The sequence below is a fragment of the Salarias fasciatus genome, chromosome 19, assembly GCF_902148845.1.
Source record: "Salarias fasciatus chromosome 19, fSalaFa1.1, whole genome shotgun sequence".
In the NCBI taxonomy this organism is placed as follows: domain Eukaryota; kingdom Metazoa; phylum Chordata; class Actinopteri; order Blenniiformes; family Blenniidae; genus Salarias; species Salarias fasciatus.
In genome coordinates, this window is record NC_043763.1 from 9,723,576 (window position 1) to 9,867,754 (window position 144,179).

The 144,179-nt window shown below is 44.6% G+C and overlaps 1 protein-coding gene across 10 annotated transcripts; it reads right to left on the reverse strand.

Moving 5' to 3' along the window:
• Positions 1-3,107: 3,107 nt before the first annotated feature.
• Positions 3,108-83,606, reverse strand: meis2a (Meis homeobox 2a). Of its 10 annotated transcripts, none has more exons than XM_030116933.1 (12): positions 82,811-83,606; positions 82,041-82,267; positions 80,382-80,523; positions 80,052-80,102; positions 79,571-79,621; positions 78,941-79,090; positions 70,391-70,505; positions 49,624-49,769; positions 27,829-27,905; positions 10,057-10,115; positions 8,144-8,254; positions 3,108-4,201 (listed from the first exon to the last, which is right to left on the reverse strand). In XM_030116933.1, the coding sequence occupies exons 1-12, from the start codon at positions 82,820-82,822 to the stop codon at positions 3,885-3,887; spliced, it is 1,458 nt and encodes a 485-aa protein (XP_029972793.1). In that variant the 5' UTR covers positions 82,823-83,606; the 3' UTR covers positions 3,108-3,884. The 10 variants fall into 10 exon arrangements, with proteins under 10 accessions (XP_029972793.1, XP_029972794.1, XP_029972784.1 ...); XM_030116934.1 differs by having other exon boundaries at positions 8,144-8,233; positions 82,811-83,605; XM_030116924.1 differs by lacking the exon at positions 3,108-4,201 and adding an exon at positions 7,569-7,652 and having other exon boundaries at positions 49,624-49,787; positions 82,811-83,605.
• Positions 83,607-144,179: the final 60,573 nt, after the last annotated feature.

Here is a 144,179-nt window from a genome sequence, read left to right on the forward strand (position 1 = left end):
ATGTTGGCTGTGTAACGCACGCACACACACACGAGCACGCACGCGTTGTCTCCGGCGGTTGAACTGTGTGTGGACTTTTAATATTGTTGCGCGGGAGCGGCGCGTCTTCCAGAGGAGCGGGGCTGCATTGTGCAGCAGTGCAGGGGGAATATATTCCTTATTTTATTCCTGCAGCAGCAGCCCGGACTGGCTTTGACAGGGAGGAGATGAAGGGGAGGAGTTGTTTAGCTCGGCTGGATCATCCATCATCCCTGTCACACCGAATCGGCAAAAGGAAAGCAGCAGAGGCAATCTACCTTCTGTCTCATCGGGGAAGAGGGGGGAGGAGGAGGAGGACGGGAGGGGAGGAAGGGGGAGAAGCCGAGGGAGGGAGGGGGGGAAAAGAAAAGGAGAAAAAAAAACTATTAATATTAAAATCCTCTCCATCCACAGTAATCCTCACGTTTTCTCTCTTTTTCATCTGATAATCTCCGCACAAAACGGAGGGCTTCTTCCTTCCGTTTTATCCACGGAATAATAGACCACTAGAAAAACAAAAAGGTCTTTTAGGTTTTAAATAGTCGAGAGAAAAGGATAGATACACTATTAACAAGATTCTGGTGTAGCACTAATAATATATATATAAAAAAGAAACACTCTCCCTTTTCACATCGTGCCTGGTTAAGGCCCAGCGTGTTAAACAAACAGGGTGTTTGCAGGTATCAAATCAAACACACACTCATACACACACTGAAGAATTTCAAGAAATAACCTACAGAAAGAGAAAATGCTGCTATTTTGCATCAGAATTGTAAAAAAAAATATATACATCGAAATAAACTTGCAAATAATTGTTTATATTATTTGTGAAACCTAAAAGGCCTTAAACTGGAAATAATCCACGTTTTAAACAAATGACAGTGGATTAGGTCTTTGAAATACTTTATGAACAAAAGTCGCGCTTATTAGGAAAGAAATATTCAAGGGGGATCAGGATATTTGGGAAATAATGAGATGTAAAATCACGCAACTGGTAACGTTCAAACTCAGACTATAAAAGACAAACACAAAAAAAGAAAAGTTGAGAATAGGGGAAAAAAATCTCACAGCCAAACCACTCTGATTATTATTATTATTATTATTATTATTATTATTATTATTATTATTATTATTATTATTTCACAGGCAGATAAAAGTCCGTGATAATTAAAATATCCGGAATCCAACATGTTTGAAGTTCTTTGTGAAGGACAGAAAACGTTTCATCCGCAGTGATGTTGTCATTTCTGGTTTGAGGCTATGACTTGGATGGCCGCGGGCGAACACGGGCAAAGAGATGAGGAAAGAGGGGGGAAAAAGAGAGAGAAAGGAGAGAGGAAGATAGCCTATCAAAGCCAATCCGTGGAGCCCTGGGCGGCAGTACCGCGCGTGGCCAACAGGCGGCGCCGCCAAACGGCGGAAACCAGCACAACACGCCGAGACAGGGCCAGACAGGGTTCTCACCAGAAAAGCAATTATCCAGGAAACAAATCATTTCTCTATTCTTCAAACAGCCATGGACACACTTAACACCCAGCCTGCATAAGCTCTTTATAATTTTCTAGTTATTTAAGTTAAGCTTATATCACATTCAAATAGGTAGAAACATTAGAAAAATACAGCTTTAATCTCCACCCATCTAATATTTATTTTTAACGTTAGGATTATTTAATAACAACACAAGAGCGTCATTGAAAATGTATATACATGTTTTAATAATTCTGCCATTTCTCTCCTTTGTGTATTTTGAATTGGCCTCTCTCATTTGGATTTCCTCTATTGCTCTGAGACCAGGATGTGTAGGTGGTTTATTTGCTGTGTAATTTGCACCCTTAATTTGCATTTGACACTTATTTATCATTTGGAGGATATATTTTGTGTGCACAAATAAATTGCCGTGGCAGGATGCATTTCAGCCATAATTTGTTATTGTCATTTAAAGGGTGGGGGTTGGGAGGGGGGGGGGGGGGGGGACTCAAAACTTGAATGGGCAGTCTGAGCTCAAACAGGGGAAAATATAAAAGATGTACTTTTCATTTTGAAAAATAAAAAAAAAGACATAGTAAGAGGAAAACAGTATAATAATAATAATAATAATAATAATAATAATAATAATAATAATAATAATAATAATAATGATAATAATAATAATAATGTATTGTGTAAAATGGGTGAATTGGGACTTTGTATGCAACACAGGTAATCACACAAAAATCTAACAAAAATCAAAAATGAAATATTTATTACAGCATTTGTGACTGAACACCTTTTAAACATTACGTCACAGTCCTCATACAAGTATTTAATGTATTTTTGACAAAGCTTAAGGGAGACGGCATCTTATCATCTAGTGAGGAACACGTGCTGAAAAAGGAAGGAATTCATGGACATACAATATCAATGCCACAGCAGATCTGAAACTAGCAAAAACATTCTTTTTCAATTGAGGTAAACACATAGAATATCTAACATGAAACAATTAATAGACTGAACTCTGTACGAAGTTTGTTACAATATTCTCTCAGCTTTTTTCTCCCAAAAGCATTGAGTTCATAATTTAAGTTTTTTTTTTGTTTGTTTGTTTTTGTTGTTTTTTTTGTTGATTTTTTTTTCTTTTTTTTCCGTTTTAGGTTTTTTGGTGCATCAACCATCAAATGCTTCTCCAGTGCCACAGAATCAACGTTTGTGTCAGTATTTGTCCGTATGGCAAAGAAAGTTGATCCGCAGGGTCAAGAAGCGCTGTAGGATGTTGCTTTTCCACTGTTGAGCTTCCTTCAATAGGCTCTTACCAACGAGAGTCCAGGGTACAAAAAAATAAAATAATATTAAAATAAAAATGTATAAAACCAACACAATCCAGTGCTTGGGCAATTCAAACAAAGAACTTTTTTTTTCTCCTTTAAAACCTACAGGGCAACATTCATTCATGAACCAAAAAAAAAAAAAAAAAAAAGAGGGGCATGACAAATGTTCAAACTGAATCTTCTGGAGAGATCCGGTGTCATTTAGCAGCCTTTTCCCATCATGCCCTGTTCTTATGGGGGACAGGACCTGATTGCCCTCTGTGGTGGTTTGAAGCCTTTTTGAGATGTTCCATCTTCTTGTGTTTTTTTTTTTTTTTTCTTTCTTTCTTTTCTGTTATAGTGCTGTGCTGCGAGACAGTTTCTCCTCCAGGAAGGAGCACACACAGTGTGAGAGAGAAAAGGTTAACCTTTAGTTCTAAAACTAGCTCAGGAAACATAAACCATGTGATCAACAAAAAATGCACAAGTTTTAACTTATTTATCTATACTTTTTATACTACAGTAGTTATAACTCTTGGAGTCTTTCTGGTGTTTCTTTTTTAAATCTTCCAGAGTGATATTATTTTCGATGTGTGTTTGAGTGTGTCACATGAAAATGGACTGAAAAGGGTTACGATGGCGTGTGAGAAAAGAGTGTATTTGAAGGTCTGTGTGTGTGTGCGCGCGCGTGTGTGTGTGTGTGTATGTGTGAGAGTGTGCATCTGTCCATTCTTTGCACACGTGTGTGTCAAAACATCCTCTGTTGATCTTTACCAAAAGCCCAAGACTTTACAAAGTGTTCTTGTCAGCTTGGTCCTCCGTTTGGATGAAAGTAACAAAATTGACAAGTTTAAAAAAAAAAAAAAAAGAAGAAGAAGAAGAAGAAAAAAAGAAAAAAGAATCATCACAGCTCATCTGGAATTCTGTTTCTTTAGTGTCAAATTCTGGTCAAAAGGGTTTTGCTTTTTATTCTTAAAAATAGTCTCAAAATAGGATTTGTTGTGGGCTGCGGCTGTCTTCTTTTTCTTTTGACTGTTTTCTTGTCGTAGCTGCTGTTTGTCGTGGTAGCAAAGTTCCCTTATACTATTGGGCATGGATGTCCAGGCCTTGTCCTCCAGTACTGGGGTCGATGGGCGTGAGCAGAGGGGGTCTCTGTGCAGGCATGGCCATTCCCGGGTGCGACGGGGGTCCTCCGTGCATCAGCATGGCGTGGTGGGGATGGCGGTGGGCGTGGTGGACGTGGGGACGGTCGGGGAGGTACGCGTGGTGGAGAGGTGGTCCGTGCCGGAGCTGGGAGGGGTGGGGGGTCATCTGGTGGGGGTTGGTGTAGGTGGGTGGGGCCATGCTCATGCCCACAGGACCGCTCTGAGGTACGTACTCCCCTGGCATGCCCGGCAGACCTGCGGGAGCGACAGGAGGGGAGAGACGTGTTTACGCAGGTCAATAAATTCATTTTGCAACTGCAGCTCTGACACGCTCTCTCTCCATTAACGGACTCTAATTCAATTTAAACTCAACTCCACCGACAAAGAGCTCGGGAGGTTTTATGACACTGCGTCTGTGACTGCAGAGCTCCCAGCTTCTACAAGTAAAGAGAGACATTATTGCACGGGGCTATTTTGGGCCATGGTGAGTGGTTTACAATGCCCAATAGCGTTGTGGTCGGGTCTCAGGTTGGAAAATGATCCTCAGTCATCCACAGACACTGAAGTCCTGGAGGATGTGAGGAAAACCAAGCGGGCCTATTGATGTGGAGAAGTGCTAATACTTTTACAAGTGGAACAGTCGATTCCCCGGCTGAGCGCGGTGACAAACCGAACAGGCATTCTCTCACGGGGACGCGTCTCCGTGAACATATTTGATTTAGCATCCCTTAAAGAAGTTGTTAAATAATTTAGGACTCGGTTAGTCTTATCACCAAGAAGAAGAACCTTGAAAAAGCTTGCTTCCACATAGGAACGCGAGCATTTTAAGCAGAAACAAGGTGCGTCTTTTGAATGCATAAGTTTGTTTTTTTCTGGAAGAAAAAGAGGAGAAAAAAAAACATGAGGAAACAGCTACAAAACAGGCACCAAGATAAAAGGAAGTAGAGGGAGAAAGAGAAGGAAAAGGAGGTGGGGTATGTTGATTTCCCTCAAGCTGGACTCCGCTTCATATGTGTGGAGTCCTCAGCATGCTGGCATCTCTCATACTGTGACGAGACCCAGGACACAGAGCTGGCTCAGCAGTGCCACTGTTTGGCTTTTCACATGGCTGTTTGTTGTAATCAAAAGGAAAAGAGTCAAATGTGTGTGTGTGTGTGATGGGAGGGGGTTGTTCCTGGAGCCTGGGACTGGAGTATGGGAACACGGCTGGTCGGGAGGCCTGGACCTTGGGGAGAAAGAAGTGAGCAGGAGGTCCTGCTGGAGCCAGGGGGCCTGGGTCTGGGATTGGGTCTGTACTGGCCTGCTTTGTAATGTGAACCCCTGGGGGATTAGAAGCTGTAATAGGAGGGGAGAGGTCGCTGCAAGGTCACTAGGCATGCTCACTCTCTGCATTCCTCCACCTTAGTACACTGCAATTAAGAAATTACACTGGAGGGCCCCGGTGAGGGGAAGGAGGAGGAGGACAGAAAGGAGAGAGGGACAGCAAAGGCCAAGATTAATGGCCAGTCTCCCCTGGTTGAAAGCAGTTGCCATTTTCTAATACTCCCTTTGCATGTCAGTTCATTTGAAATGCAAGTGTTTGTCCGAGCAGGTCTCTTAAAATCTCACTACTGGGGTCATAAAACGAATAAATCACTCAGTGTGTTGGGGCATGATGGGTGCCCTCACCTCCACATAACCTAGAGCAGCTCCCGTTAAAAGACCCGGCGCATGTTTTTGACACTGTAAGCTGGTAATCTCTAGTCTTGTAAGCTGCAGTCATTCCATTAAGTAGATCTGAGACCCCCCCTCCTTTATTAACAAGAGTGGTAAAACCATCTCAAGACAATAACTGAGGACAGACTGGGCCTCTCCCTCTCCCTCTCCCTCTCTCTCTCTCTCCCTCTCTCTCCATCCCTGCATGCCTGCCTCCCTTAGCTTGCTGTGCATTTCTGTTATGGCACAGCAGTCCTGCTCAATGGCTGGTCATAATTAAGTACCAAATATACCATATTGTGTGGCTGTGTAATCAAATCAAGAGAGGATAATATTCCTCTGTATTAAGCTATTAATGTAATTGGTCATGAAGCATAAAGTATGTTACGTAATTAAATAGTCTCAAAATTATATAGCCCTATATTAAGAATTAGCCAACCTGAGCAAATGTTGTCTCTATGTGGCTGTTTTAGGGAACATTGCTTCCTGATTTTCCCTTTTTTTTTTTCCTGCTGCCATTAGCAAAGACAGGAGGGGATGAGAGAAAACGTGAAAGACAGAGGGAAACAGACGAGGAGAGAGAGAAAAAGAGAGAGAGAGAGAGAGAGAGAGAGAGAGAGAGAGAGAGAGAGAGAGAGAGAGGAAGGACTGGAGGGTGAAATGATCTCTGTCGGCAGAATTGCTGCTGTGACCCTTTGGAAAATCCAGTCTCCATTTACATATAAAGGGTTCTTTTAATCAAGGTAAGTGTTATTATATTGTGCCTCATTGGGCAAGGGAGTTTAGGTGTTAAATAAAATCTTGTCTGCCCTGCTGCCTTTAGGATGTGATATGTCTTGATTTTTCAAATGTCAGCACTGTGGCAGAATGGCCAGCTTAATCAGACTCCAGCTATTTAACTGTTCAGTGTGTGTGTGTGTGTGTGTGTGTGTGTGTGTGTGTGTGTGTGTGTGTGTGTGTGTGTGTGTGTGTGTGTGTGTGTAACGGCGGGACTGCATCTGTATGTGTGAAACAGGTTCCCTCCTTTCAGACGCACAGTGCACGCCTGTGTCTACAACCTTATAAATTTATTTCAGTGTCTCCCTGCTCTTGTCTGCGAGTCTCAGGTCAGGCTAGCGAGTGGCGCCCCCCCCCCCCCCTTTAAATCGTCTCCCTCCAGTAAAAAATAATCAAAACACACGGCCCCCCCACACACTCATTCCTCCCTTTACACAGCTCAAACCAAACCCCCAGTGAAGGATCGGCCGTGTCACCCACGGCCCGTATATCTCGCTCGGGGACCGTAATGTACTGCGGTGTTCCCGTCTTTGCATATAAGATAATTTGGGCATCAATCCTTCCCCAGACAGATTTATGTCACTCGGAGGACAGTTTCACTTCTCCTTCTTTATCGCTTCACTGGAGCCTGCTTAATTTCTCCCTGTCAGCCCCTTCCCCAGGAGATGTTATTTTTTCCCTAAATGTCCAACATTTGCATTGGCTGTCCAGGATGGGGAGAGCGATGGCGCTGTTGTGATAAATAAATTTGTGCACGCCATGCCAGGTTGTTTCTTCCCCTTCTTCTTCTGTTGTTGCTGCCGCCGTTGTCTGGCGCCACAAGTCGGGTCCTCTCTGTCCCGGGACGGTTCCCCCTCTTTTTTTTTTTTTTTTTTTTTTTTTGTCAAGTCTTCAATTTAACCCCCCAACAAAACATCCTTAAAGCATGTTACTGAAGCAGCCCCGCGGGCGAGCCGATAGCTGTTGCTGGGGGGAGCTGGGTGGTCAGCGCACACTGTAGAATTATGGCCAGGGTAAGAATGAGCTACGTTGGTGAGGTGAAAGGGAATTGTGGGTGGGAAAAAAAATAAAATCCCACAGCCCGAAGTGTAAGAAAGGAAAAAAAAAAAGAAAAAAAAAAGGGCCCAGTACTTACTTCCCCCTTTTTCTCTGCGTTTTGCGTTACAAGATGGAGGTTACATGTAGTGCCATTGCCCATCCATGCCCATATTCATCCCCATTCCACTCATAGGCCCTAGAAAGAGGAGAAAAATGCCAGAAAAAAAAGGGTCAGCAGGAGTTTGAATCACAAAGAGGTCAGAGAAAACCCAGAAAAGATGCATTAGTTTTATTAGGAGGAGGAGGAGGAAGATGTGGGAAAAGAGCTCAAGAGTTTCGATTTTAGCACTGCGTCCCACAGAAGCCTTTGTTATAATCATCAGAGAATTTCCCAGATGTGTTAAATTAGAAACAAAACCAAAAAAAACAAAAAAAAAACCAAGCAAGACAGGTAGGAGTTGGATTAGAGAACGCTAAAGACTATCAAACGGATAAGTGTTATTGTGGTTATGGTGCGCAGTAAGTATTTCGTTTATGTGGCTGACTTGACCTGCTCCATGCTGAGGTGGCTAACTCTCATGCGGCATGACAAGAGGATCAGTGTCGATCGGCTCTGTGATAACCGGGGGGCGACCCCGGTGTCCGGTGAAGCAGGCACGGCGACGGATGCAAGGTGGACGCACTCACCAGCTGGTCGGATCCCCATGTGTTGCTGACCGTCCAGTACAAAGCTGCCCATTGGCTGGCCCTCTGGACTGTACGCTGCTCCTTGGCTCACTGAAGGATCAAGAAGAAAACCTGATTGTAGTCAAAACGTGGACATGAAAAAGGGAGGGGGGGGGGGAGGAAAGAAGAAGAGAAAACACACCAGACAATCAGCAATTGTCCCAGCTCCAGCCCAAACATACTGTAAGACATTGTGCTCATGTTTGTGGACCGCACTGACTGACGCGTGGCATGCAAACACGCATACAGTAGGTCCGTACGCATGCAAGCACGCACGCACACACACACACATTTTTGTGTGTGCACACAGCCAGTGTCATTCAAAACCACACTCTCACAGGAGATACATTGTTCTCTAAGCGAGAAAAAAGCATGCAGTTTGACAGGATGGGAAGAATTTCTGCCACGGCAGGCAATTCCCCCAGTCGTATAAATAGCATTACGTTTCTGCTCTGCACCAGAACATAGCACACAACTCAAAAATGTAGACAAAACTGCCATCATTTCACATTAAGAGTGATTTCCATGATTATCCGTGACGTCACAGCAACATTCAATTTAGCCCGTTTTGTTTGTTATTAGTAGCCTTAATGAACTAATGCTCTTTGGAGTCTGCAGAAAGCAGTGCATTCTAGGACTATAACAGTCTTATCTTGGATAATCTGTAATTCTTAAAGATTAGTGGAAGATGTTAGTCATGCTGGGTTTGTGCAGATTGTTGACTGGCACGCACTTGGATGCGCGCCGTCAGATATTACACACAACAGCGCAATAACTGCAGAGAGAGTCGCCCACATTTGTAAAGTGCATCTCATTTTAATCACGGCTCATGTTTGTTTGAACAATCTCCACCCCGGCGTGTGGGGATCTTTATAAGTCGGTGAAGCCTGCTAATCAACAAAAACAGCTTTTTTTCCCTCCCTGAGACAAATTACTCGGCTTCTTTTTTGGTAATGCCATAGTCAATGAAGCTTAGGGTGACTGAATCATTCCACAGGATCACAGAATGGCGCGCTCAACCACTCAGTTTGGGCTTTTTGTAATCTGGGCCACAATAGATATGGAAAATGTGTGTTATCAGTTCACAATGCAAAGCTTTCCATAATCTAATCAAATGTAAATCTCTCACTACATCGACGGTAAATCAAAACATGAGATCTGATTTAATCATGAAATCACATCAAGCCAATTCCCGCTCAGCGGGGTGGGTTTTAAAAAGCAAGGTTTTTAATTCATCAAATTTAAATAGAAAAAAAAAAAATGTTGATGTAACTGTATATAGGTCTTCGTATTTGAGTTGTGCTGAATGACCAGTGAAGATCAAAATTCATATGAATGATTCTTAGGGGAATAAAATCAAAATGCATTAAAAAATGCAAGGAGAACCACCCCCAACCCTTCAACCACCACCCCCCAAAAAAACGGAAACCAAAACAGACTAAAAAAAGAAGATAGCACATAAATTGCTGCTAGCGTTTCTGGCGCTCCTCTTGTGTCCAATTAGTAATTCACAGAGAGAGTGCTAATATACCTCTCTCCCCACTTAGACTGGGAAATCTCCAATTAGAGTCAATCAGCAAACGGCCGCACCACTGCAGAACACATCTCATTGAGAAAATGGAAAAAAAAAAGGAATGAACAGAAGGAAAGGAAGCGGTGGGAGTAGAAGGGATTTCTGGGGGAAGTAGGTGTAGGATGCCCCTTGAAAAAAAAAAAAAAAAAAAAAAAAAAAGAATCTGGGCTCCAGGCAGGATGTGCTTGCCAGTAAAGGATTTGGAAAGGGAGTCTTCATGCAAACGGGGAGAAGGAGCGTTGTACTGTATATCAGATGGATTGTTTATTGTTTGTCTTCTTTCTTTCTTTTTTTTTTTTACCTGCTCGATTTGACTGGTCAATCATGGGTTGTACTATTCTTCTCCTGGCATTAATAAACCTAGAAGAGAGAGAAAGAGAGACAGGGAGAGGGAGAGAAAGAGAGATAAAGAGGAACAGAGAGGAGAAAAACAAACGTTAAATCACCCTGCATTCACACATAGAGAGATTCATCACAAGGCACCACAAAGACAAAACAGTTTTGCATGACTTAATGGCAACATTAGCCACCAAGTCCTTGAGAGAGGCGCACACAACAAAACAGCAACAAACAAAAGGGCAATTGTGCACTGACTTGGGAACCCAGTGAGGGATACTTTTAATGTTCCTTATGATCTATTCCCCCCTCTTTTAATAAAGCTTTTGATTACGTTTGGTTGCTATGGGCACCGGGGAGACATTCCTCAAGTATTAAGTGCAACTTGGGCACAGTAGAGCCCTCGACATGGCACGTCTCTTTCTCCTTTGCTCCGTTATTCTTTCTCAGTGACTTCTGGAGTCACACAAGTGACGACGTTGCACACAACCAACCGTCTCTCGACGGAATCGCCGAAATATTATATTTGTACGTATCAAAAAACGGGGGAGAAGGAAAATCAAAGTAAGCCGCAGGTTAGTAGAATGAACGATACAAATGGTTCCTTTCATTGCACCCCACTACTCCGCCCCCCCCACCACCTCCAGCCTCCCCCTCTGTGGGACCCCCACTCTGGTTGCATTGTAGGGGGTTCTGCTCCCCTTCCAGCTGTCTAGAAATGAGGACCAGGCTCGGGCCACTCCGTGCTTTCACAAGGTATTGTTATGTCAGTGAGCCCATCAATTAGGCTGTCTGAAGTTTTATCACCGCCACAGCGGCGAATAAGTACAGCTCCACAAAGCCTCCCCAGCCTGCCTTGCTCCTGTGGCTTTTCCAGTGTAGAGCCAGAGGTCATCTGGAGGTGACTGCCAGCCAGGGGCAACTTTTTTAACTCTGAATGGGATGCCTTGGGCCGTGTCAAACACAAGCTGGCCACTTAGGCCGAGTTGGGGCTTCACCTCTCTCTGTCCTTTAGTTTTTTTTTTTTTTTTGCGTTCGCTCATTCACTGTCATAAACTTGAAGAACACAGCGTGGACATAGCGCTACGGGTACCACCATGTGGTTGATATTAAAGAGGGGTTTCAAATCACGCTGGAGCTGTCCAGAATGGAGTCCTTCGCTCGTTCCAAAAGAAGAAGAAGAAGAAAAAAAAAAAAACGACTTCACCTCGTTCTCCTAACACACGGGGCAACGGCACCATCAATACGGCTAAAGAACTGGTCATTAGAAAGAAGGGAGAGCTGGAACCAATTTGGGCTCCTAATCCCCCATGAAGCCCTGATACCTGCCCTTACCTTCTCCAATGAACTTAAACGCCTGTAATCTGCCTGGCTCAAAGTGACATGGTTAAACGTACAAAATGCACGGTTGGGAAAAGAGAGACGCGGCGCTCATTTGCCAGGGGGCATCCAGAGTGCAGGTACGCAGGGGCGCAGCGGGCCCCTGAGAGAAAAAAGATGAAACACGTCTATATGAGGGAGCGAGAGAGAGCGGAGGAAGAGGGGAAGGAGGCGCGGCGCGTGAATCAGAGTCGGATTGCAAATTATTTGATTGAAATGCACGATCTGTGATTTAAGGGGAGGAATGAGGATTAAGTTTTATTAACTGTGAAAGTATTTACTGGTAGAACAAAGGGGACAAAGCATTGTTAAATATCTGGGCTGTCAGAAATGTCTGCGGTGCTTAAGACGGAGAGTCAGCTCGAGCATCAAAACCAGCTGAGCAAGTAAACAGCGAGCCATTCCTGGTATCGCACTCCCTCTTTAAGCTGTGCAAAACCCTGCCAAAAATATATGTCTTGCTCTCTCCCAGTCGAGATGCACAAAGGAACTCAAAATCACAACCATGTGCATTTCTTACCTATTCTGGGTCAGAACCATAAACACAGGACATTAGGAATGTTCTTCCAAGGTGCTAAACTTGACCATACGGTCCTCAGTTGCTACAGTGGGAAAAATCTACATACTGGAGAGTATATATAAAAAAAAATGTTTCTCTTAAATATTCATTCAAAAACCGTGTTCTTCTTGTGCTTTTCCAACTTCTTACAGGAAATGGTTCAGCTACCAGAGTATTTGCTCTCATTGACATGCTAATTTCTGTAAGAAAACAGCCCATCGCTGTGTAGACAAATATAAGGATATTTAAATATTTTCCCAACAGACCTGCTCCCTTTGAGCTCTGTGTACAGGCTAACTGCTGCCGTATCACGCCACATGGTTACAAAGACTCCGCTTCTGCATGCTGGACAAGTTGCCACAGTAACTGGGAAGCATGGAGGTGCGTTGGAGGGAGTGGGAGGGGTGACCACAGGCCCCTGTCGTGGCCTTAGAGCACCTTTTATCAGCCTGAGTAAAGCCAATTGAGATTATCAGAGCCGGGCCTGATAACACTGTTTTCCCTCGACCCGTGAGCTGCTAATGGAGTGTGCTTAGAACAACACAACCAGGAATCCTCCAGGGATGAGGGCGAGTCAACTCGGATGGATGGTCAGATGGATGGATCTGAGGATCCAAAGCCCTGCGAGAGACACATAAGTTGACCACAGGGACTCAGAATTCCTAAACCACTCGCTAAAACATACGTGCACGCTGTAAATCTGCACATCGACACCACGGACATGACCACAGCCGCCGCCAGTGTGTGTCCGTAGGCTAACCAGAGCAAGTGGGGGGGGGGGGGGGTAGCTCACAGGGGACACTCGCTAAAAAAACCTCCAACCCAAAGCCCGTGTTTTATTATCTACATCTGGTGGTCGAGCTTATTATGGCCTGCCTCTGCTCAATGTTAGAGTGCAGAAACACCAACACACACACACACACATGCACGCTCGGTACACAGAGTACCTCTCAGCATGGGAACTCCATGCTGTCTTCAAACAAATAATTAAAGGCAAGGTTAGGGGGTCATGTGGAGGTCATTCATTGGGATACAGCTCGGAGTGTGTACAATACCCCAGGAGAATACAGGCTGCTGGGGGGCAGCGCTCCACTGCCGCTTAACGTGAGTGACTGCTCTTGTCCAGCCAATAAACCTTAAACACATTTTCAAGTCGCATATCAAAAAGTACACTCGCAGTGCTAAGTACGCTTTGGAGCAAGCATGTGAATATGTATGCACGTGTCAGTCAATATGTGTGTATTGTGCATGTCAGCACATTCTTGGCACACTACTGCCAACTGGCCCACGGTAGCACTTCCCGCTGACATGTCCTGAAATGGTGTGAGGGATGCGTGTGTACAAAACACATGTGTTTCTGCAGATATGATACGGATCTGTTTGGAGCTGAGAACGCGGGCCTTTGATCAAGTTTACTGGTGCTCCGAGTGTCGCCGAGAAAAAGAGCGGGGAGATGCGAACGATGGAGCCAGGGCCGCAGGAGTCCATCTCGACACAGCATCCTTGGTCACTGATGTCTGCTTTCACACAAAGTGAGCCGACAATGCCACGTGCATGTACAGAGATTCCCGGTAAAATGAGGTCTAACAAAGACAAGAATTAGATTAAGTGGAGAATTTAAATAATCCTGAAATCACGTGCTTCTTTCTAATCCAGTAGATTTCTAAGCTGTAAGAGACTACGTTTTTTTTGCAAGAAACCACCTCGTCATATAAGAGCTTTACAGGATGAAGATTACCGGAAGTTTGAAGATAGAATCAAAACAAACCAGTCAGACTAAGTTTCTGTGATTAACCTTTTTTTTCTGTTCACTCCCTCATCTCAATCTGTCAGAAAGGCCTAGTTTCTGGTTAACTGACTCGCGGCCACACCTGGTAACTCACTCCTGTTGTCAGCATTCCTTCCCTGAGAAATTGTCATGCCAAACCACCCTACCCTGGAGCACAGCCAAAGAGAGAGGGAAGAGAGAAAGAGTGAGGGAGCGAGAGTGAGAGACAGACAGACAGAGAGAGAGAGAGCCTCGCTGCTTGGCGGGCCAATTGCCGTGGAGATCGGAGGAAACGCAGCCAATCACGAGTGGGGTCACTTGTTTGACGAGTTTGTGATGAAAGAAAGAAACCGAGCCAGAGCCGGAGCGAGCCAGGGGAGAGAAACGGAGAAACACTAAACATGTCTCCTCCAAGAGCCGAGCGCCAGACGGCTCCGAACGGAGCCGGGCAGAGCATGCGAACGCAGGAGGCGGCTTTGAAAACTGTGACGCAGGAATTGTTGACAGATTATTGCCTTCTCGCTGACCTGCGTGTGCCCAGTTCGAAGGCTCGTAGGCATGGGAGCGAGGGGCAAGTGTGTGTTCGTCCGTCAAATTCCCCGGCCCCTGTCTGTCTGTGCGGAAAGATTAGATGCAACACAATCTGAAGGAGAACGTGCCGAACTCAATCCGCGATCGCCGCTCGCAAACACGACTGTCCTCTGGTTCCTATTAGAGATCATTGCTTCCATACTTCCGCTTCAGACAGAAATAAAGATTCCGAACCCCCAGCAATTGAGTCGCATCTCTCTGGAATCAAAGGAGGAAGAGTTTAGTTTGATCCTCTCCCTCCGAAAAAAAGACAGACAGCTCGAAAAGCGTAAAAAAAAAAAAACAAAAAAAAAAACACCCAGTCGTCTCTGACCAGGAAGTGCATGCAAATTAACCCCGTGAGAAGGGTGTGTTTAGTATAAGCAAACACTAATTACGGCCCGGTCAGGCTGTGGGGCAGTCTGGGGCTACTGAACCTCCAACACTGATCTACTGTAGTGTCAACAACAGTGATTTAATCGGCTCACGTGGTCCAGCCGGCCCCCCTGTAACAGTTTCTACATAGTTTGCCACCAGACTGAACTTACAGTATCTGTGGATTTATCATAAACTATCACAAAGGAGCTTTTCACAGGCTCCACTCCTCCAGGATGGAGATAAACGACAAAGAGATAGGCGAGGAACGAGCGAGCTTCCTCAAGCTCATCCTATCAGAGAGAGTTTTCCTTTTTCTTTCCCTTCTTTAACTTAAAGCAGGAGTCAAGAGACATACGCCGGGCGAACATTACCTCACCCCCGTGTTTGATTTAGTGCAGATGTGAAGCGGAGCAAGACAGGATCGTTTTTTAAGGAACGTCAGCGAGGGCCCACGTTTAGGGCAGCCACTGTGTTTACATAGTTTTACCTCTGTCTATCTCTCCCTCTCTCCCTCTTTCTCTCATCCACAGTGCCTCCATACACTGCCCCCCCCCCCCCTACACATGCTCTTTTGTCTGCCTCTGAAAGGGGGACTGTTTCACCTCTCCTCCATGGACTTTCACTGACCTGTTTTTCTTTCCCTTTTTATTACTGCACTCATTGCCCATTTGCGGCATCCCCCCCTCAGCACTATATGACTAACATTTGCATTTCTCTGTCAGTCTAGCTGCAGAAGTCATTTCTCTCTGAAACCCGTGGAGTACGAGTCATTAAGACTCCAGTGGAAAATCAGACAAAGAATTATATATTTGTGTTGCGAACTGACAAGATTTAACGAGGAGCTAATTAAAATAAATCAATAGCACTGCGGCATGCTTGCTCTGTCTCTCTCTCTCTCTCTCTCTCTCTCCTTTTTCTTTTTTCTTTTTTTCACGCTGATTCTCTGTCAGCACCAAAGAGGTGGAATGCTGCAGTTTGGAAGCAATAGCAGGCTGGGGATTGTTTAGCTATAAATTTGTACTTGATAATGATAAATATGTGGGGAAATCGCTCACTTGTCACAGAGGAGGCAACACAAGGCAAAAAAAAAAAAAAATATGGGAGAATTCTCCCGGAAGTGACTTACTGAACCACAGCGGCAACACAAACAACGAAAGAAACAAACATAGACATCTCTCCTGCTATTTACCCTCCCCTAAAACACCTTCTCCCCTCTTCCCCCTGTCCAGTCAGGGCATGTCACCTCTGGGCCCTGCGGTCCAGCAGCCTGACCCCTACAGGGCGGGCTGTGCAGCCCCAGCTGCTGACTGTCCGTCAAACACCTCCAGAGCAGCGTTGGGCCAGGAAGACCACGCTTGTTGCCCCTTTGATCCGGCAAGCAGCAGCTGCTGCTCCACACAGCAGCACTTTGTTCCTCTGTCTCCTCGCCGCACTCTGTCCTACGGCACAAAAACACCGAACCTCGTACAGAAGTGGAGGGAGAGAAAGAAGAAGGAGGGGAAAAAAATGTGGGGGTTATGAGGGTGGTGGTGGGTTAAAAAAAAAAAAAAAAAAAAAAAGCTTCTTCTTTTTTTTTCCCCTCCCCACAACATCAACAAGCTCTGACAACAGCAGCGGGGGTTTTTCTTGGCCCCAACACAGCTCTCAGGCATCTCCGTCTTGACGCTTCACCCTCCCTTCTCTTTTAAGAGATACGATAGTTATTGTTCAAATCAGCCAGGGTGAAAGGAATGGACTCAGGCCAAGCCCGCCCCAGGCGTCAACACACCTGTATGAAAGACACCTTATTGTAGCAACCCTGTATGGCTAACCAGCCCTTGCTCCCCCCTCTTTTCATGATGTTCGGAGGGAAAATCGCTTCTCTTCAGTCCCCTAATATTTCCCTTTATTAACCTCTCTTACCTCAGAGGTTGGCACCTCTGCCCCGGAAAGTTTTATTATTATAATATCATCTCAGAGTATCACCACCAGACAGGGGGGGATTACAGGAAGAGCTGATCCGCATCTCCCTTGTTAGCAACGCCTTCTTCTCCTGCTCCTGCACCCCTCCCTTAAGACAGCACCTTATTAATGTGCATAAGTGCACAAGCGGTATTTTTTTTTTTTTTTTTTTTTGCCTTCCCGGGAGTCGAGGGACCAACAGCTGCACTCCTTGTTTGAAGAGCACCCGAAAACAACAAACACACGCGGGTCAATATTAGCGCCCGTCAAAGGCTGCAGCACATAGCGCATGACAGAGGCCGACGGCGCTGGAAGCTCGCGCACATTCCTCATGAGCCGGCGTCTCACCTCATGAGTAGGTGAGGGCTTCCTGCTTTCACGCAGGGCCAGCGAGAGACAGAACAGAGAACTACTGGCAGGTTGAATCACACACAGAGACACTCATGCACAACACACAGAGGAGACGGAGGTGGTTGGGGGGGGGGGGGGGGGGGGGGGGGGGTAGAAGAGGAAAGAAAGCACTTTTATTACCCCAGCCTACCCATCAGCCCTCCTGAGATGAGAGGGTGTGCGCACAAGATCACCTCAATTTCCCAGTGGTGAGGAGTGCCACCCCCATTGCCCGGATTTGCTTTTTTTCCCACAGTGCCAGGCCTGTTGGCGTGCTCTGTGTGTCTTTGTAGGGAGGGCAGGTATAATCTCAGTTACCATCCACTTCTCAGCGCTCTCATACAAATGTGTGGCTTTTTTAGCCCCTCTGTCTCCCTCCTGCATTATCTTTCCATCTCAATTTCTTTTACCCCTCTCTTTGTCTCTTGCTCCATCGTCTTGTGCTCCCTTTCATTCCCAGCCCTTTTCTCTCTCTCTCTCTCTCTCTCTCTCTCTCTCCCTCTCCGGCTGGTAATCGAGTGAGAGATTCCGTGACTCCGTGACTCCCCCTTATTGTCAGATATCAAACAGGGCGGCTTTGTGGATTACCAGGGGAAGCTGATAATGACATGATAGAGGCGTGATATTTCAAACAAAATTGAGTGTCAATTGCCTGCATCGTCTAGGCAACACAAGTGTCTGCGTTGCAGCAGCCAGGCAGGAAATAAGGCCAATCTATTTCCTTTGCTTCATATCAAACGCCTCTCTCCTCGCTCCTTTATAAGACTATAATGGGTTCGGCTCAAAGAGAAGAAGAGGGGGCCTTGCCAAGAGCAACAGTTGAATCCTTGCGCAGCACGCGCGCATGTATGCATGCATGGGACGTACACGTACGCACACATTGGCGGGCGGCTCGCACTTTTGAATTTTAAAACGCATTAGCAGAAGTCAGAAAAGGAGAGCCAATGAGTGGCGGTGTGGAAAGTGCCCCATTTTACCACCCCACCCCCCTCAAACATATATACTCATGCTCTCGCTGCTTTTTTTTTTCTTCCCCTCCTTCTCATACTGGTTGTGCTATTAACCACGAATTTGGGGCAGCGAAAATGCACAGCAGTCTGAGCAATTAAAAACTGACACCTAAACCTTGCGGATCCACTACTGACGTTGTCTAAAGCCGAGATTTGGGTGCCGCTGAGCTTGGAGTCTTTAAGGACCAGACGACTGTGGAGTGCAGGACTCAGTGTGCGTCTGCATGTTTGGAGAGGGATTCTCCCTCCCGCTGGGATGTCATCATCTTCTCATCATTGTGTTTCTGGCATGTGCGTAAGTGTTTCCATCAAGCACGTTTCCATGATGTGTCTGAGCGAGCCAGTGCGTTTCGCGTCGAGCACATATTAGTGACCACGAGAGCCGTCGGTTAAATGTTGCCAGCTTGCCTCTGACTTCCCTTTTGAATAATTAATATGAGTGTCAATTGCACATAATCGCTTTGAAATACATATGCGCGAACACACAGGCGCACAAACACACACACACACACACACACACACACACACACACACACACACACACACACACACACACACACAGAGTCAGAGGAAGAGTTTAGGGCTAAAAAGCCCAGCAGCAGGCCAGTGATATAAATAGCTGTTGTTTGTGGAGGGGACTGCTGGCAGAAACAGCATCGACACTGTGGAGCAGACCACAGGGACTCTGATGTGCCTGGTGGCCTGAAGCGAGCCCTCTGCCTCTCAGATCAGCTCTACCACTGACTGTGTACGGCTTTGACTGGCCTCCTTCATATGTGACAGCCTTAAACAAATACAACAAAGCCACAGTCAATTCAGCCTGCAGTGCAGAACATGGTCCTTGATTTTAAGTCTTAAGAACTGTCATGAGTGATTCTTTATGTGAGACAGTAATAATAATAGCAACTGCTTTATTTATTTATTTATTTTTTTTTTTGGAGTGAAATGCAGATGAACTTTTCATCCAGTGGCAGACATATGGCTCGCTATTCTTTTCAAATTAAGAAAGCTTACGTCAGGCTTTCATATAATTTAATGAAAAAATGGTAAAAAAACACCCTATCGCCCCTCAAGGGAGGTGGGTGTTCACACCACCCTCGCTGCCACTTCCCTCCTCACACACTCACAGAGCCTCCCAATTGAAATATCATCACCAGTAATGGGAGGGATAAATATTCATAAGGCTGGGAATTGAGAAACCCTAGATTAGGATAATACACTCCTCATTGTTCTGCCTCCCTCTCCTTTCTCCGGCTCTTCCGCTGTATCTCTGCATCTTGTTATGCATGTTATCGCGTTGGCTAATAGTTGCTAATTCCTCCAGCTACATCTGATAACTTCATCAAAGTGGAAGCGCATGTTTGCGTTCGCAGGCGGGGAACGCCGCAGCACGCTGCACCGTTTATTTCTCACCTCTCCCAAATTGCAAATTACCGGGTTTGATCTGTGCAGGAGTTTTAGGCCCAGTTCCAATTAAGATTGGATTGTTTTTGTGAAGAGGCCCTGTGATTCCCTCCCCACTGCCTGGCACCAGCTCCACTGATAACTCATCCTTAACAGGCCCGAACTGGGGCAGAGCACGGCTTAAACCAACAAAGGACTATATTGATTTATAGGGTCTTCTATGATGGGATTATTGGCCTACACCTCAAAGCCACAGAGGGCACGGGGCCATGAATCACAGCTTCAGAAAATACTCACACATGTGCAACAGGTAAGAAAACTGTATCGTGGTGTTGTTAAGGGTGCGATTACAACTCTCTTTCTTATTTTACATCCCAAAACACTCACTTTCATTGTGCCTAACAGGAGGGGGAATGAGGCTGTGAGAGGTTATTTTGAGAGCTTATACGTGGGGCTGTATATCAAAATACCCAGCAACAGAGGGAATGTGTAAGACAGAGAAAAGAGAAAGAGTTAGAGAATGAGCATGCCTGGACAGAGAGAAAATACCTTGTGGAAGTTCACAGAGTTTAAAGAGCTCAGCCAGAGAAGGAGCTCCTGTCCTCTTTGGCTCTAACAGACACACACGCACGCACACGCACACACCCTCAAGGCCATTCTGTTACACCTGGTCACCTTTATCCCTTTTAGTCCTCCACACCCAACCCCACCGTCCAACCACATGCACCACGCAGGAGAACACGTACACGACGCGCAGTCACCCGATTAACATCCCAACCGACACACGCGCACGCACACACACGCGCACACACAGCAGCAGCAGCTCCCTGTGGCTAACGCAGAGCTCCTCTGGCTATCTCCCTCAGAAGATAAAACTAATTATTCCAAATCTACTCTGTCAGGTTGTCTGATCCTCTGGGGGGGCTCGGTTTAATTCTCTCCTGCTCTCTCTTCCCCTCTGCGTCACCGCGTCTCTCCCAGTCATAAACCACAAAAAGACCAAGAATCTGGGCTAAATGACCTCCGGATTAAAAACATAAACAGACTGACAGGCTGTATAGACACATATAGCATCGCAGCAGCTGAAGCACATGGCCTCCTCTGCAAAACAAACAACTGCCAGACTCGTAGTACAGCTCCCCTTTAAATTAATAATCAAATACTTTTGAAAAGCAGCGACGGAGCGTCTAAACAACTCTGAAAAGTCACAGAAAATGCATGACATCACCCAGCATACAATCCAAAAGGACTTATGCACCTATTGAATTGCTTAGTCCCCCTGTTGGCACTTCCCACCGTTGGCATCCATGTTAGGTTTTAGAACTAAATAACAGGCCAATATGCCAGGGTTTCCAACTGCAGGCCCTGAAAGCTTGTGGAGAAACCATCCGTCCCAATGAGCTCTAAAGGCAAATGGAAGCTCATAAACAGAGACTTGACTGTATAGACTTTGAATTTTATCTTTCAGCAGTTTCCCCCTTTTATGAGGCAGGGACCTCTATAACAGAGGGGAGGAAGGGAGGGATGAGCAAGATGGGAGGATGGCAGCGAGAGAGAGAGAGAGAGAGAGAGAGAGAGAGAGAGAGAGAGAGAGCAAGGATGACAGTAAGGATGTTAAGAAAGAAGATGATGGCAGAAAGAGCAGGAGAATAAGAATGAGGTACAGGTTGGGAGAATGAGATAGAGGAGTGCTGGGGTCACAAATCTTGCTGCTATTCTAGTACGTGACATCTTCGCTCGTTTGCGGCTGCTCATTAACAAACAATACTGCTGTGAAATTGGTTTAATGACAAAGTAATAAAATTGCTATTCTGCTCACAGATGGCCTCAGGCGCAGGGAGATTCTAGCAGGCTTACTGTGGCTGCCCGTGTGCATTAAGCTGCTTGTTCATGAAAACAGCATCCTACACTTTCTTTCTCACTATCACCAATCTTTTTTTTTTCTCTTTTCAAGTTCTCTCTCTTCTTACAAATGAAATAAATTAACCTACTTTCCTTCCTTGTATTCTCCTTGAATTCTCGCTCTCCCACACCCTCACCTCTCGGTCTTCCTCTCCCCTCTCTCTCTCTTGTGGATTCGCTTCTCTCTCTCTCCATCTCTCTCTCTCCAGTTCTCACCCCAGTACAGAAATTACCATCTTAAAATAAAAAAAAAAGGGAGGCTCGCCCACGCAAACGCAGCTCGACTTCATTTCAAACGCGGAGCCCTTGTTATTAAACGACCCACCAATAAAACCAAGCCGTTGAGGAATAAAAGAGCCAAAAGGAGCAGAGAAGTACAAAGACCTCCCTCCTCCCATCTCTCTCCATCTCTCTCTAATGCTCCCTCTGTAATGCCTCTTTCAGCTCTTTGCTGCTCTATCTTGCCTCGTCTGGCTTCGTTCTCCTCGCACGCCGTCTTAGCTGGGAGAATTCCACAGCCTTGGAGAGACTTGGGCTTGTAATGGGAAAACAAGTAAAAGGCATTCATTTTCGTGCATGATCGGCCAACACTGCCCATTTTTATTAAAGCGCCACCTGCTTTTCATAATTCTAGAATCACAGTGAGGTGGGCATCGGGTTGCTCCGCAGCCTTGGTGGGCGTCCGTGCCACGCCGCGACCCAATGTGCCCCCGGTGCCCGATAAAGTGGGAGCGGGCCCCGGTTAATCACACTGAGGCTTTTCAACAGGGCTCATGTGCTAACACGCTGCACATATACTGTGAGAGCGTGCACGCTCGCTCAGTGGCATGCATTATCATCAGCTGTTTAAGGCTCCCATGGCGTTATCCTGTGAGCAAAGCATGTGTCGAGATTGTGCCGCGAACAAACATTTGGATCGCGAACAACCGCTAAAAGCGAATTGAAAAACCGAATAAAAACCTGCTGCGACGGGGAGTCTGTCCCATCCCACTCTGCCAATAACGAGAATATGTTTTTTTTCGCAAATGTGTTTCACCCTCCAAAACAGATAAAATGGGATTATTATTACAGCATCAAGAAAGCAGCCAGATCAAATGAACTTAGTGCGTGGCGGGTGTTGGTAGGGGGGCTGGCACTTGGGATCTGACAACAGAGTCAATTCTGCTAATTAACTGCCAATTAGCGGTCCCTAAATGAGAGGGATCATGATGCCTGTGTTGGCAGCGCCCCGATAGTCTCGCTTTTTAGTTCGACGCTCATATACACCAACGCTGGTGTGCGCAGACACACCGGAGGGATACACACACATGCATAGCCGCAACCTCTCCACACTCCAGATGTATATTTAGAAAGCCAGGGGGGCATGAGATGGCCACTGCTGGGAGTCCCTGGTTGCAGCCAAAAAAAGGCATGACATTTCCATCTGGGTCAGTGTTAGACAGATAACCAGCAACTTCAGTCAACCAACCCATCGATGTGGCAGGAAAGTAAGAACCGGACAAAGATATAGAGCAGAGGACTGAGAGGGAAAAAGGACCCGAGAAAGCCTCCGTGCAGGATTCGTGAGATTTAAATACTTATAAAACGTGGAAAAAAAAAAAAAAAAAATGGTTGGGCGAGTTTCATAACTTTATATTACATTTGGAAAATATTAGTTATTATTTTGCCGTTCATAACGGGATCGTCTGCCAAACCAAGGAATCATAAAAAAATCATAAAAAAATCATAAAAGGCAGTGCTCCTAAGTGTCTCCTTGAACTCAGAAAGGGGTTCAGAAAATGCTTATTTGAAGTAGAGGAACAAATTTGATTCTATGCGTCTCTCTTTTTCCCAGACACCACAAACAAATGTGCTTCACAGTCTGCATGTGAACCTGCAGTGCTGCCTCCGCGCACATCTGCTGTGTGATTCAAAACCCAGCGAAGACTGAAGGGATCCGTGGAAGGAGAAGAGAGAGAAAGAGAAGATCTGAATGGAAATGGGGAACCTGCTGTGAAGAGGGCTACAGAGCAGACTGTTTAGAGCTATCTAAACTCAGTTTATCCGCACGCTGGGCTGTAACAGGGCACAAACTGAGAGCAGAATCAGTATTCCACAGCTTTGCGGAAGTTGGGAAGGAAAAACATTTCTATTTTACCATTTTCCTTTACTGACCATTTAATAAATAGAAACATGTCGACACCATCGGATTAGAGAAATGACCTCATTCTACTGCAGCTGAATCTTAAAATAGCTGAATCAAACTCCTAATGTGAACGAGTAACTGTAAATTGGATGATGAGGTGATGTTGCTCAATGTGGAGTTTGTTCTCCTCTTCAGGACAGATTCAAAGGGGAAAAAAAAAAAAAGAAAAAAGGAAAACAAAAACAATCAGTGCACCATGGCCCGCCGCACAGAGATTGAGCCTATTTCATCTCCTCATCTCCTCAGTGGGCACAGGCTGCTTGGCGCCGTCGTCTGGCGGATATCCTTCCCTTATCATGTGACCTGTGCTCCGACAGGGGGCAAAGGTTGGCTGCGATCCGCCCCTGTGTCTTAATAACTCACTCATTGTATTCCTTTCTGCCGCTAATTAGAGCCTCTCCCCTGTGTGTGCGTGCCTCTGTGTGTGTGTGTGTGTGTGTGTGTGTGTGTGTGTGTGTGTGTGTGTGTGTGTGTGTGTGTGTGTGTGTGTGTAGTCCCCCTTGGGCTGCAGAGAAGAGGCAGAGAAGTAAAAATAGAGTGTGGCTTAGTGCCCTCTTTATTGTTATTAGTGCTCCAGTGGCACAGCAGTCCGTCATCATAGATGCCAAGAACTGACATATTCGCTCTCTGACTTGCTCTGCCCCTCTCCTCTCTCTCTCTCTCTCTCTCTGCCATGGAAATGACCAACAGGCTGTCTGCGAGATGAGGGAATAATGACGGGACGATTTCCTTCCTTTTTTAGATGCCGTGTCTCTCAGTCATCTGTCATCGGCTCCATCTCCCAGGCCCATGTAATAACCTGGTGTGTGTGTCTCTCCGTTTGTGTGTGTGTGTGTGTGGTTATATGCATGCATGAGCGTGTGTGTAAGCACTGCTGCAGTGGTAAATAATGGCAGTAGCTGGTGTGTGTGTGTGTTTATGGCAGTGAGTGAGGGCACATCGTGCTGGGTCTGACACTGAGACATGAAAGGATTCAGTCAGGCTCCATTTAGCCCAGACTGATAGCAGGACACCGAGAGCTGCTGAGCCAGGCGAACCAGTAGATACTGTAAACTCTAAAGGCCTCTTTGGCGTATGGATACCTGACATTGCTGTTTCACCTACTCCAAAAATCCCAGAATGCAGCGTGTGTCACGACCCTCACCTTTTAGTGCAATCTTAAGCAAATGCAATTACTGATCAGGCCGCTCGCCTCTTCTGCTTGTGTGACGCCTGCTTTCTCATGTGCAAATGCTTCCTAATGGTCAGTTAATGGTGCCCTGACACACTGTGCGTGTACAGCATGTGCACACTGTGGGAGTGCACAGTAATTATTTGCAAAGCGTGTGCATATGCACACTTCTGAACACACGGGATACGATTAACAGGATAATCAGGTCCTCCTTCTCATCTGCTCAACGCCAGCGCCGAGAGATTGTGGACTTTGACCTTTTCCTTTGCTCCTTATTAACGTCGGACAGCTAATGGGGTGTGGGTTACAAACAGGTGAGGCCGTTGGCTAATGATATAGATGAGATAAAGAACAAGGCGGAGTGCCTGCGCCTGCATTGTGGACACGGAGTGTCTCAGACCCGACCGGGTTGTGCTTTCTGAGCGTACAGGTGAGCTGCAGGTAAGCGCGGAGGGAGACGCCGGTTGCAGGGTACGGCTCTGGGGGGGGGGGGGGGGGCTTCGCGGGGCAAAAGCGGCGCTAGCAAGATGCACTGTCTATTGACTATCGCACAGAGCACCGTTGTGCCCTCGCTGGCCTGCGATTGTGCCGGCGGACAAAGCCCTGATTCAGCACATCCTTTCCCCGAGGGAGAGCTCTGGAAACCGAAGACGGCGGCCATTCCCTCCCTCCCTCCCTCCCCCCCCCCCACTCATCCTCTGTCTCTCTCTCCGTCTGTCTCTATCTCTCCCTTTCTCTCTCTGGCTGGTAACATGGCAGCAACCATGCATCAAAGGGAACTACAGAACAATGCAAGGGGCCAGCCAGGAATTTGAAGAGGTTGTTGTTAAACAAGAATTTCATACGCGGAGTTCTGTCATACTCACAGTGGAGCGACTCAGCGGCCACTGGAAGCAGAAATCAAAGCGGAATGAAGACCCGTTAAACTGCAGCTTACTAGCCAGTCCGGATAGTGAAAGGTGGAAAATGTCAACGTCCTCTCTCCTTCTCATCTGTCCCTCGCTGTAACACAACCAATAACGTGTCAGCATCTTCCAGGCGTGTTGACAAATCCTGGAAAGTATCACAGACTGACGAGCGCGGTCTGAGTCTCTTCGGTGACTTTATTTGTGAAAACTGGCCCCTGGGCTGTTTTTGTTTACATGTCTGGTGTGACATTAATACAACCCCATGATCATATACATACTAGGCATCAGCTCTACTTTACTCGTGTTTTTGTGCGTTTCCAGTGAGGAAAAGTACCTGATACCTGGAGCTACTTTTTTAGTGTCCGCCCCGTTGTCATTTCAAAAAACGCAAGGTGATTTTGAAACACTGGAGACACTAATTGGTTCAGAGAACTGTCATTGCATCATCAACAGAAGCCATACGTGGAGCAAATACCAGCAGCGCAATTGCAAATGCAAATGGCAGTGAAAAAGTGCACACCTATTTTTTGCAGTGGAGACGGTCGACCAAAAAAGTGCCTGCTCCCAATTTGCGAATCGAGCCAATACCGTCAGTGGAAGTGCGGCATAAGGATGTTTGTTCCACCTTTAGAGATTCTTTCGGACCGAATGCATGTGGAGTATTTCTGGGCTTACATTTCACGGCCAATGAGAACACAGGAACCGGTCCCGCATCTATCTCTGTCTCTGTCTATGTCTCTGTCTATTTCTCTCACTCTGACTGCTCCCAGGTTAGCAGAGTATTTCTGCATTAATCACCATGACACAGGCAAGGCAACTCAATTTTCTGCTCCTGTAGGTAAGGTGCACGGCGTCCCGAAACGGTGGCACGAGGCATGAAACAGGCAAGCAGGGGCTAATCTTTGGTTACTGGTGTAATTGAAATGCTATCCACACTGTAGGGTGCATTAAAGTCTGATAACAGCGGTTCCTGTGGCCAATTTAAGTAGCTTGACTTCCCCTGGCTAGGAGGGAATAAAGAAAAAGGGTGAGAGAAAGAGAGAGAAATAGAGAGCGAGAGAGACAGAATGAGACGGAGTATGTCAGGTTGGGGGGGTGGGGGGGACGAGGGAGGGGGGGCTGATAGATAAGGCCGACAAACCAGGCTAATTCTCCAGGCATGTTTCTCATTGTGATCCAGGAAAAATGAGAAAAAAATGAATCACAGAACCAAAAAATCAATTGACCCTCGGGTGGCTTGTCAGGCTGCGAGTCTGATAAACCTAAAAGCTTCGTTAATGTCGGCCTGCCTGTACCCAACAGATAGAGCACTTTGTAAATGAACCCGCTTTGATAAATATATTAAGGAAAGCTGTGAATAAAAGGCACAGACTTGTCATTTGTAAATAGAACCCCCGCTACATGGAATTAGAATGATAAAATGGGGTTCCATATAATTAAGTTTGTGTAAGACCTGAAATCCGTGCAAATACCTTCCCGGAATTTTGAAAGGAAGCTGTCAGTTCAATTAATCTGAACATCACCCTGAGAATGTACTGAACAAAATTAAGCCGCAGATAAAACCTGGGCTAGTATTTTGATAAGTAATTCCTGTATCATTTCTTTGCTTCTGTGATCATTTTATTTAATCCACCACCCCCAGTTATGTGCTAAGCCATCTACAAAGGCCCTGCTGGCCAGGCCACCAAAACCTTAATCCACCATATAGCTTGTGTAGAACGGGGAGGGGGTGGAAGGCAGTTTTGCCTTTTGTGGGGGCACCGGTGGCGGTGCTAGGTATGGTTTTGGATGGAGGGGTGGGGTGGGTGTTGGGGCTGTAAGGGTAGCTTATGATCTCTGCCTGTCTCCCTTAAATATATCCCACTGAATACATGGGCATCAAACCACAAAGACCACTGACTTAGCTGCAGAACACTTTACCGATAACACCAGAACATCCTGCTAGCTTACATATAATAATGTTACAAAGGTTGTCTCTGTGTATGCCCGTGTGTGTGTGTGTATGTGTGTGTGTGTGTGTACGCGACGGGGAGGGATGTACATAAACGGTTTTCACACTTTAGGAGTATTAGCCGTTTTGGCTGGTGGGGAGAGGGAGGCGAAGGCTTTTGAAAATAAAAGGCAGAGCGATGCTGGTGGTGGAGATAGGGCAGGCGGAAATCTTGACTCACCAGTTGTTTACTTGTAAGATGGTGAGACCTGTGTCTTGGGCTAGCTGCTTCTTCTGCTCTTCAGAGGGGTATGGGTGCTGTGGGAGCAAACGGAGACAGAGACAAACACATAGGTGAACCTCTCCGACGTACAGATTAGCATAAATATTCACGCATGTAAGCACTTGTAAGACGAAGAGAACGAATGTTCCTCGATGTTGCTTTTTACTGGATGTACTCGGTGTGTTCCTGTGTTTGTTGCATTGTGTAACCCAAGACGGCAGCTTCTCGTGACCTCCACCCAACCCCTTCCCCTCCCTCCCTCCTTCGCACTGTATAGACGGCAACAGCACACACGTGTCCACCCACCCACCCACACACACTCACACACACACACACACACACACACACACACCCACATACACAATTCAGTTCAACCTGTCAGAGCTGGCTAAACAAGTTTGTCAAAACTGTCAGCTATGATAACCCCCTCCACCATCCCCGCCACGCCCACACACAAACAACGTATAGCGCACGTAGATCACATGCACCCCGTATAGAACTACAGCAGCGACAAAAAACACACTTAGGAACACTTTGACGAACCGCACTTTAGTTTCCAGCAGGGCCTGAACGCTGATATTGTGGCGTCTGAGGATCCTTTTATAATACTATGCAACAGAATGAGTGGGTGCAGATTTACTGTGAATACATTTATCTTTCCTTGAATGTCTGACATGCATCCTGGTGGTGGCTCTTTCATAGAGAGCAGCTGAATACAGGCTAATGCTAAAAGAACAGAACACTGTGAAATCTCCTCCGCAGCTTCGCCAAGATTTTTACCTGAAAATGTAATTCTCCGACAAGGGCTGCAATGATACTATTTGTGTCAGGTCCAATCTAGAGAACATTGGCTGATATAAATGGCAGACCTTGGGCTGCCTTGCTCCCTCTGGGCCTGCTATGAAGCATGACAAAACAACAGTGATCGCTGGTGACAGATGTCTTTAAGGGCCAGATTAGGAGTCGGGGCGCACGCAAACGAAACAAATGAGACACTATGTGTTTCATTCAGCCGCTTCAAACAGAGAGCATGCCTGCACACACAGCGTCGCACATGCACGCTCGCAAGCGCAAGCGTGGGGCCAACGGAAACGCACACGGACACACAGAAATATTCATAGACATGACACCTGCGGCTCAAAACACACAAGAATTCTTTTTTTAAGTGTGATGTTTAAATCCTCTATTTTCAGGTGCTTTCAGGCTTCATTAATTCACACTCTACCTATCAAGGAAAATACTTTCAGTCCTCAAAACTTGGCTGCTGCAAGCTCCTTTTGCTCTGCTATTCTCACAGAGAGGGTACATTTCGGCTGGTAACGTACGGCCGGCCTTGCGTTAATTGAAATTCAATTTTAACTTGGAATGATAACAGTTGCTCAAGAAGCATTTTCTCATTTACTGCTGAAATAATTGATGTAAGTAAGAATTCATATCAGGGGAGGAGAGGGTTTCTCTGTTCAGGTCCTGCCCGTTTAAACGCAGTCTGTTTTAATTAAAGGAGGAAAAAAAAAAAAAGGTTTGAGGAATGTGCTCAATTAATAACAAACAAGGCTACGATTTGACGAATAATGAGTCTGGGATTAATCTGATTTGTACGTGTGTAGTCCTTTTTAATATGCTAAAATCATTAACAAAGGAAAGACGATAATGCTTGCATAGAAATACATTTTTTGATTGCCAGGTGCTGACATTTCCTTGGCTAGTGGAAACAGAGTTACTGGCTGTGTGTGTGCGAGTGTGTGTGTGTGTGTGTGTCTGCATGTGTGTGTCTGTGTGTGTGCAAACAAGCTCGAAAGAAGGCACTGTGTGCAAGGAAGATATATATATACACACAACAACATGTAATCAGAGTGCAACCTTTCCTGCTCCCCTTTACACCACTGGGCTTCTTTTGTGTTTTCACATGACCTCAAAACAAGCCTGCGAACACAACAAAGCACTCTTAAGTCCATTTTTTTATGTACACATTCTACAGGAGCATATATAAACAGAGCACTGGCTAAATATGCCTTGGTATAGGAGTGTGGGGATAGGAAAAGCCTAGATTGGATATGGGAGAGGGTCATTTACATTGTATTAAGGCTTCCTCAGCCTCTCAGGCCCAGACCTGGTCATCAATCGCCGACTGTCAGCCAGAGCGCGCTCTACCTTGGTGATAAATACGCCGGCCAGCGGCACGGCTCGTCCAACAGCCACCGCGTAATGAATGGTTTGAACAAACAAGAAAGATGTCTCATCAAGGAGAGTGGGGATGTAAAAGCCCCCCATTGCACACAAAACCCCTGAGTAAGGAGATTTACTCTGACCGCATAGACACGACACTGGAAAAAAAAAAAAAAACTATTTTGCTCGGCTCGTACCTCTTCCAGCCCCTGCTCATTCCCACCATTCCTTACCTCCTCCTGTCTAATCACCCCCTGCAACCCCAGTGCAGGCTTACATGTGTTTGTGCATATGCACAGCCAAGCATGCACACAGGAGAGAACATTTATAAACACACATAAAATATACACCCACAATGTCTATAAATAAGATTTCCTAATTTGCTTTATATATATTTTTTGTCCTTAAGTCTCTCTTTTACCTTCCTTTCTGATTCTTACTGCCCATAACACAATTTTTTTTTTTTTTTTTTTTTTTTATGGCTCGGACTTCAGGCCACACAGGCTTCACGCTATGGCAGCTCTCCCTAAAGCATGGCACTCTGAAAATCTCAGCAAGAGAAAATGGTGTGTGTGGCAACGGTGTCACACACACACAGACATGAGAGGCAAGCCGGCATGGTGGCTGTAGCGGTTACATGGCCGCAGCAGCCGTGAAATTGGAGAATGGCTATTTAGACCTCCGAGTAACCCCTTAATGGTAATTGCGACAGTCAAAAAAAAAAAAAAAAAAAAAAAGCAGAAAAAAAGAGACAAAAAAACATATTCGTAATTAATAATCACTCAGCAAGAACAAATAAAACTTATTTAAAAAAAAAAGAAGAAGTGCTCTACTGAAAAGAAATCAGACATGAACACAAACTTGAGTTTGTTATGATGTGTTTTTTTTCTTGAAGATGTCCTTCTCTACCCTTGGGAGGCGCGATGACATGGTTATTTAATGGATGAAACACAAACACAGCAAAAGATCAAAGACAGTATTGATAATTTCCCCACTAGCTTTAGGGCCGCTCAATATGTTCAGTTACAAACACCAAGGCCAATATCCTTAAAAGAGGATTGACCACAAAACGTAAAACAGTCTATAAATAATTAGAGTCAGAAACGAGCGGGTTCAATCTGTTGTCCGGGCAGCGCCGGTCCCCAATCGAAACAGCTCCGTTAATTACGCTGAAATCTGTTAATGGCACAAGGGCGCGCTATCCTGACACACACATGCTGTCCAGATCCCACAATCTGACCTAAAAAAAAGCTGAGCCAAACATCAACGCAAACACAGGCGCGTAGCAGGTGGATCCTCTCTGTCATTTATCGAGAACTGAGCAGTGTGCGTGCGTGTGTGTGTGTGTGTGTGTGTCTGACTGCTGGCTAAATTACAGGGTTTGATGTGCTCTGTGCTCTCTGATAGTGCTGGATGTAATGGCCCCTGTGGTCGCCTGAATATTACAAACTGAGGAAGCTCTATCATCTGCTGTGTACGGTCCTTAAACCCCCCCTGAGCCCAGCTTGGCATTTCACTATATACAATAACCACATCCACGGCTGGACCACTCCTCCTTCGCACCACACCTTTCACCCACACTGACTCCTATCTACTCATTCAACATCCAGTTTGCCATATATCACTTTTGTGCTCTCCTGACGCCTATTTGCAGCCGTCATCAAATCCCACAGCCTGATCATTATCCTGGCTGTTCCGCGCAACCCCCCCACCCCACCCCACCCCCTCGGCTTTTCCCGCCCTGCCGCTTCCTCTCCACCCACTGAACCTGCAGCCGCTTTGCCTAAGCCGCCGGTGGACCCCATTGATGAATTACATCATCAGTGTTTGACATGAGTTATAGAGCCGGGTCACAGGGTTGCGGTGGCTTGCAAACCTATTCCATGCTAATGACTCCCAGGAAATCACAGGCCATTGGCTGTTTACCCCCAGTGTCTTAGCAACACAACAGATTTACTCAGAATGACGGCGTTGATTCAGCCCGGGCTATTTTGGATCTTGGACAAGGATTTTAGATTCTTTCAACTCTTGCGCTGAACCATTTCTAAATGCTAGAATTAACCATGATGGGTTTTACCACGCCTTTGTTTCACCATCTAATTTAAAAAAAAAATATATTGCATCTGAATATTTTCTTTCATATACGCCATCCACACATTGATTGGAATCATATTTGTTTTTAATCAAAGTGACTGGAGTATGATAATAACATTCACTGTCAAAAACAAGGCAATCAAATATAGGTGTGACATTTTAATATGGATTCTGCATGGAGGGAGGATAAGATTGGCACATTTTAAATATGAAGTTGCCGTTGTTAATAATGCCACAATTGGCTTCTTTGACAAATGACAATGAGATTGAATGCATATCGGCATTACCAAGAGATCAAACAGATATATGACAAATAAACCCCAGTTAGAGTTTCTGCGTCGGTGGCGAGTGTTTACTATGCACAGAGCCTCCCTGAACTGCCTTTTCAGTTGCTGCTTTGTGACAGATTTTGCGCCTTAATTTGAAGAATGCAGCTAATTACTTGAAACTGCAAACATCAAAATATGCTGACGTTTGATGATTAAAAAAAAATACATCTTTAGAGGTTGTCACCATACACCAACATATATAATTAGAATCAAGGTATAGTAAACATACATTTGGGAAATAGTAGGTTATCCCGCATTATAATTTAAAAAACAGCAATTTATGTAACTGATTGTTAAAGAAGAAGTTCGATATAAGCTGTTGCTAAACTGAGGAGGAAGGGAATTAAGTTCTTTAGAAGAGTTCAACTGTATATGAACTGCGCTTACATTAAAAAAAAAAAAAGCATTTATTCATATGTATCACACATTTTATCTCTTGGTTCAGCACTATATCTATCTGGATCCCTTTCTCTCCCTCTTTGTGTGATCTTGGAGGTGGGAGGTGACGGAGGGTTATTTGGGTGTTTATTTTATTTTACTGGGAGCCACAGTGCTTCCTGACAACAGTCTGAAAACAGGCAAGAATGCCTCATGACTCAATGACTCAACCCTGTTGCTCTCCCTTTTCTCTCGCTCTTGATTACGCATGTGCGCGCACGCACGCACGCACGCACGCACACGCACACACACACACAGATTCAGCCAACTTATAAACAGAACTCACATGATGCCAAACAACAAACCGCACGCACTGCATGCCAACCGCTGATAACAGCAAATGAAAGTACATCCATATCTACACCTCATACGATCTGCATTCAGAACATACCACTACACTTCTGTCTCTCTCGCTGCAAACTCCAAAGCTTCCACACTAAGTATAAGGGCTCTCGGTGGACTGCCCTCTGACAGTAAAACAGTGATGATTGCAAATACAAGGCGGATGGCGAAGCCTGCGGCATCTATTATAGAGCAAAAGGGCCCCCAGTCTGTCTGTCTGCCTCTCTGACTGGCTGTTTGGCAGTGCATCAGTACTACTACTGCTGTTGCTGCCACGGCCCCCCACAACAATTGCTGGCTGGGCTCCTGAAGCCAGCTCCTGGACCACAGCCAGCAGCCTGTTTGCTCTACACCATTAATTTATGTTCACTGGAGACAGTGCAAGGTTGTAGGGAAGCTCTACGGCATAACTGCCCCGCTTGCCTGCCAAGCTACAGCAAGAGTGAAGTGGGTGAGGGGAGTCAGAGGGAGGCAGGAATGAATGGAAGGAGCGGGTGAGGAAGGAGCCCTGGAGGATGTACGAGATATAGGCATCTGATTGTACCAAGCTCCATGAGGCTAAATAGCAATCACTCCCACACAATCCCAATGCACCTCCAGACTTAGTGATCGACCAACAAAGAGCCAGAGACGTTTTAGGGGAACATTTTCAAATGCTATCATGCATAATGAATTGATAAGATATCACTTTTATCCCATAAAGCAAATAAAACAGTAAAAACCATATTCATTATGTACATAAAAATCTGTGAAAGACTCCCCAACGAGTATCTATTGAGCTCAACCTATAGATCTATTGGAGCTTGCCAACAGTTGTATTTATAACCTGCCTGTGTGCGGCGCGGCGGACCTGGTCCCGTTCATGGCCTACAGTCATATAGATGTGCCTATGCAATCATCAGATCGAGTTCATGGCTTATTTTTCCAACACATGGCTGCCCCTCTCTTTTCAAGAAAAGAAACGTGATCCCCCCCCCCTCCATCCTTACAGTGGGGCCTGGTCTCCACTCCATCTCTATTCTGCGCGTCTCTTCTTCTCCCACCGTACTCCAAAGGCCCCAGCAGCCATCCCTCTCTCACTACACGCTAACCCCTTTGCCCCCGTCTTGTATCCTCTTCGCTGCACCTCTTCCCTTCTCCTCTCCTCTCATCTCATCTCGTCCCCCTTTTTCAAAGTTTCCGCTCAAGCTTTAAGCCAGGTCCTAGAGGGCAGGAATTTGGCCTGGTTTTTCAGACCAGTCTGTTGGCTTTGTTGTGGTAACTGCCTGCTCAGGGGCACCCAGCTCTGTTCTGCTCTCCTTTCCAGCCTTTCTGATGTCAACACACAGCCACGCTCACTACTCGCTCTCAAGAAATCTTTAAAACATCTTGTTGCAATGATTACAGTCGAGCCACAGGACCGCCCTATTAGAGATGGGGTTTCGCACCCACTAAATTTCAGTATGACTTGTTTTGAAACCAGAAAATTAATCTTTCTCTCCCCATACGTGAATACAGACAGAAGATTATGACCCCTAACAGGTCAAATTTCTTTATTTAGGCACCTGTTATTGGGTGGGATTTATTAGGTCACCAAAGCTGATGTACTAAATGCACCAGAAATGTCCAGTGTTAGAACTTCAGTTGATCAAGAAGGGAAAAGTGATGGACCAGCAATGGGGTCATGCTCGGGCAAGGCTCACTGTCGTACGTGGCGAGCAAAAGAGTAGCCTGTGTGGTCTGATTCAACAGATGAGCTGCTGAAGCTCCAATTCCTGCACAAGTTAATGCTGTGTGAAGTGACAGGTGGCTATAATGATTATTGCTTGATATACATATGGCTATTGAGAGAAAGCTGCAGCTCTGTCAACAGTGCAAAAGGTAGGTACTTTGAGGAATCTATATTATAAACCATGCTTTGAGCTACTTCACACTTTTTTGCTTTTTCCCATTTCTGCTTAATAATAGTTCTTGTCCTTTCAGTTTGAATCTACAATTTCAACAGTAAAGAAAATATAGAAAAAACACTGAATGAATAGGTGTGTTGAAAGTTTTGCCTGGTAGTGTATATATATATATATATATTTGTATGTTTGATGTGCTGGATGTGTGAAGTAATTGGCGTCCTGCCTTTAAGAGGTACTTTTAAGACCTATAAGCAGATCATTAGAGGCCTGGTGGGCCCGTCAAAGCCGGGGACCCACCCACTTTGACTGCGCGGGACAGCCCCATGTCCGCGGCACTTGTTACTGTTGCCAGTCATAAAGCCATTGAGAGCACATGCCGAAGCTCGAGCGCAGTGAACAAGCTGAGCCTCTGAATAAACAGTGACACTGGTTTAATGACATATGTACACATTGTAAAAAAATCATTTTCTGAGCTGACTGAGGGACTTGACCCAAGGAAACCTTTTCAAAACTGAATTGTGAGAGTAAAAATACCATGTTACACATTTTTTTTTTCCAATTCCTTTTAGAGACTATTGGTAAAGCTCAGCAGTCAAATGGTCTCTTGGAAAATGTACTTTGTGTTAACATACAGGGTCTATTTAAGTTTATCCTCTTTCCCAATTGTATTCTTTAACTTTGGAAGTCAGTGTAAAGTGAGGCTGATCTTCAATAGAAACAGAAACAGATTTATTTGTGAGGAGATGGACAGACAGAGCTGGAAAAGAGGGGTGGATGTTCACTCTTCAAATAGAAGCTTCTGAGTTTCCACTTGACGGTTCTCCCTTTCATTGTGCACAAACTTAATGAGAATAAGTATTCAAATCCACAACCAGCACCTCTTTTAGCTCAATCTTGCTCTCTTTCTGTCTCTTTAAGACTCCACATTCCCAAAAAAAAAGAAAAAAAAAAGGCCAGTGTATTGTAATAGCAAGCTGCAGGACTCAACAACAACAGCACAACCACTTACAGAGGACAAACAAGAAACCCCCGAGGCCAACCATGGAATGTCAAGCCAATTTGGAAGATATCGCAGGACATTTGTAATGTCAATTTTTATGTTTTCAGGTCAAAAATCAAAGGCAAACATGGTGGGTAACATTTGTCCATTACACTGAAGGCAGGAACACCCCCCCCCCTGACTGAAAAACAGCTGCAGGGGACACTTCCTGTTTGCTAATGATGCTAAATGTGTTCAAGTCGACCATGTCAAATTTTCCCCCTTTGAATGGACAGCTGGGGTGGAAACGTTTTCTCTCTTCTCCTTTTTTTTTTTTTTTCCCTTTTCCTTCTGCCGGTAAGGAAAGCTCTTAGGTCAGTGACAGACATACACTTCAGATCATGTCCCTGTCAGTGAGACGGAGAGGCAGAGCTGATGGTAACCATAGGTGCATTCATCTGAGATCACAAGTACTTCCATGGAACAAAGCCAGCCAGGCCCTGATCAGTCGTCACCCGGTCCCTACCTGTTGTGTCTGTTCTCCCTCACTGAATACAGTTTTTTTGGCCTTTCAGAAATGCACGTCTTCTGAGCTCTCCTTTCATCTAGGAGTGAATGAGTCAAGCAGATATCTCCTGTCATTGCTTAACACCCGGCGGCTGGCTGCACGGCGCTGTGTGGACTGACGAATGCCCTCAGGATCTTTCACTTTCTTAATGTTGCTCAACGGAGAGTCGGCATGTGACAGGAGTTAAAATCCTTTTATGAAGTGCTGCCAAGAAGAGAGGAGAATAGAGGAGAAGAAAAGAGAAGAGAAGCGATAGAAAAGCTTGTGTAGCTTTTAGTCCAGGTTAATTGCAGCCAATCTTTAAGCGCATTCTTCCATCGTCTCTTTCTCTCTCCTTGTAGTGCTCCTAGGCTCAATCCTGCCCGGGGGCCGAGGTGACCTTTGACCTGGCTGGCCTGCCTAGCTACAGCCCTGTCGTTTGTTAGGCGCTTTATCCACTGACAAAGCAGGCAGGAAGTTGGCAGCCACCCAGCAGCCCCATGGGAGGATGACCATCAGCTAGCTCAGCTTACCGCTTATTACAGGATGGTGGGGAGCATGTGTGTTTGTGTGTCTGTGTGTTGGTGTGTATTTATGTCTTATGCATGAACTGCATGTTTGCATGCATGTATGTTTACAAATGTGCAAATGAGTTGATGTGTGGCTGCACGCTTCGAAAAAAAAAGAAAAGAAAAAGAAGACAAAATTAGAACATGACTGACCTTTTTTGTGCTTTCAATTTTTACTACGCTAACTAATGACACGCAAAGAATAAGCCTGGAAGCTACAAACGTCCCTGTCTCCAAGCTAACCAGATCAGCTACGCATGTTAGCAACAATCAGGCAACCTTCCAGCCACTGGACTCATGGGACCCCAGCACACTTCAGTCTCTCTCTCTCTCTCTTTCGCTCGCTCGAGTCTCTCTACCCTCCACCTCCTCTGCAGCCTGTTCATCAGAGCGCTCAGAACAGCTCACTAAAACATTATATCATAAGACACTCCAGTTTCACTCTCGCCACTCCATAAAAGTCAGGTAATTCATACTTCATTTATATACCTTCCCATTAATAAAGCTGATGAACTTTTACTCCTTAAATCTAATGGGCCATTTTAGCACGACTGCCAGCGCTTGCCGTTTTCTCTTTCTCTCTCTCTCTCTCTCTCTGTCTGCCTCTCCTCTTCCTTCTACTCATCTAGCACTTTGGAGACACATAATCCACAGACACTTAGCCACTGCTCACGCACACTGTTCTATGGGTGAGGAGAGAAAGGGAAAGCTTTGGAGATTTCAGAGACTTTTGACTGACCTCTGGCACAGATGCGCAGTGACATGTGCCGTATGTTGCGTTCGAGCACAGTTTTTTTTTTTTTTTTGAAACTTTTTTCCATTAGTTTCAGTCCTTCAGTGTTTTCCTATACCTCTGGGTCTGGGTGCAACAGAAGGTCAATGACCTACGGGCCTAAACGCAAAGCATGATGGCTCCCCGGCTCGGAGACTGTTGACAAGCGTCTGTGTTCTTTTCAACAACTCGTTGAACCACCCCCCCTACCCCTTCCCTTCTCAGGAATGTAACACAACCGCTCACTGAGGTAACCCAAGCCCCTCCCCTCTCCCATCCTTCATTTACAGAAAGAGAAAGAGAGACAGAGAGTGAGAGCAAGACCAACTGGGGGTGTTAGACAGCTGTCCCCCATCTCCCCATCTAACTCTTGCTCCCTCTCTATTTCTCTTCCTCTCTTTAGATTTGCTTCTAGCCCACTGCCTGTGGAATAATTAATGATGCAATTGAGCCGAGGAGAGGACTCTGACCAGCAGGGGCCATTCCTGAATGCCCTGGTAGCCTTTTTATGGAGGGCCGGAAAATAGAAACAGAGAAAGACATGAAGAGACAGATATGCAGAGGAAGAGGAGGACATAAAACAGTCAGACAGTGAGAGGGAGAGATTGTTAATAGTCGGTTCCCCAACAGTCTTCCTCTCTGTTTTCGTCCCCTCTAGTCTAATCCTCCATCCCCATCCCCCCTCTCCTCTCCTCCATCCTCATGGCAGGATTGGGGGGCCTGACCTGTCTGGTGATTGATGGTAATGTCTCAGGAAGTCATTTTCCCCGACAGCACCCTGCCGCCTTTCACCAGGCCTGGTGCAGAGGTGAGCCTATCACATGGATGCTTTTAACTCTTTGCTCACTTGCCGCCCAGATCTCTCAGACCATCTATCTCACACACCTCTTCCCCAACCCCGACTTCTCTCTGAGCTGCACCGCTAACACTTACCCATGAACCTGCTAATTATAATACCCTGGCTCGGGTGAGAAAGTTGTCACAATTCTGTAAGATTAAGAAAGAAAGAAAGAAAAAAAAAAAAACAGAGACCATCTTGAAGTGGATCTGCCAAGCAGCCTCTAATTCAGGTTGCTGGGGATGGATCCCCAAGACTCCATTACTGTCAGCGCTTACCACCTCCATTATGGCAATTAGGACATGGTTCCAACACTAGGAATGCTTTGCTATGCACTGGAATTGCTAACATCTGCCGTGTCTTCGCTCCATGTGTCAGAGTAGAGTTGTCGTTCCTTAAACACACATCTTTTTACAGACACACTCTCCTTTTTTTCTCCTCTTGTTTCTTCAACACTGCTCTCCACATTTATTTTCTTAATTCGACTCAAACTGTGCCTTAAAGAGATCCCTCTCTGTTTGAGTCCAAATAACCTAAAATGATCCGTGAAGAGACTTGCGGTTCTCGTTTTCAATAGGCTTCATTAGTTTTTAATATCTAGCCAAGGAAAGGAGAGGAAAATGGCATGGAGATAATCAATGGAAAGGGGCTGGTAGCCTATTAATCTCCCCCAAAGGATTGTGGGTTAATACACGCTCTTGCATAGGCAAACATGGCTGTGTGGTGAACACATCTGTCTGCCTGGATGGGCTACTTAATGAAACAGCCAGCGTTTGGCTGCTGAGATGGATGTCGTTCCCCCAGTGAAAAATGAGTTCTCTTTCCCACTATGCTGAGACAGAGCTACACATGATAGGGCTCCATTCAATTCACCAGAGACCCGACTGTGCCCCTGTGCGGGAGCAGCTTAAACAATAAAGGTGCCGGGGAGGACAGGCAACGCATGGCCACTAGAGCAGGTCTTCATGGAGATCATATCAAGGACTCCTAATGTGAACAAGACTCAGACTGATCTGGGAATGAGAGTAGAAAGACTAGATGAGCGGCAGTACAGTAGACAGATAAAGACGAACAAGGAAGGGGAGAGATGAATGCCGAGCCACCTGGGATAGATAAGCAGGCTCAATGTGTTTGTGCGAGGAGATTGTGCGTATGTCTGTGCGCATGCATGAGCGGGCATTACTGCCTATCTGCCAGGACATGTGTGCATGTTTCTCTGTGTGTACGTGTGTGTGTGTGTGTGTGTGTGTGTGTGTGTGTGTGTCAGACAGTGTCGGAGGTGACCCCTGGTCAGGGAGTCCTGTAACTGGAGCTCACCTCCGGTTCTGCGAGCTCTCCTCTCAGTGTGCTAAACAGCCACCTGAAGACAGGATTAGCCATTGTGACCCAGCCCCAGAGGTAACCGAGATATACCTCCGGGGACAGACATGAAACACACACTGTCACGTGTTGCGGAGACACAGCCAGGCGGGGCGGGACGCGGAGGAAGATAGAGGTTTTAAAAAAGAAGGAAGGAAAATGTAGACAGGATGGGACAGGTGGCGGCAGGGATTGGAGGAGCAAACAGGACACTTATAAGAGGATGAATGCAAGCAGGATATAGTATAATGTTGAGCGAGCTAAGGTGAAGGTATCAGAGGTGTTTGCTGTTGTCTAGTGAAAACAAAGCATCAGAGCGTTAAGAGGATTGAACGGCCTAACCCAGCGCCTTGGGGTAGCCGAGATTTGTGCCTGTATGGAAAATGATGCCTGTCAGCCTGTCTATGACTCAACTCTGACTGATAAAATGCACACATGTGTGTTTCTGTGTGCATGCTGTGCTATGACAAATGAGCGGTGCTTAATTTGTGACTGATTATGCGGGCTGTGGGTGCCCTAAACCCCTTTGAACTTGTAATTGCCCCTGGTTTCAGTAATGAACATTAAGGAGGATTCAGAAATGTGTGGCTAATTACACATTTGCCCCCCTTTTGCATATTTTCACCTCCATGCTGGATAAGAAGGAGGGAAATGAGGAGCGAGACTTGTGGTAGGAGGAAAAGAGCCAAGGAGGAGGCTCTGGGTTGGGAGGCAGACACTGCTGTTATCGCCCTCTTTATCTAAATAATTGTACAAGCTGGTTTATGGGGTTTAGAGAGGCGCTTTGTGTGTCAGTTGCTGCAGCCCCGGGGATATGGGCGACTAGCTTTCCCCATGATCAATATTCAGAGAGATTCACATCAGGAGCCACCGCCTGCTCTGCCTAGATTTGGATTTATATATTTATTTATTTTTTTATTGGTTTCCTTCATCCTATATCCATCTGATTTTCCTATAAACTGGTACAGCTTTTTTGTTATGGCGAGATTACCATCTATCACTTCTTTTGGAAAATCCTGCACGATCTATGAGGAAGTGAGCACATAGAAATCTCGGGGTCTGAAGTGAACTAGGTCTGCTCTGTGTGGAGCGCAGACACGCTCACAACACATGCCCCGATATGTATGCTGGGCAGAAATGCTTGAGCAATGAAGCACTCTGGGTAAATGTCTGCGGTGCAGGGAGGGTCCACTGTGGCTACCGGAGGGGGAAGAGCTGGGGAAAGCAGCAACAAATTGACCCGCTCAGACTCGGTCTTTGATGTGGACTAGGGCTCACTCTTAAAAAACAGTCCATATGTTCAGAGAGGGAAAGAGAGAGGATATCAATGGGGGGAAAAAATGAAAAGGTGAGGAAGTGGGGGGAAGAGGTGAGAACAAGAGACATGGCTCCCAGTTATAAGGACCCCACTGTGCAGGAATCCCACCGCCTGCCCCTGGACTGTGCGCCGGGCAAAACAAAAGCATGCATTTGAGAAGAGCAGCAAAGAAGGGGGTGAAAAAAAAAAATCACACAAAATGGCAGGAGTGGGATTTGGTGCAGCGAGGGTCCCATGACTAACCAAACAGTGAAACAAATAGTCTGTTTTTGATTTCTACTCATTGCCTCCATCCCTCAACCTTTTCTCTCTCCTCGCCTCTCCTCGCTACTCCGGCCCGGTTTGCCGTTGCTATGCATGTGTTGCTCCTTTTCCCTTTTGCATTTTCTTCTCTTGGTGTGAGATGAATATCAAAGCAATGCTGGAGCAGCTTGGAGGCCTGCAGCAGAATCTCATTGGCCTTCATGGTCCCCAGCAAGCAGCAGCCACCGTTCTAACAGCTCTCGCCACAACTTTGCAATCAACCATCGGGGCAATGAGACTTGCCTGCAGGGTGGAACCCCTGGAAGGGTAAGGGGTAATTTAGAGGAACTCGCTCCAAGATGTGGAACCAAAATCCTCTTAGACATTTTGTTATGAGTAAGATAACCCCAAAAGTGTAGAGAAGAAAAAAAAAAAGCAGCGTGGAATGAGCTCCCAACGTCTTAGTATCTGCCTTCTTTCTTTCACCAGGGGCAGGTCTGCTATCACAGACTACCACATGGATTCCCCCCTTATTACGAGTGACGTCAGTCGACTCTAATTCCCATGGAGTCAGCTCGGCCAGGTTCTAGTCAGAATCACTGTTATGACTACAGAAGCAATGGACGGCACTGTGGGCAGGGAAATCTTCCTGGACTGGGGTCTATTTTCAGTGGAGCGTAGGGTCTTAAAGAAGCCTCCTCAGCTTTGCGTGAGTGACTGTGTGTGAGTGTGTGCTAGTGTGTGTGTGTGTGTGTTCATGTGAGAGTCTCTCACTGCTCACAGCAGAGAGTTTATAAATCTGACTGCCCTCCACAGGCTTTGCTCTGTTTGCATTTCGCTGTGGTCAGGGCATGTGTAGTCACCTCTGTAGGGGCCAGTCAAACTCACGCTGCGCTCCTGGATTTCCATCAGGACGCCCCCACTGTAAAAACCCGCGTTTAAGGAGCACATCACATTTCAGAGAACACTCTTCTCCTTTGCAGTCGTACTGAAGGATGTGCTAAAGGTTTTGCTCGTTTCTTATTCCTTTGGCAAACGCTAAGGAGTTTCTCATAGCTTAATCGCCTCCATGCACTGGGAATGAGCTGTAAACAGTCCCTCAGCAAAGGCAGTCATTTCTGCTACTTCATTAAACAACCTGCATTAAGATGCAAACAGCAGGAATGGAAATTAACAGGAACGGATGGAAATGAGAGGAATCATGCAGGAGGAGGGTTATCCAGGTATCCATGTACAAATGCACAATAACGTGATGCTCATTTTGACAGCGACCATGCCTGAGGGAGCAATACATTTAAAAAAACAGCGAACATGCCAGCACTTTTCTCACACAAACTGCGTAGTGTACGCAAGGTTAATGTGCCATACTTGATATGTCGGTGGATTCCACGTGGGGTTAGTTGGCTTTGAAGTGGAACTGTGACAGATCTGGATTAGGGGGCAAAGTGTAAAGGTCTGATGTCGGAGCATGAAACGAATTAGGGCTTATTACATTCTGATGCAGCACTAAATCTCTGAAACAGCTCCCATCTATGCCAGAGCACACTGTAAACAAGGCATACAGCTGTGAAACAGTAACACTCGGAAATTAGAGCAGAGCTACTCCAAACGGGATGGCAAACTTGAGGCAGCTCACAGAGACTCTCCACAGACAGACTCAGAAGTTTTCTTTTTTAGGGTGATTTATGTCCAGATCATTTTTGCTTCCTATTTTTGCTGTTTGCTTGGTAATAATCTGTTTTCTCCATCCATCCGTCCCTCTTAGTGTGAAGCTCCAATATCTCTTCATGGGGGACTCCAAGCCACTCCCTGACTAAACCACAGATATAATCTCTCCAGTAAGTCCGGGGCCGACCTCAGGGCCTCACTCCCCGCCGGACCTGCCTCGTAAACCTCGAATGGGTAACGACCATGGGACATCCTAATCAGATGCCCGAATGCCCTCAGCTGGCTGCTCTCAATCCCTCCTCAAGCGTATATTTATATTTCTGGTGAATTCAATTAATAATTGAGTTGTGACAATGAAGATGAAAGCAAGGAAGTCTAAAGCGCCAATTCACTGTAATATTTGCACTTGAGGGTCTCTCTCAGTAAGGGTCTGCCATTGCTATGGTAGCCCCTTAGTGGTGGCCTGGCTGGGGACGAACAGATGGCAGACTGAGGTGGCTTGTGTCTGTTTTCCAGGGTCGCTGAGCAGCCAACATTAGAACACAGCGGCTAGACAATAGCCTGGCACCTCGACCCCCACAAAGGTCTCCTCCACACTCATTATCAATGACTTCCAATGACTCCCGTGCTAAACATCACCAAACTATCCTGTCACTTTGTCTCCAACATCTGTTTTGCAAACACACACAAAGCAGCGGGTATGGCCACAAAAGCAACATGATGACTCTTTTTTCCCTGCGCCGTCCACTCAGAGTCTCACATTTGGGCAGTGGCAGTGAACCAAACTGTCGCCCGGGTTTCTATGGGTGACTGGAGAACTGACTTTTGAGCTCCCGAGGCAAACAAGCACATGACAGATTAGTGTGTGGGCCTCCTCCAGGCCTCCACCTCTCTGACCCCTAGGAGCCCCCTCTTTACTCCCTCCTCACCCTTGCTCTTACGCCTTAAACCCACTCCCTGCCTCTCCTTTGTCTCCGCCTTCTCTCCATCCACAGTCACAGCCACCTCAGGAGGTGGAAAAGCAAACTCATTTTCAATCAAAATTTTTGGTTCGGTTTGTTTTAATTCAGGTTTCTTTATTCTTTGGAGGTTTGTTATTGTGCTTTCTTGGTTTTGAAGTGTTTACTTGTAAGTTCTTTCTTTTGGGAAACTGAAGCGGTGTCAACTGTGTCACAGAAACAGTAAAATGGAGACTTCTACACCGACTTACTGGGTCGTTCATTAGAGAAATAATAATCTTAAGAATATGTCAATGACAAAAACACAGAGTAAAGGAACTAATTTGCATTTGTATTTTTATAAATGTTTTTAGACGCTGAAAACTATTTCTAAACAGCACAGATATTTATTTCAAACTATGTATTCACTTAACATAATCATGCATTGTGCCATGTATACTGGAACGAAAAAAAGTAGTCAGCAAAAAAATATGGAATAAACATCTTTGGGCAGTTCAGTGTAAAAGGAGGAAGGGCTCGGGTAATTCAAACTGTTTGCAGATGTGTGTCTCCACCAGTTAAATGCTGCTTGTACTGGAACAACACACAAGGATTAGAAGGACTAGATGAGCTTAAACAAAACTGGGGATACTACAGGGCCGACTGTTTAGTCTACTCAAACAACATGCCCTCTCTTTTGGAGGGATGGACCTGTACACTTGTTTATCGTATGGAACAAACATCCGTTGCCAGGGTTCGGCCTTGCCTGCGCTCATGTCTTGTGAATGACCCTAGCTGGCTTCTTTTATGTGCGTCTATAAAGGGTGGTAGAGGGAGCAGCTCCCATAGGAGGGCTCGACCTGACGATGACACCCTGTTGTCATGGAGACTAATGCTATGTTGGGCTTAGATTGGGAGTGTGTGTGTGTGTGTGTGTGTGTGTGTGTGTGTGTGTGTGTGTGTGAGAGTGCGCGTTCAGGCACATTGTCACGACGATATCTAATGATGTTTGCAGCTCCGTGCACTTAACTCCTGACAAAAGTCCTCCTAAGACTCAGAGGACTTCCGTCTCAATTTTGTATACAATTTCACTCATTTCATGGGAAATTCCACAAAAAAACCTACATGAAACCAAGCTTGAGGCTTTATCCGACCTGTTGCATCATTTGCAAAATATATTTGCAGCATCAGAAACGTGATATCTGCCCAATAATGATGACATACCGCATTCATCTCCAAGAAAATGTGAGACCAGCCTTCGATGCCAATCGTAGTACAAACATGACAATAGAGGCATCACTACAAAGCCCACGAGCCTCTTTATGACACAATAAGATTAAATTTGGTTAGCATAAATAGTGTTTGACTTAGAGGCCTCAGACTCATGTCGCCTACAGCGGACTAAAGGGAATTGCGGGGTCTTATGAGGATATTGGTATGGTTCATATTGCCACATGTTTGAGCGATGCTTCAACATGTTTTTCAGGGAATACAAGAAAAGCAGTCATTTTCATTTCATCACTTCAACCAGAAATACAGCTCACGAGTCAATAATCATACTTTGTTGCATTCAGAGGGATCAAAACAAGAGATTACACATATACTATCTGATCATACTTGAACGTTTTCCATCTAAACATTCCGTTTTACTTCAAAATCCGGCGACTCTCTAAATGACCAAAGGATATATCACTTCCCTTTCAAGGAGCCCAGGGGACCAATACACCTGGCTTAGCAGCTTAACAGCATTTCCCCAAACACCCAGGCCAAAGGGTGGCCCGGCACAGAACCTGAGACGCTTGATGCCTGAGAGGACTACCTACTTACTCATCTGACTGACCATTCTCCCTCCTTCACTCAATCCTTCCCTCCCTCCCTTTTCGGCTCGCACATGCACACGAGGCGCACACTTTGAACAAGCTCGGTTTGCTCCTGAGGTCTCCTATTTATTTTCATAGGTGTTTGAGGGTTTACACTAGTCAAAAGACAAGGCCAAAGCTTGGAGTGGTATCTTTGTATCTGAGTGCTTCCTGTTTTCATTGCATGGCCGACCCTTGTCTTTACAGGGGTGAGCGAGGGCTAGCGGTGGGCTAGCAGGGGGTGAGAGGGAAGGAAGGCCAGGGGCGCCGAGGGGCTAATTGTAAATTTTAGAGTTTGCTTTTGCCAGAGACAAAAGGGCATCACACTTGCAACCACAAGGAAAACTCTCATCCCTGCTTTCTTTCTTTCCTCCTCACCCTCTCTGCCACTTTCTGTTCTCACTCCTCTTCTCACATCCACCTATGCAACTCTCTCTTCTCATCGCGAATTCCGTAGTTCCTGCTTTTGAAGTACCGCAGAACATTTTACCCCTAACAGTGAAGTTTACCTTTCTGATAACATAATCTCCCTGTAGTATTGAAAAGCTTATACCAACAGTCTGGGATTTCCCTTCCCCTAATGTGGCTGGAAGACATCCAGAAACTCATGGAGAGGGAGAGAGAGGGAGGGGGGGGGGGTATTAGAGAGAAAGAGAGGGAGGGCGGATAGAAGAAGGGAGCGCAGAGACAGAGACAGTCTGACCCTCTTCTGCCAGCTAACACCAGCTGATCTGTCCAGCCGTTTGCCAATTACGTATGGGACATTTAAGGTTGCCAGATCACGTGTTCTCCAGTGCATGTGCATATGGCCGCAACATAAAAGAGGTCAGGGTTACCACAGCTTCTCCTCAGAGTAATGGCACGGTCTTTTCATGTTTTGTGAGATCAATACAGAGCAAAAAAAGTGTATTTTTTCCCCCCACCCGAATGCAATGTCGACATAGTCGGGCAGGCGGTAAATACGGCTCAAAACGAGGTTACTTTCAATATGTGAGTGTCACGATGAAAACAATCTGCAATTTCTCCCAAGAGAGTGTGAGGTCAGAGTAACGCGAGGGGAAGGGTGGGAGGGGAGAGGGCAATTTTGTTATACTGAATCTAAAAGCCAACAGTTGTTACTATTGGCCTGTGTTGTTTTTTTGTGTGTGAAGGGGGGTCCTGTCCTTTTGAGCTTTTCAGAAGATGTGACAATGGCTGGATGTTGAGAACATATGTAGAGAGACCCCTGTGGCTCATGGAAGAGAAGCTCCATGCTGGCCCCTCAGTTTGAGAAAATACAAGGCTTTCTCCTTTCACTCCTCACCCCTCAGTTAATGAATGCGTGAATGGTAGAATGCCGCTATAGGCCATTCAGGGGCCAAAGTCCCCAAGAATTCACCCTTGCACAAACGCATCCAGCTATGGCAAATACATTTGCTTAACAAATTAAAAGAAAGGAGAATGGTTAATGGGTGTGTATGTGTGTGTGTGTGTGAGTGAGAGGGAGAGAGTTTATGGGTGGGAGACCTGGATGGTGAGAAGAGAAGGGGGATAATTCAATTAGTCCTCTTCCTCAGTGGAGAAATGAAGGCAGGTTAAAAGGGAGGGATTATTATTTGTACAAGACTGGCTAGGGCTTCACACAAAAGAAACAAATAAAGATTGAAGAACATCTACAAGCAGGCGATGTGATAAAGGAGAGAGGGAAAGAGAAAGAGAGCGCCTTGAAAGCTCCGCTCCGTCTGAATTAACTAGCGCTCTGAAAAAAAAAAAAAAAAAAAAAAAAAAACCCTGCCCAACTTTGAGTCCCCCCTCCTTTACCACTATTCCAACTCCATTTTAAAACAAATCTGCAGAAAACTGTTGGCGACCCTTTCAGATTGTCTGTGCAGAGGGGAGTGCTGAAGCTGTGTGAGGTTTGCCACCAGGAAAAAAGCCAAATCACAGGGAAAACTCCAGTCTAAACATAAGGTGTGTTTATGAATTGTGTGCATGCTTATGTGAACCTACAGTAAATTCTACCTCAACATATAGAACATTGTACAATTTTTGTTTGGCAAACACAAACAAGGCACTCCACCAAGCACGCTCCAAGCTTGGGAGGAAAAAGACCTGGGGCACTAGGGGGAAAAAAAAAAAGCTCTCTCCAATAATAGGTAATAATGATAATAAAAAAAAAGTTGATCCTCCCTCCCACCCTAAGCCTATGAATGAAGCTTGGTCTGTACGGTTTGCCGAGAGGTCTCCAGTCAGGGAACGATGGAGCTGTGAACAGCTGTGAAGTCATTTTGATAATGATGAGAATAATAAGCGTGCAGACTGGCGTGGTGGAGCCGCTAAGGCCTGCGAGGCTCAGGGCTTTGCAGTTGCAGCTTCACTGCTCCTGAATAGATAAAAGTGATTAAAGCACTCCTGATTATCCCTGACCAATATGTAATGGATTTACAGCCCTTTCAATTAGGCTGTATTTGCTGGCCGCTTATTACTTGGGCTTTTGGTTAGGTAATCAGGGTACAGGGGGCTTTAAGCTGGGAGTGGGTACTGCATTGGCGGCGCCGGCTACAGGGAGCACAGAGGGCACCTGACCCTTTTAAATGTGTGGATGATCTGTAAGACCAAAGCTCTACACTAAGTCTCCTCAACTTTCTCCCTTTATCCATTTTCGTTGCCCATCCCCCTGCGTCGTCCCTCTATCTCTGGGACCGGGAGCCGCAAGCTCCGGCAGCTTATGTGTCTCAGAGTGGCCACCTCCGTCTGAAATCTGACCTGCACTGCAAAATCAATACAGCCTGATGTTCTGATAATGTCCAGACATTAGCAAGGGTGAGGGGACATGTGAACCACCCCTTTTACAAAGACCCACAGAGACCAGCTGAACAACAAAGTGAGGGAGTACTTAATAATTTCACAAAACATATTAGATTTGCTGTGATATTCCAATTTGTATTGTAAATCGTGAGGTGTGCTGAAGCGAGGAAGCAAATGTCAGAGTTGTGTGACATTGCCCCCTCAGCTTTGACGGTGTTCTCAACCTTAAACACAACCCAGAGTGCATCCACTGAAATCCAGTTTAACGACTGATTGAGAGAATATTTTTCCACACTCATTCACAATTATAACCAAGTAACATCCACTCTGCAGTCAAACCCTTGTTTATCAGGCCTTCTGAATGCCACAGATTACTTGGCTATTTCCGCTTTCCCCCGAGTGTGCTGGGCAGAGTAAACAGTTCAGACTGATTAGATTGACCTGGTCACCGTGTCCCTTTGACAGGTGGCTGACAGGTGAGTGCCATCACTCACCCTCTTGCTCCCTCAGTAACTACGATGTGACAGGTGTGTGTGTGTTCTGGCTTTTTCCTTCTTCTTGTTTTCCAGTGTGTGCGTTTCTATTTGTGTTGCATTCATATATATTTTAAAACGAGCTTACCGTAAGATGCTGGAAGAGCCACGCCCTCATGATGTTCGTAGCCACCTTGGGGAAAATGCCACGCTTTTTCTGCCTCTTCTTATCTTTGTCCGGGTCGTCGTCGTCCCCCGTGCCAGGCGATGCGACGCTGTTGTCTAAGCCATCTCCTGGACGGGAACCAAACCCTGAGTTAAATAACATCCCAGACCACACCACTGACTCCTCAGACAATTCAACAAATCCAGATGTAAAAAAATTCTTAAAGCTAAAACAGAGCTACAAAGCTGAGTTTAAGGTTTTTGAAAGATGGATACATGGACAAATACCACAGATCGCTATGAAGGAATTGAAGCAAAGCCGGTGTTTTGTAGTGAAGTTATAGAGGAAGCGGGGGATTTAGGATGGCCTTAGACGAAGGCCCGAGCAGAGAATGAGGGGTTTTACTCAGAGGCCTAGCAGAGCTGCTCTATACCCCAGAGCACAGGAGAGGAGAATAGGGGTTAATGACTCAAATGTTATGGTTGGATGCTGAAAAACTCGCTTCCCTCGTTACATTTCTACCAAAGGAGGAGGAGGAAAGGAAAAAAAAAATGGACAAGGACCCTTCAAGTACAGTAGGGACTCAAACTCATGTCATTAATTCAATTAAATTTGCATGCTTGACATAATGTAGAGCACTTTTTCATCTTTTGAAGAGAGCCAAAGGGGACAGAATGGAGTTATGCAGATATGTATAGCAACACACAGACATTCATGAATTCACAACATCCAGTTGGGCGCCTGAGTATGAAAGTAGATATGTGATTTGGGGTGGTTCATTGTTGCACTTCGATGCACATAATGGACTCTTCGTCTGCTTCCCCCACCCCACCCCGAACCCAGAACACCCCTCCACCCTCCACATCCCCCCCACCCCTTCCCGCCCCATTCCGCCACAAGATTAGCATGACAGGCCAGCGGCAGCTTTGCCTACATTAATGTCCATCAGTGTTTGATTTCACAAGGAAAACACGCACATACTCCAGCATGGTTTCTCCTTTAAATTGAAGCTTCCATCTTTGTCCCTTGCCTTTTTCTTGTTCCTCTTCCTCTGCATTAATTGTGCATTAGCAAAAATGATTTACTTTTAACAGTCATAGTTATTTTTTCTTGCCCCCGGGCACAAATGCCTTGAAAGCCTTCCTTCAGGGCATCTAAATTATGTATCTGAAAAACTCCTCCACTAAGGAAGAGAAGGACCCTGACATTCTCAAAATTCAGACTCACATGTCTTCCTGTTTTTGGAGAGGCGTCAATCACAACCACCTATACAAGCCTTAATCTCACATAAATATTTGAACTAATAACATTAAAAAGGGGGAAAGAAAAAGGATCCGACTGGTGGCGTAATCAAATGCAAAATAAATGAAGAATACAAGGACAGCAGGGCCCACACTTCTACTTTTCCCACTTTCTTTTTCTCCCCCCCCTCCTTGTTTTTCCCTCTCTTTTCTCCCATGTCTTTCTTTTCTGTCTGTGCACAGTGTTTTCCTTCCACATCATTAGTGCAGAGCCACACGAAAGAGGAAAACAGAGAAGTGCCGACTTTGTGCTCTCTGTGTGAAGTTAAAGAAGCAACAACCCCTCTGAAGGACATATGGGAACGGGGACACAGACTCGGGGTGTTGTAATTGTAGAATGGGCATTCATTAGTGGCAAATGCCATAAATCCCAAGCTAAGTACGAATCCTTGTTCAGGAAAGCCTAAAACAATAAACTTTGGTCTGGCCGCAGCCCTACCCTGACTGAGAGGGGCTTCCTGAGAAATGCGACCCAGACGGAAGCTGAGTCTAACTCCCTCAGTTTGCTTCCAAACTTCAATAAAAACACAACTAGTGAGCTGTGAATTTTAACTCCCCCCCCCACCACCACCACCACCACCACCTTTGTTTCCCTGCTTTTGAGCTTCACTGAATAATGTTGATACACAGTTTGGTGTTTGTTTGTATGCCGCTAGGTTTTGTGTTGATTTTCGAGCTAGTCTCCAAATCCCTCTCCTGCTGTGAGCAGTCAGGCTCATCCAATAGAACCACACAGTGGCCAAAAGGCTGGCAGATTAATTTTATTGACGTTTCCATTTTCACTGCAATGCGATAGCCTCCCCCCTGGCCAGGGCCAGAGCGACCCGTGCGTATTTACAGACTGACCTGTCACTTCATTACCCAGCATGCTCGCTGCCTCCTTGCCCTAGCCCGCGAGGATGAAACCAGACTCCGGTGCTTTTCAACTCGTCTCCCTCGCCCTCTTACATGCACATGTACACTGAGATGTATCCACAGATCAAACGTGTGGCTTTCAAGTTTTAATTCTGTGTACGCTCGTAATCGCTTTGCATAACTACACAGTGGTATATCGGGACGGATATTCCATTCATATTCAATACAAACACGGATGGAAGGAAAAATCAAGTGTGGACAGAACATGAAAAGAATGGTAGAAACAAAGAAAAGAAAGGGGAAACAAGAGAAGCGGGGCAATAAAGAAGAAGAAATAGAATAAAGAAGATCCAACTTGCACAACCTCATTACATCTAAAGGAGAGCTGGTGCTTTGCATCCACCCCCACTCCTTTCTTATGAGCAAGAGAAGGAACGCTGCAGGGCAAATTGTCCCAAACGCTAATGGCTTCTGACTGTTCCCTGGCAACTCTGCCATTCTAACCTGTGTGGATGTGCATGCTGAAAAAAAAAATCGGGTAAGGAAAAAAAAAAAAAAAAGTGCGGGGCAGAGCAGGGGGAAGCGTCCCATCATCTGGCCATGTGACACAGATGGGGGTTGGCTATTAGGAGGCAGTCGAAAGGCCTAAGGGAGCCGAGGTGCTGGAGTGTAGCCCCAGGCACTTTTGGAAAAGCAGCGCCCTTGGAGACGAAAAAAAAGACAGCCCCTCCGCTCCCACTCTCCCCACTCTCTTTTCTGTCTTCTCTCAACCTTTTCCTGCTCTCTCCTTCTCCCTCACTTACTTGTTCACAATCTTGACTTAAAGTGCTTGCAATGAAAGTTTCGGTGCATATTCTCATGTGCCGCGGAACGCGGGGAAAGGTGTAATCACACAAGATGGAAGACAATGACCGGATGCAATGAGGGCGAGCGGGAGAGTGGATGAGTGTGTTAGCAAACAAACAAGCACGAGTGCAAGAGCACATTACACTCACATACATTCCCTCTCTCATCACCAGTGGGTGGTTATTAAAAATGCATTCAGATATATCTCCTTGTGAGTAAATTGGTCTCAGGGCTGAGCTCATTAACGGGTTGGGATAGGACTGTAAACACATTGCAACTCTGCTTATCTGATGTTGGCACATTCAGGGTCGCTTCAGGATTTGGCGCACAAAAAACTGTTTGGTACAAAGTGTCCTACGGTCTCTGCAAAGAGTCAGGGAGACTTCAGGGAAGTCCTAATGACTCCAGAGCTCATAGTTCATGTCTAGGAGGTACCTGCCCCCCAGGGAGCCACTGAGGTCTAGTCAGCCCGAGAAGTATTATGGATATGACCGTGAGTAACACATATCACGGCTATCAGCACATGGAGAATTCCCTCTCCGTGCTGTTCCACTATCTTCAAATAGTCATGTGTGAATAAATAATGACTTGTCAATAGCTGGAGAACACATCGAGACCCAGTCATGGTTAGTTATCAAATAGCACTCCAGGCTGGTTCCTTTACCATCAGTACGCATGCAGAAGAGCCTGTGGACAAGCTTTAGATATTGTGCATATTATTGTAAAGGTTGTGCAGTGATTTTGCACTGGGAGGCCCCGGCGTTTGTTTCAGGGTAATGAAGCAAGAGTGTAGAAGCAGTGGCCTATGGAAGCTGTGGTTAAAGTGACTAATTACAACAGACCCCCCACGCCCCCTGTCAGCCCAAACTAGTCAGGCATGTTCACCCAAGCTAACCCAAATAAGGAGAAGTGGAAAGAAAGAAAAAAAAAACTCAGGAGGAGAGTTAGAAGGAGAGAGAAGTCGAACACAAACTGAGAGGTGTGTCGTTTTCGGGGCTTCTTTGGCCTTCTCTACCTTAACACACTATAGTGGCCGAGCCCTCCACCTCTCCCTCCTATTACACCACATCCCTGCAGGCTTGGCTGCGGAGAATGAAGAGAAAAGAAGAGGGGGGATTTAGAGCCTCCCTTTCCCCTCTTTTTCTTCTCAACTTTTCAGCCAACATAAGCGGCGTTTAGCACATTCAGTCCCCCAAATGGCAGCGAATGAGAGGAGCAGTGGGGGCTCCTCTTTTGTCCGTCTGGTTACCCCTTTTATTTACTCTGGATTTACGAAGGGGTCTTTGCCGGCTCTGGGACCACATGCTCTTGACGCACACACAATCTCTCTCACATACACACACATACACAAACACGTAGCGGCTCTATTCACGCTGCTGAAACGGCGAGCTCTCTGTTGCTCCGTGCTGACTGGGGATTACAGGGCTTTTTTGCTATAACCACATGCTACCAATATGTTTCGCACTCACATAACATGCGACACAGACAAGTACTAACGAGGAGGACATAATCCCTTTAATGATAAAACACACACTCGAGCATCCAATTTCTAACAGTAAGTAAGCCATCAGTGAGTCTGTGTGTTTGTGTGACCACACACCATATGGTTTACTGCGCCCATTCAGATCCATACAGTAGATGAGGGCTCTAAACGGAACTGTTTTAGTGTGGCTGCGCCACTGCAGCCAGTGTTTTACGCTGATTATTTCCTGATCTGTGCTTAAACAAGCAGCAGCCCCTTGCACTGGACCATAAAACAACAGCTTAGTAAACAGCAAGCATGCTGACAAATTGGTAGCGCTCAGGCCGGAGTCATTAACAGCCTTAAAACCTGTCAGAGCAATTACAACAAACTCTCTCCTTCAGCAAGTCTCCCTGCCAAACTCAGATGTCACTGCCCGCCTCCTCTTTACTGCCCGCTTTTCTACCAGGACACTGGCGAAAGGTGAATGAGAAAACACTACCTTTTATCCCTCTTTCCTCCAATGGCCGTGACGCCCTGGAGAAAGGAGGACAAACCTCCATCTCAAACACAGCTGTATCTGCATCTTGGGGGCTTCAAGCGTGCAGTTCCTTTTGCATGAGAAATAATGTGTAGTTGTCTCCCCCCCAAAAACACATCATTAAGTGTTCCCTTAAATGAAGTGGAATAAGAGCTTCTAATTAGATGGGTTTTTTTTTTTTTTTTTTTTTTTTTTCCTGTGTGTGGGGAAGCGAGGCAGTCAGGCAGTAAGAGAGGCATGGAGGGAAGGAAGGAGGGAGGTGCGCGGGGTGGGGTGGGGTGGGGTGGGGGGTGCAGTTGCTCAACAACTCCTGTACCTCTTCTACTCCCTCCCTTCTCCGCCCCTTCTCTAAGCCCCCTAACCCTGCCATCAGGCAGATATCTCTCTGTCATCCCTGGAATGCCGGAGATAACTATCGCCTCTCCACCGATACACGGCCTCTCTCCTCTCACAGGCGCAGCATTGACCCCACTGTGAACATCCGCACCGCAGAGGGCGAGGCTGAAGTGGAGGGAACAGGGGGAGAACGAGAGGGGAGGGGTGAGGGTTGGAGGTAAAAACTTGTTTTTAACAGGCAGTTAGACTATTTTACCTTTTAACCCAAAATATGGGCCGGAGCGAAGCCACCCTCCCCTTTCAGCTTCTCCCCTGGAGCCAAAGATGAGCAGTTCATCTACAAGCAAGAGGGAGGAAGAGGGGCCAGCTGCCTGGTTACTACCTTCTCTCCAGAGTCACTGCCTCCACCTCTCTTGATCTTTTCAGAAGATTATATTCTGCTAAGATCCTAAGATTAACCTGCTACTTTCAAGAAAGATTACCTGATTACATCATAAATTGGAACTTTGAGGATCGCACAACTATTGGAATTCAAACTTCACTTTTTTCTTTCAGTTTCATACGCGCAACAGTGTATATGCATCGACAAAATAATGCTGCTTTTACACAGATGTGGACGACATATGAACGCATGCTTGTCAGCTGCGACGAGGCTCAACCATCTAAAGGGGGCTATTCTCTGAGGAAGGAAAAAAAAGATCCAAAGAAAAGAAATGGAATAAAGATGTATAAAAGAAAGGAGGCAGGCTGTTGCAGATGTCAGGACCCAATTTGCATGAATGGCAAAGGGCTAAATTGCAGGGGATGGGGGAGCTACCCTCCACCCCCTCATTCGGCTTTTTTTTTTTTTTTTTGGGGAGGGGGAGAACTAAAAGGGAGTTGTGATGCCCATGACTGCCCCTCACTCAGCAGACAGGGATCAGTGGCTAATGAAGGGCTTTGGGTCTCCACCAGACATTTCACACTCTCTGCCTCCCTGACAACTCCACCCTGCTCCCCCTGCACGCTAACACACGAAGACACTGCCGCTTCCCTCTACTCTCAAAATCGAACGAGGATAATTGGTCTCACAGGTAATCGCGGTTCATCACTTGTTTCTTCATAAACAAATTTATAAGCCTTCCAACACAGAGGTCCAAACCGTGATTCTCCCTACCCAGACTTCATCTTTCTTTTATTCCTCACAATGGAGCTATTCTTAGTGGTAAAAATTGTATATATATCGACGCTGCTTACTCTCTAATTTATAATTGGTACAACAGAAACACAGGATTGGGCGCTCACAAAGAAGAATACCTGAATCCGATGGTTTGATGCTGCATTAAATATTGAAGAATAGGTGTTGTCCAAAAGTAATTGGGCCTATGCTGAATTGAAACAAGCGTGGTCATTAGTAAGACAAGCTGCTTTCACACCATACACTGTGATTACTAAAAATTACCAGGTTGATCCACTTTGCAGTCATGATCTTGGTGAATAGAGAGATAAGACAATGCAGAAGAAACAAACAAATGGAGACGACACAGTCGCACCATATGGATCCAAATGCCAGTAAACAAATGCCTCCATAATCCCTTCTAGGAAATATCAAAGTCTTGTATCTAAACCACGAGGAAGAGCGTCTGCATGCTGCCTGCTAGTTTCAACTGAGTGCGGCTGTGATTCAGAACAGCTTACGCTGTTTGAGGCAATGTATGATAACAGCGTAAGCAGCGATTTTCTACCCTCAATTACAATTCAAAGCCAAACAAACAAACTTGGTGTTTTCTTACTGAAAGAGAGGGACAACTTGGATTTATTACAGACATCTTTACCACACCTGATCGGCAGTGGCATCAAAAAGAAGTTTAGGAGAGATGGGAGTTTTTACGTAGCGCTGGAGGGGCTGGTGGAGTAAATGAATTAAAAGGTTTATAAATCAACAAGTCAACCATCAGATTGTAGCCTCTGCTCAGCAGCCCTCTCATCAGCCAAATGCCATGAAGTTTCCCCCCCCCCCCCCCCCTTCCTCGCTCCCTTTTTTTTTTCACACAAATGTCCTGGAGGCAGGGAACAAAGCGAGCAGAACTGATTACTGCACTGTTGCTCCGCTCCGCCAGTCTAAACTCTGTTTGGCTTCCTAATGAGCTCACTAAAAACCCAATTCATCACCCATAACCCCTTCTCAACCTGCCTTGAAATCCCCCATTATGGGGAGTCAAGGACAGTCCGTTTACAGGCTTTGGGCTGGGGTCAAGGGCTGCGAGGGGTGGATGGCAGTGGCCGTGACAATGGTGCAGGCAAGGTTATTTTGATACTGGGAATATTTCCTTTGTCCCCCCTGCACATATATGTGTTTACTGTTCATTTCATCCCACCTAATCTCCTCCTATGATTGTCACACTCCATTAATTTTAAACGCAAAAAGATAATTGAGTTTACTACTTGAGCATGGTGAGTTGTTTTTCCAAGTCCTACACCAGCTTCCCCCACCTCTTATGCCCCCCCCCCCCCCCCCCCCCCCCCCCTTCACTCCGCAATACCAGCGGTGTCCCAGCCTGAGCGGAGGAATGTCCGGCTTGATGGCTGCAGCAGCGGGAATGTCCCGTTCTAGTCAGCTTTCGCACCAGAGATTTCAAGTTTAATACCCTTTCGTCCCATCCCTGCAAAGACTGGAATTCGGTGAGAAGGGGAATGCAGTGCGGTGGGGGAGAGAGAGGGGGGTTTAAGAGAGTGAAATACAGTTGGTGCATTAAGAACAGGGAGAGGAAAAAAGAAAAAAAAAAGGAATATGGTAGCAGTTGAGAAGATAGAAGACTGGATGTAAAATAAAATGTGCTGGTTGAAAGGAGGGGTCAGAAGCTGAGAGGTGGAGAAGGAGGACAGAAGACGGTTGGGGTAAACTCCCACAGTTCCTCATTACATGGAGCTGAAATGATCCTCCTGACACCTGAGCTGTAACCAAGAGATTACAGAATTGATGAATCCTTGGTTTAAAATGCAGCTGTTTTATTCTGCTTTAGTAATTAATTCTTTTTCCGATAGAGTATTGATTTAGCGTAGCCCCTGATAAAGTTCAAACTGAGAGAGATCCCTCCAGGGCTTTGGGTCGGCCTGCTCTGGAGTCAATGAAAACTTCCTTTCCTCCCTTCACCTGCTTCTCCCTCTCTCTCCCTCTCTCTCTCTCTCTCAAATTAGTCAGATCTGCAAAGAGTGAGGATCTCAGTTCATACATGGTTGTTGGCACTCTTCCAAATATATTTCCCTCCATTACTTTTATATGATCATGTCTCCACAAATGCAGATGCCCCTATTGACAAGTTCATATTGGATATCTTACCAAAACACAGCCTCACACAGTTTTTTGTTCTGACTTTCCAAGATCACACGCGCACCCATGTGCGGAGCTCCTTCACCTAGCTGCTGACTTCCTCACTTCCTTCATCCTCCTCCCTCGCCCTCGTTCTCACCCTAACAGGGAAATCGCGGCATACAGAACGAGAGCGTCTCTCTTCACAAAACTGCTCTTTCATTCTTTTTATCGCCGCGTTTTTCTATACAGCTGTGAGTGAGAGTCTGATCAACAGAGGGTAGAGTGGGTCTCTCCAGGGAGCCAACTAGCAGAGAAATCAGATACAGCTTTACAAGAGAGTCAGCCGCTCATGTCTTGTCAAGACCCCTCACCTACCGGCTCCTTTACAAGTCAATAACCGCGGCCCAACGTCCTCCACTGGGCCTTGGCACACATTCATCTCCTTCTATAGGAAGCAGACGAAAAGCAGAGCCCAGAGGTTCTGATCCCTATGTATGTCCATTAATGTTGAGTCTTCTTGTGCTATTATGGAATAATGCAAGCTCGGGAAACGTACTTCTAACATGCTAGCTGTTGAGGGACGCTACATTCATCTCCAATATGTAACGAGGGCTGCTTTGACATGCCCATAATGCATGGTGACAAATAATTGGTGACCCTATGAAGACAGAAGAGACAGTTAAAAGCCTTTTTCAATATAAAGAACTAATGAAAGAGTGAATGAATTATGAAGGGAGGGGGGAAAAATATAATTACAAGGTGGAAGTAGTGCTTAATACATTTACTCGAGACTATTTCCTTTCGTTAATGGAACTGCTGCATGCGGAGAAAGGACTTTGACGAGGCCAGTATTGACTGTCCGCCCGGCTCCTTAAGGTAAATCCAGCAGGTCATTTCATTAAGGCCCAATTCCATGGCACTAATTTTGATTTTAGGGGCTTGACAGCTGTTGGCAGTGGAAATTGCGATTGCAGGATCTGTGAGAGAGGAGCCTATTACTGCTGCGAAAAATACAAATTGCAAGGCCCCGGTTCAAATTACTGCCAATCTGGCTTGGTGACCCAGAAAAAGTCTGATTTCATCTCAGTCTTGAACCTCATCTTTTGATATTTCACAATCAAAAGGAGGGGAAGGACAAATAATGGTGTATTTTGAATTATAAACTGACAAATATAAATTTACTGTAAATGTAGCATCAAACATCCCTAACATATTGTTTGTGATACGGTGAGTAACCAAGAAGAAGTTATTTGTTTACCTACTTGGATTCTTTGTAAGGAGATTATGAGAATCTGGTCATAGGGGCTTTTTGGGCGGGAGTTTGCATGTTCTCCCTGCATAGTGACTCTACATTGCCTGGTTACAGACTGTCCAGTGTGCTCTGTCTGCAAATGGCTCCAACCTCTAATGACACGAAAATTGATAAAGTAGTCTAGAAGATGGATGGATGAATGAGTTTACTACATTTTGTTTCACTTTGCTGTATGTTAACTGTGCCTTTATATTGTAATATAAAATAGAAAAAAATATTAAAATAATCTCAGAATGCAGTGAAACTCCAAGTACATTAAGCAACCAAAAGACTTGAATCACCTCCTCTCTGTCACAAGCTGCTGAGTCAACAGTTTCAAAAAGGTATAGCTGCATTACAAAAATAAAAAAAGCTTTTTTTTTGGCAACTTCATGAAATATGTGTTTGTCGTCTATCTTCCAAAGGAGACATTTCCAATCCTCCGTCTTACAGCACAGATACTGTAGGCTGCTCTGGTCTGGCACTGAGATGATGGATCTGACTCACAATGTGAGCTCTTAATCACCCTGCCATGCAAGTTAATATGCAGCACTAAAGTTCCAGAAGGAGGGAAAGGGAGGGGGGCTCTTCTTCTGATGCTATTAATTAGTAGTGCTCCATAGCTCTCAGCTTTTTGAAGCTCTCCATCTCCTTTTGTTTCACCCTCTTTTTCTTTTCTTTTCTTTTTTTTTTTTCGTGCGGCCTTCACTATTGACTTTTCAATTTTCCCCTCACATACACCCCCTTGCTCCAGCAGTAGCACCGGTGCCTCCGCAGTGGTACCCAGCCCAACAATACCCCCAAGCCCACTCTCCGAGACGCTGGCTGGGGAGCCCAGAGAGCCGGGCCAGCCCTTAAGCTCCCACCAGCCCACTGCTCACTCCCCACGAGACCGAAATCAAAGAGAGAGGCCCTTAAAATATAACCATGGGTATAATGAGGGTGCTCCAAAGAACAATAAGCATATACACCAAAGACGAGGGAAGAGTAGGAGTACAAAAGGAAGAGAGGGAAAACTATAGGAATGTTGGCCCGAAAGTGTTCTTGAGAGGTGAACAACGGGAGAAAACAGAACGATACTGTGCAGTGGGAGAGAGAGAGGGCAAAGGGCCACAGCCAGTGGTAATGGTAGCCGGGGCCACGCATCTATCCAACCACGTATCTGAACCCGAAACAACAAGGGGGTCTGCCGCATGCCTCTGGAGCCGAAGGGAGCCAAAGGGAGCACGACTAATTTCTGCACAACAATGGGCCTGGATGAGCGCCCACACAATGGCAGGTGCTTTGAATAGCAGCAGGGCCCTTGCAGCGGGGATCTTCTCCTCTCTCACTCCGAGGGCTCGGGCTCTCTGGCTTGTGTAACCTTTCATTTTCAACCAGGCTTCCTTTTGACTCATAAAGGATGAAAATGATCTCATGGGGGGCCAGAGGAGTGAGAGACAGCGAGGCCTGTAAGGCAAAATTTCGGACCGAGTCTGTCTGTCTTTTCGGTTTCACATTATCTATCTCGTGTTGCTTTTCCTCCCTTCTTTCCTCCTGTTTACATTAGTGGCATTACTCCTCAGTTTCCTTGAAATTATCTCATTTTGTATTTACTTGACCCTCGCTTGTTTGATTCACACAAAACTACACAGAACTTCTTTCTCGATTTGGTTTTCAGTCCAGTTTTGCTTTGATTTTATTTCAATGACTGTTGGTGCTGTGCGTTATTTTCTGCCGTGCTTGTTTTTGTTGTGCCGCTGCTGGGCCGTCCTGTAGGCCATGATGCAGTGGAAAAGGCAGTTTTCCCCCCACCTTAAGAGCATTCTTTCCGAGGTCACAAGGTCAGGCTTCACAGATGTCTCCTGCAGACACTCAGTTGTCTGAGGACCGCATCCCTGGGAGTAAGCGTTCGTACTAAACAATGCAGTTTTCCCCCTCACTTCGGAAAGTGTTAAATGTTTTTCTTTTCTTTTCTTTTTTTTTTTAGATGTGTGTGTGCATGTGTGAGTGTGTGTTTACATTGTTTTATTTTTGAATGAAGCAGCAGAGTCGGTGCAATTTTTTCCGAGGTGGAGGATTTTTGTGTTGAGATAATAAAAGAAAGCAGCGGTTATCACAAGATAGTGCTGTTTTCTTGGTGCTTTCATTCCTTTAAACACTCCCCGTCTCCCTAAGTTTCCTCCAATTGTTCTAATGGGGCCTTAGTCATCCTTGCCTGATGGCAGAGGGAACGATGCTTTTTAAAGGTCTTTTTCTTCTCTCGGTTGTTGCCAGGAGTGAAAAATGAAAACATGTAGTAACTGTCCTGAAATCGACACTGCGAGACTGATACAAAAACCCTTGAGTAAGCAGTGTTGAAGCCAAACAAAGAGCAAACCCTAAATGAACAGAAAGGCAATATTTGAACTAGAACATCGCTGTGTAACCCCCCCCCCCCCCCCCCCCCCCCCCCCCCCCCCCCGCGAATCCCAACAAAAAATGTAGAGGAGAGAATTCCTGAGCCAAACAGCTTTCATTAAAGGAAAATCAGCTTCTGCTTTTCGCAGGGGGCGGAGCGTGACACTGGTAAAAGAGAAGAGATTGCACCATTTAACATGCAAGTTCTGCCTCAGAACATGGGAAAGTGTGTAATTGGAACAACATTTTTTAAAAAAATCCAGGCGGCGAGCTATCCTTGAATATCTCGCTCCTTTTCATCTCGCCTTCCCTTGTTCCTTTTTCTCTTCCTTCGTTTGATATGGTGTTATTGCTTCCCCCTCCAAACATCTTGTCTGTATTCTGCAAATTGATAACCCTCTAAATGAATTATGGTAAATGCATAATGAAGGTTTTCTCAGCTTCAGCCCTGCAGCCAGCCAGGAAGGAGCATCTCGTTTGGCATGTTTGATTCGTTTTGTTGCGCATTTAGCCCCAGTGTTCCTTCAGAGTGTTCACTGCTTGGGGCATGTAAATAAGAAATTATCCTTGCTGACTAACATGGCTAATACCTCCTCTGGGGTAATCAAAAATTATTAGACGCTTGCTTCCAATAAACATTAGGGCTCATGGCACTAACCACTGTCGAATCGCTCACCTCCGCCTGCTCCCCAATAGCCATAAAATGGGTGAACAAAAGTGATCAGGTGTGGAAAAAGCAGCCTGGCTACGTGGAAACTGAGAGACCGCGGGACTGCTATTATGCCTAAAAAAGCAGCCCTTGGCTTTAAGAGTCATTAAAGCATGTACTAGAGTGGGAATCAGACTAGAAAATGAGCTTATCTTGCATAATGCCCTGAAAAGCTTTGCATAAACGTGAAAGATGTGCGCGTGAAAATCAGCGGCAGAGAGGAAGAACTCGGATTGTAACACACTTCCTTTATCATCCTCCCACTCTCTTGGAAGGTGGCAGCATGGTTAAAGCACTACCTGTAGGGTATAGCTGCTTTGCTCAGTTCCAAATATGCCTCTGTGTGTAAACCCCGGTTTACACAAGAGAAAAACCACACAGCAAGTGAACAAGCCGCAGCTAGCTCTGCTAAGCCACTCTGCTCAACCGCGTGCTGTCTTTTGGAGGGATCTCTGCGGTGATGTGAGGTTTGGACATTAGGGGGAGGAGAATTGGGAGGGTGGGGTGGTGGTGGAAGAGATTAAAGAGCCAGGGGAGGCAGAAGAAAGAAAAGAAAGTAAAAGAGCACAAGGCCCATTGGTCAAACACAAAAGGGAAGAGAGGGAAAGGACATTTGAAGTCAGGGTTAAACTCCAAATAAGCACACCTTAAACGGGTCTGTGTAAGCTGGCAGTCGGGGTTTTTGGAGTTTCCCTGCAGGTGTGCCTTTGACAGGCTTGGCCTCCATAACCTTTCTCTGATCTAGAGTGGGGCCCAGGGTTGGACACAGAAACCGGTGGCATCTTGCTGTCTCGAGCTCCCATTCTATGTCTATTACATCCACGCACGCAGGCCTAGATTCTCCTAACACACACACACACACCAATACATTGCCAGACAAGGGGAAAACAAATCTGGTGAGGACTAGAGCAATTGGATTATCACCTCTTAAGGGTGACTTCTTGGCTGACCCCCTTCAGGCTAGCCTGCTGAAACAAGACAGAAAATTTCCTGGGAAAACACTCTCTCCCTTTAAAGAACTAAAGCACTGTCATCCTTGTGAAAATGCAGCAGCGGCAGCATTAATGGACGTGGAAATGCCCTTTGGGGCATGTGCTCCAATCCCTTTTAGCCATATTACATCAGACCTCGGTGCACTCCTCATCAACACCACACACACTGGTGTAATCAGCAGAGGAACATGGGTGTGTGTAAACCCACAGTATAATGAACTGATCCAGCAGCACGACTGCACTCTGCCTTTGTTTTTTGGGCTGAGGGTACAAGAAAGAAAAAGTCACCACCACCCCCCCTTCCCTTTCTTTTACTATCGTTGATTCGTGATTACTTCCCCGCAACCCGTTTCCTCTGCGCTTTTCAACTCTGCCCAGCTCACTCCCAGATAAGCTGGTCTTCATCTACTTCTGAGAAGAAGACAGAAAAAGAAAAGAAGTGAAAGAAGAAGGAGAGAAAAAAAAACATTTTCCCCCAGTTTTCCCTTAATGGTGCAAAACAGACATTCTCCTCAGCTGCTGTCAGAATAATCTGGATAATTTTTTCCCTATGTTCACCAAACATTAGTTTGCACATTAGGCTGACCCAGTTAATGTGCCTTTCCTGCTGCGCAGGACCCAGTTCCTGGCCAGGCGAGGCCAGGCTGGGCTGGGCCAGGTCGCACCAGAGGCCTGTTCGTGATTATGGACCAGAGGGACCAGGCCCCATCCAGAGAGAGAGAGGGGGGAGAAATCAGGAGTGCAAAGGACACGATATGAGGAGGAGTGGGAGAGCTTGAGCGTCGGGAGGGAGGGGGTGGAAGGGCAACAGGGTGGCGGTGATGTTGTGGGAAGAGTTTGTTACTGGAAGCGAGGCGGCTGACTGTGTTGGCAGTCCTCATCATCTTATAGTACCTTTTCTTTCGCTGTTTTCAAGCACAGGGTCAGAAGAAAGACAGAGAGAGCAAAAAAAAAAAAAGGACGAGAATGGAAGGGAGGAAGGAAATAGGGAGCTGAGGGAGCTGATCATTCTCTTTAATCACATTTTGGATGAGGGCCAGGTAGTCTGCGGTACTGAGAGCGAGACGGAGAGGAGTGAGCGAGGAGAGGAGTGTGAGGGATACAGTAAGAGGGTGGAAGGAGGAGAAGTAGAGAGAAATGGAGGAATAAATGGAAAGAGAGGGAGAGAATGAGAGGATAGACGAAGGACTTACGGAGAGAGAGGGAGAGAGGGGATGAGCCTGAGAGCAGAGCCCCTTGAAACAGCTTGAAGTGCAGCAGTGCTTAAGCAAGTGTGCACATATGCCCACACATACCATGTCTGTGTGTGTGTGAGTGTGTGTGTGTGTGTGTGTGTGTGTATGCAAGACAGAGTGACAGCCGTTCCCGTAAATGCCCGCGAATGCTGAATCCAGCAAGAATCTGGTGTTAGGGCAGAGGCAGGGAGAGATCCATTTTAAAACTATGTGCATTAACTATACTTTTCCCCATAGATTAAGCACTCCGCATGAATAATTTAGCCTCTTTTATGCTAATGGGATCATGAAAGTATCCCCTCTGTACCATGTTTTCTACCCCTCCGAAGCAACTCTTCTCGGCTTTCAACAATGGCCCTGCCCCTTCCCAACAAACCATCAGACGGACGCGCCGCGCGGTTTCCACAACAGACACCTGACTAACATGAGGCTGACATGCAGTGACGCGGCTAAAGCGGCGCGCCGTTAGCGGTGCTGTCCTCATTAAGGAGGGTCGGGCTTTATCTCCTTTTCCGTCAAATGCACTTTGCTGCCGCTCAGCGCGACGCTGCAAATTATACAAGTGATGCACATCATCGCTGCTGCACGTGCTTTAATGTTTATGTGATCTCTGATCTCATTGGGCTGATTTTGAGAGTGACTCCAGAGGCAGACTGCTCCTCTTTCACTTTCTGATTGCTTCTCCATAGTTCTGTGTTTTCTTTACAGAGGGGAAGTGGAGGTATCTTTTATGTTTATGTGCTATTTTTCTCCCCCTCTTTTTTTTAATTCTTTTTTTTGTTCTTTCTCTGCCATCACACACTGAAATACACCAGTGCACGCACATCTATAAGAGATACACACTCTTGTTGCTTCAGCATTGTGGTGCGGCGAGGAAAGAGCACTGTGTAAAAATTATCAGTGCTCCAACAGCTGGGAGTGAGAGCCATGAAACAGCAGGGCTTGGGTCTGCTTTATTGTTTATCTGTTGTTTATGGGCCAGTGTTCAGCTTTAATTACTACACTAAATTAAACTCTAACAGGCACTTAGAGGGAACCAGCTAACACATGCACGTGCGTGTCCACACACACACACACACACATGCACACACCCAAATCGTATATTTTATATACACAGACACACCTCACCGATCGCTCCAGGGCCGGCGTATACGCTACTAAAATGCAACAAGGCTTCCATCTTGTGTTTAGCAGAGACTATGGTGTTATTTCTGTTGTGGTTGCATGTGTGTGTCCATCGTTCTCTCTGTCCACTTCTAAGACTGTGAGCATAGCCGATCTAAAAAAAGAGAGAGAGGTATGGAAAACGCAGGAATCAACAGGCCTTGTTCACGCTGTGACACCGGGAGTCATGTCCCCAACAGGAATGACCTCCCTCTTGTGAGCTCAACCACAAAGACCTTGCTGAGTGGGGCCCCAAGCCAGGGCCAAGGGAGCTCACCACACTCCCTACACACACACGCACACACACGCATACACACAGACACACACAAATGTACCACAACACCATCAAGCGCTGCATGCTCCCTTGGAGCCGAACACTCAAACTCTCCCTCTCTTCTTCCCGTTCTCTCCATCTCTGCCTCTCTGGGTCTCTCTGGGGAGTCTGTCTATCCGCAGAGCGTGGGGATTGTTCAATTGCTGAGAAAATGTACAAACTGCTTTCTCCTCTCGTCTGTTGAGCCTTTTCCATCTACAGTAGAATCTGGGAATTGTACAGAAAGCCCCTTTGCTCAGCACTCAAGATGTCAACGTGGATTTGGTCTTCATGAATAGCTAATAATTACAAGTGTGGACTGGTGGGGCTGGGATGTGCACACACACACACACACACACACACACACACACACACACACACACACACACACACACACACACACACACACACACACACACACACACACACACACACCCACACACTCGGACTCACATATACAGTGAGAGGGGGAAAGGCATTACCTACCATGCTGAATCAGTGTAAGGGATTTACTCTTCATGACTGAATGCATCTGCCTTTACTGTGTTTGGTGTGGGCAAACGTGCAGAGTATTTCATCACGCTGCTCCATCACACTTTCGGTGCTTAACATATTAGAGACACCTGCTTGGAAACCAGCTCCATCCTAAAGTGCGTACATTCATCAAGTTTAACTCCCTGCAACTGATGTCTCTGATGTTTCTAGATAAGCTTGGAGGCGCTCCAAAGGACTGTTAATCAAAATGATGCGCGCGCAGAGCCAATGAAGTTATTGTGTGTTACCTTCTGAACCGTCTCCCCTTCACTGGTGTTTGTTTATCAAGCGGGAACATAGGGAGTCACTCTCTAAGAGCCAGTAAGTGAGAGCAGCAGAATTCACCCTCGGGGTGATAATTCAGATTGATTATGTTGGGCATCATTTCAAGGGGAAATGAAATTAAGGAAAAAAAAAAAAAAAACCCAGGTCTGCTAGAAGTGAGGATTAAAGGAAATGGTGTAAAATCCCCGTGATGTACCAAAGACTTCAGCGACAATCTTTACTGACAACTATGAACATGTTACACCTCGGTTTACTGCGTGACAGTAAGTTATTCCACAGGAGGGATGACACATACTTGCACCCTTGTAAAGTAGTATTTTGGCACAGGTTCAGAACAATGCTCGGCGCAGTGAAACAAGACCGTCCAAGTGAAGAAATAAACAAATCCTCTCTAAAAATTCTTAAGTTTTCTCACAAATCCTCTCGCCAGGTCACATGCTGGTGTAGTGATGTTCTTCCTGTGTGTGTTTTAAGCTTTCTCCGGTTTCTTCCACGGTCCAAAAACATGCTTTTGAGGTTAATTGGTAATTTTAAATTGAATAAAGTGGCCAACTGAGGGAAAAAGAGTTCTGACTTTAATATTGTGTGAAATATAAATTGGAGTCATATATCAAATGCAGGGATGCTTAGGAATCTGTTTTTCAGGTAAATGGTTTTCAAGCCACTGGCACAAATAAAACACACCCCTCAAGGTGAAGTGATGACAGAGGAAAGTTTATGTTTTTCTTGGCAGCCGAAACCAAAAAGGCCCATCGGTTTCACACACTCGTTCACTCTCTCCTCCTCCTCCCTCACTCTCGGCCATCCATTCTGTCTTCCTCAGCTGATCCACATTGTCACCCCTTTTAACAGGGGCCAAGCTGTTAAAGACCCCATTACTGAAGTGAAGCACACATTTCACATTTTCTCCGTGGACTTCAGAGTGCGGACTACAAATTTTATGTTGAAAATGTATTGAGATACGAGGCGAGTTCATGCGTGGAGCGGAGCGGAGAGGAGGAGCGGAGGGAAAGGTGGAGAGGTTGGAGAGGGAAGGCACAGTCAGAATGGAAGGGCCAGAGTCGGGAGTCAGCGAGCGCTTCAAGCGTTAACGTAATTGCAAGAATGTGAAAAATGAGGCGGCGGGGCTCCCGAGCGAAGCGAAAGGTCAGAGCATGCCTCACACAAAACAACTGGCTAGAGGACGGCCTCATTAGACCATTAAATCAGCTGCCCTTGGTCTCTTTCCCTTTCCTCGCTCCCTCCTTTTTCCTGCCGTGCCTACTTTTTCACCTTTTCTACTCTTTCACCTCTGTACATCCGTGGCTCCTTCTTCACCTCCGTTTAAATCTCCGCTTCCACTTCTAAGCTGCTTACTTTGTTTTGCACCATGAAACGTCTGAGCCGGCGAATCTCGCGTTTAGCTCTCGCCGGCGCAGGTCGCGCTCCGGGCCCCTGATTTAGTTCGGGTCTATCTTGGCCCGTTGCACGGTGCTGTACCGTAACTGTCTTTGGCCTGTATCGATCCGCTGTTACTGGATACGGTGGGGAAAGGAGTCGATAAGTGCTCTGTGGATTACAGGTCACTTGTACTTATGTGTGTAAGATAATCAATAGGCAGTGCATTTCTTTCTCTCACCCCGCCTCCCTCCCTCCCTCGCCACCCGCCCGCCGCTGCTCCTCATCCCCTGCTTGCAATCGCCAAGACGACTGCAAACCTACTGTACTCTCTTCTCATCAGGCTTCAAACTGGGCCTAATATTAGCATTTTATCAGCAGAAATGTTATATTAAACTTCTTAAAATCTATCTGACAGCTCTCTGTTTAATTTTAAAACACGGGTAATATCCTGCATTTAACAATGCAAGCCCTCTGTGTGAGCCCAGTCAGCTGCTTTGCTGAAGGGTCCTTGAGCAACAGGCAGTGTCAAGGTAGAAGACAAATGGATTACTTATCAGTAGTCATATGATTATTAACTATTCTATCTTTATATTTTACTGTCTGGAAGATTTATATTGTTTTACCACAGCTTAGTTATCTTCGTCTCGCTCCTTCCGACTAGTTGTAACTCGTGACACGGCCGACCACAAAAAGGCTCCTGCGACCCCGAGTCTGCGGTCAGTAACGGTTGAGAAGCTCCAGCTCTCGTCTGAAGAGGAGGAGCCGATTCAAACCGGGGCCCCTCTCCAGACCACACATCCCATCAATACGTTTGATCGCCTATCGGCAAAACGATAGCTTTGAACAGACACAATGAGTTTAACTGGGTGAGCGAGCTGGTGTGAGCGTGGTACGCAGACAGTGTGATGAAATTTCATGAAAAACTCCGGACACTGCCAGAGGGCACACACAGATGCAGAGACAGCAGCAGGAATACACACAAACACACATACACGTACACACACAGAGCGGCTAGTGAAAGGAGATCTTTGGTGCATTCAAAACAAGGGGGAGATGAGGAAAAAAAAGGTTGGGTGCTCGTCATCCGATTTCTTAGTTCAAATAGAATATGTAGATCATAAACAAATTTTTATCTCAGAATTACATAGAAGTGAGGCTCAAATTGATCCCCTCTGGTAACATGAGGTTTCGACAATTTACATGTCAAAACTGATGCAGACTTTGACGACAACACAATGGAGATAGCTGTGACTTAAATTCAAATGGGGTTTTTTTAAATGCTTTATCACTGTTTGGCAGGTCATGTCCTACATAACATAAGACCCAGTGACACATAATTAAAGGCTGTTGTGCAGGCAAAGTTAATATGGTTTTAAACTGAAGCAAGAACTGGCAGAAATAGACAATTAATCACCGGCTTTTGTTCGGCTCTCCAAATAGCAACGTTTTTTTGGAAAAGCCTGCGCGTTACAGTGGCTGCGGCTCGTGTTTGTGCACGAGTGTAATGGCGGATAAGCGTGTTCATTTTTAGGTGTGACTGTGCTCACATGGATGCCAGTCAAAAAACAGGATAATCCAAAGTGCAAAAGGAGGGAATGGGACGAGAGTAAAGAGAGACGTGGCATCGACTACACAATAGATCTCACATTCGACAGCATTAAAGAGAAGTGTTGGCAACTCTATCCATGTGTGCTGATTTATATGTCCTGTACGGACGTGAGCCTGTGCATGTTTATGTGTTACTGCTTGAGTGCACATGCATGCACCCATGTGTGTGTGTGTGTGTGTGTGTGTGAGTAAGTATGAGTGCGCTCCCATTTCTGTGCTGGCTCACCTTGTTCGCTGCTGTTGTCACCGCTCTGTGAAGCGTGTCCCCCGCTGGAGGGCCCCGGTGTGCCGGCTGAGTGTGTGGAGGTGGCGTCATCGTGGTCTCTCCAGGAAGCTGGGTTCTGAGGTTTTGAGCAGGGGAGAAAGCGAGCGTGGGATCCATCCATCCATCCGTCCGTCCGTGCATCCAACCACATTCCCCATCCAGACCGCAAACCAGGAGCAAGGGAGAGCAGGAAGGGGAGGAGAAGAGGGTAGAGAAGGAGAAACACAGAAAGAGAAAGAGAGAGAGAGAGAGAGATCATATGAGTATGCTGAAATATGACAGTGACATCTGTAAGAGTTGACATTTTGCTGGCAGGACAAATAACCCAACTGATCATTTCATAAACAGTAAACAAAGATGCAATAATAATCATAGATGCACAAAAAAACAAGTATTGGCCATAAGGCAGCATACTGTAATCAGAGAGTTCCATTAATGCATGCGAGAGATACACAACACTGTGAATGTAGCGTTTCATTCCTTAAAAATCCTTGTGAGTAATTGTCTAAACACATATGGCAGAGCCCAGTGGAGCTCATTCATCCCATAACCAATTGAAACTTCCGTGTCGAGTGTGAAATATCGAGGTAAAAAGTCCAAACAGACCACAGCCACCATTAATCATTACCACTGTCAGAAATGAAAATAAGATATGACAGTGATTCTCCTGCTAATCTGCCAAAAATGTGTCCACGCCCACGCTGACATACACACACGCCCACAGAGGCTCGCAGAAATACTCTTACACACACATGCTAATGACATAATAGAGCCAGAAGTATAAACACACATGCACACACACTCACTTTTATATATACAAAGACGGGCTGGAAAAAAAAAGTGTTAAATCTCTGCTGGCTCACTTCAAAGAAATGGCCATAAACAAATTCATAGCTTTTAAGGGGACTTTCTTCTCTCCTGCAGCTCATTTTCTCTCCTCCTTCTCGCTTTCCTGGTCAGTCCCACTGCCCTGTCGGTGCACACGGGGAAACAGGATTTTCTAGTGTACAGGAAAGGCTTTATCAGTGCCACATGAAGTCAGGCCAGAGGTGGAATTTCCTCTGCCATTCAGGCAATACGGCGACGGCCCGATCACGTCATTTACTACACCTCTGCCTAATCCCCCAAACGGCTTCTCAGAGACGGAGCCGATACGGCCACACGGCTCACGCGGACCCGGGCCGGTCTTTCCCAGTTTACCGTGTCACCTGAGCATGATGACAACATGCTGGCAAACGTGAGCCCGACGTTGTCCGGGGCCCAAGAGAAGCAGCCCCCTTGAGCGGCGCCCAAGCCAAACAAACAGAGGCCTGCACCAAGGCTTCCCACAAACCTCAACCCACTTCTCAGTTCCCGCTATGTGTTTTTTTTCTCTCCCTCAAACACGCATAAACACATATACATACATACGAAAGTGAAGGGGGTGGGGGGGGAGTAGAATGTACAAGCCACACAATATTCCAAGAAATAGACCGTTTTTACCATTTTGTCCAACTTAGGCAGAGTTCCTGATGAACGTCTTTTCCCAGCGCTGCCGCCAAAGAGGGGCCTGCCTGCCTGCCTGCCTGCCTGCCTGCCTGCCTGCTTTGGTGCCCCAGTCAGAGTGAGCTGTTCTCGAGGAGGACAGACAGGAAAGAGCCCGGAGACTAATGGAGGTTTGGAGGGAAACGGAGGCTATAAGACAAGCTGCTGCCGAGCTCCCCTGGGCACGCAGTCCTGATGTGCTGCTGCTTGCTCCGCTGCGGAGGCGAGGCTGCTGCTATATGCCTGTGAGCCAGGCCCTTTTATCTGCTAAGTTTTTGGGGGAAGGCGGGCTGTTTTCTCAAACAGCTCGGAGCTGAAAACAGCAGACAGAAACACACAAGACCCTTCAGACCCCGCGCTCCACTCAAGGCCCTCTCAGCGTCAGCTGTTCACCGGATGGCAATCAGATAAAGAGCTCGGAGAATTACCGAGAAGAGGGGTAAGAAGACAGGGCGAACAATAGCCCATGCGTGGGTTTTAGCCCTCCAGAGTGAGTGGAGAGAAAAGTGTCCCCGGCTCGGAGAGGGATGGATGATTGTGATGTGAGCCGCTGATCAACACATGGTACACTTCATGGGAACGAGGTCTGTTGTTATAGCAATCTTCCGCTAATCCTCGACACAGCCCGGGCTGAGTGAAAACACTAATATGGGAAAAGCCCATCAACCATCTGAAAACAGTCTAATTTTGTCTTTGTCAAATGCAACAGGGGGAGAAGAAAGAGGAGGTAAAAAAATCCCAGACTCCCAGAGTGCATAATGTATTTAAGCAGAGCTGAGCTCTGTGCTCTCAGAACAGGCTGTTGTTGTTCCAAGAAGAAAATGACGGGGTTCTACTTCCTCACAATGAGACACCCACTGCCGGCAAGACGCAAGACAGACCTGAAAAACTACGCCTGCTGCTGTCACACACACACACACACACACACACACACACATGCTCACCCTCTCTCTAACACTCGCCCTGCTATGGCCACAGCACGGCTTTAATGCAACGGCGGAATCGATAGGACTTAATTTAGCTATCATTGCAGAGTAATGTGTCATTTTTAATGGCGCTGGCACTAAATTAAATTCAAAGACACCTCGGCTAATGGTGTTAAAGGGAATGATATTTTGCTATGATTTGCAACCCAGTGGATTTAATGGGCCTGAATGCAGGGATACAGATAAGGTTTTGTTAGTTTGGCTCGCACAGGACAAAAAGTAGACTGCAGCACTACATATATTATAATAAGAATAATGCAGTAGATACTTGGACTGCTGTGTATTCCGAGGAAGACGCACACACACATACACACACCGCTTTTCTGATACCTGTAAGATACTCCTCATTCATAACCATGTCTGCAAAAACAAGACAACGAATATCACAACAACAGTGTTAACTTTCCACGCTCAACAAGGCGACAAAAGCAACAGCCTTTCCTCCCCATGAATAATTTAGAGGGCCTCTCTGAGCAATGGAGGGTGCATCATCAGACACTGCAGTGCGCAACACAAACACATACACACACACACACACAACCATTTTGTCACAACCCCCATGGGTCTGATAAAGTTCAAACAAGTTGTAAAAAAAAATCATGTCACCCAAACAGTCTTCTTCAACCTACACAAGAAGTCCTGGAAATAAAATTGAGGAAGAAGCAAAAGAGGAAAGAAGAAGAAGAAAAAAAAAAGGAGCCTGGAGCCCATGTGACTATTCCCTAAAGCTGGGCATAATTAGGAGTCAAACACGGTTCACTCCATGCTCTGCACTAATTGTGTTAAAGAGCAGTGTTACTAGGAGGAGGAGGAGGAGGAGGAGGAGGAGGAGGAGAATGCTCGCAAGCAAACACACATGCATGTGCAGGCGGGGGGACGCACACACAAACCAACACAATAGGACTAGATAGAGAATAAAACACAAAAGGAGCACGGTCTCTCGGGGCAGCCTTTTCTATTTGCTGGGGTTAGCAACTGGCGGCTGATAATACAAGTTGTAATTAATATAAAAGCAGGAGACAATATGGGAAGGAAGACTTGCAGTGCAGCCAGGCCACAGGAGAGCCGGAGAACGCCGCCGCCGCCGCCTCCTTCGCTCCTGTCCCCTGTTTCTCATTTACAAACACCTGCCTGGCACGATTTCACTTCCCTCCCTGCACTCTGCCTACATCCCTAGGAATTTCAAATAAAATTGATTTAGCGGCATCATTGAATTTCCCTCAAATTCCCCAGAAACCTGGAGGGAGGCGCAGAAAACGCGTTGGTGTAGTGGCGGCTGCGAATGCCTGGCCGCGTGCGTATGTGCGTGTGTGCGTATATGCGTGCATCACTGCGAGGAGCCGCTACGGGGATCCTGTGCTGCTGAACACGCACAGAATCGCTGACACACCAGAAACACGCGGGACCGTAAATCATAAGGCGAGCTGACATTTCGAGACACATCTCACCACATGGCACAAACAGAGAGAGGGAGAGAGACAGAGAGAGAGAGAGAGAGAGAGAGAGAGAGAGAGAGAGAGAGAGAGAAACTCCTCGGCACATGTTTTGTTGGACTGAGCTGGTAATTATACCACAGCCACTCTAGAAAAGAGTAGGTGCACCTCTATTGAACAGCTGAGTATTTACGACACCGTCAATTATCCACAATATAAAGACTCCTTAATTTAGCAGCTAATAATTCATTGCAGCATGTTTTAACAGACAAGCCGCGATTGACTGATTGTATTTGCGCCTGAAAACTTTCTCTGCGGCGAGAAACGCTCTCATTCAACAGGAGTGAAGTCACATTAAATGTGCAAATGTGTCTTCAGTGAGAGGAGATTAAATCCTAAAAAAATATGATTGCTATTGTGATTCATGGGCTTGGCACACATCAAAATGACATATCCGAATAATGAATGGCAATAAAAAAGTCACAAATCATCAACTCTGCTTCCATGAAATCTAAATAATATATTTTACAGAGTATTTAAGATTTACTATAACTGTATGCTCTACTGATCCCCAACAGGATTTTTTTCAGCTTTTAAGCCGTCATATTTACAGTTTACCTTAAATATACATACCAGGAGCAGTGGGTTGATGAAGTGCTTTCAAAATGATTGTGTGAAATTATTTCTATGCGAGCAGAACCGATATGTGTTACAATTTACTGTGCATATATGGATTTCATGATCATTGTGGCTGTGCAGCTCTGCAGCCTTGCATTGCAGCCGTTGACTCCACACATGCAACAAGTGAGCAGAGCCTCTGCACAGCCGCAGAAGTGATGATTAGATATGCCTGCCAACAGTGCAATGCCTTTGAACACTAATCAAATAGGAAATGTAAGGCCAGACATCCCGCCATCACAAAACAATTGTGTGGAACAGACAGAGCAACCAAAGTCAACAATCCGCTGTTCTCACGAGACCCAAACAGAGCCGATCCCCAGAGGAAAACAGAGCTCACAGACGGAGGACACCTCGAAAACGGGGAAATTCTACGGTCCAGCAGGCCAGCTCGACCCGAGGGCTCGCTGTCCGCAGACGTGGGGCTGCGTACAGAAACGTACAGAAGTAGGACAGGATATTACTGAGCAGCCATCTCTACAGATACACAGTAAATCACTGCGCTGCCTTGAGAATGAACGAACGGATTACTTGATTTGACCAGTCACGTCATGAAATCTGACCAATCGTCGACAGCAGCCTCAGTCTGTACGCCAGAGAAATTGATCCAAATGGAAATAGCTTGTTTCCCTTTTTTCCCCCCACCCCTTCTTCGAGCCACGCAGAGCGGAGATAAGCCACATCATAACTACTGGAACTCCCTCAGGACAGCTCTCCAAAACAAAGCGCTGGGACCTGCAAATCCGACTGAATGTTCTGTAGAACAAATCGAGAGCTGTGCAGGAATCCGGCGACGGCTTCCACAGTATAATACATATGCAAGGAGGAAATGAAAAAGCCCTCTGCTAATATGTAAGCTCGACTGAAGAAGCAGCACAATGGCACACCAAGACACAAAGGCTAATTCATTAGACAGATAATACTCAGACACTGTTAATTCTATTTGTCTCCCTAATTGGATGTAGCACAGAAGAGACAGAAATTTTATTCATTAATTAAAAGACAAGCGAGCAAACCATTGACAAGTACACACACACGCGCACACACACACACACACATAATGCACATTTACAAAACTACACCACTGTGTGTTTTTCCCCCCCACATCCCCCTTGATGTGTATTACAACATCCTTTTTTTTTTTTTTTTAAATAGGATGGAGGTGATGTGAGGAGGGGCGATGAGGTAGGAAGCCTTGGGTGGGCTAACGGGGTTGAGACAGTCACCGCCAGCGAATAAAGAAAATCAACAGTGTCAGCGAGGCCTCATCCTCATCTCCCTTTTGCTATAATCCAATCATCCCTAAGACAATGCTGCATTCAAGTGTAAATAAAACTGGGCTTATTATGCTCCAGCGTCAGGTACGAGGAGGGGATGGGGGTGAGGGAGAGGCAGGGAGAGAGGTGGATAAAGAAGGAGACATAGACATGAAAAAAAAAAAAAAGAAAAAAAAAAACTGCCTCCTTCTCCAGTGAAGAGCCTCATCATCTCCAGAAAAACCAACTTTCACCAAATGAGATGTAGCCCTGGGCTATATATTAAAAATGCATATCAAAGCAAAGAAAAATGGACGTGGGAGATTCTAACTAAATAAATTAGCATATCTAACTATCAAACCGCCTTCCGCTCCTCAATGAGACACGAGGACAGAAATGAATAATGAAACACAGCCGAACGCAAGAGAATGAATAAAGTAAGTCAATAGAAACAAGTAGAACAGAAATTCGCCTTCCATCCGGCGGCACTGTTTTGTACGCGTGTGCTTTCTGCGTATTGTTTCCAGTGTTTAAAACACTCAGGAGGCATGTGAAGCTGCACTCTGTTCAATTAGACATGGAAATTACAGCTGGAGAAGTTAACTATTCATTACAAGGTTTTTTTAGATCATGCCTGCACTGTATGTATTTTCACTTCAATAGTTTCTCTTTACTTTCTGCAAATGGTATTTCCATTCCAGCATAATGAGGTGTACACATGTTCTCACACAGTAAATTTTAATTTTATGAATTTCACACACACACAAAAAAAAAATCTACAGATCTGGAATATGTGTGTTTTCATGATGGACCACAATTATTAAAACTCCATCTCAAGCAAACAAGAGGAGGGGAAAAAAGGATCCGATTGAGTGAAATTCAGCCCAGTCAGGTATAATAAAAAGTTCATTGGTGCCACAGAAGAGAAATAAATCCCTCAAAAGTTAAATACCTAATGAGGTGGTCACTCCAAATGACTCCAAGATAAATAGCTTGTCATGTAACCTGCTTTGTTTATTGCTGCTCCTGATTTGCTTTATTGGCATATTTAATTTTCTAATTATCAAAATATTTCTTACAAGTGGACTGATGACAAAGCTGGTGTCTGAGCACTGGAGGCACCAGTGGAAATTGGCTTGAGTATCAACCATCTGCCATGAAACTAAACAGGCTAGTTTATCTAATCTCTGCAATATAAACAACAGCATGCCTCATTTCTACACTTGTGTTGGAGGGCCACAATATTGTCGTTTTTTGTCCGCTCCTGAAAAAAAAAAAAAAAAAAAAAAAAAAAACGCAGCCCCGACGTCCTGGCTCTTATTTAAAGCCCGGGTTCACCTTGTGCCGCGCGCTGCGTGGCTCCGCGCGCTTTCAGAGGGAATCCACCGCTATTAGGCCAATAGCCAGACCCAACAGATGCAGCGCAGAGACTTTGCATAACACTTAAATCTGCTTTAATTCCTAATAGGCTTGGCCTTGTGCTGCGCAGATATTAACTAGTCACTTTGTTAAACTAGCCGCTCTTTTTTCTCTCTCTCTCTCTCCCCTCCACCACCAAAACATTGGCTTTGTCACAGACGCAGTAATTCACAGAAATCAAGTCAGCATCACATTGTCAGCTCTATCCTCACTGCGGGGAGGAAGATTCTCTGTTTATTACGCCGAAAATGCACGATTTAAAGCAGAGAATCGATCTTCAAATTTAAAGCTACTGTACTTCAGGTGCATATAATTGAATTCAGCGTTATGGAGCCTGCAGCCATAAAGCGGGGAGCAGAGGAGAAAGCAACTACAGAGCGAACCACACGGCAATCAATACCAAACAATTAAACACATTAACATCAACAGCAATGGAAGGCCTCCAGACGAACCATCATATGCCTTGTGAACTTGACATTGATGGTAAGCCTTTAGCTCTGAGATCTCTTTCAGTAGGCTACCACTTTCTCCACCTCTGCAGCAAAATCCACAGCTTTACGCACAGGCCATATCCAGCTCCCACAGCCCCAAATATAAAGCCCTTTTCTTTTTAAATATTGGCCTAAAGCTAAAGCTTACCGCTGATACCCTGCTTTAACGTTAAACCTGCGTAACAGATAATTGCTTCACGTTTTTTTTCTTTTTCTTCTTCTTCTCTTTTCCAGCTTGCAACTCTCTATAATGCAGGGCAGCGATTTACGCACGCGCGCGCGCGCGCTCCCCTTCTAATGCACATTCACACCCACTCCAAACTACTTGCAAGCGCGGACGCATTATGCACACATGACTGCCCCTAATCAAAAGACTAAAACAATAACTCGGTCTATTGTATCACATGTAGCTTTTGACCTCAGAACATCGATCGGCAGATTTTCCTTGCAGAACAGAGCATGCTCTATTTACTGGTGGCACGTCGGGGTCACACACCCAAAAAAGTTGGCCCTCAAGACACACACACACACACACACACCAAGCAATCTCATTACCTAACAATAATATATTATGCATATGCATTGGCTCCGAAAAAGCTGCGCGCCACAATGCGTTAATAGTTCACCAGCAACAGGAGCGCATGCACACAAAACACACTGCGCGTCGAAAATTCTGAATAAGAAGAGGGGAGAAAAAAAAATGCAGGAGTCGTGTGTTACTTACGTGATCTGCAAGGTTAGTCGACGATCCCGAGAGTTCTTCGTGATCTGATTTTGAGCTGCCATCCCGTTCATCAATAACTAGATCTATTGGCATTTTTCCTTTCAAACAACTGATGTACCGGTGGCAAAAATTGTCACAGAGCTCGTGCACCTGGGAGGGGGGGAGAAAAAACGGGAAGAAAAAAAAATGCCTTTTCAGGATGGGGAAACGCTTCAGCCATAGTCCAAGAATAACTCCAATTAAGGGGCATTATCGGCGGCGAGGAAACAATAGTGAAATTGTTGCAGAGCTTATTATTCTCCTGAGACCGGAGCAACAAGTTGAACGACAAAATATAAACAGCATGCCGTAAGATGGCGAAATAACGAGCAGCTGGAACCAAATCCTCCGGATCAATAACAATGTGCAACATGGGCAAAGATGCCTCCAACATATCTGAAGAGGAGTCACTTCAGTTGCACCAATAATAAGCATGCATATTCTATTAAATACAAGTGTGAAACTTTCTCTCGGTGCATTCGCGAAATATTAAAACACATCCAAAATATCAGCTACACCATATGCAAGCTCTTCTTCAGAATGCCAAAGTTTTAAACACAATAAAAATATATATAAAAGGAGAAAATGTACCTTTTCTAATTCCAAGAGATGAAACCGTAATACTTGTATGGCTTGTATCATCTGGAAAAGGAGCAAAACGATACAAAATTACACAAAATTACAATATTTATGTTCTTTGCAATGCATGCATGCAGGGTTGAAAAATAAAAAAAATCGGCAGATCATAAGAGCAATGCAGTGAGCTGCAGCCAGACACTTTCCACTATAAAAGAAAGTTGTGCAGTATCTTAATAAGTGATTATACACTGGTGATCTGGGTCAGTTAGACGATAAACCTGCACAGTGACAGCAGCGAATGTGCTCACACAGCCTCGCTTCCAGAGTGCCCTGACATCCGTGCGGAAGTTTAAATCATATGTTCGCGTTCACTGTGTGGACAGTCGAGAGCACCGCCGGAGAGCAACCGCACCGAGCAGGGAGCGACTGAGACACACACACACACACACACTCACACACACACACACACTCACACACACAAGGTGCTGCTTACCAAATTGTCCAACTCTGGATTTGATGAAAATAAAGGTTTTTCTGCTCGGACCTAAAATAACACACCAAATGTCAAAGTTAGTTTGGAATTTAAAAAATAAAATAAAAAAAAGTAAAAGGTGCAGAATGTGTGTCTGGCAACCTGACTTTAATATTATTATTAATATTTTTAACAGTGAAACTTGTACACTTTTGCTCATTCATGAACCAACATAAACTTTTATAGGGAGAGAAAAAAAATATTTAAAAAGTATGTCATAGTTCAGCAGCTGCATCCACAATGTGCTTTAATGTTGCAACAAAAAAATAAAAATAAAAAAAATGAAATGACCTGTTTGGCAAAGACTGCAATATCCTCATTGAAGGAGTCTGAGGAGCAGACATCGCCGCCTGCTACGCCGGGCTCCCTCGGAGTACACGTCGCCAACTCGCACTTCTCAAAAACCAGTGCGAGCAGTGGGAATAAAGGGTGACTGCAAGAGGGGAAACACAGCCTGAGTACAGCACCCACTCCAAAAAATGTGCGATCAACCTGCAGAACTACCACCTCCCTGCACTTTCAGTCCTTCATCTTCACCATCGCGACTAAAATATAAGACACAAACACTCCGAGTTGGCTCACTTTGTCTCCACTCTCCAGTTTTTACGCATTTCTCCTCCAACACGTGACAGCATTTAATATAAAGCAGAGGGTGACTGAAGCTTTATCTCTGGTTTCAGATTTTCTTTTAAAGTAGCTGTTTTGGGTTGGGAGTAAGAAAACAATACACATCTGGTGTATTTCATTCCACGTTTTGTGGGAATGTCGAGCGTTTTATACTCCACATGATGTTACTCGGCGAAGTTGAGACTGACACTTCTTGCAGTGCAAACAAAAAAAAGCGACTGAGAAAGTCAACTAAACTGAAACAAAAAAACAAAGCTGACACGGTCGATGCACGTCGAGGGATTTTTTTGAAATTAAAGACAGTCTCCCAAAAAGTTCAGCTTGAATATTTTGGCTGTTTTCACACAGACTGATGCGTCGAGGACTATATTTTCAGAGGCCAACAAGTTACTGAAACTGGTGAAATCTCAGTTCAAGCGGCTCAACAATACGGGACGATCGTAATAATATTTTTTGAAGGTGAAATTATAATTTTAAAAAAATGACTGCAGTCGATAACAAGCGGTAACTTAATAAAAACTGTCATTAGGCTCTTAAATTCTCACGTTTGAACGTGCGTCAGTGTACGAAAAAGAGGGTTAAGCTATTTTACAGATGAAAACGTGAGAATATGAGATAAGGGAGATTAAGTCGACACTACATTCCAGATTATATCGCTGGATTAGAGCACTTTCTGTGGCCGCATTAGTGAGCAAATGCTGTAATCATATTTTTAGTTGTCGCACTATCACTAACAACTTATAATAATCTCATCAAGGCATATTCACAAAGTCACACGGTGCGTTGAAACGCGTTGTGTGTGAGTGTGTGAGCTGTGAGTGTGTGTTACTGCAAAAGATTTTTTTCCAAAACACTGCAGAAGTTCAAATGAGTCACGACTAATTTGGCAATCGGTTAAGAAGCAGTATGGTGAGTTTAACAGCAAGCTTGCAGTGTTAGAAATATATCCATTATTCCTTCTTGTCAGTAACTTTCCGGGTTGGACTATGAGCTGTGTGTTTCTTATTTTACAGCTTGTATTTCAATCTTAAAGCTCTCTTACTTACTGCAGGGTTGACGGCCCCTTGTACAATGAGTGTAAAATTACACATCACCCAAAAAAAAAGTCCCCGAAACTTAACAATGGAGACCCCAAATGTGCGGTCAAAAGTTGCACAAAAAAAAAAACAAAAAAAAAAAAACGGCGTATAAATTTAGCGCACGGAGAGAAAGTCCAGCAAAACAAAGTAAAAGAAAAGCTGGGAAAACTTGGGGGAATAAAAAAAAAAATTGAAAAAAAAATTAAATAAAAAGTATGGGCGCGTATTTTGGTGCCGACCTTACCCATAAATCTGGTCTTTATCCCTCTTTAAAACGTCGTTGACAGCAGAGCCCATGCTGGTGGGCATAACGTTCGGGTGTGGAGCGTGGGCTCCGTAGTGCTGGCTGGTGTGCAGCGGCGGTCCGTGGTTCAGGTGGTGGACCTGGGGAAGCGGCCGGGGCGCGTGCGGGTCCACGTACATCGACGCCGACACTCCGTCCATCCCACCGTAATGGGCCAGCTCATCGTACTGGGGACACAAACCGGAGGGAAAAGTCAGCGGAGCTACCTACTTTTTCTTGAAATTCTACAAACCAAAAGTGAAAAGCAGAGAAAATAAAAACATATATAAAAAAAGAGAGAAGGCATGCCGTCTCATTCTGAACACACGCAAAGGGAGAAAGAAACTCGTGGGCTGCTCCTGCGAACACACGCGGGGCGAACATGGCAGAAAAGTGTCAAATAATATATCTGCGACACGGTATTGGCATTACCAAAAACATGATAAGTTTTGCGCTCGCCGACTCGGAGTTTGGTGGTTGGAAAAAAAAGAGCGAATTAGTTTGGAGTCTCCTCGTGAAAACTGCTCCAACGCGACTGTGGCGGAGAGGCTGTCGGTGCAGACAGAGGCTGTCACTTCGCTTGAAGAGTGAGAGCGCAGCAAAAATGTCAAATATAGCGGCTTTGATATGAATACTTTGTAAATTTGCCAGCAACCCGACGTGAGGTTAGCGATACGAGGGCCTCCCTACAGTGGATTTGAACAGGTAAGTGTAGGAGATTTAAAACCTACCCTTTGCGCCATCAGGCTGCGCTCCAATAAACTCCTGAATCTGTCGTATATTTAATATCCCAGTCCCGGTTAGAAAGTGATTTAGTGGCAAGATTCCTTTTTCAACCAACTTTGCGAATTCTCCTATTCGCCGGAGTGGTTCAGATGAAACCGTAGCATCGGGGAGTTTTGCAATTTTTCTTGTTTTCCCTCTTTCCTCGGAAAAAAAAGAAAAAAATGCGCCAAAGTGAAGGTTACAATCGGCCCATCAACAACCTGCATGTAACTAAACTGTCGTGTCTCATGGCTTTTTGCCACTCCAGCTGTCAATCAAAGCCAGAGGTTGTCAAGGTAATGAATGAATGACGGTTGGTGATGATGTTCAAGAGAAGGACGAATCTTTTTAGTCCGTTTTCATCCCGCAAGTCCGCGTCTCCTTTAATGCCTCCAGATCGCTATCTTGTTTTATTATCACTGTAAAGAAAGAAGAAGAAGAAAAAAAAAAGGAAAAAAAAAAGCAGTAGAAATTAAGAGATTGCGATTCGGATCTCTCCTTTCTTTTCCCCCCGTAGGTATTTCGTCTATCTGGCGAGACTGAGATGAGTGAGTGTCAGCGAGTGTTGGCAGGTTGGCTGCTAGCTTGCTTATAGAAACAGAGTCAGTTCGCAGCGCTGAGCGGTGGGCGAATGAAATGACGGATCCCGGAAGTAGTGGTGGCCATAGCCAGTCCTGCAGCAGCTCCAGAAAAGAGAGAGGAGAGACCAAATCCTGTGATATGCAGAGTATATGCGAGGCACGGGGACGGCTTCAACTCCACACTGGGGGTAAAAAAGCCACAGCAGCACAGCTCCAACTCCCACCCAATTTCTTTTTTTTTTTTTTTTTTTTGCGCCGAGAAGACTCCTAAAGGAAGAAGAAGAGAAAAAAAATTAAAAAAAACAGAAAGGGGTTGAATGAGAGAGCTTCACCGGAGCGGACACTTAACGTGCAACTGATTCAAGCACAACACAGACCGAAATAAAGCGGCATGAATTATGATTAATAGCGGAAAAAAGTTTATTTTAAGGAGGAATTACGCACCGCGGATCCGAACGTTTACGCACGACCAAAAGAGACTTCAGATCACATGTCTTATTGATTTTCTACATCGGGAATAAAAAAAATTACACAATTAACACGTTTTTAGGTCATTTTCTGAAAAAAATTACCAAGACGTCTTATGAAAGCTGAGGTTAATATACAAGCACGAGGCTTCCTTGTTATCTGTTGTGTGGTTATAAGCCGGTGTGCATACTTAATATCTCTGTAATACCTCCTAATCTCGCTACTAATTATTGCTCTGCTCTCTCTTTTTTAGTAAATTAAACGGCGCACAGCACCCCTCTAAGCCCGCAATGAACTTTTCCAAGGCGTAAAAAAGCTTTTGTGGAGAATGTAATTTTGTATGTTTCTTTCGTCCAATCGCCTTTCTTGATGGAAACCCGTGCCTTTACCTCAGAGTAGTCAATTATCAAAGCTCCCGAAGATCATCAATCATGTGAGGAGATTGAAGTTTAGAGGAGGAGCAAACGCTCCGGCCATCGATTGCAAGTGAAGCCCTTTTTGGAGCCCGAGCACTTTTACGCACAAAACAGAAGCAGGCCATCTATCCCCCTTAATATTTAGCTCCATCGGTGCTAATATGGCATCATGACTGTATTGATAGATCCTCACTATAAAGGCTCCATTTATTGCTCGGTGACATTTTTGATGGTGGAAATTAATTATTCACAGGTTAGGATTAAGGAAGACACACGCACAGGGAGATGGGCTGTGGCTACTGTTGGAGGGTCAATAAACTCTCCCAACAAACAAAATACAAAGCAGAGCCGCTCGGGGTCGATTACAGAAATAGCCAAGTTTTTACAAAAGAGAGAGAAAGAAAAAAGAAAAACAGATTTAATAAATGAAACCGTGACAACAGTTATGTTTGTTGGCATAAAGGGGGGTGGGAAGTGTAGGACTGCAGGGTTTGACAAACGGCTGTGTGGACATTTCAACGAGCAATACCCCGGGAAGGAGCTGCAGAGCTGTGCGCACAGAGCCAAGGCATTCACCGTCTCCAAGTCTTCCTTACGCACACTCTGTAAACACATCAAGCCCGGCAGCCTCCGCAAGCGAAGACTGATATTTTCATAAGCTAAATATTGTCGCTTACATTGATTTGTGCACTAACGCTTGACTTTTTTTTTTCTCATTCTCCTCCTCTGGACGACAATGGTAAGTAGGATAAACCTTACTGTATCCGCCGCTTTGTTGGGAACGCGCGTCCTCTGAGGGCGCACGGAAGGGAAAGTTTTGAGGTTGGACTGCGAGGAATAAGCCGAGTAAACGCATATATATTTTCCAAGCATGGCTGATCTCCCGTTAAAATGCACAGCATAGTGTCCTAAAATGCGGATGCTCGAGTGTTTTTTTTTTTTTAATTTACATACCTCCGGCTCGTGCGCTCACAACGACATTTTTGCACATTTATTGTGGAAATATGTGATTTGCCCCGGAGGAAAGTGATGTAAACACCCGAGGAGCGTGTGAAAATAGGAGAGGCTAATTACGCGTGTCCAATGCACGGCTCCACAGAAACACATCCTTCCCTATAAAACTTCCAGCAACGACTCCTGACGACGTGGAATCTTCAGCTCTTTTCTTTTGTGAACTATTTATTTGAGTAATTAATGGAGGCTGTAAACGCCATGCTTCGCCACGGACAATGTTTAGGTTGTGAAATAGGTTAAATCCGCTTAATGACATTTTTTTTTAATGTGGCATTACACAAGTCGCTGTTTAATTTTCTAATTTCATTTTAATCATCATTCGCTCTATAGTTAATTAAAATTAATTTCCTCATAAACAAGGCATGTGCCAAGTTGTACTCCCCTGCTTATAATCTGACCGTCTTTACAGTTCAGATCATTCCAGGAGGACACCCATCACAGACAATTAGACTTTTTTTTTTTTTTAAAGGAGTTTTGGATTTCTTGGCGCAAAGCGGCTCCCCTTCAGGTGCGCATACAACTCTTAAGCGTATGAAAAAATCAGTAGATGGCATTAACAGGCGGTAAAATTTCATCTGGTGGTGTCAAATTGAGGTCAGTTTAGGGTTAAAGCTCTCGGTGTCCGTGTGGGACATGGCCAGCTGCGTTTGGATTCATTAGGTAGGGGGGGCAGAGGATCCATTTCAAGGAAAACACTACTGGGACAGTCACCGGGCGAAAGATCCACTGCATGTCACATCCTGAAGGTGCAGCAGGACCGCCTGCATGCGCCCGAGACGCAGCAGCAGCAGCACTGAACTTCCACTCCTCTGTTTACTCTTTGCAGGACTTACAATCCCCCCCCCCCCCCTCCCCCCCCTTCCTCGCACTGCAGGGCTGGTTTGTTCACACACAAGCCTGTTGCTAAATATGGAGAGAAAAAGCATTGTTGATTTAATTCCCTCAAAAAGATCGCTGATATGAGACGAGCTTCAAATCCTCTTAGTGACCTTAAACACTCCTGGAGAAACAATTGGCGCTCAACTGCAGGAACAAATAAAATCGCCCTAATCTTGTTTGTAACTTTGTTCTTCTTTGGCCCTCTTCAGTATTTGAGATTATGTAAATGAGTGAGGCTAATGTATAGAGGGGCTCAGATAAGACTAGATCATGCACTGACTGCAGGAGATCCACGCAAAGAAAAAAAAAATCTCACAGTGGTGTGATCAGTCCTTATTTGCACCAATTGAAAGAAAATTCAGATTTTTACACATATTTTAAGGCAAATGTTTAATTTTGCGCACAAAAAAAAAATGAATGCAAGTTTTAGTTTCTTTGTGCTTCCAATCCCGAACCAAGAAGACGACTTCATTTGAATTTAAAAGCTGCACGTTCACATCTGGCTCCCTCCGTTTGTTGACATATTTTTAGATTATTCTTTTTCCAAATTATTTGTTTACAGGATTTCAGCCCCCTCGCGGAGAACATTACTTCAGTCCTCCGCTTCTGAACTCCTTTTGACCCCGGAGTGAAATGTGACTATAGGGTTTCAAGAAAGTGGAGTGAGCAACTCAAATACTTGTAAAAGTTTCGCGACTAACTGTAAATTCTTCAGCTCCAAAGCCTCATTTTCCCCTCCACCGATTCTCAGAGTCTGGTGTCAGAGGGTTAGTAAAGGGAGGAGGGAGAGAGAGAGGGAGAGAGAGAGCGAGAGAGAGAGAGAGGGAGAGAGGGAGAGAGGGAAAGAGAGAGAGAAAGAGAGAAAGAGAAGACCAACAGTAAAATGTAACTGTGGCTTTTTCCCCTCGTAGACGAACCAAGAAATATGCGGCCCTCTAGCGACACCTGGCGGCCGCATCTGGTACCGAGAAGCTTTGCCACAAAGGAGAGAAGGCCCACGAAACATTAAACTTAAAATTATGGCACTCCACTAATTAAAATAGCAAATGGCAGTTAAAATGTGTTTTAAAATTCAAATACGTAGATATTAAATCAAATCATTCAATTTCTAAATAATATATAAATGTCAAAAGCGAAGATTTTTCAAATTCGGATTTTATTCTCAAGGCTTTTTTTTAATTTCGGCATTTTTTTATTTTTCTTTCGTGTAACTTTTAATTTATTGGACGATCGATCCTTCAAGCATAAATTCCGTTTGCACTTTACACCCTTCGCCAATAATGTTGCAGGGCTTTGACAAATACAACAAAAATATTTAAAGGGTTAATTGTTGTGTTTAATTTTGCTGGTACGGAATTTTTTTTACTCTGATTACAATACTTTACATTTGTTTCACACAATTCGTTAACTAAAAAAATAAATAAATCAAGATCGTGTCTAATTTCAAATACACTGGTGCCTCTGCGATTGTTTTATTATTAAGGTAATCTGGAGATTTGAGAATAACGCATTTCCATGCTAAAATTAAAAAACAATTACAGAAACCTCAAATATGAAATAAATAAATTAGATTCGCATTTGTTAATAAAACGCAATTAGCGCGTAAAATCTCCATCCATCCAACACTCTTATTTCCATCGAGTTGTAAAACTTTTAGAAATCCCTCGTGAATTTTTTTCCCTGAACGAATTCAGCCCATGCAGGTAAAAAAAAAAAAAAAAAAAAAAAAGAAAAAATGAGAAGTGAGCACGCCTGAGTGAGGAGCGCGCCCGGCTCTGCAGCCTGCAGCTCGGTGACACACTTTGCGCAGGTCACCGCTGAGATTAGAGCCCGTCGTTAACGCCTGCTCGGATACACCAAATGCTGCTTTAATGAGCTTGCATCGGGTGTTTGTCCCAGAATACCTGGTGTGCACGCTTTAGTAACGCCACAGACCATAATCCCCGTGTTTCCCCCCTTAACACGTGGCTTTAGGGTAGGGACAGCCCCGGAGCGCGATCCACACTTGGAGCACAATTTCTCCATTTTCACCCCTTTCTTTTCTTTTCTTTTCTTCTTTCTTTTCTTTTCTTTTTTTTATTTAAGTTAGATTGAACAGGTCGGAGCCTATAAGGCCTGCATCCAGCCACATTACCAGATGTAATTGAGAGAAGTTTAAGTGCAGGCCGGGAAACCGAGGAGTTAATAGCGGTGACCCTCTTGCTGTGCCTCTGTCGCTCATCATTTATCAGGCTTAAGGGGCTTAAACAGGCAGCACAGAACCACCTTTTATTACATATCAAACCCCTCTCTGCCTTATCTACATTATAAGAAATACATGCGTCGTTGCCTGTTATGCGGATTTAGAAATAGAAACATGTCCAATAAAATCGCCCTCCTTCGCTGATCAGAGGAAATATGTCTTCAGGCACTTGGGAGAGACAACCCCACCGCTTTAAGCCTTTATTAAATTGTCTTAATTCTCCCTTTCTGCGTGGAAATATGCAATCAGCTCTTCTGCTGTTTGTCCAGCTCGGGAGCGGGGAAATGGAAGTGCGGAGGTCTTCACGGTTTTAATATGATTATAAAGTGAATTAAAAAAAAAAGCACTTTTTATTAAAGCTGATTCAGAATTTCTGCAAACTTGTTCAAAAGCGAAATAATGCATGACGCTGGAATATCAAAGCTCAGATTGGAGCGAACATACAGAAAAGTGGGAGATGCTTTAATCAAAGGGGGGGGGGGGGGGGGGGGGGGGGGGGGGGGGGGAAGAGAAGCGTCACGTGACTTCCTTATTTATAGACCTGTAATTAATTAACACAATCCATTAAAACTGCTGCTTTTTTAGTGCGTTGAATAAGGGTAGAAGTGAGAGTGAGAAAAAAAAAAAAAACTTTCAGTCACAGGAGAGGGAATAGATCCATATTTTTACTGGCTTCCGGTTAAACTTCAGGTCCAGGTCTCAGTTGTCTCCCTGGTTTTTCTCCAAGGACAAGCTCGGCCAGTCAGCCTGAACCGCAGCTGCACTCACGTGGAGCCGCGCGTTTTGATATTCCGGTCACACAACAGGGTAAACACTGCCCTCCTGTTCAATAAACATCATTGATAAGGCTGCACACCCAGCCTGAACTTTACCGCATCAGCTTTCTAACATGACTAATTGGAAGAAGTTTGCTTGGTTTGCTTGAAGTTCAGAATATTTTTGAAGCCTTTTTTTCTTTTCCTTTTTTTTTTTTTGTGACCAACTGTATTAAATTGTGTGGAAAATGCCTGTAAGTTGGATGAACTTTTTTTTGGATTTGTAAACGCATTAAAGTGATTTAAAGAAAAAAAAAAGTGTTTGGTTTCACCCCTCTCATTTAATTGTGCTTCACCACATGTGGAAAACACACAAGCTCATTAGTATCATTGAGTCATCACACACACACACACACACAGACACACGCACACGTGTGTGCGTGTGTGTCTGTGTATGTGTGTAAGTTAATCAAATGATTCAACCCATGAGACAAAAGCAATTCATTTGAATTATAATAAAGGTGCACTATGCGGTATCTCCTCTCCTGTGTGTGTGTGTGTGTGTGTGTGTGTGTGTGTGTGTGTGTAGCAGCCTTCGCCGTCTGACCTCCAGCTCGCTCTCCTCACAGCGTGGGACGGCCCCACTAGAAAAACCACAAAAAAACACACTCCACTTGCTTAACACAACACGGGCCCGTCCCTTTTGCTCGCGACGGCCTCCCCGTTTGAAATACCTGCAGAAAACAACAACGCCGGCAAACAAATGTGGACGGTTTGTTTGCGTTTGTGTGTTTCTTTTTTTGTCCCCCTGCCTTTCTTTTTTTCTTTTTTTCATGTTTATGTGTTCACTTTCCACTTTCTTCGGTCTCCCTTCTCCCCCCCCCCCCCCCCCCCCCCCCCCCCTCCACTCCGGTTCTGCAGGAGTTCACATGATCAAGCAAGGTACCCAGGTAATTACCTGGCATTGTCAAATAAAGCGGCCACTGATTCAAATGAGGAGTGAAATATCAAAGACCGGCGCTGCCTTTGCAGCCACTACTTATCCACACAGGAGACGAGAGAGGAGATCTGAGAGCTCGGGGGACCTGCGGGGAGGCGGCAACAACGCTCCGCCATCCCTTCCTGGATGGATCTCACCGATGGGAGCGACAGAGCCGAACATGCCCAGGTTCACCAGCAACGGCAAATTTATTTGTATTACATATCTTACGCATCCGTAAAAGTGGCCATGGTGCAGCTTTAACAAGTCCCAGACCCGATACACACGCACGCCTCAAAAGGTCAAAGGTTAGAAATTTCTGATTTGTAGTTGCAGGCAGCATACGGTCACAACGCTTTCTTTTTCTCTTTTTTTTTCCCAGGCCTCTAATATTAAAGCGTTGATTCTACACTCCTGGATCAGATACAAAGGGAGGAATAAAGACAAGCCACTCACCAGGATTAGAAATGAATAGCGCATTAATGCTTGGCAGCGGAGTTCGTCAGTCAAATCAGCCGCTTAACCACATAATCGTTTATAATGCAAAATGTTTGCATTCGATTTTCCTCCTGCTGAAAGTCCCAAATAAAGGTATTAAACATGTCTATTCGGTGCAGTTCCTGTTCCACAGGCATCATGAGGACGAGGCCTCTGACACAGAGTTCTCCATGAACGCAAAAAAAAAAAAAAAAAAAAAAAGTCATTTCTGATCCCTTCGTGTTCGACCGAGACAAGCGGCGTCCTGGGATTTCTGAGGGAGCACCTGTAATTTGACTTGCCACGTCTAAATGGGAGTTGAATAGGTTACATCGTTCAACAACAAATAAAATGCCGGCGACGCTTTTGTGAGTGTTTTTCATGGTTGGAGGCAAAATGGTGCCGGTGATGATATTTGAGTGCTTAATGCTATAAACACACAGACTTTCCTCCCTCTGGCATGTGGATGGCTCCCAGGGACACTCCGCATGTAAATATTCATAGAGTGATGGGATGGCCTATTAATTATTAAGCACTGTAAAGAAGTGCAATACTTTAGCATTAACATGCGACTCTTGTTTTTTTTTTATTTGCTGCACCTGAGGAGGAACATTTTGTGGGTGACGTGGGTCGTATTTTACAGGATATGGCCAAGATAAAACACATGAGCTCAAGCTGGACTTTCAGGAAATAAAGAGTCATAATTATCAGACAGAACACGAGAAATATGTATGAACATGTATAATTAACTTGTGAGCCAAAAGGCAGTGTGAGTTGATCACAGCGGAGAACAGAAGTATCTCTCTTACATCAAATCTTTGTGGCATGACCGCTCTAAAATTTAAAATACGCTTTCCTTTCAGTTTTGTCATGAATGAGGTGGAAGTTGGACGACTTCCTTTTTAACCCTTTACAGGGACTTTCCAATAAAATACAACACTCCAGAGTCTCATCCAAGCTTGTTTCAATACTGCAAGACAATAAAAGTTAGTGTAAAAGCACCCTTGTGTGCAATTTGAACAGGATAAAATATATTGAAAAGCATCATAATGATAGAAAATTATGCATATTTGACCAATTCTAGCTTTGAAAAGTCTCTAAACTAGATAGAGAGTTGCAATAGTTTTATAGGTCCAGTGTTTCACTCAAGCACAAATTTTAAGTTAAATATATTCATCAAGTAAACAGTTTTGAAAGAAAAGACACTTTACAGACAATAAGACAACAGAAATCACATATATTTGGAACAATACACACTTTTTCCTCAGTTGGACGAGTGGCTTTCTTGTAGTGAGCAGGAGAAAATGACCTTGATGTGTCATATTTGTGCGACTGACAGAAATGAGTCGGTGAGCCTCATCATTTCTGTCGAGTCCAACTGAAATGGGACAGTGCCGTAGTGTAAAGTTCCCCCTGTTCGACACCATCGACTGAGAGGAATTGAATTAACAATTTCCCAAGCTGATTCGGTCTTCTAAACCCCTCATTACACAAAAAAAGCATTGTATACATTATCAAATCCCTCGGAGGAATATGGAACCGAGACGCTACGCTCATCCCATCATAGCCAAGTTGTAATATTATAATCAATTACCATGGATGAACTAATTGTCCAATCTCTCACTTGCTAATTAACCCTGGAAAATATAAATGGGACAAACTATTGCGCCACTTTTAAAGGGGGGGATGCGCAAATTGAGCCGGTGCGTTAGTTAACGCGGTTCGGTCTTTCCTCGCCGCCGTCGTCAATATGCATGAGCCACATCAAAGAGAGCCGAGATAGAAACGGGGTTTGCACAAACACGGAACACATTTAAAGATCGCCCATATGCAAATTGCGGCGGTTCTTGTTGAACTCTTGTGTTTGCATAACATCGGTTGACACCGTCTCAGAGAGCTTTTCCTTCGCCACTTGTGTACAGACGACAAAACACACTGTCCTCTGGGAGGCTTTATTTTAAAGGCGGGTTCGGATCGCTGCGTAAATACGCTGAATGTCAATGCGTTCGATAACGCCGTTTCTTATTTTCCAAAGTGCTGGAGTTGTGAATGCGCCTGAAATTATGTAATTCCATGGCGAAGCAGGCCTGGAGGTTGAATGCAGGCTGTGCCAAAGTCAGACGTTTGCATCTGTTGCCGTGCTCTTACATTTCAAGGAGTTCCTTTCGGATAGCTTACAGCCAAGAGAGAGTGTGTTCTCCATTCACACAGTGACTCCACGCTCTTTAACTAAAATGCAAATGAAGCAAACAAAACTCATTTTTAACCCAGAAACATTACTTTCCCTTTTATAGAGACAGTAAACAATAGTATGTGTCAGAAATAAATGTCACACTCATGTGAAACAGCTTTTTTAGTTCACCAGAATCCAAAATATTATATATATATATATATATATATATATATATATATATATATATATATATATATATATATATATATAATTATGTATATATATATAATATATATAAATATATATAAAAATAGAGCTGAAAAAGCTGACAACTTTTTGTTTTCTCGCTCGCCGCTCCTTTGTTCTGCGCTGTTGTCAAAATTTGAAATTTAATACTGTTTTCACCTGACTCCATCTGTAGAAAAGATATCCCACATTCCCCTTTAATATTCACTGGTAGTTAATTATTAAAGGTATGTATTTGAATTATAAATATACTAGTTATACAGAAGTAGGCAAAGCAGGCATATAGCCCGGGGCTAAATTCCTCCATTACCCATTATTTTCCAGTCTGCCGTCTCCATATGCCTGCCTCCTATTCCTATGTCATCTCCAAAAAACACTGAGGCATTCCTTTGTACTTGCCTCCCCCCTCCTTCCCCACTTTGGCCACCCGAAAATCCCCCCCCCCCTCTCCATACATATGTGTGCTGCCTCCTTGAAGTAGGATGTCACACTTGTCTTAAATATAATGAATCACTATCTTCAAGGCATCCCTGGATCCCAAACACTCCCCGCAGAAACCTGCCTCGTCCTCCCCCGTTCCGTGCCTCTCTACATGTCACAAATCATCGGCGGCGGAGGGCTCTCCACTAAATCATTAACATTGTCAGAAAACGACTGGGCCAAGAGTGGGAAGAGCCCAGAGATGCGGCAGAGGCGTACGTACATGTGATGGGAATACGGAATGGTAAACAAAGACGCAGCCCTCATACCCAGTCTTCCCTTTTCCTTCTCAGTTCCCCCTTTGCCTCCTCTTTGTTTGGCTTTTCTTTTTTTTTTTTTCCCTCCACTCTCTCCTTCATCCGTGGGATTTCAGAACAAGAAAGAAGTACAGTTTGAGGAGGGAAAGTAAAGAAACTGTCAAAGAACTTTAACAACTCGTGAAATTTTTAGCCTCCATTCTCCAAAGTGACGTGGAGCTTTTTCCTTGAAGTTTCTTTTTCCTAAAAGCCTTTTGTTGTAAACATCGTAAAGAAAGAGATGCTGGAATATATGAGATTACGTATTTTGGGGAGTCCACCGCTGAGAGGATAATCAAAAATATGGCCTCTTTTCCTAAAACTGTAGCAGCTTTGTTGTCATAGGACGATAATTCTCCTGTCACATGGCATTAAAGTTTATTCCATATATACGGCACATCTTGAAATACAAGCTCCTGGTGTGACGCTACTTATCAGCCGATTTCCATTTAATGCTATAGCCATTCTTATATCTTACGTGTACACTCCTGGCTGCGCTATCATCCATCAAAAGGATTAATAATTTTCCTTCAATTTCCGTTGCTCTCTTAAGAATCTAAAGGATGATTGATAACAGATGAAGGAAAAGCACAGTGGTACTGTTTTTAACCTTGCTCATGTCATTAATCTGCTTTATACCCATGAAGGTAGTAAAGGAGACAATGAATTAGTCATTAAAGCACAGGTCAGTTTATTAGGATTCCTGATTGAACTGTAAAACGACTTCTCCCAAGATGTCTGGGCAGAAGGAGGAATCTGCAAAACCGAGGAGAGGGGGAAAAAAAAAAGGAGCTGAGGATAGCAGCAAGAGGAATTCCTGCATGAGTGCATTTCTGTGGAGGAGAACGACAGCGGGGTCCCTCAGGAGGCGGCGTCCTCCTGACGAAACCGAGCCTAATTAGAACGCAGAGTGTATCAGCACGCAGAAAATTAAGAAGTACAGAAATATTATGCACTTACATGCATTTAAACATAAAAAAAAACAAAAAAAAAAACTTGCGTGTGTTTATTTGGGAAAACGTCCTTCATGTATCATGTCAGTGATGTGAGCGCTGGCTTATGTTTGTCATCCGTTGTTAAGCCTCCCGGTTTTTTTGGCTGCACTCCAGAGGAAAAAGTTCAGATGGCCTCAGATTTTACAGCACAGTAATGATCTAATGAGTGGTGCAGAAACATGATGGATCCAATCAGAACGCAGCGTGACGTTAGCAGTACTGTTTAAAGGATGAAGGCCTGTGCAGTGAAACTTCATATCAACAAGAATATAATTAAAACTGAGAGAAAAAAAAAACACAATACAAACAAAGCAACAGTAGTTGAGAACAAATTCATTGCAATTCCTCCACCGTGTGTGAGAATAAACTTCCATAACTGATCAACGGTGCAGCTTTCTCATCTATTCCAGGCTGAATGATATGCAAAGAGCGGCATTTGCATTAATTCCCAGAAAACACTTGGCACGCAGCAGTGATAAGTTTAAGAGTTGTAGCTTGTAAATGCTACCTTCCCCTCCCCGGCAGCCCCGGATAAACACACATCACAGTTATGAGAAAGTGGAAGATGACAGCTGAGATATGCCATTATTAGCCGGCACTCTCAGGCATGTAAACATCTTACTCCATTAAACGGTGATTTTGTGGCCTGTGTAAACTCTGTTTCCATGGCAGCAAACATAATATTGTTTATTTATGTAAACAAGGGTGTTTGTGGATAGGATGGGGAGATCAATATAAACAGCCGATCCTAAATTATCTAAACGGGGATGTGTTGCTGTGGAATATCGGGTTATTACCATGCATCAAATGCAGCTTGTGGGTTTTAAATTCAGCGAAAAATATTCATTTTCTTTCCCGCTCCAACTGCTGGATTGCCGTGGAGATTTCTGGGAGCTGCCTGTGCGGCGCTTACCTGGGAAGGCCGCAGAGGATGGCGATGTTTAGTCTGAGACACGAGGAGAGAGCGCCGTCGGTTTTGAAGCAGCCGCACCAGGTGCTCGGAGCTCCCACTTCCACTGCGGTGACTCCTTGTTTACAGTCATGTCTACAGACTGTCACCCCCCCCAAGTCCGCCCGACTCTCTAACTAAATGGAACTTTCATTTCCTGGTTTGTAAATGAGTCTCTCCCTCCGCTTTTGTTTGATATTTATTTATTCCGTTTATGTGACAGGAACATTGCACATTAATCAACATCTCAGCTTTCACATCACTGTAAATGTGTCAGACCCTCTCTCTCTCTCTCTCTCTCTCTCTCTCCCTCGCTCCTCCCTCCTCGCCTCTCCTCTTTGCTTCCCTCGCAGCGCAGTAGCCTCCAATCAGCAAATCACCGCCGTAACTCTAATGAGTGAAATTGCTTATGAGGGGAATCTGTTTCCGATGGAGGGCCCGATGATTAATGCGCTCTGACAACACGTCTTTCCTCCAGGAGCCGTGCGAGGCTGCGGCAGATGTGTGACGCCACCTCCTCGAAATCGGCCCGCTCTCCCCTACCGAGGGTTGACGTCCCGGAGGGAGACGGATAAACCTGGGGGGGAACGCTTCTGGGGATCAGCTGAGGGAACGGAGCGAGCTGGAGGCTTTGGGACGAGCGGCGGTTGAATGCTGATAATAATAAAACACTGACCTTACTTCGCTTGTATTTCAGTTTCCTTTTTTTTTTTTCTAAGTTGGGGGCAGTGGTGGACCAGAGGTTAGGTACTTGGGATCGGAGGTCCGCAGGCTTGAATCTCACAGCTGACAGGTCCCCGAGGAAGACCTCTGACCCAAAACCAGCTCCCCGGGGCGCCCGCCGCTCCGAGCATGTGCAGTTAACTATGAATAGCATGAGTTAAATGCAGAGAAAAAATTTCTCCAAGAGGGACAATTAAGGCAACTTAACTTTCTCCCACAGTCATAAAACATTTCAGTCTGATCAGTGACTGTAGGTGCCAGAAAGTGTTGATCTCAACCAACCATCATGAGGATTATTGAATTGCTAGTAGAAGAAGAATACAGTTGAGTTGCCGCTACCGGGGTTCTGATTACGGCAACAAAACAATGAACTGAAGGCCTTAAGGAGGAAAATTTTGGGGTTTATTGGTGCTATTTTCTAATTATAATAGAAACTAAAAGACAAACTCGTCTGACTTGGTCAGATCACTTCAAATCCCTTTGAACGGACTCATAAATCTGCAGGATTTAGTATCAGAGCGAAGCCGCATGGCAAGCGGAGCCATAACTGTGGCGGAGTGCTGGTGGTCCGACCAGGACCGTATGAAAACATCTCACATGACACAATGTTTCGTATTGGAGGAATTCTGGTGGCTTCGGTTCACCTCCGCCGTCAAACGTTCAGCTGTCTCCATTTCATCACGCGCGGATATTTCACCAGGCTCCCGCTGATGCTGAGAGATTGCTCACAACTAATGGACATTTATGAATGACTTATTATGGCTACAAGAAACAAGCCATTTATTTGGACGGTTGTTTCAAACAAGTAAGACGATAGCACGAACAAGCGCGCCATTCTTCTGCAGTTTAAGAAATCCACTTCACGCCATAGATCACGAGTAATAAAAACGTCTGGGACACAAAAGAGTGATCTTGTAACTACTATGTATTGGCCGTGCGACGGGTTGAGATTAATAAAGAACTATTCATCTCTAGACTTCACACTTCAAGAGCATTTCTTATCTGCCATAACCGTTCTGTAAATTACATTACACAGACTCTGAAACGCTTACCCTTGGTTTGTAAGGCCCTAATGTAACATGCACCATTATCAAAGAATTTCTACCTAACGACCCAACTAACCCGAACGCTTCTTTCTTCATTCCGGGCGCGCAGATGAGATGAGACCCCACTGAGCCAATGAGCTTCAACAAAACTGGCTTGATTGCCAGGGATTTAGCGTCAATGATCCTGGAATAACAAGGAGCATATTGTACCATCAGCACGGGGCTGCAGAGCCGGGCCCGTTCCAGGTTAACAGGCTGGGAGCTCAATGATGGAGGTAATGATCTCATGAGGCAGCAATACAGGTGAATCGGCGGGCTGAGGGGAAATAGAAGAGGCAACTAATGCACGGCAGAGACAGTGCAGTTTTTATACATTTAATCATGTTGGGAGTAACGGCAGTGTTATATTCCTAAATCAGAAAGAATGTGAAGGTGTGGGCACATTTTAGCAGCAAGTCTAATAAAATGAAAGAAAAGAAAAATAACACATAGGAGATGATATTTAGATCATGAGTGACTCATAACAAATAATTAACTTCCATAAATGTGCAGTGGCATTGTGTCTATGAGGCACATGTACAGTATCAGCTTGTAAGCAAGTCATTATCACAGTGAGACCACTGCCGCTGTTACGCATCCCTGTCAATATTTTGAGCGGAGCTTCAGCACTTTGCACAACTCTATATGGAGCGCTTTGACACTCCCACTAATTGTGTGCGACTTTTATCAAGCATTGAAAATCCAGTTCTTGTAATTTCCGCTGTAAAGACACCTTGTCAGCCGGTCCCTGCCAGATGCCAAAGTGGCGGCGAATGAGTGAGTGGAAGGAAAAAAAAAAAAAAAAAAAAACAGAAGAAGAAGCTCATTTTGATTATTAGGATGTGATTGACACCAAAACAAAGAGCAGCCATAGAGCATTGTGCATTTGTTTTTAATTTTCCGCAAGTTTTTAATCACAACATATGACATCTGTCACGGGGAGGCCTCTGTGATGCGAGGGAGACGGAGAACGCACACGGAGGCGTCACGACGCGTTTATATACGACTCTTTATGTAAATACGCGCACGTTCACATCTATATGACCCTTTTTTTTTTCTTTTTTTGTCTGCCGTATGCATAGAAACATACACCTGGCTTGATGCTGATAGTACAAAAGCAAGGTAGCATTATCATTACTTTACATATCCGCCTGTCTGCTACCACCACTCATAAGCTTAGTCCCTGTCGCTAACCGCCTTGGGAGTTCAGATAATGTTCCTTGGCTGGCAGAAGACAGGTTGATAGCTGTCAGGGACAGAAGCGAAATAGATGACAGGATTTCATTGGGGCACCTCTAAGGCGCATTAGGGACCTCGGGATCCCAATCCCCAAACAGGGGATGAAGAATCATTTTGTCACAAAGGCGCGGGGTCGCCCATCACTGTCTAATGCATGCCTTGATTAATCGCAGGGATGGATCAACATTATGTCCTATTCAGGGAGATGCTTAATTGCCTCTGCCATCCGACTCATCCATTGCCCTAATGATTGTGCGTCTGCTTCCCCCGGACACATGCTTAGTCTGGCGGACCGTAGCTTAGCAGGACAGGACCCCCTTAAACATCATCACCAGCTGAGAGCTTACCCTCTTCAGACACCTTTACCTCCCCCTAACTGCGAGTATGTGGATAAATGGATCCGGCTTCATCGCCCGTAGCCCCGTGTTTATATTCACAGCAGAATGTCTGCGAGCGTTAATGTATGTAGATTTCATTTCTGATGAGTGATTATTTGACTGCTCATTTTGCCTGAGATTTATGGCACTCTCTCTATCTCCTGACTGCAGTGCCACTCTTATCTTTAATAAAAGAGATGAGGACATTAATCAGGTTTTGTTGGCGGCCCTTACTAAGACATTAAATGTATTGTATGGGGTAAGTAAACACGCTTCACATCCTTCTCTCTCTCTCTCTCACAGCGGAGAGCGAGAGTGTGAAGGAAGGAGGGTGAGGGACAGAAAGACGTGAGCGAGGAGGAAGGAGGAAAAAAAAAAAAGCCTCATTATATTTATCATAATTTCACATCTGCTGTTTTTGAAGCAATGTACCATGAGCCCATAAAGTGTATTACAACTGGGCATAAATTCAACTGATTTGTGGCTGCAGTAGCTAATTCCTTGAGTACATTTTAGAAAAACAAGCACTGAGCCCTGAAATTGCAATTCCATAAAGGCTTTAAATTACTGAGTACAGAATCAAGAACTTGCCTGATGTGCTGCGGATGGTGACCGTGTTATGGGGGGGGAAAAGCAGCACTCCTAAGATAGAGACAATAAAACCTGAGATGAGTGAGCCATATACTCAAACAAAATAAAGGAAGAAGGCTGGCAACATGATAAGGGGAAGTGATTATCACGCTGCTCGATCTCATTTTACCCTTTTAACCAGGAGGATGCGTTTTAGAGGACACAAAGGCTTTTTCTTAGCTCATCATATCCGTGCACGGATGCCAGATAAGCCTCTTTATAGAAAAGCAGTAAAATACTCACTACTTGAGCCACAAAATACACAGAAATAGCAACATACACACACACAGTCTTCATTCATAACATTTATGCTTTCCCCTTAACTTGTATGACCGGACGATGGTTTTTCAGTAAAATCCAAGGATTCACATATAACGCCAAGTCCTCGCATGATTTGCTGTCATGCAAACTCCGAGTGTCACATCGCCGTATTAATATTTCATGTCGTTCTTCTCCAGCCACTGTTTCCTCCCGCCCTATCACCTTCTTTCCCATCCGCCCTTGCAGTCTCTCGCCTCCTCACTCCTCTCCATCCGACAGTCATTTGGGGATCGACATGAACAAGATTTTCATATCAGGTAAATGAATATCTTTATCACGGAGGCAGGAGGCCGGGATGCTCGGGGAGCTGGAGAGAATAATCACACAGAGCAAACAGTCTTGGGGGAAACAGAGAGGCACTCAGTAATAACAGCCTCTCTCAGTCTCTCTCACACTGCGCTCTGTGTACATCTAAATAGCCTGCTTACTGTGGTGGATGCTGTGGGATCAATGGCTTTGCTGTGGCTTACCGCTGACTCCAGACCTCTCATGACTTAGTACCAGAAAGCGGGGGAAAGAAAACAAAGTGAAGTTACGACTTGAGCTCTGATTATTTTGATAAGCTCACAGAATATAAATGTTATGATTGAACCATGTTGGCCACATTTGAGGCGTTCGTCTCCGGGGACGAGGCCGTCACTCATCATCCTGGTCGAGAGTGAGAGACCTCAGCAACCTCGAAAGGACAAGAATGTGGTACACGTCTCCTCACTGTGCTTTTTAAACTGAATCACACTGCCGGTAATTCCACATGACTTTCAGGTGACTGAAGGGATCATTTTGACAATTTATTTGATTCCCTGAATCTTCTCTGTACTTGATTTACATTGTCCTGAAGAGTTTTTACTTTTACTCAAATTTCTCCTCCTTACATTCCTGAAACTGACTCGTTGTTTGTTTTAACTGAGGCTCAAAGCAGCAGAACGGGATCAGTTGTCTGCACTGGAACTGCAGAATTAACTGAAGTGACCAAGACACCTCAATACTGGTGACTTTCTGTGTGTGTTTTTTAAAAAGAAATTCAAATAGGGTTCATAGTGTTTTATATGAAGTCCAGTCAGGTTATCATTGATGTTCACAACAGAATTTTGTTTCTGAATCAAAATAATAATTTTAGTTGAATCATGATCTGAGTAATCAGCTGATAATATACATAGTACCAGTTATTATGCATAATGTACTATTTAACTTAAGTAAATAAGTTTATTCCATACTTTTATCACAATCATGTTTTGCTCAAGTATCTGTACTTCAACTTGAGTGAAGCATGTGAGCATCTTTCCTTATTTTTTGCGTCAGTAAAACTTTTGGTCAACTTGTCGAAAACAGTTTGTGACTTTGCTTCCCCGACTCCTTCTTTAGTGTCGACATAACTTGGATCTTTTCATCTCAGAGATGGATTTCCTCACAACTTTTTGGATGCTCTGCTCATGAAATGAAGTCAGAGTTGTATTTTGTCCATCCAAACTGGTTTTCCTCTCTGGGTGCAGTAGTTTGTGCTGCATAGAAAACGCTTAAACATCTCACTTCAGAAATACAGCCATGTGAGAGCCATTACTATGAGCATGTTAGCATGCTGACATTAGCATTAAGCTCACATCACCGCTGTGCTAAATCACGGCCTCGCACAGCTGATTGCATGGCTGCAGACTCCGGTCTTGATTCAGGGCTGCGTGCATGAGACGTAATTAAAATACATAAGACTAACATTTTTCAGACATTCATCCGAGCCGCGCATTCATTTGCATGTAAAAAAGAAACATTAGTGGAGAATTACCCCGACGAGACTCAAAATAAAGCATATTATTTGTGATATTGATGTGCGCATTACAATAAAACAACACTGATTACCAAGCACTAAAGCGCGTTTTATCACTTACTGGGCGTAAAGTTTGCGAGCATTACGAAAGTTTTAGTTAATGAACCAAATTAATTTGTTTATGTTTTACAGGGCTGCTGACATTTCATTTACCTGTGTGAGAACTGGGTGCAACTCATTCTTTTCTAATGTGGAGTGCAGGACAAAAAAAAAGCCATGTCTCTTTATTGCGGTGCCAAATAATAGTTGATTTAAAGGCAATAAAACGTGTTCATTAGAAGGTTATAGTTAAGAAATATTGAAAGTATACCTAAAAGTGTCACTTTTATAGTGAATGAACAGGATAATATAATCTAAAAAGGGTGTGATTATATTCAAGTCTTGTCCTCCAGCATTATCTCGGAGCTCATAAAGAGATGAAATTTAATATGATGCTTTCAGTCAGTTTAATTGAATTTTAATTGCCACTTTGGACAGAAGGTTTAGATCTAATCAATAAAATATTAAACTTTTGGGGCTTTGACGTGCCGCGTTCTCCGCGTCGTCCGCGGTTGCAGAGCTTCCTGGGACCGGAGCGGGATAAAAGGGCCTGTTTACGAGGCGAAGTGGCCGAGCCAACGCCTCGCTGTTTTCCGCGGCGTTTCTAAACGGAACGCGGCGGATAAATAACACAAGGCCAATGAGCTGGGATTCTATTAATTACACTGGTGTGGAAGAGCGGTCGGTCACCTTCAAGAGAAAAGGCCTTTAATGTGCCAGAGCTATAAATATTTTGAAATGTCACACCTTGGGAAGACAGCATCAGGCCAGAGCTGTGGCGATAAATCAGAGGCCGAGAAGAACCGGGAAAGACAAGATGGCTCTTTGGTATTTTAGAAATAATTACTAATACAAAAGGGGTAATGAATGAAGCCGTAAATTATCCTAAAAGAGACCATTAGGAGAGAATTAGTTTATAAAACTCGTTTCTGCTCCTTAAAATTACCCTCTCAGAATAGTGTCTATTTTACGCCATTCATAACTCATGGAAAAAAACATGTATGCATAATTTCACTAACATGGCTGATTAATGGCAAATTAATTGATTTTCTCCTACTGATTTTTAAATAGGAATATTTTCCCTCTCAAGATGCTACAAATTCAATCATGAGAACAGTTTCTTTTTTATGAATATAATGCTAATTTTATAGTGTCCATACCTTTTTATGGGATCTATTAAAACCTGCAGTGAATCGGTGCGGACTGCCATCCCAGTTCTGCGGCGCGGAAGCAGATCTGACCCGGACTGAGACCCGCGCTGTATTTAGACTCACTCATTTCCACCAGCATCACCGGCACCGCACACAGCTGTAAATCTAACAGAGCCGCGGTTAGGCTGCTGCATGGATGGAAGGAATTTATCCTCCATCCCTATAGAGTGAGACCGGGAAGAGAAAAATGACATGGCCCATCCTCTAAGGCTCATAAAAGTCTAAATTAAATATCAAATGGAACCACTGATGGATAGCGTCCCTTCCATGGATCCCCGGCGCCGCCTCAGCCTCCACACCCTGACACGACAGGTGCTGCTCACATGACTGGAAAGCCAGACAACTTTGTTAGCGGGATTATTCTTGCTTCAATGTAAAGCTGCTGTGTACAAAATGAGGGAGTGAAATACGGGAACGCAACAAGGCGCCATTATTCCTCACTGGTTTCCGCTGGCTTTCTTTCAAAAGATTCTTAAACATTACACTGTGCGTGTGTGACTGAATGAGGATATTTCTTCAGAGGACTTAAAAGTGTAATTTGTCATCTGAATTATAGAGTGTACCATTCTCCGTATCCATATTTATAAACGCGTGATTCCGGAGCAGAGGAACACTTTCAAACATTGCTGTCAGAAGGAGAGCGCCACGCCGGGAGACGCAGTGATACTAATGCCAGCCCGACCACAATAGCTGGCGCTATCGCCGGGCTAAAACTGTACATTATGAATCATCAATTGTCGCCCTGCTTTGTATTATCCCCAGAGAAAATCCCAATCTGGGCTTGAGCCCACGGCTGATGGACACCCCATTATTCACTCGCGCTTCTTCAGCTCTGAGACAGGAGTGGGGATAGGCAGTAAAACGACGGCCTTAAGATTAATCCTCCGCTCTTTCTCCTGCTTCCCGAATCAGAATGAAATAGAAGATTCCCTTCCCTTAATCAAAAAGTTTTTATCATCCCCCCCCCTCCCAACACCCTCCAGCTCAGGAAGTGGGGATAATGCTGCTTCCCTTGCTCATCCTGCGAGCTGACATTGAGGTGGGTGATGAGAGGGATCTGCTCTTGCTGTCTTTTGTCCTGAAACAAGCGGGAACAGTTTAGATGAGCTATTGGTCGTCGATCAATATATGTATTATCTCTGGCACGACTCGCCGCACAGGCATTAATAACGAGGTTAGCGATCCCCGCAAAGCTCCGACAAGCGTCCGCGACATTGAACAGCCTTTCAAATTACAGTAATAACACGTTTAAACCGAACAAAGTTCAAAGTGTTGCTTTCTTTTGTGTGAGGCTGACACTTCAAGGAACTTTCAATATGGGAGAAACGGCAGCTCCACTTTACTTGAGATTTAAAATCGACTGTAGATGTGAATATAAGCTGTGCTGCTGTCTATATGTTTGTCTTGGTAACCCAATCCTGAACTGAATAAAGCATTATAGGAGATGGGAAGATGGATCTTGCTTTGTACATGAGAGAATAATTGATTGGTTTACATTTGTGATTTCGATGTCAGCAGGTGTGTCACCTAAAACCAGAGATGCCTGATTTGTAACCTTGGTAGATTAACACAGGTATCCAAAGAAAACATCTCTCTGCACTGTCAGTGACAACCGAGAGTTGCTTCCACATTTCAGACAAGTTTTCATTCTATTCGGTGAAGTTAAATCCAAGCTTTTGATCTTTATTTCTTGACATCTCTCTGCTGACAGTTGTCTGGGACCTGCAGGGTTTTTTTTTTATTGGCTGCCCACGCCTACTCATATAAAAGAAACCAAAAAAAAAACATGAAATCCGTCATTCATCATCCACGAGACGTTCGTTGGGTTCCGCAGTCCTCCGCTTCCAGATCGCCTGTAAAATTACTAGAATAGAATGACCAGAGCCAATTACACCAACCAACTTCACAACTTCCCTTTTTTTATTCCCTTCCTGGCTTCTAAGGAGAAAATGTGTAGCGCAAAGTGAGATGTGATTTGGCTCTCAGCGAGATCACAGGCTCCAGGTGAACTGTGAAGCTGTGGCTCCAGTCACCTGTGTCTCGGTTCACACAGCCGGACTCACCGGGGTCCCGATGCCGCCACGTCTTAGCCCGCATCGCTTAGCGGAGGGGTGTGAATTTGTTTTCGCCCGGGCGTTAATGAACTGTGGGCTTTGCGGGCCTAATGAGAGCGCGCTTCCATTGAGCCGAGCTACCTGGGAGGAGGAAAAGAGTTCACAAACTTCTCCCGTGCCGCGACTTGAAAGGCCGTTTTCGACAAAAGGGGGACGTTGACGGGCCGCCGAAGCAGTTCATCTCTGACCCGCCAGATCGGCAAAGCGCATGGAAACAAGACTCTGGGAAGTATTCGTCATCCATCAAGGAACATGCAGTTTTGTGCCACGGTTTCTGGCTTCCAGCCAAGTCCAAAGCGACTCATTGTACAGCAGCCAAAAGACAAAGGCAGCTCCCCCTCTGCTCTGCGAGAGCAGAGCGTGGAGGTGTGGGTGGTTATGCAGATCACTAATTGTACAGGCCACCGGGGAAAGAGAGCGGGGAATGGCAGCTTCTCTGCAAGACACGCTGAGGGAGGGGAGAGATGGACTGGTGTGAGCCACCCTCCCTTCTCTCTCCCTCTCTCTCTCTCTTTCCCTCTCTTTCTCCTTCTTTTTCACTCTCTCTACCCTAAATTGGCAGCTGGCAGGCAAATGAATGCGGTGTGAAGTGAGCCCACTGAAGTGCAGGGTCCTGCTGTTCAGGCAACAAAGGAGCTCCATGCGAGACATCTGCTGTTCAGTTATCAGAATACATTTAGTCACGTGCCTCCTTTCCCTCGCTCTTTCTCCATTCCTCTTCCACCGCGGCCCCGCAACATCCATTCTGTCAACCGAGAGCTGAGCCTTTTCTCCCCCCACCCCACCACCACTTCTCTTCAACCGCATTCTTCTTCAGATCACTCCTCCGCTGACACTCCCCCCATCCCTTCCTCATTCTCTCATTTGCCACCATAATCCCTCTCTCCACCTCTTCTTTTGCTGCCTTTATTTAAACAGTTTAGGTCTGGCAGATAACCCCGGAGTGCTTCCTATCTGGTCCAAAATGTGTGAACCCTGTGTGAATGATCACAAGACGGCCCGGGGAAACGGCAGGCTGAATCTTAATGAGCCACACTCGCACAAGCAAAAGTAAATTGAGCTTACCGCCATGATAAATTAAGCTAATGAATGCAATTGTTTTGTGGCACGCTGGCTTGGGCTGAAGCCAGATGGTCAATACTTAGCGCTGAGTTTTGTGGCTCTTGTCTTACTTTTCTCTTTTCCTTCACGCTTCGAAAGTTCTACAAAAAAAAAAAAAAAGATATCCTCATTGCATATCTGTGTTGCGCTGACTTTTATTCTTTTTCTTTTTTGTTAGCTGTAATTTTAGCTTTTCCTCTTACTTTAATGAATTGTTTCACAGTGAGAATAGCCCTTGTTTGTAAGCATACAGGGACCTGAGCTTGAATAAAACCGTGACGGGGGTCTGCAGAGGAGACTGCAGAGTGCATTTCTTGCCATTTCCTGCCCGAAAACTCACCATATCCGTGTTTACTTGAACAGTTAATCCCTGTAAAGTGTGTCACTCGGTTTGCATGCTCTTCACTCTGCACTCCGTCCTCCATCCCCTCCCAGCGGAGCAGACGAGCATGAAGGTTGCACATCCAGGAAGGGACGAACCAAACCCCCCCCCCCCCCCCCCCCCCCCCCCCCCCCCCCCCCCCCCACCTCCGTACTGCGTGTAAACTAGATGACTTCCTCTAGGCAGGTGGCACATATCCAGATGTTCTGTCAATTTCCTCCGTGTGTATGTGTGTGTGCGTGCGTGTGTCTGCTTATATGTGTATGCATGCGTGCATTGCCTGACACACCCCGAGATGGTGACCTCTGTGCTCTCCCCACAACATCACCACTGGAGCAGTTTACACCATAATGACTTGTATCGCCCGAGGCCCCGCCACATCTGTGGCTCCCTTCCTCCATCTCTGTTTCTCTCTCAGCCTCTCAGCTCCTCTCTTCTTTGTCTTTCTACCTTTCTCGCACTCAACCTGTCTATAACTCCACCTGCACATCCTTTTACTCCATCCGCTTTCTTTTTCTTTCCCTGCAGTCTGTCACGGACTTTCCCCGATCACTTCATCCTCACTTTTTGCTCAGAAGCCCTGTAACTGCAGAAAGAAAAAAAAAAAAAAAAAAAAATTGCTCGACTCACTTTGCAAGGACTTAATGCGTGTCTAACATGACACCTATCTGCCGTAATAAACAAACGCATCATTCACTGTCAGCCGGCTTGAAGAGGTAGTTGCCGCCGCTCGCTGGACAGGCGTGGAGTCCGAGATAAAGCACGGGGTCTGCTCTGCCGCCACCGACTGAGTCTAATGTCACACGGAGTGACTTGTGCTCCGCCGACAACAACTCAGCTCATTACACACCCAGGAGGGCACGGAGGGGGGAAAATGGGTGCATCCAAAATATGTCCATGTGCTGACCGGGCAGTCTGTCCCAGTCCTCCCCCCCGGCTGTATACGGAGAGCAATGACCTCTCACTCAGACAGCGCGGCGTTCGATCGATCACACGTGACATTTGTGACATCGCATGCATCCCAGATATGCATCTCCAAGGTGTCAACTTATCAGTCAAACCATCTCACAGGCGCACACACATACATACGTATCGCATTACATGTTCGGGAAGCTTCCTGTGTCACAACGGGTGAAGCCGCTTGCGGTTTGACTGGGATTCTTGCACAAGGTAAACCGTGTCTCCGTGAGTGTGGCGAGACGTTGGCGCTCTGTCTCACCTTCACGGCTGACAAGCTCCAGAAATTCCAAACACAGAGACAAATAATTGACTTCATCAACATGACGCACAAGTCTGTTTTTCCACAACAGAAAAATGTCTTTATTCTTTTTAAAACTATACTCTGCTGGAGGGAGCTCTATGATACTGTACCCATCTGGATTTTCAGGCACGCACACACACACAGACACACATACACACTTCGCTCACCACACACAGTGTCTTGTTTTCAGGTTCATTAAGCCCCAGTGTTACCCAGAGTGGCTGACAGGATGAGGAACAGTGCAGAAATCTCCCCCTGCAGGTATCCATTCACATTATCATTGGGAAAAAGCCTCTCTCGTCAGTGCCCTTGTTACGGCTCGAGGGGGGACCACTAATTAGAGAGACAAGAACTGGTTGAGAATAAGTCCATTACACCCATGTGGACCCAAAAGCTTAAAATACCTGGAATATCAGCAAACTCCCTGCATCCCTCCCAATCGCTCTCCCTGTGCCAAGGGCATTTCTTACAGCTGGGAAAAATATACTGAAGGGACTAAGGAGATCGACAGAAATAGAGGGTAGAAAACTGTCAGCTGTTTAAAAAGCTTTATGAAAATTATCCTCCAATTACAAGAGATGATCAAATCAGACATGAGCTTCACCCTTCAGTTTCTCAATGATTTCTCCATCCCTCTCAATTTCCCTCTTTCTATCGGTCTCTCAACCTGTGTGTGTGTGTGTGTGTGTGTGTGTGCAGCTGCAGTTCGGGTAAACTCATGAGAGAAAATTCGGTTTGTTTTCTCAGCACTGGTGATTATGCGAATTCAGTAGATTAAAACCCAAGTGCACAAACTATGTGTTACATCTCATTGTTATTAAATAAGTTTGGCTAAAATCAAAATTAGATATTAATTCTGAACCCCAAGATGCTAAATAATAATAATAATAATAATGATAATCGTCAAGTGAATAATCCTACAGTTGGTAAATCATTCTTTAGGAATATATAACACATTATCCTGTGGTAATATATGTTATGCAATGCTTTTCTGTGATGTGGACATCATATGCTTTACTACACGACACCAAACCATTCTGTATCATAAAGTAGTCGATGCAACTGAACACTGTATTGAGCTGCATGATGACAAGCTTTGCAATGCTAAACTAAACTATGCTCTGCAAAGTATTGTGCAAACTAACTTGTTGAATTTAATTGATGAACTTATTACTAGTTTAGGACTAGAAAAATAGACCTGAATTATAAAAACAAAGAGAAAATTTCCTATAAATCCTTATCAATATTCAAGCTGTCAGTCTTTCGGCAAAATTGAAGACAAGACCTGTCAAGTGTAGTAAGATCACTTCAACCTGTTTCTTACAGATATTGACTGCCGTTGACAAGCGACAATTTTGTGATTTTGCTTTGAAACTGTTGCCTTTTTTAAAAGTTCTGTCTCCTTTTAAATATCATAAAGTCTGCAAATCGTGCTTGGATGCACAAGTTACTTCTTGTGAGGGAAAAAATCAAGATTTTTGTTACAGGTATTGCTTTTTACAATCTATAGCCTTACGGCTTAACATCACAAAACCTGCACGGTGCTAATTCACTCTTAACTTAATTCTGTAGTATTTTGATTCTGTTATGATCCCACAAATGATCCATTACTTTGGATGGAGGCTGCAGGTATGCAGGTGAACTCAGCTTGCGGCTGGCAGTATTTATGCAAGTTGATTTAACTGCTGGATAGAGTCCTCTTGTGAAACACGAGTCAGTTCCAGCATTTAACCTCACCATACTAATTTATGCACCATGGCATAGGGTACTTCATCATCTGCTCTTTGGGGAGAGACAGTCATCTCATTAGGCAGGATTTAATGAAATGCAAGGATACACTTCTTAATTCCATAGATGGCTGAAACAAAAATCCAGTGTAAATCCTGCACTCCTTTGTGGCTGTATAAATTGTAGTCGGCAATAGAGGAAATCTCAGGAAGGGGAGGGAAGGAGCGGAGGAGGATGCCAGCAGACACTTCAGAGGAGAAAGAAAGAAGATGGAGTTTTTTTGTTCACCTGAATCTATAAGCCTATAAATGTGTTGCCTAATTGCTGGCTTCACAGCTTAAAAGTGGTAAACAAAGTTGAAAAAAATGTGGCACCAAGGTATACTGATTCACATTACAAAGCCCTTTAATGTCAGATTTATGGTCCATGGACGTCTCCAATTTAGTGCATGAAAGTCTCCTCTTACCAAAACAAAAGCCGTGTCTGCCAGTGATTCCCAAAGCCCTTAAGCGTCTTCTCAGCACCTTCTATCAAACTGACATACCAGGATACCGCCGAGTCCCAGAGACACAGATAAAACACATTTAGAGAGTCATGACAATAAACCAATAATTAATATGTATTTCGACACTCCTTTCCACAAGTAATGCATAATAGACTTTCCTTTTATGACCTACATAGCCTTGTTTCATGGGACAACGGTTTGGCCTCAGCGCAAGAGTTCATATTAGTTAAAAAAAAAATCCCAAAGTCAAGATACACATATCTCTACTGACAGCAATAGGCCTGCATCGTGAGCGTCCACCCTGTCTGCTATTCTTGCAAACTTTTGAGTATTGTTCTAGCCTCAAGCCAACGGAGATAAGTTAAATCATTCTGCAAATACAGACTTTAGCTAGGAAAAAAAATTAGGGCAGAGCCCAGACTGCGTTTGGCAAACGTACATGTTCATATCCGGCCAGGCTTGTAGAAAAGAGCCACCAGACAAGTGGCGAGCTCATCATCAACGGCACGACACAGAACATTAACAGCATAATTTACATAAAATTACTTACATACTAGAGTAGTAATCTAATTAGTTTGACCGCTACAGCGCAGCAGTGAGGAATAGATTCATACTGAGGCCATGAGGGAGCTTTGCTTACTCTTCCACAAGGCTAAATCCTTCACACAGGATCATGAAATCCAAATGGAGACATTATTGAAAATCTGATTGCGTTTACTGACACAAGCATGACTTAACACACAGAAGAGTGACAAGACATGCAGATGTTCTGGATTAAAGCGAACCTGCACTTCTGCAATAAACGATATATAGTGAAAGGCTGATGATTGCTGAGTTACTGTTAAGGAAGACTTCAGGTCAAAGCAGCTGTGTTTACACGGTAACTCTTTTATTCTATCAGGCAAATTCCAACTGAGAGACCACATTGTCCCATCTATATGAACAATGAATAAAGTGATCAGATCAAAGCGCAGGTTTATACACTCAACGTGTACTCAACTATATACTCAAAATGCCATGCGATGCTTTATATAGCAACGGTATGTAACTGAAACACACAGAAAGCTCCAATTGTGGGAATCAATCCAATGTGCCGTTTCGATCAACTTTAATCAGATAATAAGCAGGTTTACTCCACCTCCTCTGACCGGATAGAGCCAAGCTAATCAGATAGAAGTGTTTACATGACTCATTTTAATCCAATTGGAGGACATTTGATGGAATTACCTCATGTGACCACAGTGATGGAGTTTACACCAACATCTAAAAAAAAAAAAAAAAAAAAAAAAAAACTAACAAAAAAAACCATACAAATCATAGAGTCAATTTCAGAGTGGAGTCAAAATTTAATAGCTCTGTGTCGGGTGGAAGTATGCTATAGCAGAAAAAATAACTTGACTTTAAAAAGCTTTAAAAAGTCAAAACAAAGTCTACTGAATAACCTGCGTTGTAGATGAGCCAGTGTTTAAAATAGACCTTGGCCTTCCCCTGTGTGAGATATCTGACCCTGAAGCTATCTCAAAAGTAATCTGCTTTGATGGCGAATCATATTTCACACCTTTTGGTAAATTCAAACGGCTTCAGGCTGAGACCAAAATGTCAGTTGTCATCTGTTATAAACAAATGAAACGGTTTAGGCCTGGAACGGTATGGTCACCCTACCTTTAACAGACAGCATGAAGCAGCTAGTTGGAAATCAGAGATCATTTCATCAGACAAAGGATGACGATACAAGTTTGATCGCAAATAAAAGTAAATACTGAATTCTGAAAAATAAGAAAAGCTCTAACGTGGATCGTTTCGTATGTCTGTATATTTGTATTAACATGAGAAAGTCTAAACTGAATCTGATCCAACTGAATAAAAGGGACTCATCAATCATTTCAACTAACTCCTAACAGTTACTTCAGTTGACTGGTTGGTGTCACATTCTTTGCTTCTGTGAAAGTTAAGATTTGGTCGAAAACAGACAGAACAAACAGTTCTTGACTTTGCTTAAAGAAGAACGAACAGGGCCTGAGATGAACTCAAGCAAAGTAGTTGTTGATGTAACTTGTTCTCTCTTAAATGACTCAACTTCAGTAACCGCTACCATGACCTGCTTTAATGCTTTCACTGAGATGTTAATGAACAGTTACTTTTTTCCAAATGTGAGGAGTACAAAGTCAAAATGTCAGAATGCATATGAAGGGCATAAAAGTAAAACGCCATCAGAAAATATATAAACATGCAAGAAAAAAAAATCCTACAGCAAGCAAAGTCTCGATATTGTGTTTTGTATCTATGTCTGAACAATATGTATCTGTAAAAGAGCAAAAGTCTGAATTTAATTATTTCAAACATGGTGTCCCTCAAGGATCTATCCTAGGGCCACTCCTCTTGATCTTACAGATAAATGCTTAAATACATTCCTAGAACATTTTACGACATTTACTTGCAATTAACACAAACTAGTCGTATCAAAGCAATGGTGATTTAAGTCAAATTCAAGGTGAATTTTATGCTGTTTCATTGCAGTGTTCATTCTTCATGTATGTAACTCACTAAAGCATCCCTTGGTACTGAGGAGAACCCCACTCTGTGGGGTCCATAGCATGCAGATTTTCATGAACTCTGTAAAAAAAAAAATAGGCTAAAGTTGGGAAACAAAAACACATTTAAGAGAACAAAACCAAATGTAGCATAAGTCTGTTTTCTTTGGAGTTGATAGAAAACTCCAGCATCTCTAATTTCAGCATCAGCCTCAGCTAACATGGCAGAGAGGTTGTCACATTCATGTCAACGTAAGACCCTGTCACTTTGACCGAAGGGGGAAAAAAAAAATTACCCACCACTACAACCACAGAAGAGAGCCTAATGTCCTATTCACCCCTCCACTCTGCAACCTTTTGAAAATTGCTCACTTTTTTCCCCGTCCGTGACATACTATTATACATTGTTTCTGAGGAAAAGCCATTTCTCAAATTTCCATTAGAAATATGAAAGTTTGGGTGAAAAAAAAAAAAAAAAAAGAAAGAAATGGAGCATGTAGGAAGTAGGGGAACATTTGGGGGGAGAGAAGTGAGGGTAAAAAGCGATTGAAAGGCTGTAATTATTTGAAATAGTCTGCTAATGTGTATTATCATGTCATTAAATGTAAATGAGATGGAAGCTAAAAGACCCAATGCGGAGGACTTGTCGATTGCTGTACAAAGAGTAGAAGGAGGGGGAAGAAAAAAAAAAAAACTAGGACCAAAAAAAAAAAAAAAAAGAAATGTCAAGGCTATATGCGGCAACACAAACATTTAATAAGCTGACCAACCTATGACAATGGGCCAGGATACCGTTATTTGATGCTGTAATACATTTACAAACAGCCACTGCAACTTATCAAACCTCCGAGGCTGCCGCTGACACGCAGATAAAGAGAGGGCGGACGGCGGGAGCGATTTAGTGGGAAGATCCTGATGCTGTCTGAAGTCCTGACTGTCTTGCCTTGCGAGTGGGCGTGTGCGCGAGTGTGTGCGTGCATATGTGTTTACTCTTGCATTTGATCCCCCGACGTGAGCGAGCATCATTCCACTCCAGCTGCTTAATAAGGCTGTCTGGGCCAGCAGCTCTTCATGGCCCCCAGCCCTGTTATCAGAAACATTAAGCTGAATATTAATGGCCTGGCCCGAGACGCATGCCATTAAGCTTGGTTGGCCATTTCTCTCTGTCCTTTCCCCACCACTGTACAGGAATTAATGAATCGTGGGTAAAACAGGGTACACAAAAGAACAAGGGGAGAGATAGAGGAAGGGGGAAGAGAAATGGGGAGCCTGCTTGGTGGCGATTCCTCAAAAAAAAGCAAAAAAGACAAATTCCGAGTCGAAATCTCGCATGTCGCGCGTGGACAAAGGAGAGAAAGGAGGAGAGACGGCGGCAACATATATCTAAAATTAAACTGGCTCTCGGACTCCATTAATAAAACACACATCCAGTTCAAAGAAGGAAAAATTTGCGTTGTGATTTGTTCATTTCCATTTCCTGTGGTTGTCCAGGCACATAGGTTTACATGTGAAACGGGACAGAGAGAAAAGGGGGAAGCACTTATTACTCCCTAAGTGCTGTGCTGTTGCGGGCTAAGCAAAGTGAGCTGTTAACGGATATAATTTGCACCGAATAGCCAGAGGAGAGCTTTTGATATGCAGAAGAGCTGACCTCTGGACTGCCACTTTAATTGGGTTTTTAATTTTCCAGGCCATCTGACAGTATCAAACATGATCCCTGAGCTTTGCCCCGCTGATTGGAAGTACCGTGACAAGAGGAGCCTGGCGTTGCCTCCGCTTTTCACGGGAGGGAGGACAGCAGAAAGGGGAAAAAAAAAAAAAAAAAAAAACGCACAAAAAAAGAAAAAAATAAAAGATCGAATGGAGGGAAATAAAAGCATGTGGGACCAAAGAAGATTGGAGTGCTTGGGATGGAAATTTGCCTTAATAGTGAGGACGTGAGTGTAGCTTTGTACGGGGCTGAGGCTGAGGCTGAGGCTGTGCTGCTGATGGGATACCACCCTCAGAGACAGGAGCGAAAAGTGCAGGCTGCTGAAATATAAGCTGTCACTTCTGACTAGCGACAGTACACAAAAGACCAAACCAGACTTCACCACTTGGTGAGGTGCGGCGGCTGCATACAGTACATGGAAGAAGAAGGAAAAAAAAAGAAGTGCAGGCCAGTAGATTGTGACAGTCCCTGGTGCAGCGAAAACTCAACAGTTCTGACGAATTCACCCAGACCGCAATTTCTTCTGGATTGCTAAAAAGATCAAAATCGGGAGGTTGTAGTGAGTATGTATTTATGAGCGGAGTTATCCAAATACTCTCCCCTCGCTCTGCGGGGAAACTTTCATCTGGAAACATTGCGGCGCAGAGTGGAGTGGCTTTCAAATGAGGCCGCGTCGTCAAATCCGAACACGGCCCATCAACACGCCAACCACCGCAATTATCACCTGCGCCAGTCCATCTGGCTCGCTATCGTCACACAGACAAGAGTCTGTCTTGTGGTTTTTGGACAGGGGGGGGTTCCTACTGGTGCCTGTTTGTTCAATCTGCAAGACCACACAAAGAGTTTCAGCCCTCTAATCTCCTAACCAAACAAGACAGCAATTACACAGGCAGATAACTAGGGGACATTTTCATCTGCGGTGACAGTACTGGCACAGAAGTGTGTCTGTTGTAGAGAGAGAGAGAGAGAGAGAGAGAGAGAGGGAGAGAGAGAGAGACTGTTGTCCTGTCTGAAGAAAAGAGAGCTTCACCTGCCAGTCAGAATACACACAGACAACTGTGACAGCCACTGTCGTCATTACAAATGGACAGAGTTAGCTCAAGGACCACTGCAGAAGCCCGAGCAGGTCCCAACCTGCCGGCGGCGTGCGACAGTTATTGATATACTGACATATTTAGCCAGGTTATTCATGTAATGGAATGTGTTTGTTGCAGCAACTGAACTGGGTTCCCTCCCCAAAAAAACTGAACCAAGTGTTAAAATCCTTGCGGATGCAATTTAGCACGAATATAAAGACTGGAAACTGCTGAAATAAAATGACTCATGTCCTTGGTAAGTGTGGGAATGTGAATGAAATCGGTGGACAGGGTCATCATTCAGAATTAAGTCAGTTCGATGACATGCATTAGACAAATGTAGCTATTTTTCATGAGCAGCAGAATACATTACAGTTGAGATTGAGAGTAATGTACCTTTCCTGGCACCACAGAGATTCTTCAACCTTTAGTCATTAAAAAGTGGGAACTTTTCCACCTTTTCCTTAAAGTTCATGTTCTCATTGAAGCTAAATTACTCTGTCCTAAGATGCTCGTAAAAAACCCCGCCATGACAAAACCCTTTTAACGTGTCATGAAATGCAGGGCCGTTATATATTTGTACGTGTTGAGCTTGCGTGCCTGCGAACCCACACTCGCACACTCGAAAATCTGCATGCATAAGCACTCGTGCACTCGCACGCTCAAGCAAGCCCCTGTAAAGTCACGCTCGCACACACACACACACACACACACACACACACACACACACACACACACACACACACACACACACACACACACACACACATGCATACACAGAAATCTCATTAGAGCTTTTGTTAATTGCAGCAGACAAATGCTAATGGTTCAAGCAACAAAGCAGCTGTGTGTATGAAAAATGAGAATCCACAAAGTAATTATTACATCCAATATTAATTTAATTATACCGTTTTATGCGATACAGTAATTTAGGGGGGGTTTTTCTAATCACACACACTCTTGAAATAAATTAGGAGTTACAGAGGCGCAGGGGAGCTGAGGATTTCTCCAAAGACTCACTAGGGGGGAAATAGCATCATTCTCCTTCAGAGAACTGGGATTTTCACATTTAAATTAAAACACTACTGTTGCTCTCTCATCAAATGTGAGAGCGGAGGAAAAGGAGTGAGACGTCTGTGTGTGTGTGTGTGGGTTTTTTTTTTTTTTTTGAGATTCTGTGCCAGAAAAACACAGCCTTTTTTTTTTTTTCCTCTCCTTAAATCCTGGTGGCCATGCTTTCCGTTGGGCTGATGAGAGAAGTGTTGAGACGGTGGCGACTGTCAGCGCACTGGCTGCGTCTGAACGCGAGCGCGAATATTAATCATCTCTCCTGGGCCTGGCTTTGCCTCCTCGCCTCTCTCTTGTGAGCCCAGAAATGTAATTGCAGTTGTTTTCCTATATAATCAGTAGCCAGAGAGTCGGTGCTATTACAGACACTCGACAAGGGAGCTTTTGTTTTAATCTTTTGATTCCAAAGTCAGGTTCTTTTTTTATCTGCTGGGGTGTACACAAAAGCAAGTTTGATTGGCGGGGAGTTTGCATCGGTTTTTGCTCCGCTCTCTCCCGCTCTGTCATGTAAATTGTTATTGTCTTTTACCTCAAATTGCCTGAGAAGTTTGTCAGATGAATGGATCCGCAACGGCACCCTTTCTTCTATGGATTTGTAAGCTACAGAGCATCCATGCCGGCCAGTTATAATCCAAACAAACACACACACAGACACACACACACCTCGGCCCCCGGCTCTATCCCTGCACGCACAAATTGGACAGATGTATGTTAACAGTCAGTGCCATTGTACCTCTTTTTTTTTTTTTCTTTTTTGCATGCGTATCTCACTCTCTTTCTTTGCTCGAGTTTTTTTTCTTCTTTTTTTTTTATTCACACTTTTTAATAAAGCAGAACATCTCGCCTCTGGATGTCACATGGACGGACAGCTGTGCCGGTGGTCGAGGTGAAAATCAACCCCAGGACATGTCAAAGAGTGAGATTTCCAGCCCCTAAAATTAGATGAGAAACCTGGGTGTCTGTGAAGGGTGGGAAGGAGAGAGGGGAGAGAGAGGGAGAGAGAGAGGAGGGAAGGAGCGCAGAGGGGTGAAATAAAGTGTTAGAGAAGCATGTCCACCCCTGGCCAGTTACTGTAAATCAGGTCCCTGAATGACTCAGGGTTACACCTCAGGAAGTAGCTTCCTGGAGTCAAAAGTGCAACGGTATTTATATAATAACACTGTTTCATTCCAACACCCCCCTCCACCTCCAAGTCACAGAGTAATGGGGCCTCTGGCGGCAGCGCTTTTAATGCTCTAATGGCAGAATTAAAACCAAGGGATGGCAATGAACGGATGTAAATTAACAATCGCCCCGCGATCGCAGACGAGAACACACACACACACACACACACACACACACGTGCTATCTCTCACACACATGCACGCAGGAAGCAAGCGCGACAGGCTCCTCCTTCCAATCGATGGGAAATTAAAGAAGCGTCTGAAAAAAAAAAAAAAAGTGGGCCATTGTTTTCCAAGATGTCTGCTGAACACTGTCGTAGGGCTGTACCGTGACAGGCAGGCATGCCGTATTTGGAAATGTGTCAAGTGTTGAGATATCGATATGATTTGATACGACGTAGATGATGTTAATGTCTTTGTGCTTCCTTTTTTTGGTTTTTTAACAAATAACAGTGCTCTTTTTCTTGCTTCTAAAGTATTTCAGAGCAGGAGCAGTTTGCCACCTGACAGTTCTGAAGACATATTTACAAAGTGGGGCAGACTGTGGTGCAATACTGGTTAAAGACATGACTTTACTGCCTTTCTGTGAAGTGCTGGCATGTTGACATTTTCTCAGTTTACTCCGATTTCTTCCGTCAGACCAAAAAATAAAAAAGTTTCTTCATTGAAGTGGTCCATATAAATAGTCTGTGAGTGTGAATATGAGTGTGTGTCCGTCTCTTTTTTAGTGTTTGTTGTGGAGGTCTGTCCAGAGTCTCCACCCACAATCACCTGGGATCGGCTCCACCGCCGCCTGGCCCTAAATTAGATGATGTGCATCGTAAAACGGACGGATTGGTTTACAAAGGACTCGATACACAGAGAAACGTCGCTCCAGCTCAGACCAAACTCATTACAGATCATAAATCCCAGTGTGATGAGGAGTTGGTAAAATGAGGTAAATAACGCCAACTCCAAATATTTGCGTTTGTTTTAATGCAAAGACGTATACCCACATGATTAAAAGATTTATATTTAATCAATGTTTAAACAGCGAACAGTTCAGGAACTGCAGTGACTTCAAAAAAGGCACGTAACTTCTGCATTATTTTTATACCATTTCATACAAACAACCCCGTTTTAAATAGTATGTGTTATACGTAATGGAATAGAATAGTAGTTTTCCTGTTTTATTCCACATTTCCTTCAGTTTTCATCTATGTTTACTTTTTGGTAAACTTTTCTTATCTCTACGTATGATTGCAAATTACTCATGAGCTTTAAATAATTTATGACACAAAGGCAAAGGCGACCGGTGCTGTTAAAATACTTTGAGCGTAATTAACTGCAAATGGTATTGTGATTAAAGGAAATCCACACACGGGGATTTTACCCTCCTTTCACCACAGAGGCTTATGTTCCCTTCTGGGACAGGAAGTGTTTAAGGGATCAAACTTAGTTCACATGTTACAGGTGGTTAAGATATAGCTACAATTCAAACGATGTTCCTCCGGGGAAACATGAGCCCTCGAATATTTGCTCTAACAATGGGTCTGGCACGCTGCCCGTGCGAGTGCCATACAGCCATTTGTGAGTGTTTATAGCAGGGCAAAGTGAGAGACGAGTAGCTGGCAGAATGTATTTAAGATCCTCAGCATTTTTTGGGCTGCCAAGGTTTAAAAAGAAAATCCTACTGCAACAAATGATGTCGATTTTTCAGGAACTTATCTGTACTCCCCAATGCTCCTTCCTGCACCGATATTGCGCCATTATTCACCAAGCTAAGTAGAAATAAATTGATGGATTATCATTTGAGTTTATTCAATGGCTCAAACCTTATGGAAGGAGAAAAGAACAGTCCTTGCCATTTAGGATAATGGTTAAAAATGTGTATGAGTGTTTAATGTCCCTGCAGTGTTTGCTCTGTGGGGGTCTCGCGGGGAGAGGAAGATGGCTGTTCTGGGTCACCGGGGTGGGGACGGCAAGCGCTTAGTCGATTAGCCAAACTCTTTTTAACCACATCAGAGCCGAGTGGCAGGCAGGCAGGCTGGTGGGTTTGGGCACACTCAGGCTTTTTGTTGTCCTATTATTCCGCTCAATGACTGGGATAATAAGCAAGCCTTTCTCTCGTACCCTTTCCACCCCCCCCCCCCCGACTTTTTCCTGTCTTGTTCCTCCTTTAAATGTCCTGTTGTTCCACTCTGTCATTTCCCATTGCTATTTGAATTTTTCTCTTTCTTCTTTCACGGGCAAGGTCATTTATGGATTTGGAGGGATCGCTCCTACTTCTCTAAACGAGTTCCTATCACTCCTCATCAGGATGAATAAGAGAATCACGTCTACACCTCTTAATGTTAAATATTATTCCTTATAACTCCAACCAGACGTCGTCCAAGGTGGGCTGAAGCTGTTCCCAGCTGATTACGACAGAACAGTTCACCTGTTCATCAAAGAGTCCATACAGACAGACCATTTCACATTCACATCACTCTGCAATTTAGAGTGAGAAAGAAATTATCCTCAAATATGTAATTTGGTCTACAGGAGAGAAGGAAAACTCATGTATTCAGTAAGACTTTGAGTGAAAATGCAAAACTTCTGTTTCATTTTGGGTATCCATTTCCTGGATGAGCACCAAGTAATCAGTTCTTCTGCACATGCGCAAGTAAGACAACAATATCAACAATGGCAGACACAACAGTCAACATTAGTTTTTATGGTTGGGCCTCACCTGCAATCCAACTTTGCAGTCTGCCCATACAGACACCATTGTTAATATTTATAGCATATAGTTCGCTGCACATGTGTGTGTGATTTCATTACAAGAACAAACAACAGCCCCCACTAGTGGCCCTCCATAAAAACAACAAAGCTTTCAGCGTTTTTGTCATTTCCATGTAAACAGACATCATTTTCAAAATGTTGCTGTGTTAACTGCACAAAAAAGGCTCCGACTGGACACTGACCACCACTCCACTCACGATATCTTTTCCTCCCTCATCACCCTCAGCAACGACTCCCAGCGAGGGCTGTGTGTTGATCCCCCTCCAGTTCAACCTGCCAGCGGTGAGTCCCAGTTCAGAAAGGAGGTGTATGCCAACACCGTGGTGTACAAATCACAAAGTATGTCACCTGGGACTGCCATATTTAGTTTCTCTACTTTGTTCTTTATTATTTATACTTTGGTGTCGACTGGGCCTCCTGTACACAGTTTTGTGCCATTACATGTAATGTGTACTGGTGTGTCAATAAAGAATACTTATGTAACACTTGAGTGAATTTATGACAGAGAAACAAACCAGCAGTGACTTTTTACTGCTTGAAATAAAAGATATTGACTCAAACGGGGTTGTCACGGTTTCAAGTCAATTTTACAATGTCTGGTGAAAGAAGCCCTTTGCTCTCAAAGACAATACTGTATCTACTTTACCTTTGTTTTATCTGTTACAACTCCTATTTTACAGCTTTTACAGCTCATTTTTGTCCTTATAATGACTATTTTGTGTTCCACTGAAAACCCACTGTCATAAAACAGTGTTTTCTTTAAATTAATAGTTTATCTTTGTTAATACTCAAAATGTAGGAATCAAAGCTGTGATACAATTCTAGTTATGTGTGGGGAAAAAAAGCACATTTTTTTACATTGTAGAATCAGAGCTTCTGTTTTTCAGTGAGACAGAGGAGTTAAGTATCTATACATTTACCTTATTTTTCCTGTGCAAGTGTGTGTCCTCATGTGAACTTTTGTCCCTTCTGTCCTACCATTTGCAGTACTTATAATTACTTTTATCAATACTAGAAAGCGAGAGAGGAAACAGCATACGTTCACAGATTGACACCAGAGAGGCTTTTCCTGTTGGTGCAGTGAAAGATGCATTGACCTAAACTGTAATTGCAGTGTGTTTGTCCCGTTTTCCTTTAAACCCATCCACCCTGTAACTGCTTATATTAAGTCTCATGACCTCGGATGGCGCCGTGCGTGGGTATGGATGGACGTCTCTGCGGCGCCCGGGCACACCGGGACACTACTGTTAAAGTCAACCTGGTAAAGCTGAGTTAATAACATTACAAAAGAGCTATTCAGTCAAACACACTCAACAAACTCTGACACAGATCTGAGGTCCAGACTACATATGTTCAGGGATTTAAAGGCAGGGTACTTTAAGGCTAAGTGGCTCCCTGTCCCCCGCTCCATTCACCGCCACGACCCTCCTACTGCAACCCCCACTGAACCGTCTAATTCTCCAATTGCGTTTGAATAAAGCCAAATAAGAAGATTTGAAGAGATAAAAGTAAAGGGGCAGTAAATCTGCTAACAAACGTATGGCATTGTAAAGTCTGATAAAGCCAACAAGTGCAGGAACTTCCGGGATTCTAAAAAAACGAAATGAGAAAAACAGTCAGATACTGTCAACTTTATTAGAATGTACTGTAATCTGATAAGTTCTAAAGGCTCAAGGGCTCAAGGCACACTTTGGGGTTTTTGTCAAACAAAGGTAGTTTTATATTAATCTGTCTACATTGAGACTACCAATAAAACACAACAATCACAATTATTGCTTCTCGTGCACCATTTTCATACTGGGAATGATTCATTAAACTGATTTTTGGAATCCAGATTGACAGAGTGTCCATGTAACAGCATATCTATATTTTTCAATTTTCTTACCTCAACATAGCTACAATTCAGTCTGGACTGAATATTTTCATATAGTAAGATATATGACATGTCTGACATGAAATGTGACTTAATCAGCGATTTAAGTTGTCAGTTTGTTGCGTTTTTAGATACGTTTGCAAACACTTCTTTAAATAGTTTCTTTCTAAGCTCACTTATAATCCAAATGTAACTTTTTATGTCTTGGGAGTTCAGATGCAGCTGAAGAAAACAACTAAAACTAGATTAACAGCATCTTTCTTTGCACTGTCACTGTCATTTTTTCTGCACAGTCTGGCTGCCAATAGTTGAAAAGCAAACACAAATACAGCAAATCCATTGATCTTAAATCAATCTTAAATGTAAATGTAAAATTATTATACAAGCAGATCTACTGTGAAAATTCTCTGTAAAGTTTTGTGATCTGATCATCCAGATCGATCCAGATAAGACGCGGGTGTCGGGTGGAGTTGAAAGGTCAGCCGGGGACAGGTGTTAACGCGGGAGTCATTCCAGGCCCCGCAGATACAGATATCATCATGGTTGGAGGGGACCTTCACGTGACCCCAGCCTGCCATTAGGGACGACACAGATAGACGTCCTTATCTTCCCCCTGCAGCTCCCCCGCAGCGAACTGACAGAACTGGGAGCTGTCAATCACCGCCGACATGTGATGTCTTACTCAGCCAGGAGATGGGACAGCACCAGACGAATCGCTTCCAAATGACAAATCACTGTCGCGGCGGTGGTTTATCACCGTTTGGTCTCGGTCCTGAGACATGTCTATCACTGATTGAGGATAAATTTGTTTGGTTAAAAGTGATATTCGGGACTTACAGCGGGGGTTAAATATCCCCTACAAAGGGAAAACAAACTTGAAAAGCGGGAGTTACCTGACAGGAAACAAAGAAAGCATCCCGTCGCTCGTGCGACGTGATCGAAATGCCGATTCGACAAACAGGTGTTATGAGAGAAAAGGGAGATTCACTTCGGTTAAGTGGTGATAATTTAGTGCTGATCGTTTCCCCACAGAAACTGACAGCTCGGGTGACCTCCTCTTTCTTTCCCTTTTCTCATCCTGGCCGCTTCCTTATACGGCGAGCCATAATGATACACGTTGTAAAGTCTGTGTAAGCACTGCCTTCAGACACTAAAAGTGACCCTCAAGAGTGTAATGGGGCTATATTCCTTCTGGCATTGTGGAAAGGTGAGAAAAAAAACAATTTATAACTCTTTGTACTGCCACTTAAAGACTCCCATCAGCGCTTTATTTGCGGCGAACGAGGAAGCTTGTAATTTCAGAGTTTCTTAAGGAAAATAGGTGTGTTTTGGGAGGCGAATAACAGGTTGAGCCGCAAGTTCAGCGCCAGTGTTTTTATGGCTCTTGAGCACGCGCTTGTGTTTGTTCGCAGGGATTAAAGCTGAGCCCAATGAAAACATGTAATGACAGCAAAGACCAACTAATGTCAGCTTAACTGCACCGTAATCACCAGTCTATAGATATCTGTTGTGATATTGAGGCAACGCGGAGGCGCTATTAGAGCTTTTGCCTCATAGTGTAGAATAGTTGAAATTGGATTGGGGGGATTTGTGTGTTGAGTTTACATGTTATCTCTATGTGCATGCATTTTCCCTGGCTGCTTTGATTTCCTTTTACAATAAAAAAAACATGTAGTTGAGATTGATGGGCAAAGCTTGCACAACGAAATTTCAAGTGAAAATGCATAGTTGTAACATTTTCCTTTTTTTATATATGAAAGCCAACAAGAACAAAAGGGGTTGAAGAGAAGGGAGAGAGTGCAAGGATACGACATATCTTTTTTTTTTTTTTTTATACTCCAGACAATCGGCTACTGCACCTACATAAAGATATGACAGAGGGCATCCTACGGACTTTTGTTGGAGAATATAGCTGGTAGTGAACTGGGGCACCAAAGTTTCAGGAGAGGCCTCCTACAGATCACCATCACAAGAGAACAAGGTAACTGAGTCCACAGGTAGAATGTGAAGAGTGATTAAAGATCAGTGTGATCATGAAAATGGGATAGTGATCGTGATCATGCAAATATGACCCCTGACCTCCTAGAAGACCAGAAGCAGGCCAGAGAGGCCCTCAGGTCCCAGACAACCGGCAGCCATACCAGAGCCCAGATCCGAGCCGCTCTCCCAGGCAGACGTCCGTGCCCCGGTCCAGAGGAGGGCAGCCCCAGGGCAACGTTTTGAAAACGATTTCCATCTGACAATCTAATGGGCAGGCGACCAAGTTAGATTGGCATATAATGACTCTCAACCATAAAGGTGAAATACCACCTCGAAGCATTGGTGTCTTTTAAAAGGATGGAAAAAATGTAATGAAAGTCTTAAGTTTTACTTGAAAACCTTGTGTAAGCAGGGTGTTTATTACCGAGACAGAGAAGAACAGATGGACATTTTCACCCCCATTATTCTTCGAATTTCATTGATTGTCATTTTGTACATATATACGTATAAATATTGAATTAAATAAGGAGTTGCTGGAAAAAAACCACTGCATGCATATTAATCAGTTCCTCTTGCTAACTTTCTCCACATTGCTCAGTCATTAAGTCTTAAAACTCGCACATAAACTTTTTAAACTCAAAGTTACCGGCTGCCATGTATAAACTCATCTCCAAGGCAGGTTTAATTCTTAAAAAAAAAAGCCGTCATGTTTCACTCATGTCCTCGTAAAGATTACACTGGAAGTAAGAAACCCGGGAGCTGCTGGTATTAGCGAGCCTGGGAAAGTACAGCTTCGCTGTTCAATAAGTGCTTGAGACGGCTAATCGGCCTGAGTGTAAGACTACGGTCCACAAGCGAAGGGAAAGCCTCTGAAAGCCGAGTCCACACGATCATCTGTGTGAGCAGAGACGAAAACGCAAGCAAGTTGTGAGAAAGAAAAGCTCCCCGCTACCAGCCGAGGTTCCCGTGTATTTATACGAAAGATATTTATTCAATTTCTGAACTCGAGGGACGGCGGATGATAATCCGTTAAATGTCTGCACACACCTTCCCCGCTACTGGCACCTTATTAAAATATGTAGATTAATTTGCGACCGGTTCTGCATACGATTAGAGCCGGGCGCTCGAGATTCAGCTCATATTTGTAATCTTCTAAATTTAACAGCGAGTGAGAGCTTGTCAATTAAATGGGATGAAATGATGGGGAAGAGTAAGATTCATCTTCATCTCCTTGTTTTATGCTCGAGTGGCCACAGAGTTATCATTTACAGGGCTCCAGATAATTGGCAGCAGTTGTGTTGAGCACCTCCGATTTCAGGATGAATCTGTATTCTTCAGTCAGACAGCAGCTCAATGCTCTTTGGCAAAGTGTAGGCAAGGCTTTGTCAATTATATAGTGTGTCACAAAGAAGAGGGAAAAAAAAAATACATCATGTCACTCCGGATGAGAGAAAGGCATTAGGAGCAGAGTGAGGTGAAATAAGATCTTATGGAATTTAATGGTATTTATGTCATTTTGTTTGAAGGTGATTGATTTGCACTTTTCATTCTTTATGCGTCGGGCTTTTCCTGATTAATTTGACTTTCCAACAAGAACTTGATTTCAAATATAGGACACTTATGTGACAACCGGTTAAAACTGACATGACTGGTTTATTTCTTAAGTGCCGCGTCGAGGCTGGGGGTGAAATAAGCGGATATTGAACCCATGCTATCATTCAGTTTCTAGAACTGATCAGATTATTGATAATATGATCAGATATTGGCAGCAATTAATTGTATTCTTAAGAGAAATCTACATCTCTCTCATGTTTAAAAAAACTGAATTTCTGTGAATCTGCAACGCCTTCTTTCATTTCAAAGTAGAACCACAAAAAAAAATGAAAAAGAACGTTCCCCTGATCAATAAAATGATTTATGCGCTGCCTAAAATTAATGTCCAACAACAGGAAGTCTAAATATAGTGGCAGTTTCAAAAGGCTGCAGGTAGCGCACGACATCTAGACTGTACCTGCAGCAGTCAAGTACAGTTAGACGAGGCGGTCCACGATTACAGCCCGGAAGAAGAAAGATCATCCTTTAATGTGGAAGTTGTGCTTTTGTCAGCCTAATTCATTGACTTTTTCATTTTGCTTCATGCAGACTTTGTCTTTTCAGGTATCCAGTCCCCACCCTCCACTGGTAATCGTGCCAGACCTTTGTTTCCGAGCGCCGTCCGTTCTGGCAGCTGGTCGTTCTGCGTCAACCTCTGACTGATCTGAATGGGACAACAGAACAATGATCTGACAATGAGGTTCCTGCACAGAAATCTCTTTGTCATCAAACACAATAATACGATTTGTGTTAATTAAATCTCGGCTAATAGGCAGTGATTGAGCCCCCGCATTGGGCTCAAATGAAATTAGCCGTGCCTTCAGACAATGGCCGTGCTCCATGACCGTGGTTCGGAGAGGTTAGCAGGTTTTCTGGAAAAGGTTTGAATTGATCTGTCCACAGGAAATCATCTCTCGCTCAAGTTTCAGTCAATACAGGAAGCAACGTTTCTGACAATCAACCGGCGTTGCTAATCGGTGTGCAGCTCTGCTCGGAGAACTTCCAGCTATCAGACTCAGTCACGCCGAGGGAAGTTTTCGGGAGAAGTTGAAGCTGACCTGTTGTGCTTCCTGGCAGATATAGCCATGGGGCTCTCCTCGTCTCTGGCCAAACCTCGCTAAAGACCCCAGGGCTCAGGAAACACACACACACGCACACACGCGTTCACACACGGAGCTGTCTTGACAACGTCTAGTTTCACCTCCCCTCAGCACTTTTCCATCCCTCCGGCAGGATTTCGCCGTGCCACTTTTCACCCACTTTGACGATTAAAAGTTTTAGCTGAAAATGAAAACTCTTCCACTGCATCATTTTTGCTACTGCATTCTCTAAAGAAAAAAAAAATTGTTTAAATATAAACTCCAGTTCGTCAAGCACGCTTTGAAGTGGAGTAAACACGCGGTAGTCAGTCTGAGTGAGAGCGCCTGCAGCAGAGTGGAGCCGAGGTTGTAGGTAGATTGGTCTGGACAGGGAAGGTAGTCTGGTGCTGAGTGGCCAACGAGACAGCGAGACAGGATTAGAGGCCTCTCCTGACATTTGGCACAACACCCGACTGGGGGCAGAGTTAATTTAATGTTGAGGAGTCAGGGGGTCGCGGCCTGACCTGATCGCCACGGGCAGAGCAAAAGGAACACAAGACAGGCTCCAGCAAAAATAAATAAAACTCGCATGTGCTCCACAATCCACAAATATCAAGGATTCTCCTCTGATGAGTAAAGCCAGTCGCTCGTTTGAGGAGAGTGCATGTGTGGGTGTGTGTGGGTGTGTGTCGTAGTCGGACGTGTGATCGGCGGGGCCTCCTCGGCCCTTCAGTCACTCACTTCCTCCTGCTTCACTGCTCTGCTCAGCCAGGCTGAAAGCTGCTCCGTTGTCAGGTTGGAGTGCGCTAATTAGACTCCGGTTTAATTTTCCAGGATGCTCTACTGCCCTTTAAATGGCCATTTCAAATTCAAAGTGATGGTAATTGTACCGTGGCTTGCTGATCTTGTAATCACCCTGGGATTTTCCCCTTCTTCCAAGTCTTCCTTTTCTTTGATTTTGCGGAGGATTTTCGGAAAAAAAAAATAGATTTGCCACATTCTTTAATTTGTTCCAGTAACTTTGTTGCTGTTGGCAGCGTTAAAAAATACAGTGCACAAGCAATGCTCCCTACTTTGCATGCTCCAGCCAGCGCTGCTACAAATAAACAATGCACCTAAATTAAACAGCAATTAAATGCCTTTTAGAGAAAAAGTCGGGAATCTGCTTCAATTCTTGACATCTTGCAGCTGAATTTTGAGAGCTCTTCTTTTCTGTGTTATTAAAAATGTGAATGTAATCCCCCCCACAAGTCACCACGGGTCACAAACTTTGCTAATCAGGAAAGTAAAAAAGCGACGTCTAACTTTTAATGATGCAGTCAGGAGGGTTGGGAGCATGTGCAAAAAGTACGAGGGAAGACAGAAAATGGACAAATTACATTACTTGAGGACTGTATTCAGGGTGATTAACCCTCATGTTACATTTCTTCATTTGGCTTACATCCCAGTCTAACTCTCCCAGATTAAACTGGTTGATGAGGAGGCCAGCTGGAGTTATTAGAAGAAAAAAAAAAAAAAGAGTAATTTTGATAGCCTACCGGAAGAGTAATTGGGGTTAATGAGTGGTATTGTATCAGAGGAAATTATTACATTTAGCAAAGCCATGAAAAATCTCAGTGGCAGACATTGTGCAATAAAATCCACGGAGGCCGTGTGTAACATTAAAAGACTTTAAAAATGCTTCAACATACCACTGTAACAGGGGGAAAACGCTTTTATAAACCCAAGCAAACTTCTTTGTGTCTATTTTTGTTAAAACAAAAAAAAAAACATGTACGATAGACAAAATGTGACAATCAAAACTGATCTGGAAAAAATAAAACTTTTTGATCAACATGATCAATTTTCTTTTGTACATCTTAACTGATTGGAGCGAGTGCGTTTTCCTTTGTTAACAGCGGAAATACCCTTGCTGTTTGATGCTATTTACTCTTGTCCTGGACTAGCTTTGCTTTGTCAGGTGAGGTTTTATTTCTTCTTGAAAGGGATTCCTTGAAGTGACTCGGGTGTCAGGTTTGTGACGCTTCCTCTTTTCAATTGTCTTTGCACTCTGAGGAGATGTGAGGACGGGTGGCTCCTCAGCCGTCACAATATTGATACTGTACGATGGCTGTCGAGGCGCAAGCCCCCCGCTTCTAATCTGCCCTGACAGACCATGCAGCGCATGAATGATAGCAGGTGTGACATCGCAAATAAGAGTGAAATCAAATGAAGTGAAGAAAGAGAAAACTGAATAGAAATGAGCAAAAAAAAGTTTTTGGGAAGGATTCTGTTTTGTTGTTGTTGGTTTTTTTTTTTTTGGTTTTGTTTTCCTCCTTCATAGAAAAGATGGCGAGATAAGAGAAGAGGTGCACCTTTCCCTGATCCAACGATCCATTATCCTTTTCTCCTCCCGTTCGGAGATGGTTGATGGGACGGCGGCCTCGGCCATTCATTGTGGAAGTGTCAGCAGTGGATTTATTTTCTCTTTAGTGTGCGCAGGGAGACACAGGACAGGATGCTTAAGACCGTAGAACAAAGGCATACAATAGACTTCTTCAAAGACACCTTGAAGACACTGATTCATCAGTCAGACAAGGAGCCTGTGGGCAGGTGTCTGGCCACAATGGGTCACTCACGGATAGACACACACACACACAGACAGCCACGCATGCACACACACACACACACACACACGCACGCAACAAAAGGCATAAAGGGGAAAAACATACACGCCGGCTAAATCAACTCCTTTGCTTTTACAGTGATGCCGTAAGATGGATGAGTCCTGGACGGCACCTTTGTCCCAGAATGCAATAGGCCAGGCCGCTCTTTGTTAAGCTGTGGATCTCAGTTACAGCACAACCAATACCTTCACTGTCACCCCACACAAGTGATTAAACATTGTGAATAGCATCCCAGTGAATGCTGGGAGATCTTCTTACTCTTTAATTAGTCATCTACTTTTTAATAGCGCTGCTATGTATTGTACAATCTGTAATATGACACTGTGTAGTTTGCGGAGGTCAACGGGTTCTTGATCATTTGCTTGTTTTGGCGAATCAAGGCACCAAAGAAACTACAAAGAATATTCAGGATAATCAACACAAGTAATTATTCTGTGTTGTCAAAACGACATCTGGAATTAATATTAAAAAAAAAAACAAAAAAAAAAAACCTTATGGTGGGGATGTGGAACTTAAACTCATTTCACTTATTATATTCAAGCTTTGATGTCAACTTGGACCATCAAATGAGAGAACAACAACCTAGAAATGCCAAAAACTTTGTTTCCTTTTTTGTTTTAGTGCAAAGAGTAACCAGGACATTCTTAAAATGCACTTTTTACAAAAAAAAAAAAAGTTAAAAAAAAAAAAGCTATTTCTTGTAAAAGTGAAATCCCTTGCCAATAGTCAGGTTGCATAACTTCTACAGCATTCGGGGCACATTTTGCCAAACCTCAGAGTGGAAGATTTGTTTGATATGCGAGCAAAGTGTCTGACCTTCACTGCAGCTGCTGCTGAAATCACGTTTCTAATTTTGGGAATCAACTGGTATTTCATTTCTTTTATTCTGAAGTCCTTCATGGTCACTGAAGTATTTTTCTTACTACGACAGTGAACAAATTAAGTGAAAATCAAGTAACTGATTACCATTTCACTAGTATCTGCAGTCAATAGTATTTTAAAATCAATCAAATGAAAGAAAAAGTTTTTTCTCAAGTACAAAATAGCTCTTTATGACATTTGTGAAGCACCAAACATAAAAAAGTGGCATTTTTTTTAGCCGTCTGACATTTTCCTCTGTGATTGAATGTGAAATTGTTCGATACAGAATCACATTTCCAATTGCTCCGCTGATGTCTGACAAAATAACAGAGTGATACCTCGACAGGTGACAGTATCACTGGATTTAATCTGTTGGGACAAGGCATGAGCAGAAAAAAAAAAAAACCTCATAAATATCAGCAACAGTTTTCAGATTTATATTTGATGCCATTTCGGAATCGCCGAGGCTGGAAATGATGTGTGTTTGTACACCGGAGCAGGTGAGTAAATACAGAGCAGGAACGCATCCAGGCGCTGTCAGAGTCTGATTCGACAATAAGAGGTTGCTCGGTCATATTGTGTGTGTCCGAGGCTATTGTGGGCCGATGCAGAACCGGCTGCGAGTGACAAGGTGAGAATGGGGTGGGGTGGGGGGTGGGGGACAAGCGTCTGATCGAGTCCTTTTCAATTTCACTTCGCCATCAATAGGATGGCAGTTCTATTTTCTCTGTGCTCACCCACACTACTAAAGGCCATTCGTACTTTTTGGAAAGTAATTTACTACGAACCCCCCAGAAATAAAACCCAACTTCTGAGCAGGCGATATTCGTTTATTTTTAAGCTACATTTAGCAGACCTACCTATGAGTCTGCAGTCAAAGAAGCCAAAGCTTCTCCTGAGAAAATGATGTTGTTTTTCCTCTTACTTTTTTTGTCCCGTTGCCAATCTGAGTCTTTTTTTTTCCTCCTCCGTGTCCCACAGGAAAGACTCTTGAAATTGTTCATTTACCGAGAGGAAGAAGTTGAAGGCCAGGACATTCTTTTTTTTTTTTTTTTTCTGTCAGATTTGTAAAGATTATTCCCATCATGATCCTATTAGCCACAAGGAGAATGTGACTACTTAAGATGGATTTATGGAAAAATAGTTATCCCCAAAAAAACATTGGTCGGCGGTGGATGAATCCAAACCCTCCTCCTCCTCCTCCTCCTCCTCCTCCTCCTCCTCCTCCTCCTCCTCCTCCTCCTCCTCCCCAGAACTCATTCCCTCTGCAAATTCAATTCAAGAGGCTACATTTTGTGTTCTCAAGGCCAACAAGTCTGAAAGTCATAATCCCAGGCCACAAGTACCACTTCACGTTCCCAGCAGGCTCTTTTCCTGGAACTTTGAGATTGCTGAGGCGGAGCTGATTTGGCAAAGGATTAATCTGCTCCAGCACCTGCAGTCTGTGTAACCAGCCTCTGCCGAGCTCAGAGAGCGCCCCAAACAGTGGGTTAGCAGAGGTGAAGAGGCAGACGTTTGAAATCTGAGAGAATACTGTGTCCTTTAACATGCTTATATACAAACTGCTTGTCCATTTAGAAAAATAAAATCAACAATACAGGCTCGATCAGGCTGGTGATTTAAAATTAATTTCACAACATTAAGAATTTAGCAACCGCTCGTCCCTACCCGATCCTATCCTTAAGAGGTGTTGATGGAAACACTGCTTTCCCAACAAGATCTCAGAATCCCTGTTTTTTTTCTGAGGAAATGTGATCATCCTGAGTTATCGATACTTATTCTGAGTTCAGAGACCACTGGATTGCAGCATTGCTGAACAAGAATGATCTGCAGGACATTGCACAGTTTTTCTGTTCTCGTTTCATAAAATTGACACATGTGGCAGCGTTCTGACAGGGGGAGGCGAGAAACTTGCGACTAGTTGGTGGTGAGTTGTTGTAAATGCAAAAATACACACGTGTGTGCAAAGAACTGTAGCGTGCAAACATTTCAGAAGCTTTTCGCTCCGTCTCCGTGTGCAATCGAAACAGCAGTACAACTTGGCCCTGGCTGTCCACACATATGTCCATGTACTCACCATTGTTAATAATCACAGTGCATTGGTTCCTGTGCAGCTCCTGTGTGTTTCATAAGCAACCAACGGCACCAACTAGTGGAACTACATGAAAACTACATCATTTTCGGTGTTTATGCTAAAACGTTGTCAAAACATTGCAGTGTAAATGCGAAACTTTTCTGGAACAAAAACACAAAAATTAAAAGTTTTTTACTTGAAATATCTTGTAAACGGCGCCTCAGTCAACAGAGTGTTTCATAAGAAGCATATCTTCGTTGCTGTAGATGATTGTGTAAATTTGCACTTTAAGTGCTTCAAAAAACATTCTGAAATCCTCCATTTTCATTGTTGTCCACCAAAACGTGTGTGTGCAGAAGAAATGCAGTCATAGAACACATACAGGTACTGCACGTTTCAACAAAAGCTGCACTTTTTCCTGTTTACACAGGGAAGGAGGCGGGGTTGAAACTTTCCACAGACTTTTCCAAAGACTCATAAAAAAAAACTATTGAAGAGTTAATTCTTTGTTTGTGAATGGATTCATTCTCATACAGGAGGCTTACATTCCTCTGCCGTGGCACCGTTTCTTTTCCCCGGGTCAGGCGCTCAGCTCAAGGACCCCATGGCTGGCGCCATATGTGAGCAAGGCAGGGGGCGGTGCAGTGGAAGCCTGCTGGTCATGCCAGTGAGCCCAGGTAGGTTGTTGGAGCCGGATCCCCCCAACCCAGGCACCCAGGGGAGAGGAGGTGTTAAAACCTGAAGGGCCTTTGCCTGGTTCCCCCCTGAGCATGCAGCCATCTGCTCCCCGCCCCCGCCCAGCTGGCCACCTTTGATCCCACCAAATTTGAGCTAAAATGAGGATGATGACTGAGGCCTTCCAGTTTGCTCCGGAGGAGAGGGAAAGGGAAGGAGGCACGGGAGGAAGAGCGGCGGTTCAGGGACTGGGAGATGGCAAGAAACCCGGTGATGACACAGCGGCGAATCCCGTTTTGCAGATGTGTTTCCGCCTTAAAAATGAGCAGCGCTTGTGAACGTGCCAGCAAAAAATGTTTACAGAAGTTTAAGATTTCACATTAATTAGCCACATAACAAAACATTGTGAACAATGCCAAAATTACACGTGGATTGATGAAGGTCCACTGATACAATGCGATATATGGAATCATACTATCTATCTCACTTAATGGCGAGGGGCCCAATGTGACTATGACCATGTAATTGCAACATCTCATATCTCTAATTAAAACATGTCTCTCAAACAGATGTAAAACGTGACCTGGGGCCGGTTAAAATTGATATCGAAATGATCAGAATTACTCGCTGACGCGAAAACATATGGATCAGAGCCAAATGGCTGCGGCTCCCTGTGATTAAAAGAGGATTTTGAACTGAATGACCAATTCAGAGATGAATCAGGGAGGGAGCACACAATCAGCATTTTGCTCCAGCGACCCAGCACCAAATTGATTCCACGGAAAATATCATGTGAATAATTAAACGCATTGATTAAACAGTGAGATAATATTTAATTAAGGTGGCTCATTAGAATTCCTCGTGCACCGCCATTAATGGGTCATTAACACAATTAATTAATTAAGCACCCTCTAACTACCAAAAGAAATTCAATCTATAATGAGTACACGTTTTTGAAGAAGTTAATTAGGTAATCCCGGCTCGCACAGAGTCTTGTGTACAAAATCTAATGTTAACTACAATTACTGCTAAAACTTGCGGGAGTCATTGTCAGCGATTGAGGCTGAGCGACTGGACCTTCAAGGAGACACTGAGAAAAACAGGAAGCAGCTGAAAGAGAAAAGTGCTCAAGTTGTTGTTTATATCTAAAAAAAGATAATCTGGTAGTTTAACCACAAAGTTAAGAAAAGAGGACAACTAATGTTGAATTGTCCATTTAAAGGCGCATTAAGTAGAATCGATGTAATGCCACGATTGTGTTTTGGGTGGCAGTAGTGAGGCAATATAGCTAAAAGTTACTGTACGACAGCTTAAGACACTGTTGTCCTATCCTTCATCTGTTCACATGTTGATGTGTCCTTGAGCAAGACACTGAACCCCAAACTGCTCCCAATGCATACCACATTTATGCCGCCTTCGAGCATTCTTTTATCAAAAGTTTTTCATATCTCTGAGTGCCAAGTATGATTTCAGGCATGATGAAAACATCCCAATATATCTTCACATTCACAATCTTTGCAGTTTTTTTTCCCCCCCTGTATCAAATAATCTCAGTTGTCTCCCTGTCTTGTGTTTGCCTGACTTTTTCCTGAGTGGCATACACACATGACAAATACATGGTTTCTTTGATTTCGTATCAGTTCAGGAAGTGTTATTTTTTTTTGTGCTGCAAGAAGTAATAGCATGGCTGTCTTGCACTCGTGTTGAGACTTGAGTCATTTTTCCAACTCAATTCCTGCATTTGCAAAGAAAGAATGCAAAACAGTTATAAGAGCACGGTGTAAATGATTCATAATTTTGCACGTGGACTGCAGGGCTATGGTCTGGATTAGTTGCTATACGATAGCATAAACATAAAATTCAGATTTCAGCATTTCAAAGCAATCAATTTAAAAAAAAATACTGTAAAATCAGTTAGTTTGCAAACAAAAGTTACACTTTTAATCGTCTGGAGAAAACAAAGTTCTGTCTTTGAGGCAAAAAGAAAATCTTCAATTTTATTTTATTTTATTTCAGTGGTCTGTACACTTTTCTACTGGGAAAACCTTGACGTGAAATATTTTGGGAATGCTTGATCTATATTCTACAGAGGGAAGAAGGCAAGGTGGAGAAGTGACAGCTAAAGCAGCCCTGTGTGTGATCAGGGGTGAGCTCCCCTGGTGAGATTCCTCACCCCTGTAGCGTGAACAATCCTCAGACGTGATCTGCCAGGCTAACCGGCTTGCATAAATAAAATCGGTTATCTCCCCATCCCTTTGCCTCCCTGTCCGCACCAGGGCTGTATTTAATCACGCGGGGGCCGATGGGATGGGGCCGTTTTTCTGCCGGAATAATCAGAGGGCCTCCATGTGTCCTGGTCATGTGTATTAATCCTGCCTTCCTATGGCTGGCCTTATCAGCTCCCAAAGCCCACCTCTCATGGGATCTGGGCCGCTGTCTCAGCGCCCTCTAATCTGCCCTGAGAAATTGTTAACAGGATGTAAATGCGTCCAGGGATGATATATGGCTTCTTGTATAACATACATGTTATTGTTAAGCGTTTTGCATGCAGGCTCCGAGATTATGCACACGGAGAATGGGAGAGATGGTATTGATTGATGGAATAACAAATGTCGAATATCGTTTTAGATGCAAATGATCACACAGGGTTATGAGACAAATCTTTTTTTTTTTTTTCTTTGCTGCTTATAGATATAGACAGGGGTGAAATAGTGGAGGACCTATCTCAGGCAGATATTTCAGTTTAATGGAATGTACTGTACAGAAAAGGAGAATACCATCGTCAAGTTTATTAAATGAAGCCTGATGAAATTTTTAATTTTCTCGAACAGACCGAGTTTCATAATCCTCACAGGTATCAGAAAACGTCATCTGAAATTAGTGTTTGAGACACTGAGCGAATACAAGCTTTGTTTTTACGTGACAAATCCAGAAATGCATTCAATGTCTCTTTACTGTGTTTGAGATTTCTTTTTTTTTATTATTTTTTTGACAAGAATCCCAGCCTGTCAATTTCAGTCAGAGCCTGGTTTGAGTCAAAGTCAAATCCAGCTCACATACTGATGCATTTCCATTTTGATGTGCACTGTTTCATCTTTAGTCTGTCAGCAGGAAGGGCGTATCACTGATAAGCATTGGAAATGCTCATGCAAAGCTGTCAAGAATTGCATTTTTAAAACATCAATAAAGTATATGGTGCGGCGTGTGATGCCAGCTATAAGCACTGTTCTGCATCTTATCACAGTCCTCCATATTTCCAAAGAAATGCTCAAATGAGAGCCGCCGTGCCTCCTCTGAGTGGGAAAAAAAAAATCATTAATCTACATCCTCCAATTATGAATTTCTTCAGTTTTGTTGTCTTTTACTTTTCCCTGTTTTTTGCTGTGCTCAGAACAGAGAGAGTCTTTGTTGTCACTTCCTGTCAAGGTTGGTTAGGACTCAGCATCGGTTCCGATGGACAGGGAGCTGTGTGATTTTTCTGTAGTACAGTAATTAGACCCCCCCCCCTTCTTCTAGCCTGCAAATGCCATGCAAAGCATCTCAAAGTACTGTCTTCTATGATTAAAGACGGCTCATTATCTGTGGCTGGTCTCCGTCTGATTCGAGCCCCCACAGAGGAACGTGCGCAACCCAACGAGACGGCACAACTGTCTTCGCCACGCAGAACAGTATCTGCCTTTTTTTTTTTTTTTTTTTTTTTTTTTCATATTTCAGGTCCAGCTCGCTCCCAGCAATGGATGCCGACTTCCACTGCTTACTTTGGACGTTCAACACCTGAACATAAACCTTAATTATTCGCAAAAAAAAAAAAAAAAAAAGTCTTTGTTTCTAATTAAAGCACACATTTCTAATCATCTAATATTAATTAAGTGTACTGCTTTGATTCTGAGTTTTATTTATTCAGATTTTTCCTTTTGTTTTATTTTTATACACAACTGATCACGGAGATGTGGAGGCGTCAGAAAAAAGTGAGAAAAATAAACATGACAAGTCTAAGGTTACATCTTTGAAAGTCTTCTTTTGTTTAACCGAAGTTGACTTAGCATCTCAGCGCTACAGTTAGCATTGAGTCAAACAAACCACAATAAATAAATAAACAAGCAAATAAATTGCAAAAAAATAAGACAGCATTCCCAGCTTGCTTTGCTCCGCTGCGAGACCTTGACGGTGTCTGGGGGCAGAACACCCGGGGGGAACTGACAGAAAGTGGCAGGACACTGGGACGCCTAAAAATGGACTCCACGGCGACGCAGAAACTCAAAGACACCTGAGCGATACATTCGTCCGGAAATTGTAATTATCAAAAAAAAAAAATCAAACGGCATGGCGGCATGGCGGCAGCCTTTAATGGAAATGTTACGAATGAAGACCTCAAATAATGAATAATTTCTGACCACTCTCAGCAGCGTCTCCCAGCAAGAGGGTGACGAAATGTGGACATTTCTCAAGCTGGGGACTGATTAGGCTGAGGATGGCACTCGGCTGGAGGACGGACATCGCGGCGCTTCCCCAGAGAATAAATTTGCACCTGCCCCATCCGGAACAATGGCCCTCCGCCTTCGCACCGCGAACCGGGCTTAATTAAAAAACATGGCTAATTTGCACACTCTACTTTGCTTCAAAATTGGAGTCTAGTTCACCACTGAGTCTGTTAATTTGCTGGGGAAAGCGCCGACTGCGAGGGGATGGGATGGGACGGCACGGCGGTGGGTTTTGACAGCGGACCGGACAAAAGAGCGGACGGCGGTGAAAACATCCACGCGGCGGGCCTCGCTCGCTCGCTCGCCCGCCCACTCGCTCGCCCTATCTCTGCTAACACGCAGTGTTCGGGGAGGGAAAAACTAACTTTGATTCAACACACTGGAGGAATAATCCTAACTGCTTCATAGCGCGGGATAATCTCCATAAAGTGAAATCACAGAAGGGCGGATGGCGGAAAGGGAATCCTAACACGTCTTTTCTGACAGGTGACCGGATTGATGATTCCGCGGGAAAATGTATATTGCCGAAAAAGGCGGATGAATTATGACAGTTTTCATATTAAGCAGACTTATCTGAGGCAAAGAGCATTAGGAGTGCCAAGTACATCGACCGATACTATCACAAATTGACCTGCCAATCACCTTCGCCCGGCTTCAAAGGTGCCAGATAAGGTATTTAAGGTCATTGAAAGCAGATTCCACTGTCTGTTGGCCTTCCTCTTTACTACTATCAAAACTGTGTTTAGCTCCCTGTGAGGAGGCGCCTCGGTCTCTTTTTGCAACATGAAAAAGATCTGGGATAATTCTCCCAGGCTCAAAAAAAAAAAAAATAAATAAATAAATAAAAAATCTGAGGCTATTTCACAGCTAGGGGGTTTTACACGCTAACTGAAAATAACCCCTTTATGCTCCGTCCACGTCTGAGGGGGACTCGTCGCGGCGGGGTCGCGGGGTGGAACTTGCTGAGGCTTACAAGGTAATCTCACTGATATTTATTCATCTAATGATGACGAAGAATGTAAACTAATGGCTACATTCATTCCAGGGTGACCCCAATGAGTCGTTCACATCCAAGTAATGAATTGTACATAAAAGAAGCTCCAAATCTTCAAGTCAGGCATAGAATAAGCTGTAATGCAGACCAATCCCAGCAAGGTATTAAAGTTAGCAAATGGTAGATAATACCACAAGATTCAAAAATGTATGTTCAACAATGATCCTGTAAGGGAGAATTAAAGCTCCTGGCATATTGGATGTAAGTAATACTTAAATAAAGGCTGTGATATTGTAGAGTAAAACTCGAGCTGCTATCCCCCCCGTGTTCCTTATTTGAGAACTCTCACATGGAATTTGGATACAGGCTAAAAACAAATTCCATCTTCAAATAGCTTAGCGTGCACGCGGTAATTACATATCGCAGTCCCATTATAATGCAGGGAGAAGGGACGACAGCAGAAGTGGGGCTTGAGTCATTCCTGAGAGATAGAGGATGCTGGGAAGAGAGAGGGAGAGAGGGAGAGAGAGACGGAGGGCTGGAGACGGAAAGTCGAGGACGGGGAGGCGTGTTACTTTTTGGGGGCGATCACTCCTCACATTGAGCCGGAGCTGTCGTACCTGTCGCGGCGGCGCTGACAGGCGGTTTGTTTGAATGGGGGGGTCACGCAAGGAGCAGGGGAAGTGAAAGAATGCTAAGGACACTCAAAGTTACTGATAGCGGGAGGGGATCGGGCAGCAAAGGTGACACCGTGATTTATTGACTCCTCGGGGGGTCATCTTGACCTGAGCTTAGGGTCACTGTAACAGCCACGGGTAATGGGGAGGTTTTTTTTTTTGGCGCCCTTTCCTTCACTTTACACAAGCACGCTTTATGCAAATAAGTATCCAAAAGAAGAGGAAAAACTCATGACCTATCCTTCAGAATTTAGTCTTTTTTAAACGTCTGTTCTATTTTATTATGTCAGAATTATTAGAGGAACACATAAGGAGTTTAAAATGGGATACTGTTTTCGTCCTGCGTGAGTAAACAAACGCCGTGAACCGATCATCTTAAAAGGTTTCGTGCATGAAAGCTGCAGTCGGAGCGCTCCCTCTCCCTTCATCTGAGGTCCGCGCCCCTTCAGCTGCTTTTTGTCTTGTTTACTCAACATTCACCGGCGTCCATGTTGTCATCACCTGTGAAATGACTACACTTCCAGCAGAAAGCTCTGATGAGAAAACATACAAAAGGCGCTCATTTGAGTACCGCAGCGCTGCGCCGGAGATACAGTACGAGCCGAACCCAACCAGCTATCCAAACACGCCGCTTTTCACGTAGCCCGTTGTTGCCGGCCGTTTGGCTCGCGCGGCCATGGGGGCAGCTGTTGACACTGTTGCCATTGCATTTCCTGTTAAGCCTGCCAGCTGCCTCTCCTCTATTCTCCGCGGCCCCCTGGAAGGGTGGGTAAAACAAGTGTTACCAGCCGTCCCGACGACAGACAGCTCCTTTCTGCCTCTGGCTGTTACTGTATCGCCGGGCTTTCATGGCACAAAGAAAACCAGCGAGCGTGGAGACCACAATGGCCCCGCAGCTCACCTCAGCCAAGCCCTCTCTTATTAACACACACACACACTGCGTGCCGCGGGTTCAAACCAAGACTGGAGAGAGGGGCGTACGGAGGGTGGACTGTGCGCCACAAGCGCAACGACAGCATGGCTGCAGATGAGCGTGCGTCAGCGCTAACGCCGCACACGATTGAGATGCAGCTGAATACACAGAGGTTCAATTAAACTAAGATGTTAATCAAAAAGCAGGGGACTGGTAAATAATGAATCGATGGCCATATGTTCAGGAGGAACATCCGCTTAGCTACAAAAACAGCAAGGAGAACCAGACTCCCAAAGCCACGAGAGAACAAAAAAAAAAAAAGAAAGAACATCTTTATAAGGTGGCATGCAAGAATGAAAACGCAGTGTGTGTCCGATGCATTGCACAAACAACATTTATATGTTTGTCGGCGTCTGTAAGGGCTACTCCATACCCTTTCAACTTTAAGTATTGACTGTCAGAAGGAGTGAGGCGTATACAAGTAATTAGTTTATATGCATAAGAAAGACAGCGGAGGACTTGTAATGTAAATGTAATGTCGCTGTGTTTGGGGTAGATGTACAGCTCCTCAACAGAAGCCAAAACAATGATGGCCCGATGTGCCAGAGAGTCTCTCTTTCACGGAGCGCAATCGATAATGGAATCTGACCATTTTGATGGGACGGGAGCTTTAAAGACCAGACTTTGAAAAAAGTTCTGCTCGTTATTGATGGCGGCAGTTTTCTCTTGTGGATGCAGGCGTTGGGGGAGGAGGGGGGGGGGGGGGGGGGGGGTGGCTGTTGAGAAGGTGTCACATGATTAAAGCGGCGATTGGAGATAGTAAGATCGGTAGGGTATGGGAAGAGATAAGAGGAGAGTAACCATGTTTAAAGTACGCTGTGATCAGCCATTGCATGAGGGAAAGCAATGACAGGTGTACTGTAGATAGGCTCGCTGTGAGGAAAACAGAAATGGGTGACTCCTCCACAGCTCTGCCGCTAAAATTAGAATATTTTAGAAGATGTGAACAAAAGATTGTTAGATCGGGGAGTAGGGATTCAAAATAAAAAAAAAGAAAAAAACTATTTTTATTCCAAACGATAATGACCCTCCCTGCTTGTGCATATTGTTAATTCAACTACGGCAGAAAATATAGCTTTACCGAGATGAAGGGCCTGTTCTGTCTGGCTTAGGAATGACAAGAGGAAGGCCAGACAACGGTGGAGGACAAGGCCAGCCGTGGGGTAGACGAGCTGCGGGCGAGAGTGTTTATTTCCTGCTTTACAGACCTACCTTGTCAGCATATCACGCTCCGAGCCAGAGACTCAAACAGGCGACACGGCGACCCGTTACAACATTCAATAAATATAATAAACATCCCTGTGAAACAAATTGTTCATAAGCTACCTGTTTAATTTTTCAGATCTCCTTGAACCATATATTTCCTTATTAGTTTGGAGACATTCGCTTGGCTTGAGTGGATGGATGATGCTGTCAGGGGCCTGGGCATTATGGCGGCTCTGTGTGAGTGATTTCTACCAAGGAAAGCCTATTAGGCCTGACAGGGGGATGATGATATTAGGCCATCATCATTCAGAAGACACCGCCCCCACCAACCCCACTACACCCTCATCCATCAGACAGCCCAAAACACCCAGCCCAGCTCCCTCCTTCCCTTACCCACTTACTCTCCCTCTCCACTTCTTTCCCCCCCCCCCTTTTTTTTTTCTTGCCTTTCCTCCCATTTCCTTCCTTTCCGGACCTGTTTTTTTTTTTTTTCCTGGCTTCCACAGTATTCCCCTCACACGCTGTTGTTACTTATTTTCATGGTTTTATGTCTTTCTGTCACATTCCCTCTTCTCACTTTCCCCTCTTCCCTCTCCGATGGCAAACACAAGACAAATTCTGCCCTTTTCTTAGCCCATGAAACATTTAACATTTCATTCCAGATCTTGGCAGACGCAAGTAAAAAATGACCTAATGAATCTTACTTATTGTCTACCCTGAGTGCAATCACGAGCTAAATATGAGATCCCTGTCCCCTCGCTGGAATCCATTGTCTTCCTGGCCTTCCCTGATCTCACTCATCCTATAGAGATTGAGATCTTTGCCATTAAGATGCAGAAGTTGTTCATGTCAGCATCAGTTTATTCATGATTAAGGGTGTGCGTATTTCACTCTTTCTTCTTGTGTGTCTTTTTTAAATCCAAAAATTCCATACAACCAGGAGAGCCTGAATGATGAGATTGTGGAGCTAAGAGATTCACCTAAATCGTAGGTACATCCTAGGTACAGTAGTTTCTTTTGAGAGAACTAATTTTCTATCATAACCTTATTGAAAACTACAAATGAACAAACAATAAAACCATTTGGGGCTTACTTTAGGTACATGACTGATCCTTGCTCTGTTGGTATCAATGATTCAAATCCAATAGTAATACCAGAGTTATAAAGTAACTTCTATGTACAGATAAAGAAACACGGATTCTCATATAAACCATTCTTGTCTCAGCTGAATGCTGTATTTGTTTCTTTCCTCTATATATAGAGAGACGCTCACCGTTTTCTGTTCTCTGAGGATTAACCAGCAAATAATAAATGGTGGGATCTTTCTTAAGTAATCCACATGACCTCGAAGTCCCACTCTCTTCACCCACAACCTTTTGTTGGGGCACAGACCTGAGCGAGCCCTCCCGACCTCCGCTTTGGTCCGGCGCGGCCGCTGCGTTGACCCCTGAGATCTCGGGTCCCGCGGAGGCCGGAGGGAGCCTCATTGATGAAAGCGCCTGAATGGACTTTCTTTCTGCGCGCGCTTCACATGGCGATCACCGCTGCAGCCGACGGCCGTCTGCTGGCCTTGACAATGGACGGTTTATCTGCCAGTGGTCAAACGGTGTCAACAAGCCATTTCTCTCACAATGTCCATTGTCAGCCTTTTCTCCCCGAGATTTGTTTAAATCCTCCGTCAAACATGCTTTTCTTGAATGTGCACTTCTGAATTGAGCAAATATGAGTTTATGTGCCTGGTGGATTTTCAATTCTTAATAGGCACACTTCATCATATAACTTCAATAAAACACATAATTGAATCCACAGTGGAAGAAAACTGTGTCCAACTGTGACTTATTCCATCCTCTCATGATGGAACAAGAGGAACAGCTCCTGTGTTAAGTAAAGAGAGAACGCTTTAATTGGAGCTCATTATGCACCACATACGCATACATTTAAAAAGCCCATTCCAAAACATTCAGACCCATTTAAGTGCCTCTGGATGATGTTCGTAAAGGACGGTTCACCAATAAGACAGCCTTCTCCCAGGGGAGCGGCGCTCATCTTCAAAAGGCATCCGTGGTTTACTGCTTTCCATCATGTCCTCTTTGAATATTGTCAAAACTTTCATTATGACATGACAGGGTTTGCTATGCAGATGCAGGTCAGGTGCTTTTCAAGAGGCTCCGCCCACGTCGTCTTTGTTTTTTTTGTCAGTCCTTCACTGAAAAATGACTGCTCTGTAAACATACTGCATCAGGCAGTCGGATCCCTGATGTCTTCATGTATTCTCAGTGTCCCTCAGGCCATCACAGCGGGGGGGGGGGGGGGGGGGGGGGGCATGACTTTCCAGAGGAGTCTTATTCTAAATCTATATCATGAAACCAAAAGAAAAATACAACACACCCCTCTAACCCATGAAGA

What these genes read in the sequence shown, in the direction of transcription:
- meis2a (XM_030116933.1), bottom strand. An exon ending in GGCTCTTCCAGCATCTTACG is followed by an intron (nt 27,906 to 49,623) that starts GTAAGCTCGTTT and finishes TTGCTCCCACAG; the next exon opens with CACCCATACCCCTCTGAAGA. An exon ending in ATCTTACAAGTAAACAACTG is followed by an intron (nt 10,116 to 27,828) that starts GTGAGTCAAGAT and finishes TCTCTCTTCTAG; the next exon opens with GTTTATTAATGCCAGGAGAA.